The sequence below is a fragment of the Mirounga angustirostris genome, unplaced genomic scaffold (genome assembly GCF_029215605.1).
Source record: "Mirounga angustirostris isolate CCGP_5_RB_7025 unplaced genomic scaffold, mMirAng1.0.hap1 SCAF_2, whole genome shotgun sequence".
In the NCBI taxonomy this organism is placed as follows: Eukaryota; Metazoa; Chordata; class Mammalia; order Carnivora; family Phocidae; genus Mirounga; species Mirounga angustirostris.
This window is the reverse complement of record NW_026991710.1, coordinates 174,428,445-174,537,229: the sequence shown is the minus strand read 5'-3', so window position 1 is coordinate 174,537,229 and position 108,785 is coordinate 174,428,445. Positions and strand designations below refer to the sequence as shown.

Below are 108,785 nucleotides of genomic sequence, written 5' to 3'. Positions count from 1 at the left end.
AAAGCTAAGTACCAACCTGTGTCCTACTGACTTCATCAGGACTCCTCCTAAGTGGTCAACTGGTCTCCTAACACAACTTCTATAGTTAGTCGCTCTCTACTTTCAACACCATCCTTTTCTCACCTAGGGCCTCTTAATATGCAAGTCAGCTATGCCAATAACCCCTTACCTGACAGTGTCCTCACTGTCTTTCTGATAAAAACATATACAGATAGTGCATCCATCAGATCTATCCAATGCCTTGCTTTTGACAAGGCAGACTCCTGGACTCATTCTCATCCTTTGAATTCACTCCTTCTTCCGCAGCAATCTGTTGGATCTAATCCCTTTGGAGTTAAGGTACTGACCTCTGAGTCCTGATTAACCCCTTCTACCTCTGCCTTTGAGAAGGAGCTTCCGACCTACCAGGGGGCTCAGCCCTACCCAAAAGTCCCATCCACAGATCTCTTCCAGCCCCTTTTCATCCAGTCCCTTCCTCTTCATCTGAGATTCAGGCTAGTCTCCTTGAAACCCATCCACAAAGCTGGATGTTGAGCCACCACTCTCTCCAGGTATCTTTCTTACACAAAAATCATACTTTGCCCAGACATATATCTCTATTATAGAATCCTGTCTCTGAAGGGCCTACATCCCAACCTGGCCTGCTTTCCAGTGTCATCTCCAATCCCTTTAATGCAGTGCCCATCACCCCATGCCATGTTCTCCCCACTCAACAAATGCTATGATCTAGGTTCTACCCTTGTGCTGTTTGGACACACAGACGAATAGTACAAAGTTCCTATCCTAATGGATCTATTTTAGTGGGGAAGATAGACACACACACACACAAATATATCTATATACCTGTATCTATATGTAGACATATAAAATGTGTTACTTTATATATTCGTATATATGAAAAACATGACATAATGTTGGATAGTAATATGAAGAATATAGTAGGACCAGAGGATAGGGAGTGACAGGATCAGAGAAGGTACCTCTGATAAAGTGAGAATGGAGCAGAGAACTGAGGCTGGGGGTAGGGAGAGCTTTTTTAGGTAGAGGGAACTGATGCTTTTTTTTGAGGAACTGAGAAGAGGCCAGTGTGACCCAGAGGAAATCTTATAAAGCCTTGCAAGCCATTATAAGGACTTTCACTTAAAAAGTGAAGTCAATAAAAAATAAAATAAAGAATGAAGTCAAGGATGACTACAAATCTTGGCTTTGAGTAACAGTGAATGGTGATCCATTTAATGAGACGGGCTGTGTTGGGAAAGAAGCAAATTTGGAGGAGGATATTGTTCTGTTTGGCAACATTAAGCTCACAGTGCCTATCAGATATCTAGGTGGAGTTGTTGGGTAGGCAGTTGGCTGGTGGTCAAGTTAGAGATAGTATTTAAAGCCACAGAACTGGATCAGCTCATCTACCGAGCAAATGCAGATAGAGAAGAAAAGAAGGCCAAGGAATGAGCTTTAGGACCCTTTAAGGAAGACTACTGAGGGCACTGAGAAGAGGTGTCAGTGAAGGAGCAAAAGGACCAAGTGGGGCGGGGGAGGAAGCATCCCAGAAGGCAGGTGAAGAAATTTGAAGAAAGAAAAGGTAGACCAAATGATAAATACTGGTGGGAGGTCATGCAAGATAAAGCTTGAGAACTAACCATTAGGAGAATGAACCATTTCATATCATGTAGTCATTAATGACCTTCACTAGGGCATAATATGTTGGGAATGAATGCCTGATAATTGAGGTAGTAGACAGAATGTCTAGACAATTCTTTTAAGGGTTTTGCTAGAAATAGATGCAAAGTAATGAAGCAAGAGAGGATACAAGGTCAAGGAAAGATTTGGGTTCAATGGGAGCTTACAGAATTGTGTATGTTAATGGTTCTGATCCAATAAAGAAAAAGAAATTTATGATGCAGAGAGAAAAGGAAAGTCCTCAAGTCCAAAGCCTCCTTGGGCCCCTCAGTGTGGGTTGCTCATGTCCCTGGTTTGCTCCATAGCTCCTGGGTACATCCCCAACACAGTTCTCACTGCACTTTTTCACTTGTCAGCTTTCCCACCCATAAAAAGCAATTTGGTGAATGGATAGGCTACATTTAGGAAGAAAACCCCAGGTTTGTCTGAAGACAACAAAGAGGATGTGTGCACTTTTAAAATAACAGTTTAAAATTGAGGACGACTGGATGGCTCAGTCAATAGGCATCTGCCTTCGTCTCAGGTCATGATCCTGGAGTCCCAGGATCGAGTCCCGCATAGGGCTCCCTGCTCAGTGCATTAGGCTCCCTGCTCAGCGGGGAGTTGGCTTCTCCCTCTGACCCTCACTCCACTTGTGCTCTCTCCCTCCCTCAAATAAATAAATAAAATCTTAAAAAAAAAAAAAAACCACAATTTAACATTGAGTAAATTTTTTTTTTTTTTAAGATTTTATTTATTTATTTGACAGAGAGAAACACAGCGAGAGCAGGAACACAAGCAGGGGGAGTGGGAGAGGGAGAAGCAGGCTTCCCGCAGAGCAGGGAGCCTGATGCGGGACTTGATCCCAGGACCCTGGGACCATGGCCTGAGCCGAAGGCAGACGCTTAACGACTGAGCCACCCAGGAGCCCCAACATTGAGTAAATTTTAAGCTCTTCCCCTTCCTGACCCTCCTTTACCTTAACACAATAGGGCCTTTGCCCTATATTAGATGTGCCTCCTTGGCAGCAGATGACCTAACACAGAGCCAGAGACCAAAGGCCAAAGGCACAGAACCTGTTAGCTTCAAAGCACCTTGTGCCTCCTTCCCCTTTCTTCCCACCCCTCAGCTGGAGATTCTGGCTTTGAGTACAAGGTCTCTTCTTCTTTCCTGACACAAAGCTTCTATCTGCTTTGGGGCCTGGCTTATAGAAGGAACATAGCAAATATTTTGAGAATGTTAAACCTGTCCCATTGTTCCCTTAACTCAATTTCCCTTTCTCTGGTCTCTAGCCCCACTCACCCTTCAAAGACATGTTCCAGTGAGGCACCATGCATGAAGATTTCCCTGGCCTGACAAAAAGAATAGTCCTGGGTAAATACAGTTTAAATAATAAGTAGTTTCTTTTTTTCTTCCTCCCAGAACAAATGTAGAGATGGTATTTCTAGGTCTCATAAATTCAATAAAATGGCATCATTACAAACCCATCTTCTAGTCTACTAACCTCAGCATGATTTGCCCTCAGCACAAAATGGCTGCCACAGTTCCAGCTGTTAGGGGCAGACAAGAAGAGAGGGCATGTCCTCACCGGCATCATTTAAAAATTTTTTTCAATTGTGGTAAAATATACATAAAATGTACCATTGTAACCATCTTCAAGTCTATAATTCAGTGGCACGAAATGATGTACATTCACAATGCTATGCAACCATCACCACTATCCACTTCCAGAACTTTTTCATCATCCCAAATAGTACCCACTAAACATTAACTCCCCATGCCTCCACCCCTTAGCCCCTGACAATCTCTATTCTACTTTGTGTCTATGAATTTGCCTATTCTAGGCACCTCATGTAGGTAGAGTCATACAATATTTGCCTTTTTGTGATGGACTTATTTTACTCAGCATAATGTCTTCAAGGTTCATCCATGTTGCAGTATGTGTCAGAACATTTCCTTTTTGAGGCAGAACAATATTCCATTGTAAGTATAGAACTCTATGAGATACCACTTCACCTACTTCACCATTGTTTTTATTGTTGAGTTGTGGAAACTCTCCTTCATCACTTTTTTTGTAACAAAAACCATAAGATTTACCATCTTAACCATTTTTAATTTCACATTTCGAAAGTGTTAAATATATTATTGTTATAAGCGTATGTTGCTGGGCAACAGGTCTCTACCACTTTTTAATCTCTCAATACTAAAACTCTATGCCCACGAAACACTAATTTTCCCTTCCTGTTCTAGGTAAACACTGTCCTAGTTTCTGTTTCTAGGATTTTGACCACTTTAGATACTTCATATGAATGGAATCGTACAGTATTTGTCCTTTTGTGACTGGCTTAGCATCATGTCAAGACTCATCCTTGTTACAGCATGTGACAGGAAGTCCTTCTTTTTTAAGGCTGCATAATATTCCACTCCACGGAGATCCACATTTTCTTTTTGTATTCATCTACTGATGGACACTTAGGTTGCTTCCTCCTTTTGGCTATTGTGAAAAATGCTGCCACAAACATTGGTGTACAAGGAGCTGAGTTCTACATTCAATTATTTTGGATATATACCGAGAAGTGGAATTGACGGATCATATAATTCTATGTTTAATTTTTTGAGGAACCGCCATGCTGTTTTCCACAGCGGCTGCAGCATGCCACATTCCTACCAATAGTGCACAAGGGTTCCATTTCTCCATATTGTCACCAACACGTTTTCTGTTCTTTTGACAGTAGTCATCCTGATAGGCATGAGGTGATACCTTATTGTGGTTTTGATTTGCATTTCCCTGATGATTCGTGATGCTGAGTATCCTTTCATGTGCTTATTGGCCATTTGTGTATCTTCTTTGGAGAAATGTCGATTCAAGTCCTTTGCCCATTTTAAAATCAGGTTGGTTTTTGTCGTTATTAGTTTTAGAAGTTTCTTATATATTCTGGACATTTGCTCCTGCTCAGATATATGACTTGCAATTAGCTTTTCCCATTCTGTAGGTTGCCTTTCCACTCTCTTGTTTCCTTTGACACACAGAAGTTTGTTTTTTTTTTTTAAAGATTTTATTTACTTATTTGAGAGAGAGAATGAGATAGAGAGAGAGAGCATGAGAGGAGGGAGGGTCAGAGGGAGAAGCAGACTCCCTGCCGAGCAGGGAGCCCGATGCGGGACTCGATCCTGGGACTCCAGGATCATGACCTGAGTCGAAGGCAGTCGCCTAACCAACTGAGCCACCCAGGCGCCCCCTGACACACAGAAGTTTTGAAGTTTGATGTATCCCCATTTGTCTATACTTGATGTTGTTGCTTGTCCTCTGCATCACTTTTAATGGATAAAGAAAACCTCTATCAGAGCTCTAATCCCCCACCCCTACACACACAGACATCCTCCTAGGTAGCTATTGGCCAAGATAAAGCCACATGCCATCGCCTAACCCAATCAATCACTGTTAAAGGGAAAGAAACCACTGTGATAACCTCAGTCAACCATGGCTCACGTTTCTGTGGGTGGGAAGGTGGGAGCCTTCTTGGAGTACATGGAATGAAATCAGAACAAAATTGAGGCCTCACAAACAGAAAGGAGGAGAAGAGGGGTAACAACCATCATGGTCTGCCCCGGGTATGTAGAAGAATAGATCATCAAATATCTATATATTCTAAATCTAGTGGGTATCTCTTTGTATCCATTCTTATTTGTCTAATTGCTAGTGAGGTTGAATGTTTTGCATGCTGGTCATTAAGTTTTCATTTATGTGAATGGTCTGATCATTTCCTTTTATTTATTTATTTATTTTTAAGATTTTATTTATTTGAGAGAGAGAGCGAGCAAGCACAAGCAGGGGGAGTGGCAGGCAGAGGGAGAGGAAGAAACAGGCTCCCGGCAGAGCAGGGAGCCCAATGCAGGACTAAATCCCAGGACCTTGGGATCATTACCTGAGCCAAAGGCAGACACTCAACTGACTGAGCCACCCAGACACCCCTCATCATTTCCTTTTTAAATTAAAAAAAAAATTTTTAAGTAAACTCTACTCCCAACATGGGGCTCTAACTCACTACGCCAAGATCAAGAGTCACATGTTCTATTGACTGAGCCAGCCCATCCTTTGCCAATTTTAAATGAATTGTTTCTCGTTAATTTATAGGATATATATACAGAGATCTATCTACAGAGATGTCTACCTATGTCTATCTGTATCTAGGTAGGTTTATCTCTATCTCTGTATATACACATACATATTATATGTATTATACTGAATGCCATTATATTGGAATTATCTCTAGATAGATCGATAGACAGACAGACATGTAGACCTGTCAAAAAGTGTTAACTTTATAAACAAGAAGTAGTTTAATGTTTGGGATAATTTGACTCACTTGTCCCCAGTGTACTTTAACAAGTAAACATCATTATGTCTGAGTGTGAGGAAGAATAAACAAATTCTAGAGTGGATAATACCTGCTTCCTGTCTTCAAGAATTTAACAAAGATCCAGAGTGCAAGTCAGACTCTGCCAAGTGTCCTCGGAGATATAACCGAATGCTGTGGGACGAGGGCAGAGAACTTGCTTTGACTGGGAAGAGGAGTGCTACTCTTCAGTGAAAGGGAGGTCAAATTCATAGGATGTGCAGGATGCCACAGGCAGAGAGCTAGAAGAGGCAGTGAGAGGAGATGGGGCTGGACGGAGGGTGTTGGCTGGAATGGAAGAGTTGTCCTTCCAGTCTAGCTGGAATGTGGAGTCTGAGAAGGGAGATAAGGGTGGAAAGGTAGGTTGAGGTCAGTGTTCAAGTTTGGGGTTGCTTATCTGAGGCATCATGGACCTATTTTGGAGATTGGCTTGGCACTGATGGGGATAAACATATCATTATCCCTAATCTTGAAGCAAACATGTTTTTGCCCACACAAAATGAAAAACAAAAAAGACATTTTTAAAAGCATTAAACAATGTTCATTGTTTGCTCTGAAAGAACCCATTTCTTCAATTATTACCTCTTGTGCCAGCATCATCAATCTCCCATTTCCCTTACTTACTGGCTCCATCCCCTCAGGTAAAGTTTCTCTGCTGCTTCTTCCTCACTAGGGAATGAATCTCCTTTTAGCCATTTTTATTTTGTTGTTATTTTCATTCTACATTTCTACTTAACTTGGAATCTCAAAGTCACCAATAACCTCCTAAGAAAGAAACGAACAGCCTGTGAAGTCTGAGAATGAATCTAAATCATCTTTCTCCTGTTGGACCTAAAGTTTCATAGAATACTCACTTTAGTCAAGATCACGACGTGGCACAGAATACCACACATCCCCCTCTTGCTGAATCAATTACTGCTATTCTTTGCTAATTACTAGTAATTGGTGTGTGTGTGGAGCTGCCTCCCCACAGACAAACATTTATTGTAATATAAAATCAGAAGGCTGCCTCCTGCTTTCTGACAATACCAATCTAGAATCAACCTCTTCTTCCTTATACCTTCCCCAAAATTACCCAGTGAAAGTCCATATCCTATAATGGGTTCTTTGTTAGAAAGAACTCTTACTAGGGCGCCTGGGTGGCTCAGTCGGTTAAGCATCTGACTTCGGTTCAGGTCATGATCCCAGGGTCCTGGGATTGAGCCCTGCACCAGGCTCCCAGCTCAGCAGGGAGTCTGCTTATCCCTCTACCCCTTACCCTGCTCATGCTCTCTTGTTCGTGTGCTCTCTCAAATAAAATCTTAAAAAAAAAAAAAAAAAAGAAAGTACTCTTACTATGTCACCCTATATCCCCATATGTTACCGTTACTGCAGCAAGTAACAAACCCAACCTGTTCAACAAGGGTTCCTTTGGTCCTTGGCTGAAGAACACTGACACTCCTGTGAATTTCTGTAGCTTTCTTAAGTCTTGGGCTCAGTGGCCTTCTGTGTACCATTCCCTTCTCCCTTTGAGCTCTTTCCTCGTGTCTTTACTCCTGCTCCATCTCTTTCCTCTGAGGTCTTGGCTCCTTATCCCCTTCAGTGTGGGTGTTATTGACACTCTAGCCTCCTCTCTTTCTTAACACACCTTCTTGCCTTAAGGTTTATACATACACACTGGTGGCTTTAACTATGACCTCCAGGTGTGTAATTCACAAATGTGTCTCCCTAGTCCTGACTTTTCTCCTAAACTCCCCTTTTTTTCATATCCAGATAAATACTGGGACCACAAATTCAACTTCTCCAAAACATAGCATCTGTCCCCTTTAAACAACTTTCTCCACCTGTTGAGATTTTATGAATGATCTATTAATGGTATATTTCTCCCAGTTCCTCATGCTGTAAACTTCAGGCCTAGTGTTGACTCTTCCCTACCCCTCAAGCCCTAAATTCAGTCAGTTCACGAATCCTGTTGATTCTTCTATTGCAAATTTTCTTGTAAGTGTCCTTTCGCTTTCCCACTGCCACCACCCCAATCCAGGCCCTTTGTTACCTCACAGTCTCAGCCTCACTTCTGATCTCCCACCCTACGCTCCATTTTTTTTCCTATTTCCACTTTAATCTTCCAAACCCACTTTGATGGCATTTCCTTTCACAATCTTTTTTTTTTAAGATTTTTATTTATTTATTAGAGAGAGAGAGTGCACGCACAAGAAAGAGTGAGAGAGAGCAAGCACATGAGAGGGGGGAGGGTCAGAGGGAGAAGCAGGCTCCCCGCTAAGCAGGGAGCCCAATGTGGGGCTCGATCCCAGGACCCTGGGATCATGACCTGAGCCGAAGGCAGACGCTTAACGACTGAGCCACCCAGGCGCCCCAATAAATAAAATCTTTAAAAAATATATAAAGTCTAGATATAACCCAGCCCTAGCATCCAACACTTTACCTTTTGCCACTGCCCCAAAACATTAAATAGCTCTTAAAACATACTACACAGAATACAGAAATGACTGGATATAATCACTGACTCTGATCTTCATTTAAGAATCAAAATGCTAAAATATTGTAAAGGCAATGGCAATAAAAGAGTATTTCTCAGGGTCAGGCACAGTGGAAACCACCTTCCGTATCCACCTCTAACAGCTCTTCATCTACATCAAGGAGGTCAGATTCATGGAAAGGGAAAAATCTGTTGAAGACCTGAACATCCTGCCTACTAATTTTTCAAAAAAAGGATTAAAATGTTGGCCTTTTCTACTACTTTAACATCAAAAATCACACAGTAACACAGGCTTTGTCTTCTTGCAGCGAAAGTTGCTACATGATCTACCAGGAACAGTACTGTGAAACTCAATACAGAGAATATAAAACTGATTGATGTTAAGTATAAAATGACCAGGTGAACATGTACTGCAGACCTACTATGTGACCACAGACCTGCTATGAGACAGGATGTTATGGGAACATAATACCTAAAACTACTAAAGAAGTCTTCACAAAGATGGGTTAAGGCAAGCCTTGTAAATTGACCAGGTTGACAGGTGTGTAATTAAAGATGGACACAAACTCTTTACCACTCCTCCCACTGAGAGGTGAAGTTCAGTTCACTTCCTCATAAATCTGGGCTGGCCTTAGTGATTTGCTTGACCAATAGCATGTGGCAGAGGCGATGTTCTAGAATTTCCGAGGTTAGATCATAAAGCTTGCAGCATCTGTCTGGGAATCTCGGAACAATCTCTGAGAGCCCTGAGCTTCCACGTAAGTCCATCAACTCTAAGAGAGCTATGCTGGAAAATCTACATGTGGGGCACTGGGGTTCAGAGTCCCAGAGAAGGCCAGCCCTCCAATCAGTCATCCTTGTCTAAGTGCCAGACATATGAATGATGGTTTCAGAGTCTCTAGACCAGCCCATTTACCATTTGAATACCAAAAAATGATCTTTGTCAACATCAGTAGAAGAGGCATCCTTGCAAGCTGAGTCTTGCTCCAATTCCTGAACCACAAAACCATGATACAAAAAAAAAAAAAAAAAAAAAAAAAAATTGCCATTTTAAGGCACTAAGCTTTCAGGAAGTTTGTAATGCAGCGACACATAACCAGACCATCAGGTAAACAAGTGGGGAAGACTATTCTACACAAAACCAACGTCCTCTCTGATGCTCCAGTCAAATTGAACTCTAATTTCTCATATGTACTTTGCCCGATTCTGCCTCACTGTAACTTCCACATGTTCTGACCTCCACAATCCCAAATTCCACACCTTATATAATCTTCCTTTCTCATGCCCTTCAGTTTTCCCAACAAAATGGCACTTTCTCTCTCTTAACTCACATACTTCCACCTCTTTCAATGATGCTTCCTTAGGATGGCACTGTCCCATTTTCCTGCAATAGTACAAATCAGTGCCCATTGTCCCAATTAATTAATAGTGCCCCCTTTCACTCCCAACAGTGTCCCATTCTAGGCAATAAAACATATGGTCACCCTGTGATGAACTTTGAGTGAGTTATTTGTGTAGAATTTTAGCTCTTATTCTAGACTACATGATTACTCGAAAGCAAGTATGGTTGATCCTTGAACAATGTGGGGTTAGGGACACCAACCCCCCATGCAGTAAAATACCTGTATTAACTTCTGACTCCCCAAAAACTTAACTGCTAATAGCCTATGTTGGCTGGAAGCCTTACCGATAACATAAACAGTCGATTAACACATTACTTTGTGTGTTATATACTGCATTATTACAATAAAATAAGCTAGAGAGGCACCTGACTGGCTCAGTTGGTAGAGCAGGAGACCCTGTGACTCTAGATCTTGGGGTCATGAATTCAAGCCCCACATTGGGCACAGAGCTCACTAAAAAACAAAAAAACAATAAAATAAGCTAGAGAAAAGAAAATGTTATTAAGAAAATCAGAAGGGGGGGGTGCCTGGGTGGCTCAGTCGGTTAAGCATCTTGCCTTCGGCTCAGGTCCTGGGATCAAGCCCGTGTCGGGCTCCCTGCTCAGCGAGAAATCGGCTTCTCCCTCTCCCTCTGCTACTCCCCCCCCCCCTTCCTGTGCTCTCTTTCTCTCAAATAAATAATCCTAAAAAAAGAAAATCAGAAGGAAAATACATTTATAGTACTGCAAAATATCTACATATAAGTAGACCCACACAATTCAAACCCATGTTGTTCAAGGGTCAACTGTACTGTGTCCTTTCTTCAAATCCACTCTAATGAGGGGACCTACAACGTGCAGAGAGTATACAACGTGCCACCTTGTGTATCTTCACGTGGCCCAGTGCTTTGAGTAGTGGAAGCTGTGCTGCCCGATAACCTCACAGGCTAGACTCACTTGGGACCTGATGAGAATGAAGACCGCAACTTGGAAAAGGTTACTTGCATGTTGGTTTACTATGGACCCAGAAAAAAAGCAGGGCAAAGGACACCTAAGATAAAAAACACATGGTGTTAGAGTGGATCTAACTAGAAGCGTCTCCCCTGTTCCTTACAAAGTAACACCCAAAGTCTGGGCTCTACGCAGAGTAAGACAAAACCAGGCCGGCAGAGCCCAGAACCGTGGTCCACTACCTTTTAGGTGGTTGACAAAGAGATGAGGAGGAGGAGTTATGTCAGTCCATGTTTGGGTTTTTAGACCCTATTTTCTTGCTGCAACAGTTACATAACCTAGTTACTAATGTGGTATTTTTCTTCTGATGACATTGGACCTACTCACCAAGTCAGCAACCTGGCCATGGCTAACCAGAAAGACATTCAGTAAAAGCTTGAAGAAAGAAATCAGTAGCACTATGTCACTAATGAAAACCATGGAAAAATTTAACTAATTTACCTACTTGGTGCAAGCTAATGGAAATAAAATGCTAAAAACCTAAGTGATTTCTAGACTGTTCTTCCAACTCAACCATTAACTTTGCTAAGCGCTTCTTTTATACCTCTGCTCTTAATCTATAAAAATCTCTTTTTTTACCCCTCATAAGGCCTTAAGCCTACTTAAGGTAGCTCACTGTTAGCATGTAATCTCCAATGTGAAATATCTTAGAAAATGACCTCTTAGCTATAAATCCCTAATAACAAATTCTGTAAGAAGAAAAGGCTAGGATTTTATTTTATTTTTTTATTTTTTTATTTTTAAAGATTTTATTTATTTGACAGAAAGAGACACAGCGAGAGAGGGAACACAAGCAGGGGGAGTGGGAGAGGGAGAAGCAGGCTTCCCACGGAGCAGGGAGCCCGATGCGGGGCTTGATCCCAGGACCCCGGGATTATGACCTGAGCCGAAGGCAGACGCTTAACGACTGAGCCACCCGGGCGCCCCAAGGCTAGGATTTTATTTTCAGATTTTTGGACATAGTTTTCAGGAAAAAAAAATGACAAGAGCACATAAAAAAACTTGAAATCATTCATTGAACTATGAATTCTCAGCAGAGGAAGAGACTTTTTTTTTTTTTTAAAGATTTTATTTATTTATTTGAGAGAGAGAGAATGAGAGAGAGCACATGAGAGGGGGGAGGGTCAGAGGCAGAAGCAGGCTCCCCGCCGAGCAGGGAGCCCGATGCGGGACTCGATCCCAGGACTCCAGGATCATGACCTGAGCCGAAGGCAGTCGCTTAACCAACTGAGCCACCCAGGCGCCCGAGGAAGAGACTTTTAATTCCTCTCCTTCTGAAAGCAGAAATCACTGCCAAAATGTCCCTCACTCATGTAAATCTTTCCCAAGTTTGATGTACTGCACCTCATAAAAGGAACATGATCTTTAATCATTTAAAGCAAAAGAAACAGAGTAGGAAAGCGGTCTCTCCTGTCACACGCTTTTGGAGAAAGGTCACATTGTTGAAGTAGCTTTGCAATATGCAGACCTGCTGTCATCTTCATCTATAAAAATCAGCAAGCGATAGTCATTCAAACACCTTAATTAACTGTACTTCATATAGTTTTTTAGCTGGAAGGAAGCTCAAACAAAAACAAAACAGAACAAAACAAAAAACCAGCTAGCACAGAGCTGTCAATAAAAAATTAAAAAAAAAACCCAAACTTTAAAATATTGATTACTGTGAGGTGCAATCAAATGAAAATTAACCGTGGATGACAAAACAACTTTCTAATTACATAAGTCCTACTACACACTGAAAATTTCCACTATCAGAATTTCCTGATTACAATAAAGAAATACATAAAATGGGAACGGTGGTAAGTAAACATGGTAATTTGGTTCTTTTTGGGTCTCCTGGTCCAGCTGCCCACCATACAAGTCTCTGGGTTTTCAACGAAGCGTGACCAGTTCTTCTGAAGAGGTAGGGTGAATAGCAACCGTGTTGTCAAAGTCAGCTTTTGTTGCTCCCATTTTAACTGCAACAGCAAAACCCTGCAGCATTTCATCACACCCGATTCCTTGCATATGGATCCCAACCACCTAGGGAGAGGGGAGGAAAAATTCTTAAAGTGAAAGTTTTTATTAGGTAGACGAATACGTTTTTTATTTGTCATGAGTAAAAGTTTTTATTAGGTAGACGAATACGTTTTTTATTTGTCATGCGAGATACGTGATATTTTAAAATCTCAAAAACACCTGAGTCTCTCACCTGGACATGGCAGAACACAGCCTACAAGGTCCTACGCCGTCCTGCCTCCATGTCTCTCCCCAGCCCACCCTACACAGCCCTCCCCTCTCAGGCCCCTCTGGCTTTCCTTCCGTCCCGAGTATTCACCATGCTCTCTCCTTTGCACAAGCTGTTCCCTCTGTCTGGACAATTTTTCCTCCCCTTTTGAGTTAAAGCCCATTCATTCTTCCGAGAGCTACACTTGCCTTCCCAACCAAGTGAAACTGTCTATCACGTGATCACTTGGTACCAGTATCTCTCCTTCATGACTTTTTTTTTTTTTTAAAGATTTTATTTATTTATTTGAGAGAGAGAGAGAGAGCACATGAGAGGGGGGAGGGTCAGAGGGAGAAGCAGGCTCCTCGCCGAGCAGGGAGCCCGATGCGGGACTCGATCCTGGGACTCCAGGATCATGACCTGAGCCGAAGGCAGCCGCCCAACCAACTGAGCCACCCAGGCGCCCTCTCCTTCATGACTCTTACAACTACAATGTTCTATTTATTTGGGGACTAGAAAATTACAGCCCATCTTCCCTGCAGATTTTAATCTCTACAGAGAGGGAACCTGCCTATATTTGCTTCCTGCTCTCTCCATATGACCAAGCAAAAGATGGCCCTCAGGAGGCCCTTAGTCCACACACACTGGATGACCGCACGAAGGACCATTAAGAGACATTTGTTTCATATCGCATCTTCCAGTTGTTTCTCAATCATTTAAAAACTGTATTAATGTTCCACCTCCAGCAAATTTTTTTTTTTTTAAGTATTTTATTTATTTATTTGACAGAGCAGGAGAGCAAGAGCGAGCACACAAGAGGCGGGGGGAGAGCAGAGGAAGAGGGAGAAGCAGGCTTCCCGCTGAACAGGGAGCCTGATGCAGGACTCAATTCCAGGACCCCGGGATCATGACCTGAGCTAAAGGCAGACACTTAACCGACTGAGCCACCCAGGCGCCCTCCAGCAAATATTCTCAGCAGAGTGAGAAAGTATAAAATTTAGCCACAGAAATACTTTGGTTAAAAATAGAGCAAGAATATACTACTGAGGGGCACCTGGGTGGCTCAGTTGGTTAAGCATCTGCCTTTGTCTGAGGTCATGATCCCAGGGTCCTGGGATGAAGCCCCGCATTTGGCTCCCTGCTTGGCAAGAAGCCTGCTTCTCCCTCTCCCTCTGTGCTCCCCCTGCTATGCTCTCTCACTCTGTCAAATAAATAAATAAAAATCTTAAAAAAAAAAAAAAAAGAATATACTACTGAACTCTATACTTACCATGATTAGGATGGTAAATTTTATGTTTTTTTTTTTTTACAATTAAAAAAAGTATATCTCAATTTAAAACATAAAAGTCCCAAACCATACAGATTTTTAGATACTGTGATCTAAACTAAATTTACTAAGTTTTGGGGGATGGCAGGAACTTTATAGGATTCCTCTCCATATCCCAGTTCTTAGTCTTTGGTAGTCTGTCAGGTAATATTTATCAAATGAATGATAAAGGGCATGAAGAAATAACTGATAAGAGAAGTAGAGACCTCACTGATTTAATATCTGGACATCTTATCCTATTCAGGAACATTCAGGGCCAAAAAACAGCAACTTTTGTTTTGCTGCCAACCCACTTACTTTCTTTGCTCTGATTCTCTGCTTCTGTCAATCCTCAGTGACGTTGATTTCTATAATCCAGGGACTATGTCTTGTGGCTTTTGGTTTATAGGGTCACTGAATCAGATACAGACTGTGCTCTTTTTGACAAGAGAAACTGGAAACTACACCTGAATCTTCAACTAAGCTGCTATCCCTTCCCAGAGCCATGTTCCTAGAGCATATTGCTATGTCCCACTGTAATATTTAATTCAATTTGTAGAAAAGCCCCATAGGTTGGCCTAATACCCAAATAAACCTATTTAAAAATTATTTTTTTAAAAACCTGTTTAAATTCAAACCTGTCCAAAATTTAAATCACAATGAGATACCACTTCTCATCCACTGGGACAATTATAATAAAAGACAGTAACAAGTGTTGGCGAGGGGGTGGGGGCACTGGAACCCTCATGCAGTGCTGAGGGGCATGTGAAAAGCATGCAGCTACTCTGGAAAACAGCCAGGCAGGTCCTCAAAATATTAAACCAAAACTAGATAAGTGATATCTCAGAAAATTTTTTATTGAATAAGCGCTCTCTTCTTCAGATTGGTTATGTTAAATCTAAATTTATCTTCCATTAAGTTCTTACACTTATCAGTATTTCCGAGGGGCCTATCTATGCTAACCTATGGGTCAATGACAGTGAGCTTTTCTGTGGTTTTCAACCTTTCCCTCCTATGTTTTTTGTTTTTTTTTTTAAGATTTTATTTATTTATTTGACAGAGAGAGAGAGAGACAGGAGAGAGGGAACACAAGCAGGAGGAGTGGGAGAGGGAGAAGCAGGCTCCCCGCTGAGCAGGGAGCCTGATGTGGGGCTCAATCTCAGGACCCTGGGACCATGACCTGAGCCGAAGGCAGACGCTTAACGACTGAGCCACCCAGGCGCCCCTCCCTCCTATGTTTTAAAAGCACAAACACATGGAACCTTTCTTTTTATTTTTTTTAAAAGATTTTTTATTTATTCATTTGAGAGAGAGAGACAGAGAAAGCACAAGCAGGGGGAGAGGAAGAGGGAGAGGGAGAACCAGACACCCTGCTGAGCTGGGAGCCCAACGTGGGGCTCGATCCCAGGACCTGGAGATCATGACCCCAGCCGAAGGCAGACGCTTAACCATCTGAGCCACCAAAGTGCCCCTCTTTCTTTCTTTTTAAAAAGATTTTATTTATTTGAGAGAGAAAGCGAAGTGAGAGAGAGAACACGAGTGGGTGGGGGGGAGAGGCAGAGGGGGAGGGAGAAGCAGACTCCCCACTGAGCAGGGAGCCCGATGGGAGGCTTGATCCCAGGACCCCAGGATCATGACCTGAGCCAAAGGCAGACGTTTAACTGAATGAGCCACCCAGGTGCCCCTGGAACCTTCTTTCTTAATGAAATATTACAAAGAATCCCAGTATATGTAGGCAGATAAAAGTGGGACTGCATCAGCTGAAACAGAGAAGGCTTAACACTTTACTTGGTCTCCCCACCCCACCAAAATACCCCCATCCCTGCAAGTCTGAAAACATTTTTTAGCTTACTACATTTTCCCCATACCTTTTCCTCTGCGGTGGCACAAACCATTTTCATCACACATTTTGTTTTCCTTTTGGTAACGGCGTGATACATCGGGGTAAAGGTGGTTGAATAGGTCTTCACATTTTCTTTTCCATATTTATAAATGGCCTCATCTATAATGCACAGGGAAAAAAAAGCATCTGTCAAAAACCTAAATAATTCCACTGAGCTATCAAAGAGAGAGATGGCCAGAAATATATAACCTGAGTCAAATCATGAGAAAATATCAACACTTCAATGAGGGACATTCTGTAACATAAATGCTGATGTCATGAAAGACAAAGGAAAGGTTAAGGAATTTTGTCTCTCGATTAAAGGAGACCAAAGGGGAATGAAAACTAAATACAATGCATCATCCTGCACTGAATCCTGACCTTGGGGGAAAAAGTGTTAAAAATGACATTATTTGAGGGGCTCCTGCCTGGCTCAGTCAGTGGAGCATGTGACTCTTGATCTGGCGGTTGTTTGAGCCTCACATTGGGTATAGAGATTACTTAAAAAAAATCTAAAGAAGGAAAAAATGACATTATTTGAGAGAATTAGCAAAATGTGAATAGTTTGGATAATATTGTATGAATTTATTTTTTTAATACCTTTTTTGTAAACTGAAGTATAGTTGACATTATGTTAGTTTCAGGCATGCAACATACCGATTCGACAATTATAAACATTGCAAAATGCTCACCATGATTAAGTGTAGTCACCATCGGTCAGTATACAAAGTTATTATAATATTAATAACTATATTCGCTATGCTCTGCTTTTCATTCCCATGACTTATTTTATAACTTGAGGTCTGTACCTCTTTATCCTCTTTACCTATTTTTGCCTATCCCTGCACCCAATATTTTATCAATTTAAATGTTGTCTTTTGAAAACCGTAGCTTATGTAAAGGAATGGACTCGTTCCTAGGAAATAGATACTGAAGTGTGTGTGTTTATGCGTGTGTGTAGAGAAAATTATGGTAAAGCAAAAATGTTATGGGTATACATAGTCCTTTGTACTACAGTAGTCTCCTATTATCCACAGGGAAAACATTCTAAGATCTCCAGTGGATGCCTGACACTGTGGATAATACCAAAGCTTATGTATACTATTTTTTCCTATACATACATACCTATGATAAAGCTTAATTTATAAGCTGGGCACAGTAGATGAACAATAACTGATAATTACAAACAGAACAATTATAGTACACTATAATAAAAGTTCCCTCTCTCAAAATGCCTTATCGTACTGCACTCACCCTTCTTCTTATGATGATGTGAGGTGATAAAATGCCTGTGTGAGGAGGTGAAGTGAGTGATGTAGGTGCTGTGACCTAGTGTTAGGCTACTCCCAACCTACTCACAGTAAGTCAGGAGGATCATGTCCTTCCAGACCACAGTTGGCCGCGGGTAACAAACCACAGAAAGCGAAACCGCAGATAAGGGGAATTACTATATTTTTGCAACTTTTCTTTAAATTTGAAATTAGTTCAAATAAAAAAAGCTAAAAAAAAGGCAAAGACACACAGGGTGGTGTGGGGAAAAGGAATTCTACTCTCCAAGTGTTGGCAGTTAGGGAGGAAACGAATTGTGGTAAGAGGCCAACCAGAAAGGAGTGGAATTTAGGGAGTGCAGGGAGATTTAGTCAGCACCTTCCCCCTGCAGTCAGGGGGAAGATGGAAACTATAAATCACCTTTGTTTTTAAACACCTACCTTCCGTGAGTCCCACTGTCCCAATCGGGGGGTGGCTGAAGACGACCGTGGGGATGTTGTCATAGTCTAATTTGGAATCTTCTTTGCATTCAAAAAGTCTATGGGCAAGTTTTCGGCCAGCAGCTATGGCAACTACAAAGATATTTGTAAATCAGCGTCTCAGTTTATTGCTCACTTTAAAACCACAGAATTGTTCTAACCATTTCCTCGTCTGGCTTAATGTACTACTTCTGACAAAGTTTTACGCCAATGCTCATTATAATATCTAGGTCACTATAATGAAGACATACCAATGCCTGTTAACAATTCAAAACTATCATCTTATATAAATTCTGTACATTCTATTAGGACAAAGAAAGGGTGAGGGGGCTTATTTACTAGTTCCCAATCATCTGGCAGTTACCTACTTAATTAGGATATTAGCTTTTTGATACATTATTAATGAAGCAAACTATATTAGTTTTGACCAACTATAGCTCCACTTTATAACATTATGCATTTCACAGTATGGGTTTTTTTTTTTTTCCCTTTAATTCCCTAGAAGGCCCCCCAGCCTCAGCCTCTCTATCAGGTACATTGTGGCTCCTCCTCCCTGGCTGGTCCTGGAGGATTAGGGCTCTCATTGGCAAGGATAAAGACCACAATCCTGGGTGGTGAATGACCCCACACTCTCCCTTACTGTCCAAGAGGATTTCTGGGCCCATTTGGTTCTGGTGACCATGGTCTCAGACAATCACCAGTTACACACTTAGTCATATTGCTACTGACTTGACAGAGTAAGTTTTTTTTTTTTTTAAGTCAGGGCCCAACGCAGGGCTTGAACTCACAACCCTGAGATCATGACCTGAGTTGAGATCAAGAGTCAGACGCTTAACCAACTGAGCCACCCAGGTGCCCCCATAAGATTTTTTTTAAGTTTATTTATTTATTTATTTTTTAAAGATTTTTATTTATTTGACAGAGAGAAACACAGTGAGAGAGGGAACACAAGCAGGGGGAGTGAGAGAGGGAGAAGCAGGCTTCCTGCGGAGCAGGGAGCCCGATGCGGGGTTCGATCCCAGGACCCTGGGATCATGACCTGAGCCGAAGGCAGACGCATAACGACTGAGCCACCCAGGCGCCCCTTTTAAGTTTATTTTTTAAATGATTTTTACTTCTTTTTTTTTTTTTTTTTACAGATTTTATTTATTTATTTATTTGGGAGAGAGATAAACAGCATGACAGGGGGGAGGGTCAGAGGGAGAAGCAGACTCCCCGCCGAGCAGGGAGCCCGATGCGGGACTCGATCCTGGGACTCCAGGACCATGACCTGAGCCAAAGGCAGCCGCTTAACAGACTGAGCCACCCAGGCGCCCTTATTATTATTTTTTTTTAAGTTTATTCTCCTTAGCCTGTTTTTATCTCATATTTAGAAAAAATGCCTATTATTCAGTAAAAGCATCAGTTAATAATTTTGTTGATTTCAAATTGACAGTTTTTCCCCAAAATAAGGTATCAGTAGGATACATAAGAAATTTTCTTTGATATAATTTTCAACGATTAGATTAGTTATCAAGTTTTTGAAACTTTGCTTGTTATTTTGCTTTTGTTAAAAGAACTTCCAGAAGGAGCTAAAAGGCTTTGGGTGTGTGACTGCAGTAACTTTCCATCCTGAGGAAAGATCCAGCGCCATTCTAGAAAGGCTGGTGAGGTACCACAGGGGCACAGAGTGAAAGCAGATGGAGTGATGTCACTAATAAAAGTGGGGAAAAGGGGCACCTGGGTGGCTCAGTTGTTAAGCATCTGCCTTTGGCTCAGGTCATGATCTCAGGGTCCTAGGATCGAGTCCTGCATCAGGCTCCCTGCTCCTTGGGGAGCCTGCTTCTCCCTCTCCCACTCCCCCTGCTTGTGTTCCCTCTCTCGCTGTGTCTCTCTCTGTCAAATAAATAAATAAAATCTTAAAAAAAAAAAGGTAGTAATACTTAAAAAAAAAAAGTGGGGAAAAAAGCTTGAAATGGTGCCAGTTAACTCAGAAAGTAGGTTGACGTATGGGATTATGGGAGTTGGGTCAATCTTGGTCATTGTAATAAATAATCAGGGCGCCTGGCTGGCTCAGTGGGTAGAGCACGCAACTCTCAGTCTCAGGATCGTGAGTTCAAACCTCACGTTGGGCATGGAGCCTACTTAAAAAATACGTATACACAAATTTAAAAAAAACTTAAAAAAAAAAGACTAAATAATCATGTAAGAATGCTACTCTAAACTGCTTCTTCCCAAAGCCACTTCCTTCCACTATCACCACATGCAACTCAGATTCTAACTTACAGCTTCTTCAGAAGGTGACCATATCATCTCTGTAACAATTTTAGTCTTCACTAAAGCCCTTTTAAAGTCTTCTAAGGAAAAATGAATATTATTCAGAAAACATCAGGTACCAAACTACTTCAATATACTATTATTTCAACAGCATTAAGACACTCATCCTTTTAACTTTGCTTAAGCTGATTGGACTGTGAAGAGCTGAACGGTTTTATATAACCCACAGAGCTTCCCTTACCCAAGAAATGAGGAAAACAGTACCTGGAGTAAGAAGAGCTTTTCCACACACGTCCCCAACTGCATAGATGCCTTTTATGCTGGTATTCTGGAATTCATCTACTATGATATGACCTTTGTCATCAGTTTGAATCCCCTAAAAAAGTGAAAGGCTATCATGTCACTATTTGGTCAATCTACCAAAAAAGGCAAACCAAATCTCTGGATCTTCATTTCAAGCACCTCTTCAGCCCGAATCTTTAAAAACCACAACCCTCAACCACAAGACGAAAAACGTCTTTTTTTTTTTTTTTAAGATTTTTATTTATTTGAGAGAGAGAGAGCATGAGTAGAGGGGGAAGGCAGAGGAGAGAGATAAGCAGACTTCCTGCTAAGCAGGGAGCGACTTGGGGCTCGATCCCAGGTCCATGGGATCATGACCTGAGCCGAAGGCAGACACTTAATGACTGAGCCACCCAGGTGCCCCAATATTTTATTTTTAAAATGCTGAAAAATACCTTTTATGAGCTGAAAAAATAATCCACATGGTAAAGGATATTACTATTAGAACATAAATCAAAATGTTACCTGATGCGCAAGAGGGTTCCATCAAATATATAAACCACAAACATAAAATAATCCTATTATTACTTGTAGAGTAGTAAAGGGTATCAGGAAAATCATCAAAATTATCAACAACAGCAGCTGGTTAACATGGACTGAGTTCATACTACAAGCCAGCATCTAAACTAATTACTTTGTGGGGCGCCGGGGTGGCACCCCACAAAGCATGCTGCTCCCTCTCCCCCACCACTTGTGCTCTCTCATTTTCTCTCTCTCAAATAAATAAATAAATAAAATCTTTAAATAAATAAACTAATTACTTTGCATGCACTTTCTCATCATCTACTCTTCTCTATAACCCAGTGAGATAAGGACTATTTTTATTCCTACACTAATATGAAGCAATTGAAACTTAAAGAGTAATTAAGCTGCTTGCTTAAGGCCATGCAACTGGTAAGTAACAGAACTAAGACTCAAAATTGGGTCAAACTCTGGGACCTAGACCCCAAGCTAGGTAGACAATAGACTTGCCTTCAAAATCTAAAAGAACACCTCAGAATGTTAATTATAACACTGGTAGATCGGCTTCACATCTACTTCCAACCCCAAGTGCCCAAATGTTCAGGATGACTGACACACCCAGCAATGGAGATTAGTTTGCAGATGATAAGAAATAATTACAGGGGGCGCCTGGGTGGCTCAGTTGGTTAAGCGACTGCCTTCGGCTCAGGTCATGATCCTGGAGTCCCGGGATCAAGTCCCGCATCGGCCTCCCTGCTCAGCAGGGAGTCTGCTTCTCCCTCTGACCCTCCTCCCTCTCATGCTCGCTCTATCTCATTCTCTCTCTCAAATAAATAAATAAAATCTTAAAAAAAAAAAAAAAAAGAAGTAATTACAGGACTTTAAGGAGCCAAGTATCACTGTAAAAAGGAAATCTGTAAGAAAGAGGCTACTCAGGGCAGAGACCTGATCTAGGGTGATCACATTAAAAAGGTAAAATAATTTTTTTTTTTCAATTTCAAAGAAGCAATGGGATTTGATGACAAACTGGATGCATGGATAAAAAGAGAAAAAAAATCTAACAGAACCCACCAAAGTTTAGTGGGGGCAGGGGGTGGGGAACATAGGACTGCTAACAGATTCAAGAATGCTTTGGTTAGACTAAGTCAGCTTACCACTTTGTTCAAATTCAGGCCACTGGAGTTTGGGTCCCGCCCAATGGCCCATAGGAGGCAGTCAACATCTGGAATTGTGGTCAAGGTGGGTTTCCTACCAGGAACTGAAGTAATCATGCACACTTCCAAGCCTGAGGAAGTCTTTTTAACTTCCTTGACCTATTGGCAATGGAAAACAAAGAGGAAATTAGAATTCTTAACATTTAAAAAATCTCCACCAAATCCTACGTGTGGATCCTTCATGCTGACACATTCACTTTTGCCCAAATGACGCCAACACCACAACTCCTAGGAGCCAAGACTGTTTCCTAGGTTGGCTGGAATTATCCAGCCAACGGCCAGAAATGTCTGCTTGTGTCAGCACCCTAGTGCTTCAGCTTAAAAACAAGGTTTTTAAACTGTGCTTCTTAAAAATCGTGATAAAATTTTAAGTCACAAATCTAAGCACAGTGATTGGTGACTGAAGGGTGGGGAGGATAAGGGTTGCAGCAGCATCACTAAGAACCTTGCTCACACCTCATAGTCGATGTTTCTCCTGGATGTTCTTTTTTTTTTTTTTTTTAAGATTTTATTTTATTTATTTGACAGAGAGAGAGAGAGACAGCTAGAGAGGGAACACAAGCAGGGGGAGTGGGAGAGGGAGAAGCAGGCTCCCGGCCGAGCAGAGAGCCCGATGCGGGGCTCGATCCCAGGACCCTGGCATCATGACCCGAGCCGAAGGCAGACGCTCAACGACTGAGCCACCCACGTGCCCCTTCTCCTGGATGTTCTTAATCAGAACAGAGAGGAGGTGAGAATCAGGTCAGAAGAGCTGGATGCACACAGTTTAGTGCAGATCCCAAGGGGTTCTGACCCCACTACCAGGTTATCACTTTGACATTCACAAAGCAATTTCACATTTATTATTTTACTTGATAGGGCCATCACTGAGAGGGTGCAGCTCTAGGGACCAAATTGCTTTTGCAAACCTAATGCTCCAGGAAAACTGAAATTTAATGATTCCCTAAGAAGTAGAGTACTCTATAATTCTGTGCATTTGCAGAACTCAAAAGGGTATACTTTAAAAAGATTCCATAATATTATTCCCTGAAAAATAAATATAAACCTCAAAAATAAGCATGTTCAATAAGGCATTTGAGCACAAAAAAAAAATGAGCTGTAGTTCTAACTAAATTCAACTACCAGATTTCTAATCCTTTATACCTTGACTTTACTCACATAATTGAGAAATATAGCTTCTTAGGATAAAGAAAAGAATTGGTAACTCTAGAAAGGATACATTGACTGGGGGAGACATAGAGTTTGTGTTTATTAAACACTCGGGTGGAACCAAAAGCAGAAAGTGTGATTCAGGACACACAGAGCTTCGAAGAAGGGCTGTAAGCATGCTTGGGGCTCAGCCATACCTGTGAGTACTTCAGGACCTCTATGCCAGAATTCTCCAGCTCTTCAGTGCAGTTTGAACTGATAATTGAATCAAAATTTCTAAGTACCTGTATACAAACAGAGGCACCAGAGGGATGGGTGGTGGGAAAGGAATAAAACTTGATTAAAGATAACGTTACAAACTTGGGAGCCAAATATCAGCATCCTCCCTATCTCCTCTTTCATTCATGGCCATATTGTAAGTGGAGTTTTAATCTATTTTCCTACATCACCCCCAATGTCTGTATTATGTCTGATTTCACCAACTCCTGTTTTAGAGTTAAATAGACAGGCAACCTTCAGGCTTCTACTCTCTTCGCCATGTCCCTCTCCTCCCAAGCTTGCTGCTTTTCTCCATAATTATGTCTTGGGTCCAGAAATTCTCCTTCCCCTTTCAGTATTTCCAAGGCAGGTTCCATTCTGGTATGATTCAAGGGAAGATCTTGCTAGCAAAATCTCCTTATCTATGCAAAAAAAGTCAAGACATGGCCTCGAAGAGTTCTTTGTGATAATCTGCATGCAACAAACCCCAGGCAGGGTGAAGATGGGAGGTCATGAGTTATTCATAGGAAAGTTCTAGAATGGACTTACACCAGGACAGGAAAGAGGAGGAGAATTAGGGGGGTTGGCGAGGGCAGGAAACCCAAGGACATGTGCAAATGAGCTGATTTTCCAAATGTAGGAATTATCCATTCTGTTGATAAACTGCTGCAGTTTATTTACTTATTTACACATTAAATTAAGGCTATCTATCCCTCTGCCTCTCTACTTCCTTCCATCCAGTTTGCTGGATATATTCCTGTGATGCAAAATAACATAACATTAAACCTAGAGGAGACATTATTCAAAATATAAATTTCCTGCAGGTGAATTATATGACAAGTCTCAAAGCCAAAGAGAAAGTTCCCTCAAGTACATGTTGACTGGGGTTATCAATTTCCCTTGTCTCCCTCTATTTGCTCAAATAATCAAGAATTAGAATCACAGCATTTGAATGGTTAGGGATCTGATAAATCCTGTCCCTAAAGCATTAAATGACTTGTCCAAATCACACGCTTGTTAAGGTCAGCCAGATTCTTAGGCCAATACTCTTATTATTGCCTGGAACCATGTCTCTGAAAGCTCCGATACTGTACCAAAACCCAGGGGTACTATCATGACTAATCAAAAAAACATATAAAGTAACACTTCAACAGGTAATGACATGAAGGCTGCATTTGAGCAGAAAGAAACAGCTGACCCTTGAACACGTTTGAACTGCATGTGTCCACTTACACGCAGATTTTTTTTTTTTCAGTAGAATACAGTATATGTGTTTTCTCTTATGATTTTCTTTTTCTTTAAGTAAGCTCTAAACCCAATGTGGGGCTTGACTCATGACCCTGAGATCAAGAGTCACATGGTCTACTCACTGAGCCAGCCAGGCACCCCTCTCTTATGTTTGTTTTTTTTTTTTTTGAGAGAGGGAGAGAGACTCTTCAACAGGCTCCACGCCCAGCATGAAGCCCGATGCAGGGCTTGATCTCACAACACTGAGATCATGACCTGAGCTGAAATCAAGAGTCAGACGCTTAACCAACAGAACCACCCAGGCGCCCCTCTTATGATTTTCTTAGTAACATTTTCTTTTCTCCATCATACTTTATTTTAAGAATTTGATATATAACACATATATGAAATACATGTTCACTGTTTATGTTATTAATAAGGCTTCAGGCCAAGGTCAACAGTAGGCTATTAGTAGCTTTTAGGGAATCAAAAGTTGCACTTGGATTTTCCACTGTACAGGGGGTCAGCACGCCTAACCCCCAAGTTTTCAAGGGTCAACTGTACTGTCCTGAGCTTTCTAAGACCTTAGCTGACTCTCAGTTATGATGCTAATTTGCAGTCACAAAACTTTGCTTGGCCTTAATTTCTTCATCTATAAAATGACATTCAATAAGATGATCTGTAAGCTTCCTTTATTATTATTATTGTTATTGTTTTTTGTGATAAAGAATACATAACATTAAATTTACCAACTTAATCATTTCTAAGGATACAGTTCCTTAGTGTTAGGTCTCTTCACATTGTTGTGCCATCCATCTCCAGAACTTTACTTCTTGCAAAACTGAAACTATACTCATTAAACTACTCCCCACTTCCTTCTGCTCTCAACCCCTGGCAACCACCATTCTACTTTCTATTTTTATGAATTTGACAACTCTAGATACCTCATATAAGGGGAATCATAAGATTTGTCTTTTTGTGACTGGTTTACTTCATTTGGCGTAATGTCCTCAAAGTTCATCCATGTTGTAGCCTGGGTCAGAATGACCTTTCTTTTAAGGCTGAATAATATTCCATTGTACAGATATACACATGTTATTTATTCATTCATCTGTCAACGGACACTTGGGTTGCTTCCATCCCTGGGCTCTTGTGAATAATGCTGCCATGAACATAGGTGTGCAAATATCTTTGATACGTTTTCTTTTAATGCAAACCATGTAGTAAATTTTTTTGACTGAGTGTTATTAATCCAACACTACCTTCTGATCATGTGAAATTGATTTCCAGAATAAGAAATTAACCTGACAGTCTGTTTAATTTAACAAATATTTATATGTAAGCCTGCATGTTTCTTTTTAAGGCACTTGATACCTACCACTTCATGATGAAAATACCAGCCAGTCTGATCCAATCAAAATCATTATCCAGTGGCAGCTCTAAGGACATACGGCCCAATTCAAATAGCTTCTATGCAGTTCCACGCAGAATAAACCAACTGACCTCCACATGCTTTACACCGTAGTCTTTAATATTCTCAGGGTAGATTTTTTTAAAAGGTCAAGCAAAGGGAAGGGAAAAGGAAAAAAGGACAGAATTTACCTTATCATGCCGTATCATTAGTGATGTCTTTGAGCCCAGAGCGGAAAGAATCCCAGCTATCTCTACAGCAATGTAGCCCGCACCAACAATGACACTGCGGCTAAAATTAGAGATAGGGTTAATATTTTTAAATAAACTTTTTTGGGAATAATTTCAGATTTATGGAAAAGTTGAAAAGATTGTACAGAGGTGTCCTATATACACTCTGCCCAGTTTTTCTGCAAGTTAACATCTTGCCTAGCCATGGTACACCCGTCAAAACTAAGAAATGGACGTTGGTACATTGCTATTGACCATACTCCAGGCTTTATTCAGACTTCACCAGTTTTTCCATTCATTTCCTTTTTCTGCTCCAAGATTCAATCTTGGATACTGGATTGCAATTTTATTTTATTTTATTTTATATTTTCTTAAAGATTTTTTTTTATTTATTTGACAGAGAGAGAGAGCACAAGTAGGGGGAGCCACAGAGGGAGAGGGAGAAGCAGACTCACCACTGAGCAGGGAGCCCGGTGTGGGACTCGATCCCAGGACCCTGGGATCATGACCAGAGCCAAATGCAGATACCTAACCGACTAAGCCACCCAGGTGCCCCTCACATTGGAATTTTATCCCTTTGTAGAAGGGAAATATACTTTTAGTTATTAAAAGTTCTTCAGCCTCAGGGTGCCTGGGTGGTGCAGTTGGTTGAGCGTCTGACTCCTGGTTTCGGCTCAGGTCGTGATGTCAGGGTGGTGATCTGGGGGTCGTGAGATCGAGCCCCACATTGGGGTCCATGCTCAGCACAGAGTCTGCTTAAAACATTCTCTCTTCTTCACCTTCTGCCCCTCTCCCTCATACTCGTTCTCTCAAATAAACCTTAAAAAAGTTCTTTAGCCTCATTTCTCTAGAGAGGAAACAAAAAAACCTTTGAAACTAGAGATGATTTTTTAATTTTATTTTTTTGAAGATTTTATTTATTTGACAGAGAGAGACAGCGAGAGAGAGAACACAAGCAAGGGGAGTGGGAGAGGGAGAAGCAGGCTTCCTGCGCAGTGGGGAGCCCAATGCGGGGCTCGATCCCAGGACCCTGGGATCATGACCTGAGCCGAAGGCAGATGCTTAACCGACTGAGCCACCCAGGCTGCCCCCAGAGAGGATTCCTTATGAGTGACCTTCATACCTAAAACGAAAACTGGCAACACACTCACCATGATTCTTCCCTGCTCAGAACTTCTCCTTGATCACTATTCAATTCTACCAATCTTTGCAGTAGGTTATAGGCCAATTAAAGCAAGCCATTTAAGTTATAGGATAGATCTGAATTAAAAGTAGACTTCCTGCATAAGCTTTAGTCTAAGAAGGCATCTTCAACACTAGGTGAATGCTGACAAAGGTCTGAGTCAGTGGTGGAGAAGCTGATCCTGGCCCTAGAGAAATGAGGATTACTTCCATGCTGCAGCCTGGAGCATAAATGCCCCTTAGCTGGAGCTGTCCCGTTTAGGGCTGGGGTTCTCTAACGCTTCAAACACGGTCCTCTACCATTGCTACAGTGCTAGGATAAGAAGCAAGCAATCTGGAAAGAGCAAAGGAAACCTTTCTTAACCACCTTCCAAAGGTAAGGTATCCATGTGGTGAGTCTGCCATCAGAGGGGTCTGGTCTAGACAGAGGACGAAGTGTGAACCCAAATAGCTGCAAGTCAGCTATCTTACAATCCAGGATTTGGAAAGAGAAATGTCTACATAGTCTGGAAGGTATGAAATAGCTCTTCCATCTCGGCCTCCCTCTTTCCTATTATATTTGACCTTTTTTCCTTTCTTGAGGTCATGAGATCGAGCCCCGCTCAGTGAGGCATCTGCTTCAGATTCTTTCTCCCTCTTCCTCCCCTTCTGTCCCTCCTCGCTCACACACGCTCACGCACTCTCTCTCTAAAGTAAATAAAATCTTTTAAAAAAAGAAAAAAAAATGTTCATTCATTTCCTATGTTCCCAGAGTGTTTTGTCCTAACACACATAAATTCACTTATTAAACTTGTATTGCTAGCATTTTAAATATTTTAAAATAAATGATTTTACTTTTATACAGGTATCTATAAAGAAGCTTCTATGAGGGTGAGTCTAGAATTGACTTGTATCATCCAAACGTGACAAGTAAGGACCACATTTCTGGAAACATTCTCACATGTGTCATCATTCAACCCTAAAACCAAACAGGACAGGGAGGATCATGAGGGAAGAAAAGCGCTTCTCTGACGTGGCTGCATGCCCTGCAGACAGCAAATCTAAACAGACTGTGCTTCTCTCGAAGTCAGGAGGGTGCCTGCTCTGAATATCTTCATGGGAGGTTTCCACCGCAGCTATGAAACTCAACAAAGCCCTCTTGCCCGTTTCACCGTCTGTGGCTCCAGGTGAATTAAGGTAAAGGTACGGACAATGGATTATTAGTCACCCTCTGTGAAGGTCTTTATAAAAACGCAGGATTAAGACCTCCAACGGGAGCGGCACTGTTGAGCAATACTGATTCCAGAGCGAGTGCTACTCAGAGGGAGATAAAGACCAGTCCTGAGCCAAACGGCCCCTCCTCTAGCTCCTAGGTATCCTCGCCTATCAAGAGCGAAAGGAGGCACCCTGCAACCTCGAAAGCCAGCAAGTGGCAGCTTCTTCAAGTTGGAGAAACGATCTTCCTCGGTAGATTCTTTTTCTATATATCTAAATCCGTGACATATGTTTACTAAGGTCCTTTGGACAAACACACGTAGAGGACAAATTCAGAAAAGCTCTCTTTTGTGAAAGTGCCAGAGCCTTCATTTATGGAGATTCTCCCTGCACTAGCTGCTTTGGAAACCAGAATCAGTTACTTGAGACACATCATCAGCTGACGCTGTATTAAGGTGAAGAAAGAAGATGGTTTTAGGACTTTACTATTTATTCTTCAAAACCACCATGTATTTGATTCTGGTCCTAAAAACTGTAATGAAAGATCTGAGTCAGGGGGCATCTGGGTGGCTCAGTTGGTTAAGCATCCGGCTCTTGATTTCGGCTCAGGTTGTGATCTCCGGGTTGTGAGATCGAGCCCTGCCGTTGGCTTTGCGCTTAGCGGGGAGCCCGCTTCTCTCCCTCTGCCCCTCCCCGCTCTCTCTCTCTCAAATGAATACATAAATCTACAAGAAAGAAAAGAAGAAAGAAAGAAAGAGAGAGAGGGAAAGAAAGAAAAGAAAAGATCCATGTCGTTCCCTAGGATATTAGTGGATGAGATACCCAAGGTCATAAAGAGAGAAGCAGGTGAAGAAAATTCAAGGAATGCCTGCATTTAACAGCTGGGAGGGGGAGGTAGAAGAAGTGTTAGCAGGAAAGACTGAGAAAGAATGAACACTGAGGTTGGGAAGGAAACCAGCTTACCCAGGCAATTCTTCCAGCTGGAAAAATCCATCACTGGTTATTCCTAGGCAGGCACCTGTGTAGGAAAATGCAATACAGATCACACAGACTGAGCTTTCTCTTGTAAAACGGTATCAATATTTTGTGTAGGACCCAGATGCTTTCTCTGCCATCACATACTGTTTTTTTTTTTTTTTTAATATATTTTTTTTAAGATTTTATTTATTTGAGAGAGAGAGAATGAGAGACAGAGAGCACGAGAGGGAAGAGGGCAGAGGGAGAAGCAGACCCCCTGCCGAGCAGGGAGCCCGATGTGGGACTCGATCCCGGGACTCCAGGATCATGACCTGAGCCAAAGGCAGTCGCTTAACCAACTGAGCCACCCAGGCGCCCCATCACATACTGTTTTGACAAGTTTTGTCAAAGTCTCCACTTGGGAACCTGCCAACCCAGTCTTCCCTGAGTGCACATTTCCGTTTTCTCTCTAGAAATAAAAGCAGTGACGACTACCTATTACATTTCTCCAAGGAACTAAGACCTTCTTGGCTCTTGTGAAGAGACCCTGCCGGCTCTGCTTCATTCTCCTGCCCCCTAATGTAGACATGAACCCCTCAGCTCAGCCTTGGCTCTCTTCTGTGTTTTTCTCCAAAGGTTTAAGCCAACTCTCCCCTCGTTGTGGAGGATTTCCAAATATTCCAGTTTTGACCTCCCCCCCAAGTTCCAGTCCCAGATTTCTAACTGCCCTGCTATATAATTTTACTTTGCTTCAAACTCAGTATGTTTAGAATTGAACCTAAACTTTATGTCCCAACCGTATCCCTCTCTCAAGTTTGCCACTTCAGTTAAATGGACCACCTTCCACCAATAATCCAAATGAAATCCTGAGTTGTCAATCGAGGATTCCTTCTCTCAATGCCCCCCACAGTATTTCATCAATTAATAAAAATATTGCACTTTGCCAAATTCGAGGTGCCATGATTAAAGGACACATCCAGGGACGCCTGGGTGGCGCAGCTGGTTAAGCATACGACTCTTGGTTTTGGCGGAGGTCATGGTCTCAGGGTCATGAGATGAAGCCCCACTTCGGGCTCCACCCTCAGTGCAGCGTCTGCTTGAGATTCTCTCTCTCCCTCTCACTTCCCCTCCCACTTGTGCTCTCTCTCTTTCTCCCTCTAAAATAAATAAATAAATCTTTAAAAAAAAAAGGACACATCCTGATTCCAGATGTGACCAATATACTTTTTTTTTAAATGTGTCCTGGAATCCATGAAATCCAGCAGCTGAGTCTTCCTTCTGAGGCTGTTATGCCTGTTCTCCTTTCTAACGCCTGGGCCACTGCAGTGGCTCAGTAACCGTCTGCAGAACTGAGCTTCCCCTTTACGGGTCAGATGCTGATGCTGGGGTTCAGAACCATATCATCACCTCCCATACATTCTACTGTGACAGCTTTCTATACTGATCTCTCTCCTCTGTGAGTCATTGTCGCATTAGTTTTCTAAAATTATCACTTAGATCTTGTCACAACCCTATTTATAAGCCAACAGTTATTTGACCCAGTTGTCGCAAACTCTAGAGATTCCTTCATTTGACTTTGTAAGTCTCCACAATTGGGCCTAACCGTCTTCTAGTCTCCGCTTAATGAATGTGCCCCCAGAACTTCAGTGCTGGAAAAACTGGTCGAATTGACTGAATGTCTTTCCAAGACATCTTTATTACCCACTGGTTCTTTCAGTCTTCCTCTTCCTCAGCACGTACCACTCAGTTTGTGAACCCTTTTCCTGGGAAGTCTTTTTGGTTGATGCCATCCCATAGTAATCTGTCCCACCTGTGAGCACCCCAAGCCTCACTATCTGGAAATAACCTTGGAACATTGACCTTTTATTTTATTTCTTTGCATTTGTTTTTGTTATATGTTTTAAATTAATAAATATATATATTTTAAAAATTTAAAAAGCACAACAGAGCATCTAGTGAAAAGCAGAAGTCTTCCCACCCCTGACCTTTAGTCCTCTCCTTAGAGGGAGTCAGCATGACAGAGCTTTGAGTATCTTCCCAGAAATATTCCAGTGCATATGGACAGTCCCCCTGCCTTTTGAAAAAGATACAAATTGTAGCATACTATACACTCTGTTGCACACCTTGCTTTTTTTCACTTAACATTCAATCTTGGAGACTGTTTCATATTAGGATGCTTATGTCCAATCTTTCAACTAAATTTTAAGGTACCTGAGAACAGTATCTTACTATCTTTTACGGTAGTTGCTCTTGACCTTTTGGGGGTCATGAACCCCCTTTAAAAGCTGGTGAAAGTTTTGGATCCTCTCCCCAGAGAGAACAAAATACATAAATGCATATACACTCAAAATTTCCCATATAAATTGAGGTTGGTCATGGATCTTATGAGGCCAATCCAGGGAGAATACAAAATTTGTATAAGCTATGATCACCGCCCAAAAAGACCTTATAATCTAGTCGAGGAGAAAGATTTGAACCATGTTTCTTATGTAAGAATAAGGCAGTATGTTCATGGCTTATCCCTGTGTGCATAAAATGCAAGAGCGAATAGGACTATCTGAGATTCCTTACTGCTTTAAATTTATAATTCTCTGTGTGAGAGAGAAAACTATGCATACGAAGAAGGTTTAATAGGTCATTAAGTCACATCCACACAAGATTTCACTTCCTTGAACCAAGCAGTAACTACAGAACATGTCTTATAAATAACAACCCATGTGACAAATCCAGGCAGGTGACCATCTCTGTCATGCTGAGAAGGAAAGGAGGAGATTCTTTGCTGATTTTTCTCCCTGTGTTACCTGTAGAATGTATGAGCTTGGAGCTGGAAAAAATACCTTACTTTGCCCCATCACTAGGTACCAGTTAAGCCAATTACATTTAGGCTCTGCAGAGACTTTCTCCTTTGGCCATGTGGCCTTGTCCAAGAGAAAGAACTGGAACAGGCAGATCCCCTAGCATGGCTTGCAAGGCTGAAGACAAGAGTAAACTCCACTTGACTATTAACAACAGGTATTTGCCTTGAGAAGACTCACCGGGAATCTGGCTCTCCTGAGGACGTGAGGGCACACCACCTGTGGCAATCAGGATGTGAGGAGCAGTGTATTTGTTCCCATTGACCTCTACTGTGGGCTCGGGATCACACGTGAACGCTGCGTGGCCATGGATGATTTCTATATGGGACTGGAGAAGGGACCGTGACATTAGCCTGTGCTCAAGATACAAGAAAAACACCAGTGGCAATGTATCAGCTCTTTCCATTTCTCTACAGAGGCTATCTGGATTTGAGGTTTGCTGATGCCAAGACAACTCTGTAACGTCTGAGTTTCGGCAAAACATCTGTTGACACTCACGTAAGGGGATTGCCATTTGGTAGGCCGTAAGAAGAAATAAAGACGCTATCTTGGGCCAAAATCCAGAGACCAAAAAAATATGTGCCAGTCACCTCCACAGGGAGAAACCCTACATCCCTGTCCCCAGGAGTTTAGGGAGAAAGTCCTCCTCACTTGCAATGAAATCACACTGAAGAATGGTGTGTCTGCAGGAGGGACACAAAGCTCAGAAAGAAAAAAGGATAATGGTGAAGGAAGTAGAGGTGAAAGAAGAACACTCTGGCCAAGGGAGGAAAATGCAATGCTTCTGTTTTCGCAAACAGAATGGAAGAATACCACAAATACCACGACAATTAAGTTCTGCGCTAGAGATGTTGAGAATTCAGACTCTGGCACCCTCCGTGCCAGGGCCTCCCTTTCGGGGAATGAGAGCAAGCGTCTGAAGCCATGATACATGTTACCGGCAAGCAAATGTGGGCAACTTATCAGGACAACGGAATCATAGGAGCTTGATCACAAAAGAGCGTATTTCAACATTTTGGAACATGTTCGGTTCTGATTTAAGTTATTTCCTCCTTCCCAAACAGCTCTCCAGGCCTGCTCTACAGATGACCTGCTTAACCAAGCTGAATCAAGATCAGTGCCAGAAGCCACAAGAAAAACCTCCCTCAGGAGAGAATGGTTTTCCACAGGGTGCTAGACAAAGAGGCGTATGGGTCAACTGCCAATAATAATCATGTGGGGGAGGAACCGATATAATTTTTATTTGCATTTCCTAAGATACTTGACAGAAAGTTTCCCTTCCTATTCACAATTTCTGGATCGACTGTAAGTAATTTCTTTCCCATAAGGTCACACACAGTAAGTTCGACTACACGCCGAGATTTGTGAATATTTAAAAAAAAATGCTGTTCCCTGAGTGATTTTCTAGCTCTTCCGCAAAAGTATTTTCGCTCGCTCCATTTTTTAAAAAAAACTGATGTGGGTGTTTTAGTATAGCACGTGGTGCCTCTATGCTCATGTCTAACGGTCTTAAAATCTCTTGTCAGCAGTGTAGAGGGGACAAAAGGCCCCCAAACACTTCCCTCTTGAATTGGGGATTAAGGTCAGAAAATATCACCTTCCAAAAAAATAAACCCAATGAATAAGAATCAATATAAAAATATAAGAGGTTAGCCATTTATAGAAGTAACTCAACCCTAAAAGTTGGCTTATAAACATGCTGCCGATGAGATTATGCTGGCCCAAATATCACCAACAATCTACTGATCTAAATACAATCTAAGCCCTGCGGAAATCTTAGGAACTGCAAAGTGAAACCACAAAGGCAAATGAAGGGTGGTGGGATGTATGCTGTCAAGAGAAGGACAGATGGGGACGCCTGGGTGGCTCAGTTGGTTAAGTATCTGCCTTTGGCTCAGGTCATGATCCCAGGGTCCTGGGATTGAGCTGCCAGACAGGCTCCCTGCTCAGCGGGGAGTCTGCTTCTCCCTCTGCCCCTCCCCCTGCTCACTCTCTCTCTGAGAGAAAAAAAGAAAAGAAAAAGGACCGATGGATGGTACACCATTTGTCAATGTCTCCAGCAGCCCCGAGTGGAAGGAGTACATTTAAGCACCAAGGCAGAAAAAGCCTCAGATTAGCAAAGGACAATATATATTTGCTGAAGGTAAACATGCCTTTGCCCAATGTTCTTGATCAGACTTCATTCACAAAAAACAACCTTCTGAACCATAATTTGCTCTCTTGAGTACATCTAGCCACCAAGGACAAGGTTGCTGTGAGCAAATGAACAATGGCAGCTCTCTAGCCAGGCAGTACCTCCGATGTGAATTAATAAGCTGGAGCATTGCTGTGTAAATCAGTCTCTTATGTTTTGGATTTCTGGAACTAAGTGGAGGGCCGGACCTACTCAAGGGGCGGCCATTATGAGAGACCCGGTCTACCAATCATAGCATGGGCTGCCCACTCTGTAGAAAAAAAGACTGGCCTCCTGAGTCAGGGACTCGCTCTGGCAGGTCTACCTCAAAATCATTAACTGCAAAAGAAATAAAAGAAACAACAAGAGACACGTGCAAAGGCTATGTTTTTGTCTGGCCAGATGGGTAGCACAGTCCAGCAGAGAATAGCTCCCTCTCCAAGCTCCAAACCCAGCACACTCACCTTGGTTAGATTATTTTGATAGATGGTATTCAGGCGGCTCACATAGGCATCACGCTTTTCCTTTATGACACTGTAATGAAACTTGAGTCAGTACTGAGAAAGAGGATTCTCTTCTTTCAGTTAGTGACTGGGGCATCTGTCCCTGAACACCCCTATCAGCAGCGAATCATGCACACGGAGAGCCGTCAACAAGATCCCTATGAGTGAGTATCTCTGAAGGCAGCTGTCCCCTCCCCTGTGTCCACCTGCTCTGCCATATGTGGAGAGCCCTCATTCTACTCCAGGGAGGACGTTCAGGTGGAATCCACGGTACATAACTTTCTTTCTGCCGAAAAGACAGGAAGAGCTGCTTTGGCAAGTGCCTAGTACTTAACAGCCATTCAGTAAATAATTGTTGAATAAATGAATGAATTTCCGAAAATCTGAGGGCTCCTAAAAGCTTATGGCAGTCCCTTAAAAAATTAAACATAAAATTGCCATTTGAGGGGGCAGGGTAGGGGGAAAAAAAAGGAAAATTAAAAAAAAATAATAAATAAAATTGCCATTTGACCCAGCAATTTCACTTCTAGGTATAGACCCAAAAGAACTGAAAGCAGGGACCTGTAGATCAATGTTCGCAGCAGCATTATTCACAGCAGACAAAAGGTAGAAACAACCTAGAAGTCCACTGAAGGTTGAATGGATCAACAAAATGTGGTAGGAACACAAGGGAATATTTTTTAGCCTTAAAAAGGAATGAAATTCTGACATGCCACGACATGGATGAATTCTGAAAACATTATGCTAAGTGAAACAAGCCAGACTTAAAAGGACAAATACCATATGAAGTACCTAAAATAGGCAAATTCGTAGAGACAGAAAGTAGGATAGTGATACCAGGGGCTGGCGGGGAGGGAAGATGAGTTCTTGTCTAATGAGCCCTCGTTTCTGTTCTGGATGGTAGAAAAGTTCTCGAAATGAATGGTGGTAACAGTTGCTCAGCACTATGAATATACTTAATGGCCCTGTATTGACAACTTAAAAATACCTACAATGGACTTTGTGTGTCTTTGAAAGCCACTTTATTGAGGTAAGACTGACATACAAAAAACTGTACCTATTTACATATTTACTGTATACAACCTGATGAGTTTAGAGAGAAGCATACACCTTAAAACCAGCATCACAATCAAGGCCACAGATACATCCATCACCTCCAAAACTTTATGTTATATGTATTTTACCACAGTAACACCCTCCCAAAAAAGTTTGCAGCTCATTTAATTATGAAAGAAAAATATTTATATTTGTAAATAGAACCCTCTGAGCATTAACGCTTACCGCCAATTGAATTTACTCTCACAACTTTGAAAGCCGTAATCAACGTGATCGTGCATGAATTCAGAGTGGACAGCTGTGTTCCACATTACCTGTAAAAAAAAAAAATTAAAAAAGGTAGCCACAACAGTAGTATATGAATCCTGAGGAAAGAAAGAAATCATGCATGAAAGGGAACTACATAATAGCAGATAAAAATTATGAACTTTAAAATAAAAATAAAACTAAACATTCTAAAAGTTCAGCAATATGACCAGACAGATGTTGTAAGGAAGCTGCTGAAATGTTGCAGGAAATTATTTCTATTAAATTCCCTACTTTAGGGCGCCTGGGTGGCTCAGTTGGTTAAGCGACTGCCTTCGGCTTAGGTCATGATCCTGGAGTCCCGGGATCGAGTCCCACATCGGGCTCCCTGCTCGGCAGGGAGTCTGCTTCTCCCTCTGACCCTCCTCCCTCTCATGCTCTCTGTCTCTCATTCTCTGTCTCGCAAATAAATAATAAAAATCTAAAAAAAAAAAAAAAAAAAAAAATTCCCTACTTTATAAACTCTGTAGAAGCAGGATGTTATACGCCTCCCAGTCCTTCGGTAAAATGTATTGTTGCTTACCATCCTTGTTTTAAGTTTCAGATTTGTTGAAGCCCTGTCTTCTGTGATTAGTTCTAGGAAATGGAACTGCATCTGTAGTTTACAGTAAAGTGATTTAGAAGAAGCTATGAGATCAAGTTGAGGACTGAAAACCTTAAGAGAATGAATCCCTCTTATAACGTCGGTGCCTATGAACATGTCCTTGTTAAGGACGTGTGTAATTAGACATCTGGAACTCAGCAGTTTGTTGCATCTCGGTGGAATGCAGCCTAAAATCCATAAAGGCCTTTTATGCCAACTGATTATCATGATGACTAAATTCAAGTTGGCATCCAGAACTCTAGATGACAAACTATCATTTTTCTTTGTCAGACAAGCCTGAGACTCCATTTTTGACAAGCCCTAAGATTCCTTCTTTGTACCGTTCTCCCTTTATGCCTAAAGATGAGTAACTGATGACCCTGCTGGATTCTGCTTTTTTTAAATTGAGGTAAAATTCATATAATACAGAATTAACCATTTTATCTGCTAGACTGTTTATCTTAAATAATACATACGAAAGGTCTGTCAATACTACAAAATAAAATAGGTTATTTTAAGAAACACCACTATAGGGGCGCCTGGGTGGCTCAGATGGTTAAGCGTCTGCCTTCAGCTCAGGTCATGATCCCAGGGTCCTGGGATCGAGCCCCGCATTGGGCTTCTGGCTCAGCGAGGAGCCTGCTTCTCCCTCTGCCTCTGCCTCTCTCCCTGCTCATGCTTTCTCTCTCTCTCTGTATCTCAAATGAATAAATAAAATCTTAAAAAAAAAAAAAAAAGAAACACCACTATACATCTTCCCATCATCAGGTACCGTATTTATTTACTTCCGATTCGTATTATATATGATGCTATAGCATCAGACACCCTCTGGAGAAGCTCTGTATGAACTGCATTGGACTTCCAGGCTCATCCTAACTTGGGTAGGAGCAGGCCCATCCATCTGATTCCTTCTCTACTGCTGCCCCACTACCCTTCCGGAGGAGTTACTCCAGGCTTCAGGCTGTTCTAGAAAACAAGAGGCAATTACCAACTGGTCTTCAAGAATGCAAAAGCACTTTGAAGTCAGTAGAGCCCTATGAAAATATAAGGTAAATGTCCTGCACATGTGATCAGAATAGAAGGAATAAATGAAACATAATATATGAGAACAAAATACTACAAATTCAGGCTACTAGGCCCAGATAATATTTTTAAATAATGAGGTAGCACCAGTCAACGGATTTACTACCATAACTGGCTTCAACTACATAAAACCACCTTATAACTGATTTATGTAATTCATGTATCATAACTGCATGACTCCAATTAGAAGAGTCCAAAATCTAAGACCAAAAGGAAAGAAAATAATTGAGGAAAAGTGTCCCACAGTAAAAAAGAAACCTTCCTATGATAAACAAACAAACAAAAACCCCCCAAAAAACAAAACCCAAACCCCACGTACTTATACCAAGGAACAGATTATAAAAAACCCTTCTGGCATTATACTCAGGTATGTGTCACTGAAGAGATTAGGCATATTTGCTTACCTGTTACCAAAAAAATGCCAGTTTAGAAGGTAATCTCAGTAACAAAAGGTTTTAAGTTTAGGAGTATAATATGCTTTGAAAGCACATTCCAATGTGGAGTAAAATGATTTGCCGGTATAAACCAAGAGGCAGCTTTGGAAATAAGAGTGGCCATTTCTTCGTCTTTCGTCACAGGTGAAGGACAAGTTCATTCAGTGTGCCCGATACCACAGACACTAGGAACGAAAACCACCACAGTTGTTAAGAGAATCCATGAGGCTACAGAATTAAATGGGAATACTTAAGAAGATTCCATTCAGGGGGCGCCTGGGTTGCTCAGTCGTTGGGCGTCTGCCTTTGGCTCAGGTCATGATCCCAGGCTCCTGGGATCGAGCCCCGCATGGGGCTCCCTGCCCTGCGGGAAGCCTGCTTCTCCCTCTCCCACTCCCCCTGCTTGTGTTCCTGCTCTTGCTATCTCTCTCTCTGTCAAATAAATAAATAAAATCTTTAAAAAAAAAAAAGATTCCATTCAGTTATTTAGATTGAGCAAAAGCAATCCTGTGCAGATGGTCCAGTCCTAATTACTGGACCTAGATATAATCTCACTCATGCACTCTAAGCTAATAAATCAATGCATTCGTTAATCAAATATGTAAAAGGAGTGTGGAAGGAAGAAGAAATAAAAATTCTACCTTTTTGGGTACACATCCAACATTCACCTAGGGGGGGAAAAAGGACAGATTTTAAGAATATTAAACTCAAATCATCCCACAAACCTGCAAGAAATGAACCCCAAGCATCAACCCAGGAGACTTCCTTAAGTTCTATGTCACCTTCTACAGTTACTACCTTTTTTCTATTACGGAGTTGTTAAAGATAGGTTCTTTTTCTTATACGATGAGGCAGAGAATTTCATTCGTCAGCATCTTCTCAAGAAAAACAGTCACTGAGAAAGAGACAGAAAATAATTCGATATCCACAGGGCTACGCAGTGCAGGGGTGGTAGAGGTCAGGAGGTGGCCCAAGCCTGAACTTGCACAGAACCCAGAAGTCTGAAGCAGAAGACAGTGGCAGGAGGGAAGAGGACCCACCCGCTGAATAAGGGCAGTTGAAGCATCTGAGCAGCTGCTCCAGAGGATTTCTGGGAAACTTATTATGCCATACGCTGGGTAAAACCCTCAAAATGCCCCTTTGAAAAATTCTCTGGCAGAAATCTACATTACTTTTCAGGACCAAAGGAAAATGAAGAATCAAGCAGTAAGGTTCATCCATGCTATTCTCTATGTGTACATATATATGTATGAGTGCATATATATGTACATACACATACATGCTTATATATATCCATGCTTATATACTTGCTAGAGACAGACCACAAATTTGATTCTTAGCCTTCTAGCCGCCAAAACACAAAGGAAAACACAAACGGTTGTAAGATGTCACATAAAAACCAACCAGTTGTTTAAGAAAGCAACTATTCGTACCCCTCAGACTAGAGAGAAATTCTTCCCAACAGTCCCTGTCGACAAGCTGTGATATATGCTTACGTACAAATTTTTGTTTCCATCTGTTTATTTCCTTTCGATCACATGCTAAAATTTGTAATATGGAAAAAAAAAAAAGTTGGGTTAAGAGTAAGATTAATCAGGGGGCGCCTGGGTGGCTCAGTCGTTAAGCGTCTGCCTTCGGCTCAGGTCATGATCCCAGGGTCCTGGGATCGAGCCCCACGTTGGGCTCCCTGCTCAGCGGGAAGCCTGCTTCTCCCCCTCCCACTCCCCCTGCTTGTGTTCCCTCTCGCGCTGTGTCTCTCTCTGTCAAATAAATAAATAAAATCTTAAAAAAAAAAAAGAGTAAGATTAATCAGAATATTGACCATAATATTGTACTATAATTATGTATGTGATAAATATCATTACATGGACAATCATATTATATAAATGTATCAAGGTAACATGCTGTACACCTTAAACTTACATAAGTATTACATGTCAAATGAATTCAGTAGAAAATTAAAAGAGGAAGACTGATTAAAATGAAGAAATGTGTACTTGGATGAATGGGTAAACACTCGGTGTACCTTAGCAGAGGAGCCAGTTGCAGAAGGAAAACTACATTGACCTCACTCTTTTGAAGGGCAAGTTAGAGACCCCTTCAGCCCTGGAAACCTGTCATGTAACGTGTATTCCTGACTCCCTTTAATCTTATAAATACTGACTGGGAGGTGTTGGTGACATCTTGGCAATTACAATGAAGTTAAGAGATTTTTTAAAAATATGTTTTTGAGAGAGAGAGAGCATGAGCAGGGTGGTGGTGGTGTAAGGAGCAGAGGGAGAGAGAGAATCTTAAGGAGGCTCCATGCCCAGAACAGAGCCTGATGTGGGGCTTGATCTCAGGACCTTGAGATCATGACCTGAGCCGAAATCCAGAGTCCAGGCACCCCTGAAGTTATGAGATTTAAATGAGGTCTCAACTGTATATCCTCAAAAATATCAGTATGTTCACTCATGCCTATTGGCATGGAGTAAAGACTGAATATTTAAATAGTGTTGGTTTCTGGAAAGAATTTATATCAGGTGTTTACAGCTCTGCTGATCATGACCATAAGGAACTAGGTTGGCTCTCTATAAGCCCAAAGAATACAAGCCTACTTCTTACAGAATATTTTCTGGGCATCCTGAGGTGAAATCTGAACTATGTATGTATGCACTTGCCAAGGGATTTTATATGAAATGGTAGAATAAAAGAAATCTCATTAAGAGAGATTAAGAGAGATCTGCCCAAATCTCATTAAGATCTCAAATATTTGAATATTGAATACAATTTGATATTGCTCTACTTGCAGCATACATCCTGCAATTTCATTTTAATCCTATTATTTCCCATTATTCTGCACCCAGAAATTATAAAGGAGTGAGTTATATTTCTATAAGTTTCAAGCTATCAGTCATTTGGAGGTTTTTCTCCTAGAAAGAGGTCATATACTATTTAGTTGTGGACTTGGATCTTTTATGAGATTTTGCTAAAATAAGGATTCAGAAGGCAACAGAAGTGGGAACTCAGAGGATTGAGAGAAGGGTGCAGAATTCAAGCCTCATAAAATAAAGGAATCACACCTACACTAGCATTACAAGCAGGCTATTCAGAAAGTACTTTATATCAGCAATTAGAATAATTTATGGCTTTCTCCCTACACTGCCCGGCCATCGGTCTAAGCAGAGGATATGCTATTTCTCAATTCCCAAGTATTTGAATTATGGAAATAGATGGAATGAACCAATTCTAAGGAAGGAGGAAGACAGGTGTTTCCTATGTGGTAGAAGAGAGGAAGGCAGCTGACTCCCAGCCCCTTGGTGGCAATGATTTTATCATCAGACCTGCCCTTCCCGGTTCATGTGGAGGGTAGAGTGCTTCCAAGTCCCCTCTATGCACAGCTCTATACCCTGCAGTTGGCAGCTTAAGTTCACCAAGAGGCTTCAATGAGGACAGAATCCAAAACCACGTTCTCCAAAAGTAGAGATGATTTCAAGACACTAAATAAATACACTCCATTTGTCCTATAGTCAACCTTCTCCAGCTTCCCAGGAACCTTTAAAAGCAATTTAAATGGTCATAAGGCACTAAATGTTCTGAACCACTCTCAGACATCATCAATTTATTCCTCATGTACATTTGAGGCTATCTGAAAGCTATTTAGGGCAATTTTTAAAAAAGTTTGGGACATGCTCCTTCTAAGGGCCAAGATGGCCTTTCACTTGTGCCAAGTGTTATGACTAGCTTTGGTTTGCTTTTTAGAAGTTTCCGCCTTTTTTGCCTTCTAAAATATTTTAACTTGCTGGGACGCCTGGGTGGCTCAGTTGGTTAAGCGCCTGCCTTCGGCTTAGGTCATGATCCCAGGGTCCTGGGATAGAGCCCCACGTCGGGCTCCCTGCTCAGCGGGAAGTCTGCTTTTCTTTCTCCCTCTCCCTCTGCTTGCTCTCTCTGTCTCTCTCTCAGATAGATAAATGAAAGAAAAGAAAAGAAAAGAAAGAAAAGGAAGAAAGAAATACAACTCGCCCTATTTTGACAGCTCCTAGTAATAGGCCTCCAGGCTTTTCCACTGGTTTTAGAAACCTAGTTACACTTCAGCACAACACAACTGATGACCAGATGCCTCTCTGACTTGGAAGGGAAGAGAACAGCCATTAGTTATCAACAGAGCTGGGGAAGCCAGGGTAGAAAGCTCTGTATAGTCATGCTCAACCCTTCTTCCTCTGCAGCTGACAATGGCAGTAGGTTGTCAGAAAGAACACAAGCACGGAGTCAGACAGACATGAGTTTGAATCCCAACCTTCCCTCCTACTTACTGGCTGTTAGTGGGTAAGTTTCTAAATCTCTGAGCTCAGTTTCTTATTCTGTAAAATGGGAATGGTAATACAGAGGTTTTGAGAAGATGACAGATAATGCAAATAAAGCACTTCTTTTCTAATTTATGATAGATCTGATGATGAAATTGACTCCCCTGAATTATTTCTGTAGTCTGCTGGATCCCAAGGCTCACAAAAGGCTTTTTGAAAAAGACAGATCAATTCCCCAGGTGGCTGGCTCCCTTTCAGGAATGAATCAACTGATGGCAGAAAGCTTGCTTCCCAGGCTGGGACACCAGGGTGATGGGTTCTCAGGGCTCTGACTTCCCAGGGGTGCACACAGCAGGTAAGACCCGAAACATACAACCCTTTCCACCTGGCAAATTTCCCTGCAGAGCCCTCATTCCCCAGGGGGGCATTAACCAATGATAAGCCTTAGAGACAAGTTTCTCACATTCCTGAGTACAGCCAACGCCAGAGACACTCCTGTAGCTTCGTGTCCTTTGTAATCTGACAGTCCATCTCTGGGAACTCCCTGTCCCGACCTGGGGTTCAGAATCCTGTTCAGGTGGCCTGCCAGCATTGGCTCACAGTGGAGACGGGGGCCCCTCCCAACAGGGACAGAACAGGTGAAGAGTCTGATGATACACGCGGCGAAATTCAGGGGCTTCACCACGTTTCTAGGCTGCACCCCTCTCACCTTCAGTTCTGCCCAGATAGGTGAAAACTTCACACTGTCCATGTCGGTGGTAAAATGAGGATCTCGTCCACTGACCTGTCAAGAATGCCACCTGCACTTAACAGCAGACTTCCTTCTTCTGGTTCCCTGCTTCTGTTTCCCGTCACCGAGTTGCCTACAGTTTCCTGTTTTCCTTTTTTGCATCCTACCATTTAGTTCAAGACTGGCATGGGGAAGGAGCACTTAGAATATGCTGGACCAGTCATCATTCACTAAGCAAAACCCTATGACTTCATCAACTCATTCTTTCAGCAACTCTATACTGAATACCTACTTAGCGCATGCCTGACTGTCATAGGGATTGGAGTGGGTATGCAACCAGGACAAAGATCCCTGTCTTTGTCAAGTTTCATCAGCTTCACACCAACAGTGACTGAATGAGACCACTTGGCCCTGTGTCTCTACTCTGACACCATCATGCAATTAGCTCAATTCTGACACTATCTACCTAGAGGTAGCATCAGATCCCACAGATTGGGGGTTTGGTCCTTCAAGCCTGCTGGCCGTCCCTACTGCAGATGCCAATCACAAGTCCAGTTATCACCTGTGCTCCAGACCAACTCTCGGAGGTTCCAACAACACCCTTCTTGGGTTGGATTAATTGCTAGAGTGGCTCATGGAAATCAGAGGAACATTTTACTTACTAGATTCCCAGTTTACTATAAAAGGATGTAACCCAAGCACAGGCGGGTGGAAGAGATGCATAGGGCAAGGTATGTGGGAAGGTGTGGAGCTTCTGCCACTCTCCTCCAATCTCCATGTGTTTGCCAAACCCAGAAGCTCTCTGAACCCCAGCCTTTTGGGGTTTTTTTCTCCCTTCAAAGATTTGTTTACATAGGCATGACTGATTAAGTCATTGGTAACTGGTGATTGATTCAACCTCCAGCTCTCCTTCCCAGAGGCCAGGGAGATGGGAATGAAATCCCAACGCTCAAATCACAAGGTTGGTTCTCCAGCCAATCAGGTCTCATCCTCAGGTTCTTTCCAAAAGTCACCTTATTACATAAACTCAGGTGTGGAATATTCATTTGTTATAAATACCAAGATACCTTTATTACTTTTATCACTTAGAAAATTCCAAAGGGTTTTTAGGAGCTCTGTGCCAGGGATGGGGACCAAGACCAAAGGTATATTTATCATAAATCACAGTATTATACCTTGACACATTTTAAACATCCAATATCCATGTCTTTACCTTCAAATTTCAGACTTCAATTAAAGATTAGTACTGGGAGGCTAAAGAAAAAAAAAGTATTCTCTGCAAAACAGAATCTAAAGCAAGAAAATGAAGTGATACAAGAGATATTAACAAAGGTTGGAATTAAAATCATTTTGGCTCTGGGCGCCTGGGTGGCTCAGTTGGGTAAGCATCTGCCTTCGGCTCAGGTCGTGATCTCAGGATCCTGAGATCGAGCCCCACATTGGGATCTCTGCTCAGCGGGGAGCCTGCTTCTCCATCTCACTCTCCCTCTGTGCTCTCTCTCAAATAAATAAATAAAATCTTTTAATAAAATCGTTTTGGCTTGGGCGCCTGGGTGGCTCAGATGGTTAAACGTCTGCCTTCGGCTCAGGTCATGGTCCTAGGGTCCTGGGACTGAGTCCCGCATCGGGCTCCCTGCTAGGCAGGGAGCCTGCTTCTCCCTCTGCGTCTGCCTCTCTCTCTCTCTCTCTGACTCTCATGAATAAAAAAAAAAAAAAAAATCATTCTGGCTCAATACTTAGCTAAGCAGAACATGAGATTAATGTGGACCTCAGTCCCAGGTGTCAAATTTATTTTATTTTCTTAAGATTTATTTGAGAGAGAGACAGAGAGAGAAAGCACGAGCTGGGGGAGGGGTGGAGGGAGAGGAAGAAAGAGAAATCTCAAGCAGACTCCCCCGTGAGTACGGAGCCCGACAAAGGTCTTGATCCCACAACCCTGAGATCATGACCTGAGCTGAAATCAAGAATTGGATTCTTAACCGACTGAGCCACCCAGGTGCCCCTCAGCTGTCAAATTTAAAAGAACTTTTACTCTGAGGCATCCAGGAGGACCCAGAAATAACTATGTAAGACAGAACTTCTTCTGGATGGTCAGTTCTCTACCCCCTGATGCCCACAACAGTGATGTCTGGCCCTACATCTCCTGCTCCCTCACCAAAAGAAAAGGACCTAGGACTGTATATCCTCATTTCATGTCTAATGTTGTAACACCCAGTGAATAAATGGTTATTAATTATAAGGTCATTAGTCTTTCCACAAAATTCCTTCAATCCCACTCTACAAGAAACATTCTCTGTTATGACTTGTTCAAAGTACGCTTTACAAAGAAATAGGACCTCTGAGGGGTTCCGAGGCAGCCTTTCTTTTCTGGCCCTGCAGATTTAAGTGGGTTCTGAGGCAAGATGACAAAGCAATATTACACTAATCCTAGTGCAAAAAAATTAAACAATCAACAGGGTAAATCAAAAGACCAATTTCAACATGAGGATTTGCCTACTTCAACTAACCCCACCCTTTCTGATCACTCCTTTATTTGGCACTTATGAATGTAAGTGTGCCACACCTTACAGAACTCTAAACCCACAAAACAAATTAGGGTAACTTTCTGTTTTTGAGGGTTACCTGTCAATACCGAAGGTGTGTTGGGGTACGTGAGTGGCTCAGGTCAGATCCCAGGGTCCTGGGATTGAGCCCCAGGTCGGGCTCCCTGCTCAGCGGGGAGTCTGCTTCCCCCTCTGCACCTCCCCCTTGCTTGTGCGTGCTCTCTCTCTCTCAAATAAATAAAGTCTTAAAAAATACTGAAGATATGATCTCCTTTATGTAAATGTCCACTTAAAAATGCATATTCAACCTTGGGACGTTATACTAAAATAAGTGAAATAAATCAAATATTGCAGGATTTCACCTACATGAGATTATCTACCATAGTCGAATTCATAAAACCAAAGAATGGAATGGTGGTTGCCAGGGTCTGGACAGGGGTGGGAGAGGAATGGGAAGTTACTAATCAACAGGCACAAAATTTCAGTTAAGCAGGATGAGTAAGTTCTAGGTATCCTGCTGTACCACATGGTATCTATAGTCAACAGTACTGTACTGCTTAGAAATCTGTTAAGAGGGCAGATTTCATGTTAAGTGTTCTTACTATTAAAATTTTTAAAAAATATGTTCAGCCTTATGTGGAGATATAGGCACCATAGTATCAAAGTACCTGATATCACCTCCAAGGTGGGTCGATTTACATGTTGCTAAGTCATTGTTTTCAGCCTAGATAAACACAAACAACAGTCTACTGAGCAGCCTGTTTCTCAGGCATCTTTTAAAACCCCCACCTTTCCTGCTGGCCTCTCCAATCGGTGCTGTACAGCACCGTTCACAGTGACATTAACAATCAAGAAGACTTCTACTAGGTACAAACTTCCAGCTATAAAATCAGTAAGTCATGGGGATGTGATGTACAGCATGGTTAATAATACTATATTGCATATTTGGAAGTTGCTAAGAGAGTTGATCTTAAAAATTCTTATCACAAGAAAAGAAGATTTGTAACTATGTACGGAAACAAGCTTGACTTGACTTCTTGTGGTGATCATTCCACAGGATATACAAATATGGAATCATCATGCTGTACACTTAAACTAATACAATGCTATATGTCAATTACATCTCAATTAAAAAAGAAAAGATAAAGGAAAAGAGAAGAGAGGAAAGGGGGGGGAGGGGAGGGGAGGGGAGGAGGGGAGAGGAGAGGAGAGGGGAGGGGAGGGGGAGGGGAGAGGGGAGGGGAGGGGAGGGGAGGGGGAGAGGAGAGGAGGGGAGAGGAGAGGAGAGGGGAGGGGAGGGGAGGGGGAGGGGAGAGGGGAGGGGTAGGGGAGGGGGGAGAGGAGAGGAGGAGGGGAGGGGAGGAGGGGAGGAGGGGAGGGGAGGAGGGGAGGAGGGGAGGGGAGGAGGGGAGGAGGGGAGGGGAGGAGGGGAGGGGAGGGGAGGGGAGAAAAGCAAAGGAAAAGAGAAAAGGCTTTGGGCCCGGTAATCAACCCTTAGTACGAACTCCCATTGGTAAGAACTGCACGGCTATACCACAAGAACCAGGTTACAGAATCCGTACACTCAGCAAGAACACTGGAACATGTGCTCCCACAGGCCCTGAGGCAAAGGGAGCGGTAAATCAGAAAGAACTTTTCCTCGAGCTGACTGTTCCCACGTCTGCGTAGGCTGAGAACTGAACCACAGAGACAAAACTCCCAGAAGGCTCTCATTCACCTTGGCTCTGGGCAATCTTTGCATTTCTCCTTGGTCTACAGTTGATCATGAGGGAAGTATTACGCTTAATTTTTTGGAGATGCCAAAAACTGAATTCAAAGATCATCTCATTTATTTTTCTGCCCTCAGAAATGACTTAATTGCAATAGGCAACAAGAGTTTATTATCTTTAATTGAATTCTAGGGGAAAATAGATGATTTCTTCCAGTTTCCCACTTTTAGTGTCCAACCTAATACCCTACAACTTTTTCCCCATGGAGAAAAATAAAGACCAATTTAAGGGTGGAATCATGGTATGAGAGCTACCCATGCCTCTTGACCTGGTTTATCCATTAGAAGGCTTAGTATATTTTAGCTGACACCACTCTGCTCCTCAGTAAAGTAAGGGTGCTGAACCAGAACAATGCTTCCCAAATTCCTACAAGGATCTATGTGAGTCTAATCCTAAATGAAATGAAAACAAGGTCCATGTAGTGTTTCATAAAGCTAAAAGTACTGGGGCACCTGGGGGGCTCAGTCAATGAAGCCTCCGCCTTTGGCTCAGGTCATGATCTTGGGGTCCTGGGACTGAACCCCCCATTGGGCTCCCTGGTCAACGGGGAGTATACTTCTCTCTCTCTCGCTTTTCCCCTGTGTGTGCTCTCTCTCTTTAGCTCTCTCTCTCTAGCTCTCACTCTCTGTCCAATAAATAAAATCTTGAAAAAAATTTATTACAAAAATATTGCATGGAAAATTTAGAAACTGCAGATAACACCTACAATGTAAGCTCCACAAGGACAGGGATTTTTATCTGCTTTGTTTGAAGCTATGACCCCAGCATCTAAAAAGTACCTGTATACCTGGGATATGAATTAATAAATGAGTAAACAAAAATAAAACAATTAAAAACAAAACACAATCTGGGGCGCCTAGGTGGCTCAGTCATTGGGCGTCTGCCTTTGGCTCAGGTCATGATCCCAGGGTCCTGGGATCGAGCCCCGCATCAGGCTCCCCGCTCCACGGGAAGCCTGCTTCTCCCTCTCCCACTCCCCCTGCTTGTGTTCCCTCTCTTGTTGTATCTCTCTCTGTCAAATAAATAAATAAAATCTTAAAAAAAAAACACACACAATCCCACTGGGGTGCCTGGGTGGCTCAGTCGGTTAAACATCTGACTTCAGCTCAGGTCATGATCCCAAGGTCCTGGGATTGAGTCCCACATCAGGCTCCCTGCTCAGAGGGGAGTCTGCTTCTCCCTCTCCCTCTGCCCCCCCCATGCTCACTCTTTCTCTCTCTCTAATAAAAAAATCTTTAAAAAAGAAAAAACACAATCCCTCTAACTACAGGAAGACTTTAATTTGGATCTTCAGTGTGAGTTCACCCACAGCAACTTAAAAAATTCACCATGCTCCAGAATCAAAATATTTTATTTAGGAAAAAAATGCTTAACAAATCAATATTAAAGAAACTTCTATTTGACTGTCCCCAGGGACATCTTTCAATTGTACCACTACCACAAAATCACTTTTATTGAGTTACTCCCTTACTCAAAAACCATTTCACACAGTTCACTTCATTCTTTTTAAGTAAGCTCTACACCCAATGTGGGGCTTGAACTCACCACCCCAACATCGAGAGTCATATGCTCTATGGACTGAGCCAGCCACGTGCCCCTAGGAACTTCATTTTTTTTTTTTTTTTTACCACAACCTACCCATCAGCTTCCCATATCTTACTTCTATTAGAGACACCCTCTGCTCCAAATTCAATTACACAACCTAACCTGCCTCTCTGCCTTTGCCTCTGATCCTACCCTATCAAAAAATGGTATTCATCCTGTTCAAGTTCAGGAAGATACTCTCTCCAGGACGCGTGGGTGGCCCAGTCGGTTAAGCGTCTGCCTTCAGCTCAGGTCATGATCCCACCGTCCTGGAACTGAGTCTCACATTGGGCTCCCTGCTCGGCGGGGAGTCTGCTTCTCCCTCTGCCTGCCGCTCCCCCTGTTGTGCTCTCTTTCTCTCTCTCTGACAAATAATAAAATCTCGAAAGAAAGAAAAAGAAAGAAAGAAAGAAAGAAAGAAAGAAAGAAAGAAAGAAAGAAAGAAAGAAAGAAAGAAAGAAAGAAAGGAGAAAGAAAGAAAGAAAGAAAGAAAGAAAGAAAGAAAGAAAGAAAGAAAGAAAGAAAAGGAAAGAAAGAAAAGAAAGAAAAGAAACTCTCTCCTTCACAAAAGCATCCATCCCATGGTGCCCAGGCAGAAGTGATGATTGCAACTCTCCTCTCAGCTACTGTAATTTTTTACTATAGGCAGCAATTAACACAGATCACCCCACTTTGGAGTTGACTGTCGACATTTTGCTTCCCCACTATATTGCAAATTCCCTGTGGGAAGGGACGTTTGCCTTTCAGATATTTGTATCTACCCTCTTCTCTCTGCCAGCCTCAATCCAAGTACTTAGCACTTAGAATACAGGAAATGAAGGGGCACCTGGGTGGCTCAGTCGTTAAGCATCTGCCTTTCGGCCCAGGTCATGATCCCAGAGTCCTGGGATGGAGTCCCACATAGGGCTCCTTGCTCAGCGGGGAGCCTGCTTCTCCCTCTGCCGTTCCCTGCCACTCTGCCTACTTGTGATTCCTCTCTCTCATTCTGTGTCAAATAAATAAATTAAATCTTTAAAAAAAAAAAAAGATTCTAGAATACAGGAAATGAAGACATGAACAAATGAAATGATGTGCTTCAGAGGGCCTCCCTTTTCCCTGCACCTGCTTGGAAATCACGGGACATCAGAAGTTTATTACTGCAACTATAGCTAGCCTAGATAATGGAATCTTAAATTTAAACTCTTGTCTTATCAATTGTTATATATTCTCTGATATTCAACACACACCTACACCCTTCCTTGTAATTCAAAACCAAAAGCCAGTTTGAGAAGAACCCAAATGGAATGTCATGAAAATATGAAATAGGGGATCTGCCCAAGATACCAATGCTTACAGGAAAAGAAAAGTTGCTGTAGCAGAATGATACAGGCAAGGCCAGGCATTCTATAAGGAAGTAGTAAATGGCTGAACAGAGCTATTCTTCGCTTGCTCCAGACGTAGTTTACCTCTTAGCGTATTCATATTCCTAACAAGAACCTAAAAATGCCCCTTCTTGATTAATATCAGTGGAACCAGGCAAGAATGATGGATGCCACACGCTGATTATGACGTAACGTGCAAGGAGGAAAACAGAAAAGTAAAGAGGTACAGGGTGCCTGGCTGGCTCAGTCAGTAGAGCGTGAGACTCTTGATCTCCGGGTTGTGAGTTCCAGCCCCACGTTGGGTGTAGAGATTACGTAAAAACAAAATCTTAAAAAAAAGAAAAGAGGTAGGAGGATGAGAAATCATCAAGTGCTCTCACCAGCTGTCCAGGGGGCCTCCTAATGGCACCCCTCTGTTTTCTGCAGAGACAGAGTTCTAATAGAGTCTGCACTAAGATGTCAAGGTGCAAGTTGATGATTACCAGGGATTTTTCCTTTCCTCCATTCCTACTTTCATTCTGAACGTGAAAAATGAGTACTGGACAATGGAGTCAGCCCTTTCCACAAACTGTCAATTTTGAGTTTGATTCATTACACATATGGTTATTGAGCAAGGTGTTTTGTTAAGGTGTTAAGAGGTGCAAGAACCCATCCCTGCCCTTAAGGAGTTCCAATTTGGTATAATTTAAACATCAGTCTCCAAAAGAATGTGGAGAACCCTTTCCAATCCCAGGTTACTCTTGGATACAGAATTTTACTATTAATAGTAAGTACCTCACCCAAGTTTTGTGACAGAAAAGGCCACAGCAATTACATGGGAACTTTTTTTTTTTTTAATGAAGCTTTTCAATCGTAAGATTTTCGACCCTCTTTTTTGGAGGCGATTTTAAAATCCAACCCCTCCCCCCCAAAAAGACAAAACCAACAAAAGAAAAAGATCTGAGAATTCAATTAATTGTAAATCCTACATCGAGGTAACCTATAGTCAGTGGCTGTCAACTTTGGCTGCAATCAGAATCACCTGTTGAGCTTCTAAAAACTCCCAAAGCCCAGGCTGCACCTCAGACCAGTGAAATCAGAAGCCATGGGAGTGGAACCCACAGCAGAATTTTGCCAACTTCTCAGGTGATTCGAATATGCAGTCAAGGGGTGAGAACCACTGCTGTAAATCATTCTGCCCCTGGAACTGAGAGGAGAGGATCAGGATCCGCATTCCTCAAGGGCATGTACCCAATCCGGCTCCCCGACCCCCCACGCCAGCTGCAATTTTTCCACGGGCAGTTCTGTTTCACGGATCTGGGAATGAGATCAAGGATGGAATACAGTACGAGATCTCCCACCTTGAGGAGGGAGGATGCAGTCAAGTTCTGTTAGGTTTAACCCCTACGGTTAACACTGCCCCTGGGCTGGAACAGACGAAGGCTTCGCCTTGGGAGCCGCAGGGAAGCCCTTAACACTTGTCTCCTCTAAACCTGCTGGGACCGTGATTTCAGACGCGGTGGGAAAGCAGAGAGCGCGGCGCTGGAGACCCATGCCCGGACGGACGGACCGACCGCACTAGGAAAGAGGACAGGCTGCCCCCGCAGAGCGAAGACAAAGCCGGGCTGCGGGACGCCGCGCCGCAGAGGCAGAGGCGCCAGGAGACGCGCGCCGCGGGGGACCCCGTACTCACGCATGTGCCGCCCAGCTTGTGGCTCTCCACCACGGCGGCCCTAGCGCCCAGCTCGGCCGCCCTGCGCGCGCTGGCCAGCCCGCCCGAGCCGCCCCCGATCACCAGGTAGTCGTAAGAGGCCGCGACGCCGGCGGCGGGCGGCGGGCGCTGCGGCTGCGGCTCCTGCCTACACGCCATGGCGCGGGAGAGGGCGCGGGTGCGCCGCGGCGGAGGCAGCGGGAAGCCGGGGAAAGCTTGCGCCGCCCGCGGCCAGCTCGGCCCGGCGCTCGCGCTCAGGGCCCGGGGCAGCAGGGCCATGCACGCGGAAGTGCGCGCGAAGGGCGGGGGGGGGCGGACGGTCCCGGGGAAGGGGGTGGGGGGTGTCTGGGCCTCGGGCAAGCGCAGCCTCACGGTGACTAAGCACCCGGCCTGGGCGCGGGGGGAGGGGGTGCAGGGAGGGGCGGGGCTCCCTGGCCGCGGCCGCGCGGGCGCCCCGCCCCCCCGCGCGCCAGCCAGCCGGAAACCCACCGGGATCCCCTAACCAGAGGGCTCTCTCGGCCTTCAGCCCAGCACCTGGGACCCGCACCCGCGTGGCATCAACCGGATGTAGCTTTCCGAAGGCCCGTGGGGCGAGGAGGGATGGGCGCCCTCTTTTGTTTCACCCGCCTTTTCCTGAACGGGCACCTTGGGCGTTGCCAGTGGCGCCAACTTCTCGAGGAAGAGAGGTATGCCCTTCGTTATTTTGGAGGGTGATGTTTCTCAGTTTGATCCGCAGACCACCTGGATTGCTGATTTGCTGATTCCTGGGCTTTAATCCAGATGTACTAAATCGGATTCTCTGGGGGCCGGACCCCAGCCATCTATGCTGTGAACAATTCTCTAGGTTTCAGGTGAATCTAGAGCACATTTAGTCTGGGAAACATTGGAATAAATATTTTTGTGGTCCACAAGTGAAGCATAACGAAAGCATTTTACTCCCAGGCAATAGAGACTGGAGTGTCCTTTTATTTTATTTTATTTTATTTTTAAGATTTTATTTATTAGAGAGAACACAAGCAGGGGGAGTGGGAAAGGGAGAAGCAGGATTCCCACTGAGCAGGTGCCGGGCTGGATACCAAGACCCTGGGATCATGACCTGATCCGAAGGCAGACGCTTAACGACTGAGCCACCCAGGCGTCCCTGGAGTGTCGTTTTAGAATATCTGGAACCAGCAACTGCACAAGAAAGGAGTAAGTGGGGTTTGAATTTGTGTGGTGATAGGCCACCTTCTGCCAGGCTATGACCCGGCCCATCACCCACAGGCTGAGAGCCCTCACTGTAGCCCAAGGAATGAAGGTCCATGTCACAGAGAAGCAGGACCCAGCACACTGAGGGGAATTGGGACTAACTACACTCAAGTTAAAATGGTATCCACTTCTTTTTTTTTTTTTAAAGCCTTTTTTTCCCCCTATTTAGAAAGTAATATGGGGAAGGGAAAGTTCTTCCAGTACAACACCATGTAATAAACGTAGAAGGAACAACAGAGTTAGGAAAACCAACATTTTGCAACTATCATAGTGATAATTGTTGTGTCATTAAACATCAGGAAATGGGTGAAAATTTGATGGGGAAAAGCTTATTTACACAGTCTTAGAATATGTCCCCACAGATTGCTATTGATGACAAAGGGAGAAGAGTAACTTTATAGGGGGCCAGACACCACCATACCCAAGTGATCAAAGTCGAATATTGCCAGGAATGAGACAGTTGTCACTGTGGGCCCTGTGAGGTGAAGCAGTAAGAAGTACACAATTTCACTTATGTAGTATTCCTGCTGGAAATCCGTAATCTGAATCTAATCACGAGGGAACACACAGAAAAACCCACTCTGAGGAGAATTTTTTTTTTTAAGATTTTATTTATTTATTTGAGAGAGAGAGACAGAGAGAGCGAGCACATGAGAGGGGGGAGGGTCAGAGGGAGAAGCAGACTCCCCGCTGAGCAGGGAGCCTGATGCGGGACTCGATCCTGGGACTCCAGGATCATGACCTGAGCCGAAGGCAGTCGCTTAACCAACTGAGCCACCCAGGCGCCCTCTGAAGAGAATTTTACAAACAACTAGCCCATACTTTTTAAAAACTATCAATGTCTTGGGGCGCCTGGGTGGCTCAGTCGGTTGGGTGTCCAACTCTTGGTTTGTGCTCAGGTCATGCTCTCATGGGTCATGGGATTGAGCCCGGCCATTGGCTCCATGCTCAGCCAGGGAGTCTGCTTGAAGATTCTCTTCCTCTGCCCCTCCCTGCCCTCTTTCAAACAAATAAATTGTTTAAAAAAGTAAAATAAAAGCTATCAATGTCTTGAAATTAAAGCAAGGCAAAGGAACTATTCCAGGTTAAAGAATAGTGAAGAAATATGAGAAATAAAGACAAGGCTTGATCCTGGGTGGGATTCTGGATTGGGGAAAATTCACTAGAAAGGATAGCTGGTGAAATTTGAAGTGTGGCCTATATAATACGTTGTTACTACATTGATGCAAAATTTCCTGACCGTGATTATTGTACTGTGGTTATGTAAGAGAATATCCTTGTTCTTTTTTTTTTTTTAATTTTTATTTATTTGAGAGAGAGCAAGAACAAGGAGGAGAGGGAGAAGCAGATTCCCCACTGAGCGGGGAGCCTGATGCAGGACTCGATCCCAGGACTCCGGGATAATGACCTGAGCTGAAGGCAGATGCTTAACTGACTGAGCCACCCAGGCGCCCTGAGAATATTCTTGTTCTTAAGAGATACACACTGAAATATTGAGTAAAGAGTCTGAGTCTGAGAAACTTGGATGCATTTCCCACCACAGGCACTGTCATGGTCACTTCACCTCTCTGTCAGTTTCTTCATCTGTGAAACGGTAAGGCTTACAAAAAGGAGATAGGTGTGGGGCGCCTGGGTGGCTCAGATGGTTAAGCGTCTGCCTTCAGCTCAGGTCATGATCCCAGGGTCCTGGGATCGAGTCCCACATCAGGCTCCCTGCTCCTTGGGAGCCTGCTTCTCCCTCTGCCTCTCTCTCTCTCTCTCTCTGTCTCTCATGAATAAATAAATAAAATCTATAAAAAAAAAAAAGGAGATAGGTGTGTCAAATAAAGAGAATATCTTCAAGTGGAGGAAATGAGTTGGTAGGATAATGAGGTGGTAGATAGGTAAATAGAGGAGTGCAGATTGGCTGGACTGTAGGCAGTTTGAAAAGGGGGATGGGAAATGGGTGGTGTCCTGGAAGGCCTTGCTTGTAACCAGGCTAAGGTGATTAGACATTACGCCAGAGGCCATGAGGAGTTGCTCAAGATTTCTTAGGGGTGTCTTTCCCTGGAAATACATGAAATGAACCGGAGATGGTGAAATTGACTCTATTAGGAGGCAAAGATGTCAGAATGGAGAACAGATAGGAAGGGAAGGTTTGTGCAGGCGTGAGGAAGTGAAGACAGAATGGAGGGAGGGTACAATAGTCAAAGATGACAAGTTTTGAACCAGGAAATATGGGAGAAAAATGCCATAAAACAACATAAAGATGAAAGGAGGTATAGATCTATATATCCCTGCTAGTTTTAAAGGAGGAAAGAAATTTTTACCACCTAATTACATAAGCCCATGCAGTATGTTGAAACTAAAGATTTATAAGGTATTGTTTGGGCTAAAATATTTTATGTTCGTATAAGTGTTTTTACCTTTGCTTCTGACATATATGGGAAGGGGAACAGGTAGCCATATCCCAAGCACTTGAGGATTTCAGACTGTTTCTAAGTTTTCTTCAAGCAAAAAAACTATCGGCTACAGTAAAAATTTAGTCAATGTAGTTAGTAAGAGGTAGTTTCAGGACGGTATTAAATGCTGAAAATGGCAACTCGCTGGCTCAATCAGAAGAGCATGCAACTCTTGATTTCCAGGTCTTGAGTTTGAGTCCCACGTTTGGTGTACAGATTATAATAAATAATTCTAATAATATATAATAAATAAACTTTAAAAAATGCTGAGAATGAAAATCAATGAGTTATTCAAGTGTGACAGTCTTGTGACATCATTATAAATTAGCATGATTTGTGTGAAACAGCAGAGCCCCGAGCCATTATTTCATCTCTTAATAATTTCATTGTTGAATTTTTCTTTTTTAAATTTTATTTTAAAGACTTTTATTTATTTATCAGAGAAAGAGAGAGAGCACACAAGCAGGGGAAGCAGCAGGTGGAGGGAGAAGCAGGTTCCCTGCTAAGCAAGGAGCCTGATGCAGGACTCGATCCCAGGACCCTGGGATCATGACCTGAGCCTAAGGCAGACGCTTAACCAACTGGGCCACCCAGGCGTCCCTGAATTTTTCTTGGAACATTAGACAAACTTAGGTGATTTCTACAAAGACACTGTAAAATATTTGTCAAAATAATAAACCAATAATTAATACATATTGAACTAAGCACTGTGCTTAAGAGCTTTATTAGGTGCAGTACTAAGAACTTTGTTATCCCCGCCTCAACACAAGAAATCAATACCATTATTATCTCCATTTTATAGATGAAAAGACTGAGGTTCAAAGAGGATAAATAACTTGTACAAGATTACACAGCTGTGAATGGCAGAGCTGGAATTCAAACCCTAGAGTCCTAACTCTGAAGTCTATTCTCTTAACCATTACTGGAAAGAAACCATTATAGATAGTGTCCTATGGTAAAAATAAAAGATCGAAGATTTTTTTAAAAAGATTTTATTTATTTGAAACAGAGAGCACAAGTAGGGGGAGCAGCAGAGGAAGAGGGAGAAGCAGGCTCCCCACTGAGCAGGGAGCCTGCTGTGGGGCTCGATCCCAGGACCCCAGGATCATGACGTGAGCTGAAGGCAGATGCCCAACCGACTGAGCCACCCAGGCGCCCCAGTCCAAGATTTTTTAAAATGATATTTTGTGTAGGAGAAAATGTCAAATATCATTTTTTATCTCTTCATTTATCTATTTTTTAAAAACTTGAGAATTTACATACATAAAATTTACCTACTGTATGTATAATTGAATGATTTTTTAAATTTTAATTGCAGTATGATTAACATACAGTGTTATATTAATTTCAGTGATGTATCACATATATATATTTCAGGTATATATATATGTATAGTGATTCAACAATTCTATACATTACTCAATGCTCATCATAATCTTTTTTTTTTTAAGATTTTATTTATTTATTCGACAGAGAGAGACAGCGAGAGAGGGAACACAAGCAGGGGGAGAGGGAGAGGGAGAAGCAGGTTTCCCGCGGAGCAGGGAGCCCGATGTGGGGCTCGATTCCAGGACCCTGGGATCATGACCTGAGCCAAAGGCAGACGCTTAATGACTGAGCCACCCAGGCACCCCTCATCATAATCTTAATACCCATCACCTATTTCACCCATCCCTCCACCTACCTCCCCTCTTTTAACCATGTTTGTTCTCTATAGTTAAGAGTCTAGTTTTTTTGTTTTTCTCTTTTTTCCTTTGTTCGTTCGTTCTGTTTCTTAAATTCCACATATCATATGGCATTTGTCTTTCTCTGAATGGCTTATTTCATTTAGCATTATACCCTTTAAAAAAAAAAAAGTAGCCTCTTTCTCCCTCTGCATTCTTTCTATAGTGTAATTTGTAGGAATTGTATTCATGACTCATCAGAGGCTAATTTATATCACAACTTTGTGTTAGTTGAGGTTACAGATCAAGAGCTATTATAGTAGAAGGAAGGTGGTAATAGTACTTCTATAAACAATCTGAGAAGTCTGTACAGGAAATAGTTGTATACAAAGAACCTTGCATAAACAGGTTGCTCAATGAAATGTATTTCTCATGATGCATATGTAAAGATAATTGTAGTCATTCATGAGTATAAAATAATAGGAAAGGAATAAAACAAATATTCAGTTATGCAATTTCAGTGTTTGATATTGAGGAAAGGATAAACATTGAAGAGACAGAACTGAATGTGAGATTAACAAAAAGCAAATTTTACGATACACAAAAGGAATTTTTCTGACAAGAAGAGCAAGTCAGCTTTGTTGGGAAGTTGGACACTATCTCAGAAGACATATCTAGGGGGAAATCACACATGCACTCAATAGCTCTTTCACCCTTTGGACCTCTACTTAATTGTGTTACCAATGTATTTTGAAAGAAGATGGGGGAGATCATGAATAGCTTTAGAATCTTTACATCTATTCTGAATCTAAATATGTTATTTTTTCTGTAACTTTACTTTCAAAATGTATTTGTAATATTTAAAATAAACAAAATATAAAGAATAATGCAGTGAACATCCATACCTCTCAGCTGAAGAAATGAAGTCCCACCATACTGATAGCTCTATATAGCTATTCTAGTCACATCCTCCTCCCTCTCTTCCTTCTGTGACCCTCAATCTCAGGGTCATGAGGTGGAGCCCCACAATTGGCATAGAGCTTACTTAAAAAGAAAAAAAAAGGGGGCACCTGGGTGGCTCAGTTGGTTAGTTTTGGTTTTGGCTCAGGTCATGATCTCATGGTCATGGGATTGAGCCCCATGTCGGGCTCTGTGCTCAGCACAGAGTCTATCTCTCCCTCTCCCTCTGTTCCTCCCCCTGCTCGTGCGCTCTCTTTCTCTCTCTCAAATAAATAAATAAAATCTTTTTTAAAAGGGAGAGAAAAGAAAAAAAAAGGAATAGAATCCAGCAATAAAAAGGAATATCTATACACACAACGATTTGTTTGTATCTCAAGATTATAATGGATGAAAAGAGCCAATCTCTAAGGGTTATGTGCTGTATGATTCCACTTACATAATACTCTTGAAATGACAAAATTAAAGAGAGAGAGATCCTTTAATGATTGCCTGGGGTTTGGTGGTGGTGAAGGATAGAAAGTGAGGTGACTGTGACTATAAAAGGGTAGGACAAGAGATCCTTGATGGAACTGATCTGTATCTTGACTGGTGGTGGTCACATGAATCAACACCAGTGATAATATTGCATAGAACCAAATACACACATGATTGTATGTAAAACCAGTAAGATCTGAGTAAGATTGGTGGGTTGTGTCAATATTGATTTCCTGTTTATGATATTGTACTATGGTTATGCATGAATTTATCACTGGGGGAAACTGGGTAAAGGATATATGTGATCTCTCTGTATTATTTCCTATAATTCTATGTGAACTTATAATTATCTTAAAAAGTTAAAAACAATTATGCTGTGTGAACAAAGCCTAATCCAAAGGCTACATTTTGTACAATTCCATTTATTGAAGTCCTAGAAGAAGCAAAATTAATCCAAGATAGAAAAAAATAGCAAAACAATGGTTATTTTCTGGGCAAAGTTGTCTTGATAGAGATATTGGTGGCACTGGTGTATGCTACTATAAAGAAGACAACAGGCCCCAACCATATGGAGTCACTTGTGCTAAGCCCCACATCACCAAACTGAGTTTGGCTTTCCCAGAAATGGAATTGCCTGTTCAGCACTACTTAGGTAATCTGCAGGATAGACTTTTGTCATCCCCTAAAAGAAAGTAACCTGACAATAACCAACCCATTTTTTTTTTTTTTTTTTGCCTAGAATAACTTCCTTGTTCCCTCTCCCTCTGGCTATAAAAGTCTTTCATTTTATATAGCAACTCAGAGCTCCTTTGTATCTGCTGGATTGGAGGCTGCCCAATTCAAATAGATTTTTGCTCAAACACTTAAAATTTTCAATATGCCTCAGTTTATCTTTTAACAATGTCTATATTGGAATTCTAGGAATGATACAGTTTAGATATTTATGTTTCTTTGTAGTTAATGATAGGCATGCCAAAGTATGCATACTACATGAAGTATACATATTCATATGATATAATGATATGCACACTGAAGTATTTTGGGGGAGGTGTACTAATGTCTGCAACTTTTTTTGTTTTTTAGATTTTATTATTTTAGAGAGAAAGAGAGAGAGCACAAGATGGGGGAAGGGCAGAAGGAGAGGGAGATGCAGACTCCCCGCTGAGTAGGGAGCCCTACCCAGGGCTCGAACCCAGGACCCCAGGATCATGACATGAGCCAAAGACGGACGCTTAACCAACCGAGCCACCCAGGTGCCCATTGTTTATGTTTTAATGTTTAAGTAGATTCCACACCCAGCATGGAGCCCAATGTGCGGCTTGAACTCACGATCCTGAGATCAACCTGAGCTGAGATCAATGGTCAGAGATTTAACCGACTGAGCCACCAGGAGCCCTTAATGTCTGCAACTTTGAAAAGCACCAAAAAAGACAGGTTAAAAAAAAAGACAGGTTGATAGCTATACTCACTAAATTTTTTTCAACTTTTTTTCTGAAAAATTTTTATTTTTTATTTTTTTAAAGATTTTATTTATTTATTTGACAGAATGAGAGAGCAGGAGAGCATGAACAGTGGAAGCGGCAGAGGGAGAGGGAGAAGTAGGCCCCCCGCCGAGCAGGGAGCCCGATGCGGGGCTCAATCCCAGGACCCTGGGATCATGACCTGAGCCGAAGGCAGTCGTTTAACCAACTGAGCCACCCAGGCACCCCCCAAAATTTCTTTTTTTAAAAAAGTTTTATTAAGTAATCTCTACACCCTACGTGGGGCTCAAACTTATGACCCCAGGGTTGAGTCACATGCTCTTCTGACTGAACCAGCCAGGCACCCCTTGTCTGAAAAATTTCTTAATAAAATATTGAAAAAATTAACTAGTTGATTTTTTTATAGATTTTTTTTTTTTAAATAATCTCTATACCCCATGTGGGGCTCAAACTCACAACCCCAAGATCAAGAGTTGCATGCTCCACCGACTGAGCCAGCCAGGCACCCCAACTAGTTGATTATTTTAAATGCAAAATTTCCAACATTAAGTCACAAAAGCAGTTTGGATACACTTAATGTATATAACTCAGGCTACATTATAATAAACATTAGTCTCCTTACCAAATACGATTATATATAATTTTTAAATGTTGACAGTTCTACTTTTTTATACATGAACAGGTTGCATCACTTGTTAAGAGAAATGTGAATTTTGTGTTTTAAGAATGTTAATGGTTTAGGGGCGCCTGGGTGCCTCAGTCGGTTAAGTGTCTGCCTTTGGCTCAAGTCATGATCCTGGAGTCAGGGATCAAGCCTCACGTCGGGCTCCCTGCTCAGCGAGGAGTCTGCTTCTCCCTCTCCCTTTCCCCCTCCTAGTGTTCTCTCTCCCACTTTGTCTCTCTCACAAATAAATAAAATCATTAAAAAAATGTTAAGGGTTTAATACGAACTATCTAGATTTTAAAATCCCTTTCTCTTATACTATACTCAAGTATGTTCATAAGATTGTATTGTGGGAACTGAGACATCTGTAGCCCTCAATCACCATAATGACTCTACTGTTTGTTTCAGGAAATTCTTGCCCACAGGTAGGCTGTCAATTAGTACATAGCTTAATTGTTAGCTTTAAATTTTCCTGAAAATCCATTTATTTGAAGAATAGGTTGCTCATCTGGGTAAAAAGCTTCTCTCTCAGGTACTGAGAAGTTGAACTGATCACTCAACTGGCAAATCCCCTTCCTTACCTAAAAAGGAAAATAATCTGTTATCAAGTCCCTCATTTTGCTCAGCCCACCAGTCCTTAACTATTATACCATGCACTATGTCCATTCCCAGGGAGGTATCCACAAAGGAATTGAAAAAGCCACCTTAAACCTCTACAACCTAAACTCCAAAACCCTATAAAAATCACCCTTGACCTTCTCTCTGAGACACTAATAAGATTTTTGTCAAAATAGTAATCTCCCTTAATGCAGTAAGTGAGAAATTTGGTTTTACTCAAACAGGTTATTTTGGTGGTCTTTTTTTCAGGAGTTAGCAGTAGACAATCACAGTGAAGAGACTTCACAATTGATAAAGTTTGGGAAACATGTATGACCCCAAGCAAATGTAGAGTACTTGCAAGCCTCCACTTTGTCTTGACAGGAATTCACTGGCGCCATCAACAGATGAAATTAGGAATATAGAAAGCCGGGGAATAAAAAAAAAAACAAAAAAACAAAAAACCTAAAGGAGGAAATCATACCAAAATGAAGATGGTAAGAGCTGTAGAACTTTATTTCCTGTCTTCATGCAGACAACCAATGGGAATCTCTGAATGAGTCAATATATTTAATTATTTAATTGGTATGCCATGTTATAATTTATATTACTTCATCTGGATTGATTTTGAGATTGTGCCCTCCTATTTTGCACTTTCACTTTCAGGACGAAGTTCTTAGCCTATATAAAAAGCAGTCTCCTGTGGGCCTAGCTCCAACCTACCTACACACCTCCATTCAAACTTTAAATTGCAATCTTTTAAATTATTAAATATTTAATATTTAAACTATTTAAACCATTGCATATTTATTTTATTTTTTTTTAATTTTTTTTTATTTATTTGCGAGAGAGAGAATGAGAGAGAGCATGAGAGGGAGGAGGGTCAGAGGGAGAAGCAGACTCCCTGCCAAGCAGGGAGCCCGATGCGGGACTCGATCCCGGGACTCCAGGATCATGACCTGAGCCGAAGGCAGTGGCTTAACCAACTGAGCCACCCAGGCGCCCGTAAACCATTGCATATTTAAACTGGTAGTTCCTCTGCATTCAGTTTCCTAAATTTGAAATCCCACTCTTCCTTTGGTCCTCACTGCCCCCCTCAATTCCTGACATTTACAACACAATTTGAAGGCTTTCCCCCAAGCCCTTAGGGTAGGGCGCGCCAGCACCCTGTGTGTATCCCTATCACAGCACTCAGTTGCTGGTTTACGGGGCTAGTAAACTGAGTTTCTTGAGGACAGATTTAGTAACTCACAGTATTTGAATCTCCCGTAGTTCTACAGTACCAGGCAAACTGGAGGTCTCAATAAATGTGTTGGAATCCATGGAAGGGTGAGATGGGAGGATTGACGGATGGGTCAGAAAACGAAATTTCAAAGCATTAAACTTCGTAAATTGTGGCGACCACCGTAGCTTAACTGCGTTGCAGGTGGGCAGAAGCGCCATAGAGGTGAGTCATGGCATGGCAATGAGGTCATAGAACTGTGAGGCCAAAGTAAGTCATTAACATTTAACATCTGCTGGCAAAACTGAGGCGCAGAGCAAGGAGTAGCAGGACTCCAGGGTCTCCAGGACCTGGAATTTGGTCCAGGCCCCACTTTTCAAGCATCAACCCGCCCGCAATAACAAGAGGCTGCAGAGGGGGCCAAGAACCGTTAGGGAGATAAGGAAGGTGGTTCAGAATAGTGCTCAGTAGCTCCGACCCCAAAGCCCACAATCACCCACTACGGACACGAGGCTGATCACGAGGCACGAGACTGCCTGCTGACAGCGTCAACTGCCCCTACACTTTCTCGTCCAGTACATTTTACTCTCGAGAGTTCTTTTTCACAGCTCCCAGAGTCCAACGGCCGGAGGGACGAGCGCCGCAGGCCTTGCCTCCAGGGAGCTGCCACTAGCGCCCAAGCTTTGCTTTCACAGGATTTGGCTAGGCGGGCTGCCAGACAGGCCAGCTCTCCTGGACATCACGTGACGTGGGGAGGTGACCTGCATTTCTTCTGATACAAACCTACAGATTATGAGTTCAAAAACAGGGGCTGTATCAGTCGAACCAACGACCCGGCGTCTGGGCCTAGCTGTCCCCGAAAATCCCTCCCTTACGAAGGGCTCAACACCACCCGGCAAAGGAAGGCGCAACCGGAAGGGGCGGGGATCCACCCGGACGCGGAGCTTCCGCCACCATGGCTTCCCGTGGGGTCGTTGGCCTTTTCCTCCTCTCTGCTCTCCCCTTCTTGTGTCTGGAGCTCCGGCGTGGGATCCCCGATCTAGGCAAGTGTTGGCTTTTTCCTTCTGGCACTCACATCCGCGTAACTTTCCCATGAATGTTGCGTCGAATTCCTGTCTCGCGGCCGCCTCCCCTCTGGGCGGCTTGGACTACAATTCCCAGGCTGTATCGCGCCCGCCTCTCTTCCGGCGCCGGGTCTCCCGCCGGGTCTCCCGCCGCTTTGGGGAGGCCGACCGCTTTTGGCGGAGAAGGTGTCCCTCCAGTTTTGCGTGCAAGGCGAGAGGCTGGCGGAGAGCACAGGAATAAACATAGACACTACGTCCAGATGGTTTTGAACGCTCACAAGGGAATAGGGTGGTGTGATGTAGGCCTTCTGAGGAACTTAAGGAAATGATACGGAGCCAGAGTCAAAAATATTTCCAGACGAAAGGAATTGTGACATGTTAGAGGAAAAGGATGAAGACCACTGTTGATGGATCAGGGTGACTTAAGGGGAGAGTGGCTCGAGATAACATTCACGGAGCACCCGTTATAAGCCTAACTCTAAGTGCTGTTATCTCATCCACTCCGTATTATAACTGTGGGGGTGGGTACTATTATAATCCCTATCTTACACTTGAGGAAACTGACACGGAGGTTAAGCGCGTCCCTAAGGTTTTAAGAGTCACCGGAGGAGCGCCTGGCTAGCTCAGTGGGTGGAGCATGCGACTCTTGATCTCAGGTGGGAGGGATTACTAGATAGATAGATAGTCAGTCACTGGATTCTGTGGAGAATGTTTTGGAAGGAGGCTGTAGTGGAAGCAGTGAAGCAAGTGAGGCTCTTGAAGTAGGCAATTAGTGTTGATGGCCTGGACTAGGATGATAACATGAAATGTGCACAGATTTGGGATATTTACCAAGTAGAATCAACAGGATTTGTGGATGGATTAATGGAAAGGAGGGATTCAAGAATCACTCCTACATGTGAAGTTGAACAACCCTAAGTAGTTGATAGTGCCAGTGATAAAGGGAAAACTGAGAGGAAAATGGTGGACTTGCAGAGAATCAGTCCATTTTTGGATATGTTAGTCATGGGTTTACATGCATGTCTTCCTCTTTATGTTCACCTTTAAAGTTAGAGGCCATGATGAAACCTAGCTTTGTATATTTCCTCTCTCTCTCCCCACCCCCAAAAAGTCAGGTACCCAGAAATGTTGCTGGAAATAAGAACTTAAAATAAAATGCTTTTTAAAAAATATCTGCAAAGTCCCTCTAGAAACCTCCTACTCACTCAGGCTGTATTGGAATCTAACAAGACCTTTATCCAGATGACATAAGGAAATGTTAAATTCACACTTACTTATTCCAGAATTTACCTGTTCCCTTGCCTTTACAGTATCCACTGTAATTTAGATTCTCTTCTACTTTGCACTAATGTTTGAGTCACTAGTCAATGAGAAAGTGGTTGCAGAGGGTTGCAGAGGGAATTCTGCTCACATAATAAGCTCTATCAGGAAAATACAGTTCTTGAAGGCAGAGCCTACATCTATTTTGTTTTTGTGTTCCCATCACTTATCACAATGTCTAATTTATTTACTCATTTATTTTAATTGTTTTTTTTAAGTAGGCTCCACGCCCGGTGTGGGGCTTGAACTCATGACCCTGAGATCAAGAGTCAAATGCTCTACTGACTAAGCCAGCCAGGCGCCCCCAGAGTGCCTCATTTAATAAAGCAGGCCAAAAATTCTAGAAAATGCAGCTGGGCTTCTGGTAGCATCTCCGTCTAGTTGCTGAATTTTTTTTTCAATTTTTTAAATTTTTTTAAAGATTTTGTTTATTCATTTGAGACACAGAGATACAGAGAGAGAGAGAGAGAGAAAGCATGAACAGGAAGAGAGGCAGAGGGAGAGGGAGAAGCAGGCTCCCCACCGAGCCAGGAGCCCGATGTGGGGCTTGATCCCAGGACCCCGGGATCATGACCTGAGCCGAAAGCAGACGCTCAACCATCTGAGCCACCCAGGTACCCCTAGTTGCTGAATTTTTTCACTTAGTTAACTCCTTTCTCCTAGAAACCTCTGTCGGTTGTGAACTGATGGTTGTTTACTTTGGTTTCTTTTTCTTTTTCTTTAACTAATCTCTACACCCAATGTCGTGCTCAAACTACCAGAGTCTCATGCTCTACCGACTGAGCCAGCCAGGTGCCCCTACTTTGTTTTCTTTTTTTTTTTTAAAAAGATTTTATTTATTTATTTGAGACAGAGAGAATGAGAGAGAGGGAGTACATGAGAGGGGGGAGGGTCAGAGGGAGAAGCAGGCTCCCTGCCGAGCAGGGAGCCCGATGCGGGACTCGATCCAGGGACTCCAGGATCATGACCTGAGCCGAAGGCAGTCGCCCAACCAACTGAGCCACCCAGGCGCCCCCCTACTTTGTTTTCTTGATATTCATTCTCCAAATATCAAGTAATAGTAGTTAAGTCTATTTTACAAATCATATGTCCCAGTGCAATGGCTACAGGGCCAGTTACATGTGGAACAGTACTTACAGATACTAATACTCTTAGCCAGAGCTGCTAACTGAATTCCTAGCTGGAAAATTAGAAATCCCAGACCTTTTCATTCCCCTGGGTTGTATTTTTGGACAAACACTGAAAAATGATTCCTATCTTTTTCTACTGTGTAAAAGCCTTCATTGCCATTTTTACTTGTACTTACAGCTAAATATATTAATGCAGCTTCCTCACATTTATTATTCTTTGAAGTGTCTTGCACATGGGCTCTTGAGAATAAGTACCCAAAAAATCAATTTAATAAAAAAATTTTTTACTTGAAAGATGTACACACAAATCTAGTTCTTTTATATTCCCATATGACATTTGCAAATTGCTTGCTTGTTAGAACAAAAAGCAGTATAATGGAACATAAATCCCATAACTCACTGGTTTCTCTAAATACCAATACTGTAGGTATTAAATTACTTTTGTAATACCCTAGATTTAGTTAGGTGTTGTTTTGAACAACACTTGAATCAACAGCTAATGCTGGCAAAAGTTGGAGGACTGTGAGGCAAAACAAAACAAGTATTTCTTTCCTTTTTTTTTTTAAAGATTTTATTTATTTGAGAGAGAGTGGAGAGTGCACCAACAGAGGGGAGGGGCAGAGGGAGAGGGAGAAGCAGACTCTCCACTGAGGAAGGAGCCTGATGCAAGACTCAGTCCTAGGACCCTGAGATCATGACCTGAGCCAAAGGCAGATGCTTAACCGACTGAGCTACCCAAGTGCCCCAAAACAAGTATTTCTTTAAACAACTTTAAATTGCTATTTTTTAAAAGGATAACATGTATATCAGTTTTCAGTTAAAAATGAAATATTTATGGGGCATCTGGCTGGCTCAGTCAGAAGAACGTGTGGCTCTTGATCTTGGGGTTGTGAGTTTGAGGCCCACATTGAGTACAGAGATTACTTAAATAAAATTTTTTAAAAAATAGATAATTAAAATAAATACAATATTTATCACAAGTATAGTCAACTATACTTCAAGAAAGAAAGATTTAAGTATATATATATATATATATATTATAATTCCTTCTTTAATCTTTAATTGACTAATTACCAGCCCTGAATGTGATGATTCCTCTGTACCTCTGCCTGGTAACTTTTGAGAACTACAAAACTAAAAACTCCTGTAGAGTAGAAAGCATTTTTTTTTCCCCAAAGATGTTATTTATTAGAGAGAGAGAGAATGAGATAGAGAGAGCATGAGAGGGAGGAGGGTCAGAGGGAGAAGCAGACTCCCTGCCGAGCAGGGAGCCTGATGCGGGACTCGATCCCGGGACTCCAGGATCATGACCTGAGCCGAAGGCAGTCACTTAACCAACTGAGCCACCCAGGCGCCCAGAAAGCATTTTTAACCCAACTTTATATTTGCTCCCTCACCATTTAGCAAATTGTATTACACAAAGCTTAGGTACTTGTTACATTTTTGCTCATTTAATTTTCATCTTTATTCCTAAAATAAGACGAAATACTGAATTTTTACTTTTTTCTAGGTTAAACATGTATGTATATAGTAATTTTATTTGCAAATGATGGAATAAATATGCAGAAATGGAGAAGTACACAGTTCTTTAACTATGAGAAATATGAATTTCATGTTTCAGAATGACTGTTTTTAAATAGAATGAGAATTTGACAAGATGAGACTGTCACAATTTAATTCCCAGTGGGATAATTTTATTTCCTTCTCTGGGTAGAGGGAAACCAGAATTTATTCATTTTTGATAGTCATAATGTTTATAATATAGCCAGTCACTTGAATTATACCTATATTTCTGAGACAGAAGCTATTCTAAAATTGTTTTCTGAAAACTTGTTCTGGTAATGACAACCATGATGGTTTTAGCTCACAGAGGAGACTGTATGAAAAAAATGATGACAGTTGCATAAATTAACTTTTACTATACCACTCTAAATAATCTTAATGCCTTACTATTTATTATTAGTATCAAGAAAAGTGTTTTGAATTTTAATTGTAATTTTTTTTTTTTTTAACCTTTATAAGGAGTTAAAGATCTAATTCTGCTGTGTGGTCGGATTCTCTTACTGCTTGCTCTTCTTACTTTAATGATTTCTGTGACTACCTCATGGCTTAATTCATTTAAATCGTCCCAAGTGTATCTGAAAGGTAAGTTTTTTATTTATGCTACCCTTTTATAATTTCTACTCAAATTCCTTTCCCTTATTGATTCTAGAACTTTGCATAATAAGAACCATTTCCTGTTATTGGTGATGTGCAATTTCAAGGTAATCATTACAACTTTTAACTTGATTTTTAATGGACTATAAATCCCCCCATTTTTTTTTTTTTAAGATTTTATTTATTTATTTGACAGAGAGAGAGACAGCGAGAGCAGGAACACAAGCAGGGGGAGTGGGAGAGGGAGAAGCAGGCTTCCTGCCGAGCAGGGAGCCCAATGTGGGACTCAATCCCAGGACCCTGGGATCATGACCTGAGCTGAAGGCAGACGCTCAACGACTGAGCCACCAAGGCGCCCCTCCCCCAATTTTTTTTAAAGATTGATTTATTTATTTTTAGAGAGAGAAAGAGAGCACGTGCCCGTGTGCACATGTGCGCACATGAGTGGGAGGGGCAGAGGGAAAAAGAGAATCTCAAGCAGACTCCTCCCTGAGCATGGAGCTCTACACTGGGCTGGATCCCACGACCCCGAGATCACTACCTGAGCTGAAACCAAGAGTCTGACACTCAACCCACCACACCACCCAAGCGCCCCTAAACCCAACATTTTTATGTGAAATTGTACATTATCCTTATATATGCATTTGAAATGATACCATTTCGATGTTGATACATTGCAAATTATCTAATTTTAAATTGTGCAGTTTATTTTTTATTTTTTATTTTATTTTTATTTATTTTTTGAAAGATTTTATTTATTTGTGAGAGAGACAGAGAGCACAAGCAAGGGGAGCAGCAGGCAGAGGGAGAAGCAGGCTCCCCACTGAGCAAGGAGCCCGATGCCGGACTCGATCCCAGGACCCTGAGCCAAAGGCAGACGCTCAACCAGCTGAGCCACCAAGGCGTCCCACAGTTTATTTTTTTAAAGTTTTTATTTATGTATTTGAGAGAGAGAGAGAGAGAGAGAGGGCAAGTCGGCGGGGAGGGCCAGAAGGAGAGGGAGAACCAGACAGGGAGTCCAGACTCGAGGCTCAATTCCAGGACCCTGGCTGGGGTCATGACCTGAGCCAAAGGCAGATGTTTAACTGACTGAGCCAGCCAGGCGCCCCTAAATCGTGCAGATTAATTGTTCTTTGGTGTTTTCAGCTTATAAACTATTCAACAAATGGTAATCGTCTCTACCATTACTTTGTAAAGGCTTTTCAACCTAATTTATCTTTCATTTCATTTTGGCAGTTTTTTTTAAAGGTTTTATTTATTTATTTGAGAGAGAGAGAAAGCATGAGAGGGGAGAGGGTCAGAGCGAGAAGCAGACTCCCTGCTAAGCAGGGAGCCCAATGTGGGACTCGATCCCAGGACTCCGGGATCATGACCTGAGCCGAAGGCAGTTGCTTAACCACTGAGCCACCCAGGCGCCCTTGGCAGTTTTTCTTTACACACTGCTTACTCTTAACTTTAGGAAACCATGCTTGTTCTTACTTTTGATAAGTAAAAAGTTTTACTTTTAATTGTTAAAAGCCCTTAACAATGTAAAAAGTGTTAGAAGCCAGGCCCCCTGGGTGGCTCAGTCAGTTAAGTGTCTGCCTTCGGCTCAGGTCATGATCTCGGGGTCCTGGGATCGAGTCCCACGCCGTGGGCTCCCTGCTTAGCGGGGAGCCTGCTTCTCCCTCTCCCCCCTGTTTGTGCTCTCTCTCTTGCTAGCTCTCTCTCTCAAATAAATACATAAAATCTTAAAGAAATAAGTAATTAAGACTGTATAAAGTACTTGTCAGATTTTCTTCAAATGAGTAAAAAATCAGCTTGTTTATACACTTTGTCTTCCCTAGTATCATCAGATATTGAGATACAAGACTTCAGATTCATCTAAAATTTGAATCCTCCATGTTTTGTAAAGATTTGCATGATCAAATGTATCAAAAGCTCAGAAGTAGTCAGTTCTCAGTGACTAAGGATTAAAGTCCCCTGGGGCTTCTGGCCGGCTCAGTCAGTAGAGCATGTGAATCTTGATATTAGGGTCATGAATTCAAGCCCCACGTTGGGCGTGGAGCCTACTTAAAAAAAAAAAAGGATTAAAGCCCCTTAATCACCTGTTATTGATTTATTTAGAAGCTATACTCTTTTATTTTATTTTATTTTATTTATTTATTTGAGAGAGAAAGAATGAGAGAGAACACATGAGAGGGGGTAGGGTCAGAGGGCAAAGCAGACTCCCTGCCAAGCAGGAGCCCGATGTGGGACTCGATCCAGGGACTCCAGGATCATGACCTGAGCTGAAGGCAGTCGCTCAACCAACTGAGCCACCCAAGCACCCTAGAAGCTATACTCTTTGATTCAGAGTCAGGAGGGAGTCTTAAGATCACTAGGTCTGATTCATCACATAGCAAATTAGTGGCCATACTGGGCCTTCTGATTTCCTATGTGCTTTGCTGCTGCCCTAATCTTTCCTTAATATAATTTGAGGAAATATTTATTGCCAGGAGAGAAAGTAGTTGACAGAAAGGAATGTTCCTATTTAAGGAGCCGGGCAGGTTAAGGGATATATTTTCCAAAAAGATGGATAATTCCTAAGGGAATACGGTTAAATGAAATTAATTTAAATGAAACTTAGTGGGAGTGCCTCGGTGGCTCAGTCGGTTAAGCGTCGACTCTTGATATCAGCTCAGGTCTTGATCTCAGGGTTGTGAATTCAAGCCCATGTTGGGCTCCCCCAGTGTGGAGCCTACTTAAAATAACTAACTAATTTAGCATATCCAGAATGAAAAAGGTCATACAACAGCAAAAATCCTTTCTCTTGCCATTCAGTGGCTAATAACCTAATATTGGTTCAATCATGGGAGTTGCCAAACACACCCCAGCTTTGGGGTCTAGGCGTGGTTGCATTTATTTATTTTTTAATGATTTTATGGGGGGCACCTGGGTGGCTCAGTCAGTTAAGCATCTGCCTTTGGCTCAAGTCATGATCCCAGGGTCCTGGGATCGAGCTCCATGTCGCGCTCCCTGCTCAGCGGGAAGCCTGCTTCTCCCTCTCTGCATACTTGTGCTCTCTCTGTCAAATAAATAAATAAAATCTTAAAAAAAAATAAAATAAATGATTTTATGATTTTATGTTTTTATTTTTAAGCAATCCCTACATCCAACATGGGGCTCGAACTCACAATCCGGAGATCAAGAGTCACATGCTCCACTGACTGAGACAGCCAGGTGCGCCCAGGCATGTTGCTTTTATTTATGGTCATGTCCAAGGGTGACCAAATGGTACTCATGTCTGCAGTGCAGCGTTCCACACTCAGGTGCAGTAATGAGCTTCCATGCCATGTCTTGGAGCTGCTGAAGCCCTATCAAGGGCCTACACTTAAAACACTTAAAATCCAACTTTTTTTAAATTTAATTTTTTTAACTTTTTTTTTTTTAAAGATTTTATCCATTCATTCAAGACACAGAGATACAGAGAGAGAGAGAGAGAGAGCACGAGCAGGGGGAGAGGCAGAGGGAGAAGCAGGCTCCCCGCTGAGCCAGGAGCCGAACGTGGGGCTCGATCCCAGGACCCTGGGACAATGACCCGAGCCGAGGCAGACGCCCAGCCATCTGAGCTACCCAGGCGCCCCTAATCCAACTTTTTTTTTTTAAGATTTATTTATTTATTCATTTGACAGAGAGAGAGATAGTGAGAGCAGGAACACAAGCAGGGGGAGTGGGAGAGGGAGAAGCAGGCTTCCCGCGGAGCAGGGAGCCCGATGAGGGACTCGATCCCAGGACCCTGGGATCATGACCTGAGCCGAAGGCAGACGCTTAACGACTGAGCCACCCAGGTGCCCCCCAACTTTTTTTTTTAAAGTAAGGTGTGGAACCTAGTGCAGGGCTTGAACTCACAGCCCTGAGATCAAGACCTGAGCGGAGATCAGGAGTCTGATGCTTAACCAACTGAGCCTCCCAGGCACTCCCCAACATAATCATTCTTTTTTTTTTTTTTTTTTTAGGATTTCATTTATTTATTTGACAGACTGAGAGAGCACAAGGCGGGGAGGGGCAGAGAGGGGGGGAGAAGCAGACTCACTGCTGAGCGGGTAGCCCGATGCGGGACTCGATCCCGGGACCCTGAGATCATGACCTGAGCCGAAGGCAGACGCTTAACTGACTGAGCCACCCAGGCGCCCCCCATAATCATTCTTGAAGCCTCCTCTCCAAAACCATAACATACAATATTAGTACATGTCAGAGAACTTTTGTTTCAGGACAGGCCTTTTCTTTATAGATTTTACTTGCAGATTTCTTTGTCTGAACTATCTGCATATGTCTCATTTTCATTATTTCAGAAATTACAGTCTGTTTTTTGAAGGCTTGTCTCTCCCAAAATGTTTTTTTTTTTTTTAAAGATTTTATTTATTTGACAGAGAAAGACACAGCAAGAGAGGGAACACAAGCAGGGGGAGTGGGAGAGGGAGAAGCAGGCTTCCTGCGGAGCAGGGAGCCCGATGCGGGACTCGATCCCAGGACCCTGGGACCATGACCTGAGCCGAAGGCAGTCGCTTAACTGACTGAGCCACCCAGGCGCCCCCCAAAATGTTTTATCTACAGAGTATTTTCAGAGAAAAGAGCATTCAGTTTATCCTAGTTGGGAATTAAAAAGCACTTTTATGTTTTGCTGTCTTAGAAGAAGAAGAGAAGAATGAGAAAAGGCAAAAACTTGTCAGAAAAAAACAACAAGAGGCACAGAGTGAAAAGGTAAAGTATAATTTTTAGAGAGTATATGTATATAGAGAATACAGAATATCTGGAGCATCTAAAATTGAGGTCTATTGCTTTCTGTGTTTGTGCTCAGATTTTTTAATTATTGAGGTCAAATTCACATGACATAAGATTACCAAATAAAAAAAATAAAGCAATTTAAAATGTACAGTTCAGTGGCATTTAGAACTTTTTTAGTGTTGTGCAACTACTATCTCAAGTTCCAAAACATTTTCTTTACCCCAAAAGAAAACCCCACACCTATTAATAGTCACTTCCCCATTCCCTGCTCCTTCTGTCCTCTGGTAACCCCCAGTCTGCTTTCTGGTTTGTTTGTTTTTTTAAGATTTTATTTATTTATTTGACAGAGAGAGACAGCGAGAGAGGGAACACAAGCAGGGGGAGCGGGAGAGGGAGAAGCAGGCTTCCTGTGGAGCAGGGAGCCCAATGCAGGGCTAGATCCCAGGACCCTGGGTTCATGACCTGAGCCAAAGGCAAACACTTAATGACTGAGCCACCCAGGCGCCCCATCAAATAAATCTTAAAAAAACAAAACAAGGGGCGCCCCATCAAGTAAATAAATCTTAAAAAAACAAAACAAGGGGCACCCCATCAAATAAATAAATCTTAAAAAAAACAAAACAAGAGGCGCCTGGGTGGCTCAGTCGTTAAGTGTCTGCCTTTGGCTCAGGCCGTGATCCCGCGGTCCTGGAATCGAGCCCCGCATTGGGCTCCCTGCTCAGCGGGTAGTCTGCTTCTCCCTCTACCTTTCCCCGCTGCTTGTGATCTCTCTCTCCAATAAATAAATAAAATTAAAAAAAAAAAAGATTTATTTATTGGAGAGAGAGAGAGTGAGCAGGGGGAGGGGCGGAGGGAGAGGGAGGAAAAAAAAATCCTCCAGCAGACTCCCCTCTGAGTGCAGAGCCCAATGCAGGGCTTAGTCCCAGGACCCCGAGACTGTGACCCAAGCCAAAATCAAGAGTTAGCCACCCAACCAACTGAGCCACGCAGGCATCCCTACTTTCTGTTTGTATGAATTTCTTCTGGATAGTTCATGTGAATGGAATCATATAACATGTGACCTTTCTGTCTGGCTTCTTTCACTTAGGATAATGTTCTTGGGGTTCATCCATATACATGTATCAATACATGTATTGATTCATTCCTTTTTGTGGGGGAATAATACTTCATTATATGGATATATCAAAATTCGTTTCTCCATTCATTTGCTGGTTGACATTTAGATTTCCACCTTTTAGCTATTATGAATAGTGCCACTATGACTATTTGGGCACAAGTCTTTGAGTACCTTTTTTCAGTTCTTTTGGGTATATACATAGGAGTGGAATTGCTGGGTCATATAGTAATTCTATGTTTAACTTCTTGAGGAACCACCAGACTAGTTTCTACACCAGCTATACCATTTTATATTCTCACCAGCAATATCTGAGCAGCCCAGTTTCTCCATATCCTCACTGATATTTATTATTCCCACCCCCCATCCTTTTAAATACCCATTGTAATGAGTATGAAATGGTATCACCTTGTGGTTTGATCTGCATTTCCCTAATGACTAATGATGTTGAGAATCTTTTCATGTGCTTGTTGGAGAAATGTCTACCCTAACATCTTCTCTGCAGAAATGTCTGTTCAAGTTCTTTGCCCATTTTTGGATTGGGTTGTTTGTCTTTTTGTTTTTTTGGTTTTTGTTTTTTAAGATTTTATTTATTTATTTATTTGAAACAGAGAGAATGAGAGAGAGAGAGCACATGAGAGGGGGGAGGGTCAGAGGGAGAAGCAGGCTCCCCGCCGAGGAGGGAGCCCGATGCGGGACTCGATCCCGGGACTCCAGGATCATGACCTGAGCCGAAGGCAGTCGCTTAACCAACTGAGCCACCCAGGCGCCCCTGTCTTTTTGTTTTTTATAGGAGTTCTTTATGGATTCTGAAAACTAGACTCTTATCAGATACATAATTTCCAAGTATTTTCTCCCATTGTGCAGGTTGCCTTTTCACTCTTTTGATAGTATCCTTTGATGCACAAAAGTTTTGATGAAATCCAATTATTTACTTCTTGTGTTGCTCCTGCTTTCGATGTCCTATTTAAGAATCCATTGTCAAATAGAAAGTCATGAAGATTTACTACTATATATTTTCTTCCAAGAGTTGTAGAGTTTTAGCTTTTATATTTAGGTTATTAACCCACTTTGAGTTAAGTTTTGTATATGGTGTGAGGTGGGGGTTCAGTTTCTTTTTTTTCAATATTGTTTTGGCTATTTGGGGCTTTTTGCAATTTCATATGAATTTGAGTTGGCTTTTCCATTTCTGTAAAAAAAGCCTGTGGGATTTTGGGAATGATTACATTGAAATCCATAGATTGCTTTGGGTAGTATTGACAGTTTATAATATTAAGTCTTCCTTGCTTTGCCTAGTATTGACATCTTAATGATATTATCTTTCAATCCATAAACCTATAATGTCTTTCCATTTATTTATATCTTTAATTTCTTCCAGCAATATTTTATAGTTTTCAGTGCATATAGTTTTCACCCCTTTGGCTAAGTTTATTTCTGCATATTTTATTTTGGATGCTGTTTTTTTTTTTTTAAAGATTTTTATTTATTTATTTGACAGAGAGATAGCGAGAGCAGGAACACAAGCAGGGGGAGTGGGAGAGGGAGAAGCAGGCCTCCCGCCGAGCAGGGAGCCCGATGTGGGACTCGATCCCAGGGCCCTGGGATCATGACCTGAGCCGAAGGCAGACGCTTAACGACTGAGCCACCCAGGCGCCCCTTGGATGCTGTTTTAAATGTAATTGTTGTTTTCTTAATTTCCTTTTTTGATTTTTCATTGCTCAATGTACACAAATACAAATGATTTTTGTGTGTTGATCTTGTACCCTGTCCTTTGTTCATTGTTTATTAGCCCTAGTGGTTGCTGTGTGTGGATTCTTTGGATTTCCTATATACAGGCAAATCTTGTTTTATTGTACTTAATTGTGCTTCGTGGATACTTTTTTTTTTTTTAACAAATTAAAGGTTTATGGCAACTCTACATTGAGCAAGTTTCTTTTTTTTTTTTTTTTAAGATTTTATTTATTTTTATTTGAGAGAGAGAGAATGAAAGAGAGGGAGTACATGAGAGGGGGGAGGGTCAGAGGGAGAAGCAGACTCCCCGCCGAGGAGGGAGCCTGATGCGGGACTCGATCCAGGGACTCCAGGATCATGACCTGAGCCGAAGGCAGTCGCTTAACCAACTGAGCCACCCAGGCGCCCTGAGCAAGTCTCTTGATTCCATTTTTTCCAACAGCATTTGCTGAGTTTGTGTCTCTGTCACATTTCGGTAATTCTTGCAATATTTCAAACTTTTTCTTTTTTCTTTTTTTTTTTAAAGATTTTATTTATTTATTTGACAGAGAGAGAGAGAATGAGAGAGAGAGCATGAGGCGGGGAGGGTCAGAGGGAGAAGCAGACTCCCCGCCGAGTAGGGAGCCTGATGTGGGACTCGATCCTGGGACTCCAGGATCATGGCCTGAGCCGAAGGCAGTCGCTTAACCAATTGAGCCACCCAGGCGCCCTCAAACTTTTTCATTATTATATTTGTTGTGATAATCTGTGATCCGTAATTATAACTCACTGAAAGCTCAGATAATGGTTAGCATTTTTTAACAATAAAGTATTTTTTTTTTAAAGATTCTATTTATTTATTTGAGAGAGAGCACAAGCAGGGGAAAGGGACAGAGGGAGAAGCAGACTCCCCACTGAGCAGGGAGCCCAATGCAATGGGGGGCTGGATCCCAGGACCCTAGGATCATGACCTGAGCCCAAGGCAGACACTTAACCGACCGAGCCACCCAGGCACCCCAACAATAAAGTATTTTTAGATTAAAGTATGTACTTTTTTGTAGATGTAATGCTATTGCACATTTGGTAGAGTACAGTGTAGTATAAATATAACTTTTAAATGCAGTGGGAAACCAGAAAATTAATTTGACTTGCTTTATTATTTACTTTATTGCAAACTGAACCCGCAATATCTCCGATGTATGCCTACATAAGATCATGTCATCTGAGAATAGGGATAGTTTTACTTCTTTCTTTCCAAAATTGGTACTGTTTATTTCTTCTTTTCTTGCCTGTTGCTCTAGCTGAAATTTCTAAACAGTGTTGAGTAGCAGTGGTGAAAGCAGGCATCTTTGTCTTGTTCCTGGTAGAAAGCTTTTAGTCTTCCACCATTGAATGTAATGTTAGCTATGGATTTTTTTCTAGACACTCGTCATGTTGAGCAAGTTCCTTCCTATTCCTAGTTTCTGAGTATTTTTACCATAAAGAGTGTTGAATTTTGTCAAATGCTTTTTCTTTATCAATTGAGATGATCATGTGGTTTTCCCCCCTTTGTTTTATTCATACATATTATATTGATTGATTTTCTTATGTTGAAACATCTTGCATTTTTGGGGTAAATCACACTTCGCTGGCATATAATCCTTTTAAAATGTTATTGGATTCAGTTTGCTGAAATTTGTTGAGGATATTTGCATTTATATTTATAAGGGATTTATATTTTCTTGTAGTGTCTTTGTCTGTCTTTGGTGTCAGGATAATGATGACCTTGCAGAATTAATTAGGAATTGTTCTAGCCTCTTTTATTTTTTTGGAATCTCAACAGGATCAGGGTTAACTCTTCTTTAAAGGTTTGATAGAATTCACCTATGAACCCATCTGGTCCTACTCTTCTTTATTGGGAGGTTTTTAATTACTGATGCAATATTTTGTTAGGTCTGTTGAGATTTCCTATTTCTTCTTGAATCAGTTTAGGCAATTTGTGTGTTTCTAGGAATTTGTCTACTTCATCTTGGTTTTCTGATTTGATGGTCTACAATCGTTCTAAAATTCTTTTTCTAATCCTTTTTATTTCTGTAAGGCTGGTAGTAATATCCTCACATTTCTGATTTTAGTTATTTGTCTTCTCTTTTTCTTCATCAAGGTAAAGGTTTGTCAGTTTTGTTGATCTTTTCAAAGAACCAATTTTGGTTCTGGTTGTTTTCCTGTTCTATTTTCTGTTTAGTTTGTGCTTTTTACAGTTTTTTAAGTTGTAAAGTTAACTTATTGATTTAAGATCATTCTTCTTTAATTAGATGTTTACAGCTATAACTTTCCCTCTGAGCATTGCTTTTGCTGTATCCTATTCAAGATTTTGTTTGATAGCTAGGAATTACATTTCCTGTGGATGATTATCCAACACTTATTTCTTGACCTTGAACTGTCAGCACTCAGGCAGTTGCCAGATTGATGATTAACCTTTGTGAAAGAGGAGACCCCTGTGGACTTTCGCCTAAATATTAAAAACATAAGCCTTTTACAAAGGCCTTGGTACAAGGGCATTAATATTTTGAAAGCTATCAACTTGTTTTCAACTTGCTATCACCGTGTTTCAACATCTAAACAACTTGTTCTTCTGGTGAACAAATTATTCCTTTTTAAGTAAACAAGCGAAGGCTGAAAACAAATCACAAGAGTAAAAGCCTATGTATTTGTTGGGAGATGGGAGATTACTACATTTGTAACTACCCTGATCTGAATTAATTAATTTATTTATTTATTTATTTATTTATAAAGATTTTTATTTTATTTATTTGACAGAGAGAACCTGAGAGAGGGAACACAAGCAGGGGGAGTGGGAGAGGGAGAAGCAGGCCTCCCGCCAAGCAGGGAGCCCAATGCGGGGCTTGATCCCAGGACCCCGGGATCATGACCCAAGCCGAAGGCAGATGCCCAACGACTGAACCACCCAGGAGCCCCCCGATCTGAATTTAGAACAATAAAAATGTCCTTGTAAGATCTTTTGTAAGAAACTCTCTTGTAAATATTTGAACTTTTGAAGTTTAAAGTTATTTCTTGTGGAAGTAACTGTTAATTGTAAAGCTTTGCATGATAATTAGTAAATTATAATTACATCTAGATGCCAACTATCTGCTAACTGGCATCTATAATTCCTAAGGGTGTGTAAAGTTAGGATTCTTTTGTTTGGCAAAAGTCTTTATCCCATTCAAGTTCTCTCTTTGGACAAAAAATTAATCAGTGTCTCAATATAGTCTATGTATGTGCATGGTGAAGTGCCCAACTTGTGCAGATATGTACCTGCTGATAAATAAAAATTTTGAGGCTTGGCATTGTAAAAAGGTGATTTTTCTCTTCCGACACTTGATAGTTTGATTTGGCATAGAATTGCAGATTGAAAATCCCTAGAATTTTGAAATATTGCACCATTAACCTCAAAATTCCAGTGTGGTTTTCCAAATTCCTTTTTCTCTGTTAATTATAGTCTCCATTTTTCATGTTGGAGACTTTAATCATGTGGTAATCCTTGGCTCTGTCCTTTCAGCTTTAAGAGAGATGCACTAAGGGGCGCCTGTATGGCTCAGTTGGTTAAGCAACTGCCTTCAGCTCAGGCAGCATCCCAGAGTCCTGGGATCGAGCCCTGAGTCGGGCTCCCTGCTCAGCAGGGCAGTCTGCTTCTCCCGTTTCCTCTCCGCTTGCTCGTGCTCTCTCGCGCACTGCCTTTCAAATAAATAAATGAAATCTTTAAAAAGAAAAAGAGATACACTAAAAAGTTAATTGGTGGAATATGCATTTGTAAAATTGCATCAAGCTTTAGGTTCTTTACTGGTCATAAGTTCTACTTAAACAAAACAGAAAAGGAAAATAAAGCTACTTGGAATTTCTTTGTATGTGGTCAGGGTTTGATGGGTTGTCTGCTGGTGTAGGGTGATGTGATGGAGGAGTAGTTTAGCTTTGTCACTGTCTCTTTGTTCTTTTGTTCTTTTGCAATTCACCTTCTCCAGAGAGGGCACCTCCATTCTCTCGCCTTGGGGGTTAAAGCCGGGCTGCCAGCAGTCTGAGACAAGTGGGGAAGGCGGCTGGGGAGTCTCACTTGTCAGTGTGTACATCTTCATGTACTCAGTTGTTTGAGTGTGCACTCCTGCTGTCACTAAGACTGGGATCTGGGACTCTGTAGCCTCTCTGGTTCACACTCTCTGGTTGAGGCTCGGCGTCCCCCGCCACTGTGGTATATGTGTGTCGTCTTCCTTGGCCCTCCCGGCTCTCTGGAGCGCCCTGGCTTGCTTTGTACTGCTGTCCTCCCCTGCACGCACTTTGGCTGCAGGTTTCTCACTGTGTTGAATCAGTTGCCCCCTTCTCCGTAGGTCCTTACATGCAGTGGGTTTGGTGCTTATAGTATTTCTCCGTTTCACCAGCGATGGAATTTAGCTTTCTCTTTCTTGTTCCCTTGGTCGTTTAGAGATGAGTCTCAAGAGGAGAGGGAGGCAGAAATTTCACTCTGTCATCTTAAAACCAGAATCTCCATTTCTTTTAAGTTCAAAAATATGTTCAGCTTTACTATGATTAAGCTATTCAGTGAACTCTCTTCCAAGTGACTTCATGTGTTGGGCATCATGCCTTCAACAAACGGCTCTGACTTGAAGCTCCTAGAGGTCAAGGATCACGTCCTAGGCATCTTGACATCCCTAGCTCCTAGTAAGTTTTCATCACACTGAAAATGCAGTAAAGGGGCGTCTGCCTGGCTCAGTCGGTGGAGCACACAACGCTTGATCTCAGGGTCATGAGTTTGATCCCTACGTTGGGTGTAGGGATTACTTAAATAAAATCATATTAAAAAAAAAAAAAGAAATGAAAACACACTAAAAGTGATAGAGGCAGACTGCCAGATAAGCATAAATACAGAACATTTGTCTTTATCGGCATTATGTATAAATGAAGATTTTTAGAGAGTGCTATTAAAGTGGAGGATGCTGCTTTTTTGGCAAAATTGAGTGAGTGTGAAAACACAATTTCTTCACCTGGTTCCTATTTAACAACTTTACAGACAACATAAAATCTTAGGAATGTTACAGTAACAACACCTCATTTATTTTTTTGAACAGGCCAGCAGATACATAGAGAACGTTCTAAAACCTCACCAGGAAATGAAGTTGAGAAAACTGGAAGAACGCTTTTATCAGATGACGGGTGAAACCTGGAAGTTGAGCAATGGTCATAAACTTGGGGTTAGAAAATATTTTCACTTTATATTTTGAATTCTGCTATTACATATATGCAATAGATGTATATTACACGCATTGGATAAGGACGTATAATGTATAAGTATATCACATATATTGATTTTTTAAATTTTCAAATGATGTTAAGCCATTAGTACGGGCAGTTTTTTAGGAGTCTTTACTGACATAGAGCATATATGTGTGTTGAAGGGTAAATGCTTTTGGTGCCTAAAGAGCATATAACTTAGATGCTTGAGAAGCTCTAACATACGGTAGTCTTTGAGAAAACTGTTGACTAATCACCATATTTTATATGAGGAAATTCAGATCTTTTCTTAAGTAAGATCTCCCCGGTACTATAAGCTCACATTATACTCATTATGTTTGACTCTGTTTCTGTAAAGCCAAATTAACCTTTGGCTCTTTTTTCCTTTGGCATTGAATCTGAACTTCATCATTTGCTACTGGAAGTTCACAATTCCAAGTTTTGTTACAGAGGAAAAAGAATATTCATAAAGGAATTAAGTTTTAGAGTAATTGGCCACAGATTTTATGTATAAGATCATTTCTGTCCCAAACATTTTTGGGGTTGTTTTTTTGCTCTCTGTTTATATTGCACCTTTTACCATCTTGTAAAGAAAATAATCCCGTAAAGGTTAATAGGATTCTTATAGTGAAGCAGAATCAGTTTTTATTCATTTCATAATGGTAAATATGCCATAAAGCAATCAAGGTTGGGTAATGAAATTACTGTGAAAGATGTGCAACGTGAAATGCACCTGCTATGGGGAGTCATTTCACTTCTCAGATGAGTTTGTCTTCTGTTCGGTTTGGTGGTGTTGGACATAGACAGCCTGGTTTTAGCCAGCCACATCTTTTTCTGAAATGGTCACGATGTGAATTAGTCATTCTGCCCCTTGCTTTTAGGCTGTGTCTTCATGGCAATACTAGTTTATATTTTAACCTAGTTGGTGGGGACAACAATAAGTCAGGGACAGAGCAGACTGTTGGCATTGTTATGATTTAAGGCCCATAGGACTATCAAGAATGTGAGAATCGGGATGTTAATTGCTGAGAGAAAGTGTAGGCATCAACTGATGGAGCCCAGTACTTTGCAGTCAGACAGCCTAAGTTTGGCCAGTTAATTGGTGAGCATGAAGGTCTCCTGACTCGCATTGCCCTTGCTCCTTCCAAGTTTTCTTAGGACAAAGGAAGGGGGAAGACAGCCTACGAAAATGGTGGCCATTTTCATCTGATGAGGAGAACATTTACAAGTCAATAGATGTGGAAAAAAGGCATTATTGAACTAAATAAGCATGTATCTGAGAATCTGACAATTATTTTGCACAGGAAAAGGTTTTAATGGGTAATATTAATAAAAAGTAATCTTTATGATTTCTGGAATAAAATCCTTTGCCTTCTAAAGTGATTAACTCAAAGAAAGATGAGAGTTTGAATTTGAGAACTTAAACATGTTCATATATAAAAGGATTCTAGGGCCGCGTTCAGCTATGAAAGTATCACATGGTCACATATACAGACATGTTTGTACGTACATCTTCTATTTCCATGGCCTTTTGAGGCATAATCCCTTGCACTGTCTTGCTTCCTTTATTTTTTTTTAAAAGATTTTATTTATTTATTTGACAGAGAGAGGCATAGCGAGAGAGGGAACACAAGCAGGGAGGAGTGGGAGAGGGAGAAGCAGGCTTCCCGCAGAGCGGGGAGCCTGATGCGGGGCTTGATCCCAGGACCCTGGGATCGTGACCTGAGCCGAAGGCAGATGCTAAATGACTGAGCCACCCAGGTGCCCCTGTCTTGCTTCCTTTAAAGAAAGGAGAAAAGGATATCATTCAGGTTTTCTTCTTTCTTCCATCCTAACTGATCCTGGGGAACGATCCCTCTCAGCCTTGTATCTATCAGAGGGAGCCCCAGAGCTGGATATAGGGTAGTTTCTACAAGATGTTAGCTCCATGTTTTCTTGTCTAAGGAGATAATACTTCAAATTTCTGGGCCTAATAATGACTAAATTATTATTTTTTATTATTTTTTTTATTTTTTAGTAGGCTCCACGCCCAACGTGGGGCTTGAACTCACGACCCTGAGATTGAGTCACATGTTCTACTGACTGAGCCAGCCAGGCACCCCAACTAAATTCTATTTTTTATTGAAATGCCATCAGGGTAAAAGAAATAACCACTGTGATAGAATAAAGTTGGTAACAGCATTTAGAAATTGTCTGTTGTTTTTGACCAGGGTGACGAGGATTTGGCACTTGAAAATGAGAGTCAGACAGCTTTTAAAACATCAAACAGAGAAGCAGCAAAGAGACGAAACTTGCCTAAGCCTTTAAGTAAAATTTCACCATCTGCTGAGCAGCCCATGCAGAAGGAGGTTCATTTCTAAATGCCTACTCATGTAATTGTATCAGTTTGCAGTAGGAATATTGCTCTCTGGGCCAGGTGGTATACTGAGTGAAGATTAGGACTGGCTTTTAATCCAGATGGTATCTTCCCACTGCCTTACGAAGGGGTCAGCTTCATTGAGAATCACTTCTCGTATTTGGTATTAATGTTCTGAACGCCACGTAGAAGGAAGCTATGAAAAAAATGCTAATAGGTTTTGAAAATACTCGGTTCTTTTTGAGGAAGGAATTCAATTATGTAGAAATGAAAAATATGTTTATTAACGGAAACATTCCTACAGGTAGCTAAGATATGGTTAACCCATATTTAGTGAGTGTCAGTTTTTCTCAGTGGCCTTGCTAGGAAATGGGTTAGCAACCATTCACTTTGGAACAGTGCTCAGATTTATTATTCCTTCTGTTCTTTCAAATCTTCAGTCCCCAAGTTGACTCTCATTTGGAGGTGGCAGAGGTTGGGAATAGGTCTCTTTGTACTAACTCTGAGGGAAAGCTGAGAGGCTGTATTTTCCCTGAAAATAGTTTCTAATGTGTTGCTTCTCTGTTTGAAGTTTCTTGGTCCCTTAATGGGGCTTGAAGGTGGCAGTCGGGTCACTGAACTATTTCTAGCATTTTTAAAAGATCTAATGAACTATATGGACTAATTTAAAATTCAGGATTCTTTACCTTTTGTTAAGAACAAGAGTCGTCTCAAGTTGATGGTAAATTTTGGTTGACCGTCAACCTATGCTTTTGATACCAAAGGAAAACAAATGGTTTATTTTTTTTTCTAAAGATTTTATTTATTTATTTGAGACAGAGAATGAGACAGAGCATGAGAGGGTCAGAGGGAGAAGCAGACTCCCCGCCGAGCAGGGAGCCCGATGCGGGACTCGATTCCAGGACCCCAGGATCATGACCTGAGCCGAAGGCAGTCGCTCAACCAACTAAGCCACCCAGGCGCCCCAAATGGTTTATTTGATAAGATGCAATTAATGTTGGTTAGATAAAATGCCATAAAACATGAGTCTGTGGTATTAAAAAACAAAAAGCATCCCTGAAGGTGAAATTGTTGGCAACAGTGTTTAGTGAGAGAAGATGGTCTGAACACCTGGTTTTGTAACGGATAAATTGAAATAGGGAAACCAGAGTAAATCATGAAGGCAACCAAAGTGAATGGTGGTTATCTAGTCCCCTAGAAGTGCCAATGAAGGAAAATATGCACTTAAAATGTGTGTGTGTGTACATACATATATATATGAACCTAAATAATTTTGGGGTCTATTGAACTTAATATTTATCCTCGGTTTCTTTAAATAATATATTTTATATAGTATCTTGGAATATCATAAAAATAAGATTCTTACATGAGCATAGATGGGTAGCTGTCACCTCACCTCCTGTTATTATCATCTGTTTAGCACAAAGTTGCTTCCCCAAAAATGTTTATTAATTGAGCTCTTTCATATTATAAATTTTTTATAAATGTCTGTTAAAAGATCTCATTAAGCTTAGATATGCCTAAACTCTATATTAAAAGGAACCCTTCTCGCTGAGATTGTTATTTTTTTTCTTCTTCAAAATGTTTACATTCCTCTTACAAATCCTCATTTATCTTTAGGTTCTTAGTCTCCCTGAAGAACCTCCTGAAACAGCTGAAGAAGTAAGCTTATTTTTTTCCTTTGGAAATTAAATGTATTTTCTGTTTTCTTTAACATCAAGTGAGTACATCTTCTCTTGGTTTGGGTTTAGAAAGAGAAGAGAGCACTGTAATTAGGTCTGTTTTGAATGTGGTGTAATCTCAAACCCCGTAGTTCTAGTCCTGTTTTGGAGCTGGCTCTCTGTCCCCTGAGGTGGGCGGGGGGGCGGGGAGGATGTTTAGAGCCCTCCCACTTCATCAGACAGAGAAACAATTTCGTGGGCTTTTCCAAACTTGAGGTCAGCAAAGGAGTTAGTTATTTTTTAAAAGATTTTATTTATTTATTTGACAGAGAGAGTGAAAGCGCATGAGCACAGTAGGCAGGCAGAGGGAGAGGGAGAAGCAGGCTTCCCGCTGACCAAGGAGCCCAATGCGGGGCTCGATCCCAGCACCCCGAGATCACAACCTGAGCCGAAGGCAGGTGCTTAACCGACTGAGCCACCCAGGCGCCCCAGGAACTACTTATGAAAACGGAATCAGTATGGGCAGATGACTTCAAATTGTAGTTTTCCTCCTAAAATAGAGGAGCTGAAGAATGCAGCTACTGTGTAGATGTTTGAGTTGAAAGATGGTTTGGGGTTTTGGGGTGCGGGGTCTGACGGAACCTCCACTCCGTGCTGAGCTGCCCTCTGCCCGGCTGCGCGTCTTTAAAGCCCTGAAGTCCTTCAGGCAAAGGAAAGCCCTGATGCTTTTCCGCGTCTAGGGCTCAGCAACTGTTAGACTCCTTGAAAACCGGTTTTGAGGCTGCCAGGACAGCCCCTGGCAGGGTCTCATTTGTATCAACACATTCGCAAACATTTCAGTTGGGGACGTAGGATGTCTGAGGAAAATCCAAAAGTCACAGAGACGATGAAGGGTGCAATCCTGACACGGAACCTCCAGGAGAAACACAAAAACAGAAAAACAACTTCTAATTCCTTTCTGTTATACCCAACAAATTCAAGTCTGTGCTAATGTCCATCCTGACCCCCACACCCCACATTCTCACTTCTCATCAAGCACTGGGTTGGTATCCACGACAACCGTTTATCATACGGAAGCAATTAAATATAGCTCCGGTTTGACAGGGAGCACCTTTTATGAATTTACTCTGGCTTCAAAACACATGACCTCATTGCTACAGGACAGACTGGGTAGAGCTTTCACCCTGTATGTATGTGTATGTGGTACCTGTGATTATGATAAGGAGCCATGAGGAAATTCTCGTTCCAGCCGAAGCCTGCTTGCCTGTCGGAACGGACGGATAGATGAGCCAACTAATGGCTCCGTGCGTTTCTGATAGGAGAGGGAGGGACTCCATGCATAATTAATGCAATTCTTACTTAAGCAGTACACTTTGATTCTTCTAGTGCCTGTTATGCATTTAGTATTACAACCATCCATAGAGTTCTAAATAACACGGTAAGAATTTAAAAATGAGAGGAGGGGCGCCTGGGTGGTTCAATCGGTTAAAAGTCTGCCTTCGGCTCAGGTCATGATCCCAGGGTCCCAGGATCCAGCACCAGTTTGGGCTCTCTGCTCAGCGGGGAGTCTGCTTCTCCTTCTCTCGCTCCCCCCTGCTCGTACTCGTTTTCTCTCGCCCTCTCGCAAAAATAAATAAAATATTTTTTAAAAGGGTTTCCTGACAGTTATTATTTAATAAACTTCAGAAAAAAATTACTTCCTCCTCTTCTTTGTTTTTTGAATGTCTTTTAATATTAACTAGCAGTTTCCAAGCTCTTGGAAAGAGCTTAGAAAGAGCTATGTAACTGTTTAATCAGGGAGAAATGATGGGGAAACCCAATACATAAAGCAGATGGAGCAGGAGCTCTGTCCCAGCAGCTAGGACCAACTCCTCTGGGCACAGCCTACAAGGACAGAGTAAGTTGGGAAACTTTGTTTCCTTCCAATTCAGTGTTTTTCTCCTCCGTAGACTCTGAGGTGGCACTGGATCTTCTTGGTTTGGTAGATGAATTTTGAATCCCACATGCAACCTTGATATTATCTGGAAAGACAGAAGTATCGAGTTTCTGGTGTCCTCTCCGGAAGGCTCGGTCATTGATCCCCTCGATCAATAGGAAGATGTTCTTCCGTTTCAGAAGGCATTTTTATATTTAGAGTGACTTTTATCTAGACCTTTATGTCGGCCTACTACTCTCAGAGCTAAACGCCTACAAAACCCCACACTAGCTGTGTAGAATTACAGAAGTTTCACAGGAGTAGCAATTTTGAAATTGCAAAGAGCAGCAGATTGGAATTCTTATTTGAACGTTTTTATTCCTCAGATAGTTACTGTTGCTCTCCGATGTCCAAGTGGGTGTGTCCTGAGGAGAAGATTTCTTAAGTCTTGCAGTTCACGGGTGAGGAAATTTGTGTTCTGAGAAATAATTTTTGTTGAATTTGACAATAATTTACTCCCATGCCGTGGGAGAGGTATTACCACTTTCTTGTCTGGGTCCCCCTTCAGGGGTGGGAAAGGGCATTTATATGTACTCGGTGTTGCAGAAATTTGGATAATTAGGCATGCTGGATGTTTTTGAACTGTGATTTCTGCTTTTTTTTTTTCCCCACTTTTTTTCCTATTTTTTATTTGTTGTTTTTTTATTAATTACATTTTCACAGCTTGGTAGATACAATGCTCTCAAATCCCTAGGAATCAGCCAGTATTAACTTTGTTCCCATTATCCTTGATGGGTTATTAACTTAAGCCCTATTGCTTATATGTAATTTTCAGATCATTCTTTAGGGTTTATTTCCTTTTGTTCTAATAGATTTTTTTTTTTCCTCTCAAAAACAGTCCTGTGTTCATTAGCAATAATTTGGAAAACAGAAAAGTAGAAAGAAAAAAGACTTGATCTGCAGTGTGACACCAAGGCCAACTGCTAATATTTTGGTGTATTTCTACTTTTAAGCACACTTAATTATGCATTATATTAGAAATATATCTTTTTTTTAAAGATTTTATTTATTTGACAGAGAGAGAGCAAGCACAAGTAGTGGGGAGCAGCAGGGAGAGGGAGAAGCAGGCTCCTTGCAGAGCAGGGAGCCCGATGCGGGGCTCGATCCCAGGACCCTGGCATCATGACCTGAGCCGAAGGCAGACGCTTAACCGACTGAGCCACCCAGGCGCCCCTAGAAATATATCTAAATAGTTTTCTGTCCTGTTTCTTGCATTTAACCTTCTATGGCTAGCATGCTATGAACTATAATGGAAAATACTGATGGATTTGACTACATAGAAATGTAAAATTCTATTAAAAAGTTCAGGGGCACCTGGGTGACTCAGTCTGTTAAGCATCTGCCTTCGGCTCATGTCATGATCTCAGGGTCCTGGGATCGAGCCCTGCATCGGGCTCCCTGCTCCACGGGAAGCCTGCTTCTCCCTCTCCCTCCACCCCTCCCCACCTCTTATGATCTCTCTTTCTCTCTCAAGTAAATAAATAAAATCTTATTAAAAAAAGAAAAAAAAGGGCGCCTGGGTGGCTCAGATGGTTAAGTGTTTGCCTTCGGCTCAGGTAATGATCCCAGGGTCCTTCGGATCGAGTCCCGCATCGGGCTCCCTGCTCAGCGGGGAGTCTGCTTGTCCCTCTGCCTGCCGCTCCCCCTGCTTGTGCACACACTTTCTCTCTATGACAAATAAATAAATAAATAATCTTAAAAAAATAAAATACAGAGGGGCACGTGGGTGGCTCAGTTGGCTAAGCATCCGACTCTTGATTGCAGCTCAGGTCATAAGATGCGATCTCAGGGTTGTGAGATCAAGCCCCGAGTTGGGCTCCTCACTGAGTGTGGAGCCTGCTTGGGATTCTCTCTCACCCTCTCCCTCTCCCACCCCCTTGCCCATGCTCTCTCTAAAAAAGTAAACTGACTCTCTTAAGCCTTTTTTTAATCTTTTTTTTTTTTAATTTATTTTTCAACAGAGAGAGAGACAGTGAGACAGGGAACACAAGCAGGGCGAGTGGGAGAGGGAGAAGCAGGCTTCCTGCTGAACAGGGAGCCCGATGTGGGGCTCGATCCCAGGACCCTGGGATCATTACCTGAGCGGAAGGCAGACGCTTAACGACTGAGCCACCCAGGTGCCCTCTCTTAAGCCTTTAAAGATGATCTTATTAGAGACCCCAGAGGCCTGCATGAGATTATAAGGAAAAGATTTCAGGGCAGGTCACCACTCAGTGAAAGTCAAGCTTCCATATAACTGTAAAGCATCAGATTCTGATGGCCGGGATGCATTAACTGTAAAATGTATTCTTACATAGTTGACCAAATTGAACTACTGATGGTTTTTATTTAGTTTTGGTATGGTTCATTGAGTTGTTTCAGAAAATACGAGTGACCATTTTTAACAGTTCAAGTATTTTAGTTTTTTTTTTAATAGATTTTTATTTATTTATTTGACAAAGAGAGAGATAGCGAGAGCAGGAACACAAGCAGGGGGAATGGGAGAGGGAGAAGCAGGCTTCTTGCCGAGCAGGGAGCCCAATGCGGGGCTCCGATCCCAGGATCCTGGGATCATGACCTGAGCCGAAGGCAGACGCTTAACGACTGAGCCACCCAGGCGCCCCAAGTATTTTAGTTTAATGAATAATGGTATCATCAGCAAAGATGAGGATATTTGACTTCTTTGATTTATACTTGGATGACATGCAGGCAGTTTTCTAAAGTGTTTCACATCATTCAAGGAAATGGAAATGAGCATGAATGGAAACAGGCAACAATACAGCTCTGTTTTACATTGTTTCAGATCCTAAGACTTCATCTGCACAGTCCTCTTGAAACAGTGATAGTATGAAACCAGCATATATACCTACCAATTTACGGTTAAGTAGACAGTGTGTTCTCTAGGTGGTCCCTCTTTGTAAAGGCCCCAAAAGCTGATGAGCAATCTGCAGAAAATTTTTCACACAGATCAAAAACCTTAGTTGCTCCTTATATAAAGGATGGGATTGAGAGACCTAGTCCTGCAATTGTTTGAAAGTAAAACTAACACAGTGATGCCTGGGTGGCTCAGTTGGTTAAGCAACTGACTGCCTTCAGCTCAGGTCATAAATCCTGGAGTCCCAGGATCGAGTCCTGCTTCGGCGGGGGGGGGGGGGGGGTGTCCCTGCTTAGCAGGGAGTCTGCTTCTCCCTCTGACTTTCCCCCTCTCATGCTCTCTCTCATTCTCTCTCTCACAAATAAATAAATAAAATCTTTTTTTTTTTTTTTGAAGATTTTATTTATTTATTTGACAGAGAGAGAGATAGCGAGAGCAGGAACACAAGCAGGGGGAATGGGAGAGGGAGAAGCAGGCTTCTTGCCGAGCAGGGAGCCCGATGTGGGACTCGATCCCAGGACCCTGGGATAATGACCTGAGCCGAAGGCAGACGTTTAACGACTGAGCCACCCAGGCGCCCAAATAAATAAAATCTTTAAAAAAAGATGTTTGGCCTTAATAGAATCAAAGAAGTGCAAATTAAAATGGGACAGAATTTTCTACGTCTCAGGTTGTCAAAGATTAAAAAGAAGAATACGCAGTTTTGACCAGTGTGTGGAGAAAACAGTGATTCTCATTAATTGTTCCTGTGAATATAAATTGGGCCACTGTTCCTATGGGATAATTTACTCATATTATCTTTTTTTTTAAGACTTTATTTGAGAGAGAAAGAGGGGGGAGGGAGCGCAGAGGGAGAGGCAGAAGTGGGCTCCCCACTGAGCAGGGAGCCCCATGTGGGGCTCGATCCCAGGACCCTGGAATCATGACCTGAGCCGAAGGCCGATGCTTAACCAGCTGAGCCACCCAGGCGCCCCTCGTATAATCTTTAACATAAGCAATAGTAGGGAGGACCATAGGGGAAGGGAGGGAAATCTGAAGGGGGAGAAATCAGAGAGGGAGATGAACCATGAGAGACTATGGACCCCGGCAAACAAACTGAGGGTTTCAGAGGTGAGGGGGGTGGGGGGGACGGGGTAACAGGGTGATGGGTATTAAGGAGGGCACATGTTATGGTGAGCACTGGGTGTTATACTCAACTAATGAATCACTGAACACTACATCAAAAACTAATGATGTACTACTATACAGTGGCTAACTGAACATAATAAAATAATAAAATATATCTTTTGGTAATTAATTTCATTGATGAGAATTCTATGGCAATAAGACAAATGATCAAAGGTGTAAGTGTTTATGTGGGGATTGCTTGAATTAATGTATCCAAATATTGGAAAATTATGAAGCTTTATGACCTGGATGTATGTTTATTACATGGAGTATCAGTAGGTTCTTGGATGGTAGTTAGCAGGAGAAGTCAGAGATTATCTATAATTGATACTCCAGCTTCCCCCAAGAACATTCTAGTACCCAGCTTTCTTCCTAAAGCAGCAAACAGTCCTTTGGCAGGCATTTTTAGGTAGTAGGAAATGGAAGTTTTGACAATTACTGTGGAAATCTTCATAACAGGAAATGTTCTCAATTTATAGGAATAGCCCATTGGAAATTGGGCTATCATAAGGCAGAGTCACTGGGGCCTGGACATGGCTCTGGTAACAGAGTTCCTGAGTGATTTTGACTAGTGGCTTCGATTTTGATCTAAATAATTTTTTTCCCATATGCTAACCTTTTGTTCATAACTTTTTAATTGAATAACCTTTCCATTTCCTAGGATTGGGGCTTTGCTGTTTGTTAAATGCCCCTGATGTCTGTAGGTGCCTTCAGTCCCTAGGCCTTCTCTGAAATTTCGGAAAGGTATTAAAGGTTATTTGCATCTCACCAATTCTTGGCATGCTGTTTTCCTTGAAACAGTGAAAGAATTGTAAAATATCATGATGACCTAGAGAGGGATACAACTGTGCCCAGTATCTGATAGCTAAACTTTTTATCTGTTAGGTCTTACTTGACTGGATGATGAAAATCGGGTACCACACATCCCGATACAGCCTTTCTACTTCCTTTCCCAGACGGCCTCTGGAAGTGGAGGGGGGCTGGTCACTGCAAGACACAGGAATAACTGTGGATACCGTACTCATTGTGGAGGAGAAAGAGCAGAGCAACTAATTAAGAAATGAGAACTACCTGTTCTTCATAAAATCAGTGATGCCATGACTTTACAGGACAATAAAGGATTCACATGAAAATTACGCCATTCCTTGACCGAGCTCAAGGAGGTAAACACTTGAATGTTGATATCCTTGGGAACATATGGACATAAAGGATTAGAAAAGGATTGCTCTCTGCATATAATAGTTTTTGGAATGTGCTGTCTTATAATGTCCCAAATGAAAACTAGATAAAAATGTATACAGTAAGGCACTCAATGGTTTGTATTTTTCCTGGCTGACATCATTTATCACTATGTTGAAAAACAAAGTCATACAACTCTTTTTTCTGCCTCTGCAGTCCACCTTGCCACACTGAACATTTCACAGTTCAAACTCTCTAAAATCTTTTAAGTAGGAATGTTTGTTCTGCTTCTAGAAATTAAACTTTAAAGACATTTCAAAGGTCTTTAATGCTTTAAACTTCTTTTTGATATCTGATAAAGGGTTAGTATCCAAAATGTGTAAAGAACTTATAAAACTCAACACCCAAAAAACAAATAATCCAATTTAAAATGGGCAGAAGACATGAACAGACATTTCTCCAAAGAAGACACAGATGGCCAACAGACACATGAAAAGATGCTCAACATCACTGATCATCAGGGAAATGGAAATCGAAACTACAATGAGCTGTTACCTCATACCTATCAGAATGGCTAGAATCAACAACACAAGAAACAACAGGTGTTGGCAAGAAGGTAGAGAAAAAGGAACTCTCTTGCACTGTTGGTGGGAATGCAAACTGCTACAGCCACTATGGAAGACAGTATGGAGTTTCCTCAAAACATTAAAAATAGAACCACCCTACGATTCAGTAATTGCACTACTAGGTATTTACCCAAAGAATACAAGAACACTAATTCAAAGAGATACATGCACCCCTGTGTTTATAGCAGCATTATTTACAATAGCCAAGATATGGAAGCAGCCGAAGTGTCCCATCAGTTGATGAATGGATAAAGAAGAGATGGTACACACACACACACACACACACACAGGAATATTATTCGGCCATAAAAAGAATGCAATTTGCCATTTGCAGTGACATGGATGGAGCAAGAGAGTATAATGCTAAGCGAAATCAAAGAAAGACAAATACCGTATGATTTCATTCATGTGGAATTTAAGAAACAAAACGGGAAAAGACAAACCAAGAAACAGACTCTTAACTGTAGAGAACAAACTGATGGTTGTCAGAGGGGAGGTGGGTGGGGGATGGTTGAAATAGGTGATGGGGATTAAGGAGGGCACTTGTCATGAGCACCAGGTGATTAAAATAAAAACTTAAATGAAAAAAAAGTTTTTTTTAATAAAGATCTTTTTGAAAGGTATGTATTGTTTACTGAATTAATGTCAAGATTTATTTAATTTCACCTTGCATTAAATTGGAACATTTACAAGTTCTGGGATCAGTATTTTAAAAATAAAACAATGAAAACATTAAAATATAGGTGAATTTTTTAAATATATATGTATCTCTGGTCATTTCATTTTCCTGCAGTGTTATAGTCATGTACTTTAATACCAAGTTCAACTCACAAGTGTGGGATATAAAAAGATCTTTGTTGTGGTCACTCCCTTTTTCTTTTCCTATGTGTGTTGTCAGTTAAGTTGACTCCTCTGTGTATTGGCCTCTCTTTAATGCTCCTTTTACCTCTTGTGTAGAATTTATTACACTGTATTATCGCTGTGTTTTTCTTTTCCCAAATACATAATTCCTTAAAAGCAAGGATTGTATCTTTTTTTTTTCCCCTCCAGAAGTACTTAGTATATAGTAGATGCTTAATACATGTTTGAAAATAATAAGTCGTCTCAACGTCTAACTTTGTTTATTGGGTCTGGAATATCCCACATTGAAAAAAATGAAAAAGACTCATATTTTAAATTAATCATAAAAGGGTTTCAATTTTTCCCTTCCTACTACCTTCTTCTTTTTTTAAACATATAATGTATTATTTGTTTCAGAGGTACAGGAGGGTTATAGAGGGGAGGGGGTAGGGGATGTGTTAGCCTGGTGATGGGTATTAAAGAGGGCATGTATTGAATGGAGCACTGGGTGTTATACGCAAACAATGAATCATGGAACACTACATCAAAAACTAATGATGTATGGTGATTAACATAACATACATAATAAAATAAAATTTTAAAAAAAGGGTTTCAAAACTACAAAGTTATAAAGATTTTTTTTTTTTTAAGATTTTTATTTATTTGACAGTGAGAGAGGGAACACAAGCAGGGGGAGTGGGAGAGGGAGAAGCAGGCTCCCCGCTGAGCAAGGAGCCCAATGCAGGGCTGGATCCCAGGACTCTGAGATCATGACCTGAGCTGAAGACAGCTGCTCAACCGACTGAGTCACCCAGGTGCCCCAAAACTTTACAAAGTTATAAAAACTAAAATCACCCATAATCTCAATATCCAGAAATAAGTGTGACTAAAATTATAGTTTTCTGTATGTCCTGCTGGACTTTCTATGCTTATGTATAACTGATTAAAAAAACAAAAAAAGGACCCCAAATTTTTAGACCCCTTGGAAAAACTGATTATTGTGAAAGCTACCAAGAAATTTTGCTCCTTAGGAACTGTGGTAGCTGGCCCCAAGGGGGGGAAATTTGTTATGTGGCAAGAGAAACTAGTACAAGAAACAGTCAGTACATTTTCCCCAACAGTATGAAGATGTCCTTAGGATGAATGACTTTTACTGTTCTGGGTAGATTCTTTGGTTTCTGTGGCTGGTATCTTGTCTTCAAAGAGTCAGTAAGCGTCCAGTATATATATTTTTGTGTGTGTGTCCAGTATTCTTTGAAATAGACTCAAATGCAGATAGAAATACAAAAGATGAACACACGCTTCCATATTTACCTGTTCTGATCACAAACTTTCATAGGCTCTATTTTCAGTTGTCTGTTCACATCCATGTCCAAGGATACAGACTGGAAAATGATTATCATTAAAGAAAAATATGGGGCATCTGGGTGGCTCAGTTAAGCCTCCAGCTCTTGATTTCAGCTTGGGTCATGATCTCAGGGTTGTGAGATTGAGCCCTACATTGGGCTCCACGCTCAGCAGGGAATCTGCTTAGATTCTCTCTCCCTCTCCCTCTGCCCCTCCTCGCCTAAAATAAATAAAATCTTTTATAAGTTTTTTTTTTTTTTTTTAAGATTTTGACAGAGTGAGAGAGCACAAGCAGGGGGAGAGGCATAGAGAGAGGGAGAAGCAGACTCCTTGCCGAGCAGGGAACCCGACTTGGGGCTCGATCCCAAGGCACCCCTAAAATAAATCTTTTTAAAAATCTTTGTTCTTGTTTAAAAAGCCAAAATTTTAGTAATTAACAAATGGTCCTTAAAATTTGTGGAATAGTTTCTTCCTGTCCCCCCAATTTCTTTCTTTCTTTTTTTTTTAAATTTGAGACAGACAGAGAGAACACAAGAGGGGGTAGGGTGAGAGGGAGAAGCAGACTCCCTGCCAACCAGGGAGCCCAATGCGGGACTCGATCCCAGGACTCCGGGATCACGACCCGAGCCGAAGGCAGTCGCTTAACCAACTGAGCCACCCAGGCGCCCTGTGTCCCCCCAATTTCTAACACAAAAATCATTAGGGCCATTTCTTTATGTGGTGATACATTTTTCTTTTCTTTAAACAAAGAAAAAACACTATGTTGCATGGATAGCTAAAGGGCTAATGATAGATGCTTAATTGTTTCCTTGGTTACAAAAGCTAATTCTTCTGGGTGTAGGGAAGGGAATTACAGATACCTTAAATCTTTAGATTCTTGGTTAATAATACTATTCTTTTATACCATAGTCTCTTGCAATGAGTTGGAAAACTAGAGACATAATTAAGGAATTATTATTTTTAGGTATGATATTGGCATTGTGGTTAGGTGAGAAAGAAAAAATCTCTATAAAGATACATGCTACAATAGATAGGACTTATGGTAAAATTTTGCTTCAAAATGGGGAGAGGACAGTAGGTGGGGGTATAGCTGAACAAATATTAAACGTAAGTAAAAGATACATTGGGTTACCTTATACTCTTCTTTCTAATTTTGTATAATTTTCCATTATGTCAACAGGCTTCAGATCTTTAAAAAGGACAGACCTGTAAGTTTGTCAGGTGATATATGAGAAAGCTGTGACTAAAATAGCTTTAGATTAAAAAAAAGAATAGCCTGAGGGAAAATTAACTTGAATCCTATTTCGAGTTGGCCTGCTTATTATTGTTTTTAATAATGTACTTCAGTGGAGGACTGAAATTGAAAAACTTAAAAGACCTACATCTTACATACACTAAAGAATATTCTATTTAAACATAGCAGGCAGTCAAAATGACCAGGAGTGCACTATATAACCTATTTCTCTCTAGCACACAAGCCACGTATCTTTATTTAGAGAATTTCCTCTAATTTTGTTATTCTTCATCTCTCTTCATGCTTCACATTTTTTCTTTTTTAAAGATTTATAATTTTAAAAAATATTTTATTTGTCAGAGAGAGTGGAGCGCACAAGCAGTGGGAACTGCAGGCAGAGGGAGAAAGCAGGCTCTCCAGCAAGCAGGGAGCCCAATGGGGGACTCGATCCCCGGACCCTGGGATCATGACCTGAGCCAAAGGCAGACGCTTAACTGACTGAGCCACCCAGGCGCCTCTAAGATTTATTTATTTGAGAGAGATAGGGAGAGTGGGGAGGGGGGTGCTGAGGGAGAGAATCTCAAGCAGACTGCCCCCTGAGTGTGGAGCCTGACTGGGGGCTCAAGCTCCTGACCCTGAGATCACTCCCCGAGCAGAAACCAAGTCAGACGCTCAGCCAACTGAGCCACGCAGGTGTCCCATGCTTCACTTTGTAATGGACCCATGCGGCACATAACTCATTTGAGTTTGATAATACAATAGTTACCTGTTATCAAAACACAACATAAATGTCACTTTAGGTTGCCCAACTATTATGCCTGTGATACTAAGGGCTATTTTGTCATGGGAGAAAATAAAAAAAACATAATGCCATCTTTTTCTAAAGGGGAAAAAAAACCCTTTCTGAAGGGAAAAAAATTTTTTTTCTAAAGGAAAAAAAATTTTTTTTAATGTGACATTCTCCTTTAAAGGCGGGGAGGCAGGGGAACTAGTCTTAATCAGTTAATTGTTCGGCCAGCTGAAACAGATCCTAAAAATAACAAGTTCTAAACCATCCGGCAGTTTTGGACTTCTCAGGATAAAGCAAGCTGCAAAGAATGCTTCTCTCACTCTAACAAGAAACAGCTGGATGATACACAATCGTAACATTTTTTGAGCCTCCGATCGCTGAGGCTGCAAAGAATTCACGGAACCTGGGAGCGCCTGGGTGGCTCAGTCGTTGAGCGTCTGCCTTCGGCTCAGGTCATGATCCCAGGGTCCTGGGATCGAGCCCCCGCATCGGGCTCCCTGCTCCGCGGGAAGCCTGCTTCTCCCTCTCCCGCTCCCCCTGCTTGTGTTCCCTCTCTCGCTGTGTCTCTCTCTGTCAAATAAATAAATAAAATCTTAAAAAAAAAAAAAGAATTCACGGAACCTGAATTCCAAAGAGGGGTAATCCACTCCGACACAAACAGATAAAAACCCAGCTAAGATTTTAAACATTTTTAAAGGCCAGGCGTGGGCCACTGTTACCACTTCGGAGTGGGACTGGCTATTTAATTTGTGGGCCTTAGTGCCAAAGGAAAGCGTGGGAAACCTTGCAGAAAAAAGAAGAATTCAAGATGGTGACAGCAGAGCATTAAACCGAGCCTAAGGACCTTCTCAGTGTGGGTCTGTGGCTGATGGCGCAGGACACACGCCGTGAAGCCAGTCCTGCCCCGGGGCCTCGGACGCAAAGGGGCTTTGCACTCGGCGGAAAGCTCTTCCGCACCAGCCTTCACCAGGTGTTCATGGCCAGGAGCAGGAGCGACGCAGGAGACCAGGCGAAGCCAACCCGGCTGCAGGTGAGGTGCCTGGTGGGCTGCGGAGCACCAAGCTCAGAGCTCCTCTAGCTTGCCGGGAGCCTTCTCCCCAGTCTTAATCCATCACAGGCGGTTCGCCCGGTGACCACAGGACACTGGCCAGGATGGACTGTTCGGGGAGGAGCAGTAAAAGTGAAATCCATCGGCCGCTCTCGAGACACAGGGAAAGATTTATTGCTACTGGGGGAAGAGGAGAAGCAAAAACGTTCTGTTCCTGGAGGAGGGGCAGATAGGTAACAGGTGTTTGCCATTGCCGGGGGTGGCGCAGGAAACAAGCACCCTGGACCGACCCCAGGGAGAAGGCAGAGTTTGGCGGCCGCAGGTGGGAGGAGCGGGAATACTAAGAAAACCTCACCTCCGCAGCCGCGGCCCAAAGGGCCTGCCTGAGATGGAGGCTGATTTGGGACGATACGGCGTCTCTTCCGCTCCTGCCGTGAGCTCGGCCCCGACCCCCGGCAACGGCAGGCTGCAGCTAGACACACAGGGACAGAGCATGGAGGAAGACCCCCTCCCTGATACAGGTATGCGGGGACAACGGGAAGCTGAGCGGGCGGCAGGCACACAGAAAACCCTAGCGCTCCAAGCCCTACCCCGAGCTCAAGGTGATAGCAGCCCCCCCCCCCCCCGCCGTTAGTGGAACCGGGGGCCATGGGCTCTGAGTCTGAGGAGTGACAGAATTCTATACCTACCGGAAATATGTTTCAAAACGGAACATGTAAGACATACAAACGCTGAAGGAATTCATCACCAGCAGACTTGCCCCGTAAGAAATACTCAGGGACGCCTGGGTGGCTCAGTCGGTTAAGCATCTGCCTTCGGCTCAGGTCATGATCCAGGGGTCCTGGCATCGAGCCCCGCATCGGGCTCCCTGCTCCGCGGGGGGTCTGCTTCCTCCTCTGTCCCTCCCCCCACTTGTGCTCTCTTTCCCAAATAAATAAATAAAATCTTAAAAAGAGAGAGAGAAATACTCAAGTAAGTCTTTAAGGCAGAAGAAAAACTATACCACATGGAAGCATGAATTTACACAAAGGAATAAAGAGCATTGGAAATAGTATCCATTTACATGAGTGAATACAGCAAAGGTTTTCCTTGTATAAATCCCTTTAAATGATACCTATTGTTTAATACTTGTAAAAGAAAGATGTATGACAATAATAGCACAAAGTGCGAGGGGACAAAGGGAAGTATTCTAGAAAAGGTTCTTACTCTATACTACAGTGGTGTAACATCACTTGAAGGGAGACGTAAGTTAAAGATGGATACCACCAGGGGCGCCTGGGTGGCTCAGTCGGTTAAGCGTCTGCCTTCGGCTCAGGTCACGATCCCAGGGTCCTGGGATCGAGTCCCGCATCGGGCTCCCTGCTCGGCGGGGGGTCTGCTTCTCTCTCTCTGTCTCTCATGAATAAATAAACAAAATCTTAAAAAAAAAAAGGTGGATACCACCAATCTTGAAACCATCAGTCCTAAAGCAACAAACCCAAGAATAATCACTAGTAAGACACTAAGGAGATATGTGGAATAAAATATATTTAATCCAAAAGAATTATGAAAGAAAAGGAATGTATGGGACAAATAGAAAACAAAGAGTAACATGACAGATTTAAACCTAACCATACCAATAATCTCATTAAATTTAAATGGTTTAAATACCCCAGTTAAAGACAGAGTGTTTGATTGGATTAAAAAATAATGCCCCACTAGATGCTGTCTAAAAGAAATAGCGGTGATAGATAAATACCACCTCCCCCCAAACCTACAGCTAACATGAAACCCTGGTTGTCTTACCTAATGCAATATGGAACACATGAGAAAAGTCATCGGGGCGCCTGGCTGGCTCCGCCCCTAGAGGGTGGGACTCTTGATCTTGGGGTTGTGAGTTTGAGCCACATGTTGGGGGTAGAGTTTACTTAAAAAAATTAAATTTTTGAAAAGTCATAAAGATCAGGAAGGAAATAAAAAGCTTTGTATTCACAGAAACATGATTTTGTAACAACAACAAAAAACCCAAAGTAGGGGCACCTGGGTGGCTCAGTCGTTGGGCGTCTGCCTTCGGCTCGGGTCATGATCCCAGAGTCCTGGGATCGAGCCCCGCATCGGGCTCCCCGCTCTGCGGGAAGCCTGCTTCTCCCTCTCCCACTCCCTCTGCTTGTGTTCCCTCTCTCGCTGTGTCTCTCTCTGTCAAATAAATAAAAATAAAATCTTTTAAAAAAAAAAAACCCAAAGTAATTTTTTAGAGAGGGGGGAAAGGGAGAGAGAACAGGTGAAGGGGCGGGGCAGAGGCAGAGGGAGAATCTCAAGCCGACTCCCCACTGAGCACAGAGCCCCATGACCCTGAGATCATGACCTGAGCCAAAATCAAGAGTCCTGAGCCACCCAGGTGCCCCCAAAATAATTTTTGGTAAGTATAAGAATTAAGTGCCGCTGGTATGTCTATTGGATACAGGCACAATATTTTTTTTAAAAATCACTTATTTCTATTTATTATCAAACAATTGGAAAGTGAAATGGAAAGAAAGCGGTCATTGACAACAACATTTTAAAATCAAATATATGGCAGGGGTGCCTGTGTGGCTCAGTCAGTTAAGTGTCTGCCCTTCAGCTCAGGTCGTGATCTCAGGGTCCTAACTCAGGGTCCTCGAGGCCTAAGCCCTGAGTTGGGCTCCCTGCTCAGCGGGGAGCTTGCTTGTCCTCTCTCTCATGCCCTCTCTCTCTCTCTCAAGTCAATAAATAAAAATCTCAAAAAAAAAAAAAAAAAACCCACCCCAAATATATGGTAAGAATTCACCAAATATTAGTACATTGTTGAGAGAAATTAAGGACTTAAAGGAGGTGTATGTCATCTTCATAGACTGGTAGACACAATGTGAAAAATGTCTCTTCTCCCCAAAGTAATAGAGAGTCAATACGATCCTGGTGAAAATCCCACTAGGTTTGTTTTTTTTTTTCTCCATGTGTGAATATAGCAAGATGATTCTAAATTGGCTTATTGTAAAATATAACAAAATTTACCATTTTAACCTTTTGAAAGTATTCATTTCAGTGGCATAAAGTATATTCACAATATTCTGCAACCATCACCACTATTTCCAGAACTTTTTTATCATCTCAAAACTCTGTACCCATTAAATAATGACTCCCCATTGCCGCCTCCTCCTTTCCCCCCAGGCCTGGTAATCTCTTCTATTTTGTGTCTGTATGAATTTGCGTATTTTAGGTATCTCATGTAAGTGGAATTATATTTGTCCTTCTGTGTCTGGTTCATTGCACTTAGCATGTTTTTAAGGTTCATCCATGTTGTAAAATGAATCAATTTCCTTTTTATGGCTGAGTAATACTGCCCTGGATGTATATAACACATTTTGTTTATCCAGTCATCTGTTGATGGACATTTTGGTTGTTTCCACCTTTTGGCTATTGTGAATAATGCTGCTATGAACATTGGCACTTAGTGTATTCTTTATAACATTTAAATGAGTGATTCAACTACTTTAATGTGAGATAAGTAGACTGCATTTATTTTTGAATCAGTTCGATAAAGTCAAGATGCTCTAATAATTTGCTCATTGCTTCTGTTTTCAATTTATTGGCAAATATTATTCATAGACCCTCTTAATTTTTTCCCCTTCTGTATCTTTTTTCTCCTTCTGTATCTTTTATTCTCCAAATCCATGCTTTTATTTGTGCCTTCCTCTCCTTTATGTTTTATTGGTCTTCAGGAACCAACTTTTGTTCTTTTCTTTGGAAACTTTTCTTTCTTTTGATAATTCCTGTAATTTTTTTTTTTTTTTTACCTTTTATGGAGTAGTAAACACTTGGCTCATAATTTCCAGCTTTTCCTTTATTACAATACAAGCATTCAGTTATAAATTTCCCTATAAAGACTAGTTTGGTTGCATTGCACAAGTTTTATTTTGTTCTGTAAACAGTTTTACTAAGGTATAGTTTATATATAAAATTTTCCCATTTCAAGGGTACAATAAAAGATTTTTGGCTGGCTTAGTCAGTAGAGCATGTGACTCTCGATCTCGAGGGTTCTGGGTTTGAGCCCCATGTTAAGTAAGAAATTACTTAAAATCTTAAAAAAAAAAAAAAGATTTTTAGGGAATGCAGCCATTCCCTAAATAGTATGGAGGTTCCTCAAAGAGTTGAAAAGAGGGCACTTGGGTGGTTCAGTAGGTTAAGTGCCTGCCTTTGGCTCAGGTCATGATCCCATTGCTCCCTCTCTCCCTGCTCCAGCTCCTGTGCTCTCTCTCTCACTCACTCAGTCTCTGAAATAAATAAAAAATCTTAAAAAAAAAAAAAGTTGAAAATAGAGCTACTCTACAACCCAGCAATTGCACTACTGGGTATTTACCCCAAAGATACAAACATAATGATCCAAAGGCGCACGTGCACCCCAGTGTTTATAGCAGCCCACAATGGCTAATGTCCACAATAGCTGAACTATGGGAAGATGTCCATCCACAGATGAATGGATAAAGAAGATGTGGTACACACACACACACACACACACACACACACACACTGGAATATTATGCAGCCATCAAAAATTGAAATCTTGCCATTTGCAACGACATGGATAGAACTAGAGGGTATTATGCTAAGTGAAATAAATCAATCAGAGAAAGACAATTATATGATCCTACTCATATGTGGAATTTAAGAAACAAAACAGGATCATAGGGGAAGGGAGGGGAAAATAAAACAAGACGAAATCAGAGAGGGAGACAAACCACAAGAGACATTTTTTTTAAAGATTTTATTTATTTATTTGAGAGAGATTGAGAGGGAGAGGAGAGGGAGAAGCAGGCTTCCTGCTGAGCAAAGAGCCTGATGTGGGGCTTGATCCCAGGACTCTGAGATCATGACCTCAGCTGAAGGCAGATGCTTAACTGACAGAGCCACCCAGGCACTCAGAGACTTATCATAGGAAATAAACTGAGGGTTGCTGTAGGGGAGTGGGGAAGGGGTAACTGTGATGTGATGTAGTGAGCACTGGGTGTTATATAAGACTGAATCACTGGGGGCGCCTGGGTGGCTCAATCGTTGGGTGTCTGCCTTCGGCTTGGGTCATGATCCCAGGGTCTTGGGATCGAGCCCCACATCGGGCTCCCTGCTCAGTGGGAAGCCTGCTTCTCCCTCTCCCACTGCCCCTGCTTGTGTTTCTGCTCTTGCTATCTCTGTCAAATAAATAAATAAAATCTTAAAAAAAAAAAAGTAGATATTATACTTTTTTTTTAAAGACTGAATCACTGACCTCTACCTCTGAAACTCATACGCTATATGTTAATTGAATTTAAATTAAGAAAAAGTAAAAAATTAAATTAAAAATTAAAAGATTTTTAGTAAGTTTACCAAATGAAACGACCATGACCATAAATCAGGTTTAGAACATTTTCATTGTTCCGATAAGATCCCTCATGCCTAGGTAGTTACTTCCCATCCCCACTGGCCAGCCCAAGGCAACGACTAATCTACTTCTGTCCCTGAATTTAGCTTTTCTGGACATTTCCTATAAATGGAATCATGTAGTTTCTCATGTCACCAGCATGTTGTGAAGTTCATCCATGTTGTAATATGTTTCCTACTAATGGTACTTTACCATTGTATGAATACAACTTTTCTGTCTATCCGTGCAGCAGTTGATGGACATTTAGATTGTCTCAGTTTTTGTCCATTACAGTTAATGTTGCTATAAATATTTGCATAGTTGTCTTTGTGTGAACATGTGTTTTAGTTTCTCTTGGGTACATATGTAGGCGTGGAATTGTTGGGTCATAAGGTAATTTTACGCTTAGGCTGCCAAGTTTCCTAAAGGGGCTGCATCAGCTTACTATTTTTTATAGCTACATAAGAGGGCTCCAGTTTCTCTACATTCTCACCAACATTTGTTATTTTTTTTTATTTTTATTTTTTAAAGATTTATTTATTTATTTGAGAGAGCGAGAATGAGAGAGAGTACATGAGAGGGGGGAGGGTCAGAGGGAGAAGCAGGCTCCTCGCTGAGCAGGGAGCCCAATGTGGGACTCGATCCCGGGACTCCAGGATCATGACCTGAGCCGAAGGCAGTTGCTTAACCAACTGAGCCACCCAGGCGCCCCCAACATTTGTTATTTTTTGTTCAAGTATAATTAATGTACAGTGTTATATTAGTTTCAGCTGTACAAAAGAGTGATTCAACAGTTCCATACATTACTAGTGCTCATCAAGGTAAGTGTGCTCTTAATCCCCTACACCTGTTTCACCCATCCCCCCCCCACCTCCCTTCTCGCAACCACTAGTCTGTTCTCTGTAAATAAGAGTCTGGTTTTTTGTTTTCTTTTTTTTGTTTATTCATTTGTTTCTTAAAATCCACATATGAGTGAAATCATATGGTATTTGTCTTTCTCTGACCCACTTATTTCACCTAGCATTATACCCTCTGATGCATCCACATTGTTGCAAATGGCAAGATTTCCTTCTTTTTGATGGCCAAGTAATATTCCATTGCATATTACCACGTCTTCTTTATCCATTCATCTACCAATGGGTATTTGGTTTGCTTCCATGTCTTGGCTTTTATAAATAATGCTGCAGTAAATATAGGGGTGCACATATCTTTTCAAATTAGTGTTTTCACTTTCTTTGGGTAAATACCCAGTCGTGGAATTATTAGATCAAATGGTAATTCTGTTTTTAGTTTTTTGAGGAATTGCCATACTGTTTTCCATAATGACTGCACCAGCTTACATTCCCATCAGTTCCTTTCTGTTCACATCCTTGCCAACACTTGTTACTTACTGTGTTTTTAATTTAGCCATTCTGACAGGTTTAAGGTTTAAGACAGGTACCTCATTGTAGTTTTGATTTGCATTTCTGTGATAGTAAGTGATGATTGAATATCTTTTCATGTGTCTGTTGGCCATCTGTGTATCTTTCTTGGAAAAATGTCCATTCATATTCTCTGCTCATTTTTAATTTGATTTTTTTTTGTAATGAGTTGTTTAAGTTCTTGATATATTTTGGATATTAACCCCTTGTCAGATATATCATTAGTAAATATCTTCTGCCATTCAGTAGGTTGTCTTTTTGCTTTGTTGATGGTTTCCTTCACTGTGCAAAAGATTTTTATTTTGGTGTAGTCCCAATAGTTTTTTTGGTTTTGTTTCCCTTGCCAAAGGAGACCTATCTAGAAAAACGTTTCTATGGCTGATGTCAAAGTTATTACTGCCTATGTTTTCTTCTAGGAATTTTATGGCTTCAGGTCTCACGTTAGGTCTTCAATCCATTTTGAATTTATTTTTGTGTACGCTGTAAGAAAGTGGTCCAATTTCATTCTTTTGTATGTAGCTGCCCAGTTTTCCCAGTACCATTTGTTGAAGAGACTGCCTTTTTCCTTTTGTATATTCCTGCCTCTTCTGTCATAGGTTAATAGAAGCAGGGGTTTATTTCTGGGCTCTCTGTTCTAGTCTATTGATCTATGTGTCTGTCTTTGTGCCAGTACCGTCCTATTTTGATTAGTATATCTTTGAAATCTTGGATTATGATACTTGCAGTTTTGTGCTGCTTTTTAAAAAAATTTTATATGTTATGTTAATCACCATACATTACATCATTAGTTTTTGATGTAGTGTTCCATGATTCATTGTTTGTGCATAACACCCAGTGCTCCATTCAATATGTGCCCTCTTGCTGCTTTTTAAAGATTGATTTGCCTATGTGGGTCTTTTGTGGTTTCATACAAATTTTATGGTAGTTTGTTTGAGTTCTGTGAAAAATGCTGTTGGTAGTTTGATAGGGATTACGTTAAATTTGTAGATTGCTTTGGGTTAGTAGGGACATTTTAACAATATTGGTTCTCCTAATCCATGAGCATAGATAATTTTCCATTTGTGTCATGTTCAATTTCTTTCATCAGTGTTTTACAGTTTTTGGAATACAGGTCTTTAACCTCCTTAGTTAAGTTTATTAAGTATTTAAATTTTTTTTAAATTTAAATTCAATTAATTAACATATAGTGTAGTATTAGTTTCAGAGGTAGAGGTCAGTGCATTTTATTCCTTTTGATGCAGTTGTAAATGGGATTATTTTCTTAATTTCTCTTTCTACTACTTCATTATTAGTGTATAGAAAGGCAGTAGATTTCTTTTTTCTTTCTTTCTTTTTTTTTTTTAAGTAGGCTCCGTACCCAGCACAGAGCCTGACACAGGGCTTGACCTCACAATCCTGAGCTCAAGACCTGAGGTAAGATCAAGAGTCAGATGCTTAACCAACTGAACCACCCAGGTGCCCCTGCAGTGCATTTCTTTATGTTAACACTGTATCCTGTGACCTTACTGAATTTATTTATCAGTTCTAGTAGTTTTTTGGTGGAGTCTTTAGGGTTTTCTATATACAGTGTCCTGTCATCTGCATATAGTGAAAGTTTTACTTCTTCCTTGCCAATTTGGATGCCTTTTATTTGATTGCTGTGATTAGACTTCCAGTACTATGTTGAATAAAAGTGGTGAGAGTGGACATCCTTGTCTTGTTTTTGATCTTAGAGGATCTTGTTTTTCCCTCTTGAGTATGATGTTAGCTGTGGGATTTTCATATATGGCCTTTTTATGTTAAGGTATATTTCCTTTAAACCTATTTTGTTGAGAGTTTTTATCATAAATGGATGTTGTATTTTGTTGAATGCTTTTTCTGCATTTATTGTAATGCTCCTATGGTTTTTATCCTTTCTCTTGTTGATAATGTATCATGGTCATTGATTTGTGAATATTGAGCCACCCTTGCATCCCTGTATTAATAAATTCCACTTGATTGTGGTGGATGATTTTTTTAATGTATTGTTGGATTCAGTTTGCTAACTTTTTTTGAGGATTTTTGCATCAATGTTCATGAGAGATATTGGCCCGTAGTTCTCTCTCTCTCTCTTTTTTTTTGGTTAGGTCTTTATCTGGTTTTGGTATCTGGGTAATGCTGGCCTCAGAATTTGGAAGCTTTCTTTCCTCTAGTATTTTTTGGAATAGTTTGAGAAGAGGTATTAAGTCTTAAGTGTTGGTAGAATTCACCTGTGAAGCCATCTGGTCCTGGACTTTCATTTGTTGGGAGTTTTTTGATTACTGAGTCAATTTCATAGCTAGTAATCAGTCTGTCCAAATTTTCTATTTCTTCCTGATTCAGTTTTGGAAGGTTTTATTTTTCTAGGAATTTATTCATTTCCTCTAGTTTGTCCAATTTGTTGGCACAAACTTTTCATAATTTTCTCTTATAATTCTTTGTATCTCTGTGGTGTCGGTTGCTATTTCTCCTCTTTCATTTCTGATTTGATTTATTTGAGTTTGCTCACATTTTTTTATGAGTCTCATTAAAGGTTATCAAATTGTTGATCTTTTCAAAGAACCAGCTCCCTGTTTCATTGATCTGTTTTATTGTGTTTTTAGTCTCTATTTCATTTATTTCTGCTCTAGTCTTTATTATTTTTTTCCTTCTACTGGCTTTAGGCTTTGTTCTTTTTCTAGCTGCTTTAGGTGTTAAGGTTAGTTTGTTTACTTAAGATTTTTTTGCTTCTTGAGGTAGGCCCATATTG

The 108,785-nt window shown here is 41.7% G+C and overlaps 2 protein-coding genes across 11 annotated transcripts; one reads left to right on the top strand and one right to left on the bottom strand.

Annotated features, from left to right (window-relative positions):
- Positions 1–11,846: 11,846 nt before the first annotated feature.
- GSR (glutathione-disulfide reductase) lies at positions 11,847–53,207 on the bottom strand. Of its 3 annotated transcripts, XM_045879790.3 has the most exons (13): positions 52,884–53,207; positions 39,583–39,609; positions 36,761–36,849; positions 35,441–35,510; positions 32,984–33,131; positions 29,955–30,009; positions 26,577–26,676; positions 23,687–23,773; positions 22,281–22,439; positions 20,587–20,698; positions 18,028–18,159; positions 16,305–16,438; positions 11,847–12,946 (listed from the first exon to the last, which is right to left on the bottom strand). In XM_045879790.3, the coding sequence occupies exons 1-13, from the start codon at positions 53,178–53,180 to the stop codon at positions 12,797–12,799; spliced, it is 1,560 nt and encodes a 519-aa protein (XP_045735746.1). In that variant the 5' UTR covers positions 53,181–53,207; the 3' UTR covers positions 11,847–12,796. The 3 variants fall into 3 exon arrangements, with proteins under 3 accessions (XP_045735746.1, XP_064441652.1, XP_045735745.1); XM_064585582.1 differs by lacking the exon at positions 39,583–39,609; XM_045879789.3 differs by lacking the exons at positions 39,583–39,609; positions 52,884–53,207 and adding an exon at positions 37,365–38,881.
- Positions 53,208–53,380: 173 nt separating this feature from the next.
- On the top strand, positions 53,381–94,991 carry UBXN8 (UBX domain protein 8). Of its 8 annotated transcripts, XM_064585590.1 has the most exons (12): positions 53,381–54,092; positions 55,464–55,743; positions 60,772–60,941; positions 62,815–62,927; positions 63,703–64,695; positions 69,189–69,311; positions 73,975–74,045; positions 81,990–82,112; positions 84,363–84,500; positions 86,129–86,170; positions 88,471–88,545; positions 93,051–94,991. In XM_064585590.1, the coding sequence occupies exons 5-12, from the start codon at positions 64,608–64,610 to the stop codon at positions 93,216–93,218; spliced, it is 828 nt and encodes a 275-aa protein (XP_064441660.1). In that variant the 5' UTR covers positions 53,381–54,092; positions 55,464–55,743; positions 60,772–60,941; positions 62,815–62,927; positions 63,703–64,607; the 3' UTR covers positions 93,219–94,991. The 8 variants fall into 8 exon arrangements, with proteins under 8 accessions (XP_064441660.1, XP_064441653.1, XP_064441658.1 ...); XM_064585583.1 differs by lacking the exons at positions 55,464–55,743; positions 84,363–84,500 and having other exon boundaries at positions 53,388–53,587; XM_064585585.1 differs by lacking the exons at positions 53,381–54,092; positions 55,464–55,743; positions 84,363–84,500 and having other exon boundaries at positions 64,442–64,695.
- Positions 94,992–108,785: the final 13,794 nt, after the last annotated feature.

Bases quoted from the DNA above. Each gene is read 5' to 3' on its own strand.
- GSR (XM_045879789.3), bottom strand. From the start codon at position 37,733: ATGGAGTCTCAGGCTTGTCTGACAAAGAAAAATGATAGTTTGTCATCT. The intron at 36,850-37,364 runs GTAAGCAACAAT...TTTTTTTTACAG, and splicing joins TGAAACTTAAAACAAGGATG to GTAATGTGGAACACAGCTGT. The intron at 30,010-32,983 runs GTGAGTCTTCTC...TTTCCTACACAG, and splicing joins TCAGGAGAGCCAGATTCCCG to GTGCCTGCCTAGGAATAACC.
- UBXN8 (XM_064585590.1), top strand. From the start codon at position 64,608: ATGGCTTCCCGTGGGGTCGTTGGCCTTTTCCTCCTCTCTGCTCTCCCC. The intron at 64,696-69,188 runs GCAAGTGTTGGC...AACCTTTATAAG, and splicing joins GCGTGGGATCCCCGATCTAG to GAGTTAAAGATCTAATTCTG. The intron at 84,501-86,128 runs GTTCATTTCTAA...ATTTATCTTTAG, and splicing joins AGCAGCCCATGCAGAAGGAG to GTTCTTAGTCTCCCTGAAGA.